The 144179-nt window shown below is 38.8% G+C and overlaps 1 protein-coding gene across 2 annotated transcripts; it reads right to left on the bottom strand.

Moving 5' to 3' along the window:
• Window positions 1–44504: 44504 nt before the first annotated feature.
• Window positions 44505–143613, bottom strand: PTN (pleiotrophin). 2 transcript variants are annotated; one of them, XM_007177099.2, is made up of 5 exons: window positions 143314–143613; window positions 69526–69641; window positions 68452–68625; window positions 66122–66283; window positions 44505–45252 (listed from the first exon to the last, which is right to left on the bottom strand). In XM_007177099.2, exons 2-5 carry the CDS (start codon window positions 69638–69640, stop codon window positions 45200–45202), a joined length of 504 nt encoding a protein of 167 aa, XP_007177161.1. In that variant the 5' UTR covers window position 69641; window positions 143314–143613; the 3' UTR covers window positions 44505–45199. The 2 variants fall into 2 exon arrangements, with proteins under 2 accessions (XP_007177161.1, XP_007177160.1); XM_007177098.3 differs by having other exon boundaries at window positions 44506–45255; window positions 143314–143611.
• Window positions 143614–144179: the final 566 nt, after the last annotated feature.

Below are 144179 nucleotides of genomic sequence, written 5' to 3'. Positions count from 1 at the left end.
TAGAAAGGAAATAATAAAGACCAGAGTGACAATCAATAAAATAAGAAGCAGAAAAACAAGAAAATCAATGAAGCCAAAGCTATTTCTTAAAGATAGTAATACATTTGATAAACTACTAACCATGAGAGAAAATATGAATTATAAATATAATAAATAAAAATTTTGTAACTATGTAAGGTGACAGATGTTAACTAGACATTGTGGTGATCATTTCACAATGTACACAAGTATCAACTTATTTTGTTATACACCTGAAGCTAATAAAATGTTGTATGCCAATTATACCTCAATTAAAAACTATATAATAAATGAGAGAGGTGACATCACTGAAGGAAGATTCTACAGATAATAAAATGATGATAATGAAATACTATTTCTTTAAAACTTAAAGACAATAAATTCAACCACTTAGATGAATGGACAAATTCTTTGAAAGACACACTATATCAATGCTCACTCATAAATAAATAATATGAATATCTGATGTCTATTAAGGAACTTAAATTTGTAGTTAAAAACATTCTCACAAGGAAAGTCAAGTCCTAGATGGCTTCACTAGGGAGTCAACCAATCATTTCAGGAGTAAATAATGCTCATTCTATACAAACTCTTCCAGAAAATTGAAATGGACAGAATGTCTGCTGTATTAGTCTGCTCAGTCTGCCATAACAAGGTACCATGGACTGAATGGCTTAAACTACAGAAATTTGTTTCTCACAGTTCTGGAGGCTGGGAAGTCCAAGATCAAGGTGCTAGCAAGGTAGGTTTCAATCTGAGTCCTCTTCTCTTGGCTTGTAGGTGGTCACCATCTCATTGTGTGCTCACATAACCTCTTCTTTGTGCAGGCTTGAGGAAAGGGAAGGGAAGAGAGAGGGAGGGAGAGAGAGGGGGAGAGAGAGAGGGAGAGGGAGAGAGAGAGGGAGAGAGAGAGAGAGGGCTCAAGATCTCTGGAGTCTCTTCTTATAATGGCACTAATCTTATCATGAGGGCCCCACTCTAATGACCTCATCTAGCCTGAATTACCTCCTAAAATACCCACCTTCAAATACAATCACATTGAGGATTAAGCTTCAACATACAAATTTGGGAGGGACACAAACATTCAGTCCATATTACCTCCCAACTCATTCTACAAAACCAATATTACCTTGATACCAAAACTAGACAAAGATATTTTTAAGTACAGATAAATACCCCTCATGAACATAAATGCAAAAATATGGTAAATTTTAATAGTAAAAAAGTAGTAAAAGAATTGAATCTAACAATGTATAAAAAAAGACAACACATCATGATCAAGTGGAGTTTACCACAGGAGTGCAAGATTGGTTTATCATTGAAAGGATCCATCAATGCGGCACAACATACTAACAAACCAAAAAAAGAAGAAAATATCTGACAATTGCAATCCAATACAGAAATGTATTTGACTAAATTCAACTTCCATTTCTGATTAAAAAAAAAAAAAACTCATAGTAAACCAGGATTAGAAGGAAACTTCTGCAACCTGATAAAAGGCATCTATGAAAAACTGACAACAAATTTTTATGTATTATGATTTTGGTTCTGACTACAGGTCAGTGTTCCATTACCAAAATTCATCCAACTGTTCACTTAAAATGGGTAGATTCTATTTTATATAAATGATATGTCAATGAGGCTGGGGAGAAGTCAAGGAATAAAATCTCTCACGCAGAATATTCCTTTACATTGAATGCTTCTAATTATTATCTGGTCAACACATATATTTCCATTGAAAGGGAATTCACAACCACAAGCAAAAAACAAAAACCTATTTCACTTTAAAACAATACAAAGCATGCTATTCCTTTCATCAAAACAAATAGGTGTCCCTGCAGCTTCTTCCTAAGAATTTTCATCCTATTTTCTTCAGTGACATTGTCCTGTCAACAACTCATCATATTTTGTTGTTTTAAGACCTTTCACAATGTTATAAATTTTTGTGCATCAACAGTATCATAATAACCCATTTACACACATACTACAAACCTTTCCTCCTAATTATTTTATTTCTTCCATTAGATGAACAAATGCCCCATGTTACTTCAAAATGCCTATGTCCTGGAGAGTTTTATACACTTTATTTGCACTGCCTCAACAAAATGATTAGCAAAGAATGGCCATCATCAAAAAATCTACAAACAATAAATGCTGGAGAGGGTGTAGAGAAAAGGGAACTCTCTTGCACTGTTGGTGGGAATGTAAATTGATACAGCTACTATGGAGAACAGTATGGAGGTTCATTAAAAAACTAAAAATAGAACTACCATACGACCCAGCAATCCCACTACTGGGCATATACCCTGAGAAAAACCATAATTCAAAATAAGTCAGGTACTACAATGTTCATTGCAGCAATATTTACAATAGCCAGGACGTGGAAACAACCTAAGTGTCCATCGACAGATGAATGGATAAAGAAGATGTGGCACATATATACAATGGAATATTACTCAGCCATAAAAAGAAACGAAATTGAGTTATTTGTAGTGAGGTGGATGGACCTATAGAGTCTGTCATACAGAGTGAAGTAAGTCAGAAAGAGGAAAACAAATACTGTATGCTAACACATATATATGGAATCTAAAAAAAATGGTTCTGAAGAACCTAGGGGCAGGACAGGAATAAAGACACAGACGTAGAGAATGGACTTGAGGACACGGGGAGGGGGAAGGGTAAGCTGAGATGAAGTGAGAGAGTGACATTGACATATATACACTACCAAATGTAAAATAGATAGCTAGTGGGAAGCAGCCGCATAGCACAGGGAGATCAGCTTGGTGCTTTGTGACCACCTAGAGGGGTGGGATAGGGAGGGTGGGAGGGAGAAGCAAGAGGGAGGGGATATGGGGATATATGTATACATATAGCTGATTCACTTTGTTATACAGCAGCAACTAACACAACAATGTAAAGCAATTATACTCCAATAAAGATGTTAAATAACTAAATAAATAATATATATATAAAAAAATGTCTTAGCACTATTACATGATAGTGTCCCCAGGCAGAACCTGAAGTCTTGTTGGAACTAAAGCTGGCAGAAGCTATTGCTATTTTTATCCAGTTATAGGTGAGACAACAGAGAGATGTCAATGCAAGGAGTTAACAGAAGGACTAGCTGGTCTTGTTAATGCAACACAGATGAAAAGAGTCACTTTGTTATGAAGCAGAAACTAACACACCATTGTAAAGCAATTATACTCCAATAAAGTTGTTTAAAAAAAAAAAAAGAAAAGAGTCAAGGGTAGCCACAGGGTACAAAAATAAATAATCAATACATAAAAACAAGGAAATTAGGGCAAGTGATATAAAGACTAGGGAGAGCACTAACCTGAGAATGGAGGAATGTAAATAAGACCAAACAAAGAATCAGAAAGTGGTGTGGTGTCTACAAAAGTAGAATTGGGGACTAAGAAGTCAGCAAGCCACTGGAATCTTCAGAATCATACAAAAATAAAGAGCATACAGGGAAACAGGGATTAAGCTTGAGAAAGTATGCCTGGATAGACACATTATTTGCAGATAATTCCTCCCAATTTTCTGTCTACAGTCACTAACTGTAATCGAATATTCCTCCATGCCTGAACTCAGATAGGTCTTGCTGACCTAGGAAGCCTTTGGATCAGAAAACAAGTGACAGGTTTACAGAATGAGAGGAGGAGAGTCAGGACAAACAACGTAATTAAAATAATCCTTCTAGCTGAATTCTCAAGCCACGCATGTCCAAACCAGGTATCTTTCCTACTTTCAATTTTTGCTTCTGTCCTGTGTTGTAACTTTTCTTGGTACCACCTTGTAAAACCCTGTTATTGGTTCTCACCTGCTCATCCCCTGATTGAGTTCCATGGATGGTAGACTAAAGCTGTACCTGATTTAAGGATGTGGCTAGAATCTGGCTTACTCTTGCCTTCTTACTCAGCCTAGTCCCGACCTCATAGTGGCAGCAGACATTGTACATTGACAAGATGTATTGTTTGGAAGACCTTTCTTAGACTTACAGAGTGCTTGGTAGGGGTATGTCCTGGTTGTTAATATTAATATAAATACAGGCATTAATATTGTACCAGAATCCAAATGAACACATTTTAGGCAACAGGGCTAAGAGCGCTGATCGAACTGGGCATAGAAGGCCAGCGTTAAATGATACCTCTAACTATAATTCACTTGAATAAGATGAAACTGCGTAAAATAGAAGAATATAAATTAGGACAGAAAGAGAAATTGTGATTTGAGAAGTTGTATAGAGTTCAGAAAAGCTGAGAAAACTCAGAGAATCACCAAGTTCTTTATTCTCCCCACCCCCTGCCTTACTCTATGATGTAACCAAAACTTACCTTAAAATGCTATCATTCATTGTTCTTATTAATATGTTTTCTATTTTGTTCTTTTTGTGAATCTGTTCACGCTTAAACCTATTACAGGACCACTGGTTATTAGTGGCAATTTAAAGGGACATTTCCTCGCAGGTATGTTCTTAATTGAGGTCACTGTCACCAGCTCAAGTTCAGTGGCCCTGACCACTAGGGAGCATTCCGTTGGTCTTTGCATGGGATTGTGCCTATTAGGTCTGTTTCTTGAACTGTAGATCACCCACCAACTGCAGCCACTGTATCTAAGTAATGTGCTTCCTCATTAGATAAAATATATTATTTCTTGGTCTCCCCACACCCAAAACATGCTCCATTTTCATAAAGACTCTGTAAGACAATGTTTGGAGGATACAGAAGGCATGGATGAGGTATGATACTGAGGCTGTAATAAATATACAAGGTGATTTATGGAGAGTCAGTTACCGGGCACTCTGCCTCCTCTCTGAGGAATTTTTTGTAGTTTTACTCATAAAAATGAAAACTACGTGCAGTGGATAGTGAACTGGAAAATATATTTAAAGGACTAATTTGTTTTATATCAAAGGGCAAAAAAAACAGCCAGGAAGCCACTCTACTGTTCCTGCCTTTTAATTCCAAAATGGAATGAGACTATCAGACAGTAAATCTGTTTTAAAGTGATTTTTTTTTTTAAGGGAGAAGGTAGGAGAGACACACAGAGAGGGATATTTTAACCTTAGGAGAGTAAAGGAAAATACTTGCAGTAATCTAAAACTGTTATTCTATTTATGTCTAAAATAAATGCATTGCTGGACAGTCTCACCGAACAATGCTCTGTTCTGGAGCCGTATTGCTGTCGTAAAGCCCAAAGCTGCTGCCTTCCTTCCCCTATTCCATTTCTAGAAGTTGTGCTGTTACGATGCGCAGAGCTCACAGATGGTACCAGGCAGTATGGTGGGGGTTATTCGAGTCTCACTCCTGCCTCGTACACCCCTGAGAGTGACTGTAGAATGGAGGCCATGATTAGAGGGTGGAATCCAGCGACCATTGTCCCCGCTTATGTTATTAATTAGGAGCCCTCTGCACATAAGCAAGATGTGCAGAGGGGCCTGTTATTAATGTAACAAAGAGATCTTTTCAGTATCTGCAATTCACACACACATTCGTCCCCAGGCATTCCCAGAAACTGTTAGTTCCAGTAAAATCAAGTTGTTCAGAACACATGGTCAGATTTTTCTCATTTTCCCTCCTCTGGGCAAGGCATGCTGAAATGAGTTATTGAGGGAGAATTTAGGGATAGTGATACTATTAATTCATACATGTGTAGTGCTCTTAACAGTTTACAAAACACATACATACACGTTACCTCATTAATCTTCACAAGCATATGAGACAGATTACTAACATTATTGCCATTTTTTACAAATAAGAGAAATGAAGTCTCTCAAGCATAAGAAACTTACTAAGACCCCACGGCTTTTAAACAGTGGAGCTGGAGTTACAGTATGTATTTTTTTAATTGCAAGTTCAGGGGGACCATCTATACCAAATTAAAAGTAACCAACTAGCCCCCAAACTGGATAATACCCATCTATTATTAGGCATAGCCCTATCTGATCACAAAGTGATCTTTGCTGAACACTAGACGTCCATTCTAGGCATAGAAGCAAGGGACATTCTGAGCATTTGATGTCTTTTAGAGAGCGCCCCTCAGATGGTGGTTCCCATCTGCTGCTTGTCTGCTGTTTGTAACTGGCGTGCAATGTGATAAGCACCGAAGTTAAGAGCAAGCATTTGGAACATTTCATGGCAATTTGGCAGAGTCATTTTATGGCTGTTGAATAGTAAAAAATTGAGGCCTGTATTTTGTATGTCCTTTTAAAAAAGTTTTATTTTCCTATTAATTTATGTTTATTGTATTTTACAAAAGGATCAGGCCACAACAGAATGGGAGGAATAGTGATCCCCCTCCCAGTTTTGCACAGGAAGTACTGCTGTGTCCTGCCAGATAGCATGCCTGGGTTCAAGTTCATCAGGGCGTCCTAGGGAGGCTCTGTTATACCCTATTGAAACCACTTAACATGGGTTCTCCCTGAGGGCCCCTTTCTCGTTGTTTTCTGAAGGTCTGCATTTGCAATGGCATGTCCTTCAGGGTCTTTAATGCCCACTTCTGAAGAGTGGTGCTGTCAGTTCTGCTGCATAACGAACTAGCACAGATTTAGTGACTGAACACCACCCGTTTATCATCTCCCGGATTCTGTAGGTCAGAAGGCCGAGCATGACAGGACTGGATTCTCTGCGCAGGGCCTCACAACGCTGGCACCCCGGTGCTGGCAGGGCTGCAGGCTCATGAGAGGCGCTCTTCCAAGCTTATTCAGGCTGTTGGCAGAGCCCAGTTTCTTGCAGGACTGAGGGCTCTGTCCCTTGCTGGCTGTCAGCGGCGCTCATTCTAGAGGCTGCTCTCGGGTCTCAGCCGCGTGGCCCTCCTGCAAGGCAGCTCGCAACATGTTTGCTTGCCTTCTTCCAAAACAGTAGGAGAGGGATTCCAACATTTGATCCTCTTTTTACCTTTTCACCTGATTCAGTCAGGCCCATCCAGGATAATCTCCTTTCTGATTAACTCAAAGTCGACTGACTCGTGACCCAATCACTGGATTGATACCCTGTCATGGTCCCTGCTCCCAACCACACTAAAGGGGAGAGAATTATACAGGGTATGTACACCAGGGGTGAAAATTTGGGGACATCTGCCAGCCACAATGGTCAACATGTGATTAAAAAAACACACAAAGAAAATATATTGCTATGTGAACTTGTCTTAACTACTCTCTTTGAAGAGTTTACCTAAAAATATTATTAATTAAAATGTGTAACTTTCCATTCATGTTGAATTACACTAATTCCATGCCTGCGTGTGCCCTCAGTTTCACAACAGGAGGAATCATCTGTCCCAAGAGGCATTTTGATCTTCAAGTACCAGAATAACAGAGGTCACTAATGCCTTCATGCAGCAAATCCAGACTCCTCAATGTTTTCTACTGTGGCACTGCCAGATTGCTGGAATTATACTCATTATATCCAGTAGTTATCAGTTTATGGGATTGTAAGTGGAATAGAGCATGTAATCTTAGGATGAGGTCAGGAAAAGTCAGGCTCTGAAACTGACAAAACCGACACACAGTACAACCACGCGTGACAGCATCTGTAACTCATCCTGCAGTGGGTTTTTTGAGAGAGTTTACTTCTGGGACTAAGGCACCAAAAATCAAAAACAAACAAAATAAAAATAACATAAAATAATCTGCAGTCATGGAAATCACAATAGTTCTATTTGGACACTGATAAAAATTGCTGAAGTCATTGAAAACTAGCAATTTTCCTTGTGCCTATAGTACTACCTAAAGATAGTGAAGCTCTAAATTATTACCTTAAAAAATCAATACCTTTGGTAGTTTCATCCCCAGTAGAAAGGAGTATCACCAGAGCGTTAATAAGTATTCTCTTAATACCATTTAATTCCATTCAGTGGCAATAGGCACCAATAGTTTATGATACTTTCGAAAGGAATATTTTATTATTTCATGGACATACTTTTATTTACTGTAACCTTAAGGTCTCAAAACAACCTTCTCATTATGGTTTGTTTTGACAAGTTGATTGTCCTAATTGAAAAATAAAAGGTTTTTTTTCCTAATAATTAGAATTCTTTTGTGCAAGTAACAGAAATTACTAACTAAAATAAGCAAAAAAGTGGGGGCAGTTATTAAGAGGATGGCAAAAGATAATTCTTAAAAAGGTATATACACGTGGCTCTTACACAGAGGTAAACACATGTCAAAGATTTTGTTTAAGTCATTAATTAATGAGGGAAACAATAGATGTTACATCTTGTTCAAAAGAGAACTCAAAGAACCACACATTTATAGTCACATAAGGAGTGCTGAGACAAATACAAATGTGTGGAAGTTACTCTTAGAAGAATAAATTGAATTTTTGAGCTCAGCAACAAAACCTGGACTTCTCTGGACTCTACCAAAGTATAACCAATACATGAGACCCATCCAGAAAGAAGCAAGTGAATGATTTAGCATTAACATTAATGTAGACCATCACATAATCAAATCAGCCATATCAATGGGCTGCAGCTAAGGATAGAATTACAAAACTAAACTCTCTTTCTCAGTCCAGCTTTGCCAGTCCAGTGATCTTATATAGATTAAGGCTTGGATTTATCTGCTTATTGTTTGGTATGAAAATTAGACTTACAACTTCTTTAAACTTTCTAAGTTATCCTATTGTAGGCACAAACCAATGCATCTTTTTACTCAACCTTCCCTTCCTTAAAGACTGCCTTCCTGGTCCAGATTTGCTAACAGAAGGGGACATTGCAGGAACATCTTGACAATTGAGACATCGTTAGTCTAATTACTTCTATCACACTCCTGCTTCACCTTCACCCTCCCCCATTTCTTGGAGAAGCATCTGCTAAATGTCAGTAGTTAAGATGTGTCAGACGGAATCCAGAACTGCATAACTTAGTTTGTTGGGAGGCGGCCAGAGAGGAGGAGAGGAAGAAAAATATTTCTTTCAAATTCTCTTTTTCAGTTGCCATGTGATTATTTTACAAAGAGAGAGGAGTCCAACAAAAACGGAAAGAGAGGTTATTTGTGTACCTGTATGAGTATGTGTGAGCATATTGTGTGTGTGCATGTGTGTGTGTGTGTGTGTGTATGAAACAGAGAGAGAGAGATTTTCCAATCAGCCAAGGGTACGGGTATACACATATCCGGGAAAAAGCATGACATCGTTGGCAAGATTTATATGCCTGTTAATGAGTTAATGATTTAATGGCTTTAAATAGGGTGGAGAATGGAACACACATAAAACTCAGCATACCACTTGTATCCATCCCTGATGGATCAGACATTAAAATGTAGCTACTGAACTAGATGCCAGTTATCTATATGTCTATTTGGGGATGATATCTGTTACTAGCTGGTGATGATCAAAATTACATATAGATATATTCAATGCAAAAGTGGTATAAAAGCCAAAATTTCTCTCATCTACAATTAGCGTTTCCCACAGTCTCTTTACGTGTGTAATAGAGCTATCACCAACAGTAAAACAGGAATTCTTTCCTCAGTCTCTCATAAGAATGGTTACTTCACTGAAGCAATCAACATTTTAGTATCTATGGAGAAATCATTTAGGGAAGAAAGATCTGTTTGTTCAAATGCCACCACTTTACTTTGTAAATACTGATGTCATCTGCAGTCCCTAGTATGCATGCTAAGTCACATAGAATAGTGGTTCTCAACTTGGGGTGCCCAGAGGTCAAGCCCATTTTTAAAACCCCATAGCTGATTCTCATCTATACCAGGCTTCAGGAACCACTTTAGAGACTTTTGCTCCCTTTGAGCTGCCGTACATGTAATACCAGTAGTCACTGCTGGCAAATGGAACATATATACTACAGGATGGGTACATACAAAGGGGAGAAAATATTTTTTTGAAAAAACAAGTAATAATTAAATACAAATTATTTAATAACTTCATCAGTGGATAAAAACAAAAACAAGGACAAGAATAAAAACAAGTAATTACACATTAACTCCCTGTACCTAAACTTATCATTAATTTTGACCACTACTGACCCCTATTTCTCCTCACCAGACTGAACACACAGCACTCTGTAATCTCAATGAGGGCATGGACTTTGTCATACTCTGCTGTAATTTTCGTGGTTTAGAACAATCTCAAGCATAGAGTATTGACTTAATAAGTATTTGTTGAATGAAAGAATTGTGTTCTCAAAGTCAAATCATCTGGGGAGGCAACTGCTCTTAGACACAATCCTCGGGTTTTTACGTCTTGGAGATTTTTTTTCCCCCTATGTAAAAGCTTCACTATTCTAATCAATGATTATATCACAAATACCTTCCAAACCTTGCCTTCCTCACTCCCAGTAATCAGGGCCATATGTGAGCTATTCTAGTCCATAATGTCCATTCCTCTGCCTCTCGCATCCAAATCCCTCTGTGCTCCCTAATGCAAGAAACTTTCCATCAAACTTATCTTCTACTCCAAGATCTGAATTCTGTTTTCAGGGGCCAATAACAAAGATAAAAAATAAACTAAAGTGGTTAAATGTACTTTGTTTCCACTACCCTCCCCCAGGCACTCTTCTTTAAAATATTTTTTTCCCAATAGAAAGAGGTTACTTTTGGCTATGAAATCACTCACTTCCCTCTTCCAGCTGTAGCAGACATTAACAAAATAGAGCTTTCGCTTACTCCTCTGGTTTCTATAATTTACCATTTGGCTCAGGCTTTTGGTTGAAATGGCTCTGAATTATTCAAGGGAACAATGTGTTTTCCTTTCTCTGAATGGTTTACAACATTTAATAAAACAACTTAGTCACTCACTTAAAGATATTTATTGGACACCTACTATGCTCCAGGCACTGGGAATATAAGTTGGATAAGGCACAGTCTCTGGATGCTTTCTAGAGAAAGAGGCATACAAGTGAATCAATGTGAAAACTACTCTGGTGGAAATATAGATTTAGTCCTTGGCAGCATAGAAGAGGGATCTCAAAATATGACAAGACTCTAAAGACTGCTTAGAGGAAGGAGGATTTGAATTGAGGTTTTGAAGACATGAAAGAGCTACATGATAAGTATGTGTGTGTTGGAGGATGTAAGAAGCTCTTAATGTAAATAGAATGACAGTATTAGGTATGAAAGTGTGAAATATAGGAAGACTTCCTTGGGAAACTAGTCTGGTACAGCTGGAAAGTACATGAAAGTGTGAAAGGGGGTTGGATGAGTAAAAGCAGTAGAATGAGATGAAGAATATATGGCAATTAAACAGAAATAGATAAACTGATCAGTAGTGAGTCCAGAAATCAGCTTAAATATAATTTAGTATATGACAAAATTACTATTTCAAATCTGAAAAAAAATTGATTCTTCAATAGCGGCTTGGGCAACTGGCTAGTCATTTTGGCAAAAAAATCAAACTATAGTTCTAGCTCACTTCTAGTAGCAAATGAAATTCCAGGTAACTCAAAATGCAAAAATCAAGCCATAAAGTCTTTTGATTATTTTACTAGAGATTGCGAATAATCCTTTCTAGGACATGATACCAAAAGTAAGAAAATTGTTGAACATTTTGCTGATTTTTAAAAGAAGAACAAGAAATTTTGCATGTCATAAAACAGCTTAAGAAGTTTAAGGTACAACTGATAAAATGGAAATATGTATCTGCAACATATTTTAATAGTAATGATACGAGTAGCTACTGTTATTTTATTAAGTGCCGAACCATCTTTCAGCATTTATATACATGGTTTACTTTAATATTCACAACAACTCTGTACTCTTATTTTACAAATAAAGGAATCGTGAAGCAGAATGATCTTGCTATAAGTCTCAGAGCTAGTAATTCTAGGAACTGGAATTCATACTAAGCTTGCATTGATTCCAAAGTTTGTGCACTTAACAACTATAAAACTGACTTGTAAGAGGTTAACTACTTATTTATACAAAATTCATACAGATCAATGAGGACCAAAAAAAAAGAATGTACCAAAGAAAAATGGGTAAAATATAAGAACAAAGGAAACTTCTCTCTCCTTCTCTCCTGCCCTGACGTCTTTATCACTCATATGTTGTCATATATATACAAATTGGCACTAAATAGTAAAAAAAAAAAAAAAAAAAAACTAAAGCTAAAATTGAAAAAATTGGAAAAAAGGTATTTTTACCCATCAGACTGACAAAGATTAAGAAGACTAACTGTATCTATTTTGAAGAAAATGTGAAGGGAATATGCTCACTGTTTATTTTTAGTGAAAGTGTAAATATGTATAAACTTCTGGAGAGTATTTTGGAGACACTTATCAAAGTTTTAGTTGTACATATACTTTGACTCAGCTGTCACATCCAGGAATATTTCCTAAATTGATGACTGGATAAGCATGAAAATATACAAGATAATATACAATGAATTCATCACAGTGTTATTTATACTATTACAAAGACTGGAAACAATTGAATGTCCACTATTATGAGATTGACTAAATATAGCATGGCCCTATATCCTGTTTTCTTTTAACCAATACACTTCTCTATTGCCATTGAAAATGATATTAGCATCTGACATTTAATGTCATATGAACATAGTAATGAGTATAAAAGGCAATATAAAAAACAGGTTATGAAATACAACTACTTTACTTACTTAAATATGTATTTGTATGCATACTCATCTATCTACCTATATCTAATTATCTATCTACAAATACAATAAATTAACAACTTGTTGTTGCATAAAACTCCTAGAAGAAAACACAGGAAGTACACTCTTTGACATGGATCACAGCAATATCTTTCTAGATATGTCTACTCAGGCAAAGGAAACAAAAGCAAAAATAATCAAATTGGATTACATCAAACTAAAAAGCTTATGCACAGCAAAGGAAACCATCAATAAAATGAAAAGACAACCTACAGAATGGGAGAAGATGTTTGCAAATGATATAGTTGATAAAGGGTTAATATCAAAAATTCATAATGAACTCATGAAATTCAACAACAAAAATACAAACAAACTGATATAAAAGCTGGCAGAGGAGTTGAATAGGCATTTTCCCAAAGAAGACATACAGATGGTCAATGGACACATGAAAAGATGTTCAGCATCACTAATTATTAGGGAAGTGCAAATCAAAACCACAATTAGACATCACCTCACACCTGTTGAAATGGCTACTATCAAAAAGACAAAAAATAACAAGTATTGGAAAGGACATGGAGAAAAGGGAACCCTCTCACACTTTTGGTGAGAATGTAAATTGGTGCAGCCACTATGGAAAAGAGTATGGAGATTCCTCAAAAATTTAAGAATAGAACTACCATATGATCCAGCTATCTCATTTCTGGGTATTTATCCAAAGACTACAAAAAACACTATTTCGAAAACACATGCACCCCTATATTTATCGCAGCATTATTTACAGTAGCCAAGATATGGAAACCACCTAAGTCTCCATCAAGGAATGAATGAATAAAGAGGTGGTATATATACATATATATCTCAATGGAATAATACTCAGTCGTAAAAAGATGGAATCTAGCCATTTGCAACAACATGGATGGACCTTGAAGATATTATGCTAAGTGAAATAAGTCAGACAGAAAGAGACAAACACTGTATGATTTCACTCATATGTGGAATATAAAAAACTAATAAACAAACAAGCAAACAAAACCAAAGCAAATGAACAAACCAAACTAAAACAAACGGTAGACACAGCAGAGTAGTGGTTACTAGAGGCTGAGGGTTGAGAGGGAGGGGAAAATGGGTAAAGGGGACCAACTATATGGTGGTGGATTAAAACTAAATTTTTGGTAGTAAGCACACTGTAGAGCATACAGAAGCAGAAATATAATTTGTACACATGAAACTTAGATAATGTTACAAATCAATGTTACCTGAATTAAATAAATAAATAAGTAAATAAATGTGATGAACGTTAAAAAATTTTAAAAAATCATGTCCAATTAGAACATGAAAGAAAAATAACTGGTTGTTGGACTTCAGACACATTTTATTTTATTTTTTTATATTTTTATAGTTTGAACTTTTATAACAAACATGTATTATAATTTTAAAATGAAGCTGTTTTTATTTGAGAAGAAAAGGTCATGAACATGTAGATATCTGGTAAATAAAATCATATACAAGAAAATAATATTAACCAAGTTGCTTTGTGCTCATTAGATATTAAAGTAAACTTTGCAGGTTAAAATGTATTCAGTATCAATATCAAAAATCTATATTCTATAAAAATATACAAAGGCTCATAAAATTCAATAAATGTTAGTCTTATTACTAAAATTTAATAAAGAGATATACAATAGATAGATAGATAGTTAGATAATGGTTCAAGAACCAAAGTTACCAAGAATTTCATCAAGAAACAATCTGGTCATTTTATTGGCACTTTATTTAATCTTTGGCCAGTTCATAGGCCAGTCTTAGTCAATTTATTACTAAATACCAACTGCTACTAGGTCAACTAAAGTTGCTTTGAAGTATCACTGGCTTCTGCCATTTTGCTACAAATAGTTGAGAATGGCAGTAACCTTAATGGAAAGGGATAGTGAAACAACAAAAAGTTTTTTCAGATCTGTCTCAACTGCCACGTCCCTTTGTCCTGAACTTAATGTCAGTGCTTTGAAAATGGTGACAAGAAGGAATTTCTTTAATGGATAGAAACAAAGATGAGGTTGAATTTCCTTTTAGTGTGGGATTCCTAAATGCTACTTTTTCTGTTTTTCCCTCTCTCTGCATACTAGATTTTTTTTCACTTATTTTATAGAAAGTAAATGAGAGCAAGTGTAAATATGGAGTAATATGCAGAAACAAAGCCAAAATCAAGACTCTGGGTTTGCCTCTCTTTTATTACAATTATTTTTATTTTAATTTGCTTACCTGTCAAGTTTTACTTGGAAAAAGCATTATTCCTCAGGGAAAGTTGTAAGAATCACCAGTTCTTCTGCAGAATCAGAAACATTTTGGTGCTTTTATAAAACAACTGTCTTTAATTCATAAGTGTCAGTTTGAAAATTTGATATTCAATTCTATTAATTAAAATTAAAAGAAATGACACCCTTAGGCACTTTGATGGTAAATAGGATATACTATTCCTGTAAGGTCCGTATTCATTTTTAAATTTAAATCAAGAAAAGTCATAGTTTGAAATAGTCTAAAGTTCTCATGTTAATGCATAAGTATATATTAAAATGACCTTCAAAAATAAATAGAAATAAATAAATAGAGGCATTCATCTTATAGGAATAAATGTATATTTAGATTATTTGATATCTTTCTAGCAGCCTAATAGTGATACTAAATGGTATTTTGCAATCTATTTCCCCCTTTGATGCCAGTATGTAATGTTCTGATCTTTCACTTAAACTGAAATAAAAAACCATAGTGAGGCAGTCATATGCCTTTTTGTATAACCATACTCACTCTAAAATTTTATGATTCTATGATTCTATTGCAAAACAATTCTATTGCTACATATGGTCCTTTGCTCAGTGCAAAGGGGAAAGTATGCTTGCACAATAATGTTTACCCTCTACCCTAGTGAGTGCAAATCTTATAATATGGTAGACATACAAATATTTGTCTATGATGTTTCTGGCTGCAAGATAAATGAGCAGCTATCAAGGGTGTGGCATGATTTACTTAACCAGAAGCATCAAAAGCTGAGAAGCAGAAGACTGACATCAGCTTCTACAATGGAAAAGCATAATCATTAAACCAATATTTGTCAGCTTGTTAATTTTTAATATGTTGTGGTTTCCTTTCCCTTTCTAAATAATTATTCATTTTTATGCCTAATTGGTAATTATCTTAGTTAATTCAGGATGTTATAACAAAAATAGAATAGACTGGGTGGCTTAAATAACATTCATTTCTCATGGTTCTGAAGGTGGAAAATCCAAGACTGAGGCACCAATAGATTCTGCTCTTGGTGAGGGCCATCTGTGCTGTGTGCTCCAATGGTGGAAGGGACAAGAGAGCTCTCTGGGGTCTCTTTTATAAGGGCACTAATCCCATTCAGGAGGGCTCCACCCTCTTGACCTAATCACCTCCCAAACGGCCCACTCCAAATACTACCACAATGGAGGTTAGGATGTCAACATGTGAAATCTGGCGAAACACAAACACCCAGCCATTACAATATTAAAAATGTATTATTGGAAAAAGAAAGTGTTAATTGATTCTTAAGATTGCAAAAGTTCCAGGTCCCATAAAACCAGGATCCTTCCCTGTGAACAGTGATTGTTCATTTCCACTAATATGTCTATGAGATCACAAGAACAGTATACAAGTTCACAGCACAATAAAACTGAAATGGAAAATTTTTCCCACTGTTTTTGTAGTTAATGAAAAATATAATTTGTGACAAACTACACTAAATTACTAGAAAGAATACAAGACTTCCTGACTAAACTCTGCCACCTTGTTTATCCCTGTGAAAGTTAATCAGAAATTTCCTTATTACATGAGGGCTTGGCTCTTATGCTGCTAGAATGCTGTTCCCACCTTATCCCACCAAGATCTATCTTTCAGCTAGTGGACACAATTTCTGGAAAACAATTAAGCAGGATGTCAAGGGAAGGTGGACAACATATTTTCGGCAACAATCAAGAATGTAAGGAGCAGCCCTGACATTGGAATGTTCCAGAGATAGCATACTTTGTACTTGATCAATTGGGGGCAAGGACACTAAACCTAGAGGGTACAGAGAAAAAACAAACCAAAACAACAGCAACAAAAACACAGAAAAAGAGCATAAGCTAGTTCAAAGACAAAACAAGGTACAATGTATTAGAGATGGGTGGGATAATAAATAATTACATGGAAACTAAAAATACAACCTAAGAGAAGAGTATCAATCTTCTTTGGCAGCAATAATGAGCAGAACTGGCACTGTAGAAAATTGAATCGGTGATATACCAGGCAAACCTGAGAAGTTTTCCATAAGGCAGAAAGAAAGGATAAGATAAAAAACAATGAAGACTACAATAGATAATGAGAAGAAATAATGAAGATACAAACTAAGAGTAACAGTTGTTCCTGAATGAGCAACAGAATAATTAGATCTAGAACAATAACAGGAGGACCTTCAAGATGGTGGAGGAGTAAGACTTGGAGATCACCTTCCTCCCCACGAATACATCAAAAACAAAACTACATGTGCAACAACTCCTACAGAACACCTACTGAATGCTGGCAGAAGACCTCAGACTTCCCAAAAGGCAAGAAACTGCCCACATACTTGGCTGTGTGGCTGACAGGGTCTTGGTGCTCCGGCTGGTGTCAAGCATGAGCCACTGAGGTGGGACAGCCGAATTCAGGACATTGGACCACCAGAGACCTCCTGGCCCAACGTAATATCAATCGGCGAGAGCTCTCCCAGAGATCTCCATCTCAATGCTAAGACCCAGCTCCACTCAATGACAAGCAAGTTCCAGTGCTGGACATCTCATGCCAAACAACTAGCATGACAGGAACACAACCCCACCCATTAGCGGAGAGGATGCCTAAAATCATACTAAGTTCACAGACACCCCAAAACACACCACCGGATGTGGTCCTGCCCACCAGAAAGACAAGAGCCAGCCTCATCCACCAGAACACAGGCACCAGTCCCTTCCAGCAGGAAGCCTACACAACCCACTGAACCAACCTTAGCCACTGGGGGCAGACACCAAAAACAACAGGAACTATGAACTGCAGCCTGTGAAAAGGAGACCCCAAACACAGTAAGTTAAGCAACATGAGAAGACAGAGAAATACACAGCAGATGAAGGAGCAAGATAAAAACCCACCAGACCAAACAAATGAAGAGGAAATAGGCAGTCTATCTGAAAAAGAATTCCGAGTAATTATAGTAAAGATGATCCAAAATCTTGGAAATAGAATGGAGAAAATACAAGAAACATTTAACAAGGACCTAGAAGAACTAAAGAGCAAAGAAACAATAATGAACAACACAATAAATGAAATTAAAAATTCTCTAGAAGGAATCAATAGCAGAATAACTGAGGCAGAAGAACGGATAAGTGACCAGGCAGATAAAATAGTGGAAATAACTACCGCTGAGCAGAATAAAGAAAAAAGAATGAAAAGAATTGAGTACTGTCTCAGAGACCTCTGGGACAACATTAAACACACCAACATTCGAATTATAGGGGTCCCAGAAGAAGAAGAGAAAAAGAAAGGGACTGAGAAAATATTTGAAGAGATTATAGTTGAAAACTTCCCTAATATGGGAAAGGAAATAGTCAATCAAGTCGAGGAAGCACAGAGAGTCCCATAAAGGATAAATCCAAGGAGAAACACGCCAAGACACATATTAATCAAACTATCAAAAATTAAATACAAAGAAAAAATATTAAGAGCAGCAAGGGAAAAACAACAAATAACATACAAGAGAATCCGCATAAGGTTAACAGCTGATCTTTCAGCAAAAACTCTGCAAGCCAGAAGGGAGTGGCAGGACATATTTAAAGTGATGAAAAGGAAAAACCTACAACCAAGATTATTCTACCCAGCAAGGATCTCATTCAGACTTGATGGAGAAATTAAAACCCTTACAGACAAGCAAAAGCAAAGAGAATTCAGCATCACCAAACCAGCTTTACAACAAATGCTAAAGGAACTTCTCTAGGCAGGAAACACAAGAGAAGGAAAAGACCTACAATAACAAACCTATGGTAATAGGAACATACATATCAATAATTACCTGAAACGTGAATGGATCAAATGCTCCAACCAAAAGAAACAGGCTCACTGAATGGATACAAAAACAACACCCATATATATGCTGTCTACAAGAGACCCACTTCAGACCTAGGGACACATACAGACTGAAAGTGAGGGGATGGAAAAAGATATTCCTTGCAAATGGAAATCAAAAGAAAGCTGGAGTAGCAATTCTCATTTCAGACAAAATAGACTTTAAAATAAAGACTATTACAAGAGACAAAGAAGGACACTAAATAATGATCAAGGGATCAATCCAAAAAGAAGATATAACAATTGTAAGTATTTATGCACCCTACATAAGAACACCTCAATACTTAAGGCAAATGCTAACATCCACAAAAAGGAAAATCAACAGTAATACAAACATAGTAGAGGACTTTAACACCCCACTTTCACCAATGGACAGATCAACCAAAATGAAAAGAAACAAAGAAACACAAGCTTTAAATGATACATTAAACAAGATGGACTTCACTGATATTTATAGGATATTGCATCCAAAAACAACAGAATACACTTTCTTCTCAAGTGCTCATGGAACATTCTCCAGGATAGATCATATCTTGTGTCACAAATCAAGCTTTGGTAAATTTAAGAAAATTGAAATCATATCAAGTATCTTTTCTGACCACAACGCTATGAGACTAGATATCAATTACAGGAAAAAATCTGTAAGAAATACAAACACTTGGAGGCTAAACAATGTGCTACTACATAACCAAGGGATCACTGCAGAAATCAAAGAGGAAATCCAAAAATACCTAGAAACAAATGACAGTGAAAACACGACTACCCAAAATCTATGGGATTCAGCAAAAGCAGGTCTAAGAGGGAAGTTTATAGCAATATAATCCTACCTCAAGAAACAAGAAAAATCGCAAATAAACAACCTAACCTTACACCTAAAGCAATTCCAGAAAGAAGAATAAAAAAAACCCCAAAATTAGCAGAAGGAACGAAATCATAAAGATCAGGTCAGAAATAAATGAAAAAGAAATGAAGGAAACAATAGCAAAGATCAATAAAACTAAAAGCTGGTTCTTTGAGAAGATAAACAAGATTGATAAACCATTAGCCAGACTCAACAAGAAAAAAAAGGGAAAAGTCTGAAATCAACAGAAATAGAAATGAAAAAGGAGAAGTAACAACTGACACTGCAGAAATGCAAAGGATCATGAGAGATTAGTACAAACAACTATATGCCAATAAAATGGAAAACGTGGAAGAAATGGACAAATTCTTAGGAAAGCACAACCTTCTGAGACTGAACCCAGAAGAAATAGAAAATATAAACAGACCAATCACAAGCACTGAAATTGAAACTGTGATTAAAAATCTTCCGACAAACAAAAGTCCAGGACCAGATGGATTCACAGTTGAATTCTGTCAAACATTTAGAGAAGAGCTAACACCTATCCTTCTCAAACTGTTCCAAAATATAGCAGAGGGAGGAACACTCCCAAACTCATTCTACAAGGCCACCATCACCCTGATACCAAAACCAGACAAAGATGTCACAAAAAAAGAAAACTACAGGCCAATATCACTGATGAACATAGATGCAAAAATCCTCAACCAAATACTAGCAAACAGAATCCCGCAGCACATTAAAAGGATCATACACCATGATCAAGTGAGGTTTATCCCAGGAATGCAAGGATTCTACAATATATGCAAATCAATCAGTGTGATATACCATATCAACAAATTGAAGGATCAAAACCATATGATCATCTCAATAGATGCAGAAAAAGCTTTTGACAAAATTCAACACCCATTTATGATAAAAACCCTCCAGAAAGTAGGCATAGAGGGAACTTACCTCAACATAATAAAGGCCATATATGACAAACCCACAGCCATCATCGTTGTCAATGGTGAAAAACTGAGACCATTTCAACTAAGATCAAGAACAAGGCAAGGCTGCTCCCCCTCACCACTATTATTCAACATAGTTTTGGAAGTTTTAGCCACAGCAATCAGAGAAGAAAAAGAAATAAAAGGAATCCAAATCGGAAAAGAAGTAAAACTGTCACTGTTTGCAGATGACATGATACTATACATAGAGAATCCTAAAGATGCTACTAGAAAACTACTAGAGCTAATCAATGAATCTGGTAAAGTAGCAGGATACAAAATTAATACACAGAAATCTCTTGCATTCCTATATACTAATAATGAAAAATCTGAAAGAGAAATTAAGGAAATACTTCCATTTACCATTGCAACAAAAACAATAAAATACCTAGGAATAAACCTACCTAAGGAGACGAAAGACCTGTATGCAGAAAACTATAAGACACTGATGAAAGAAATTAAAGATGATACAAACAGATGGAGAGGTATACCATGTTCTTGGATTGGAAGAATCAACATGAAAATGACTATACTACCCAAAGCAATTTCAATGCAATCCCTATCAAACCACCAATGGCTTTTTTCACAGAACTAGAACAAAAAATTTCACAATTTGTATGGAAACACAAAAGACCGTGAATAGCCAAAGCTGTCTTGAGAAAGAAGAATGGAGCTGGAGGAATCAGGCTCCCTGACTTCAGACTATACTACAAAGCTACAGTAATCAAGACAGTATGGTACTGGCACAAAAACAGAAATATAGATCAATGGAACAGGATAGAAAGCCCAGAGATAAACCCACACACATATGGTCACCTTATCTTTGATAAAGGAGGCAAGCATATACAGTGGAGAAAAGACAGCCTCTTCAATAAGTGGTGCTGGGAAAATTGGACAGCTACATGTAAAAGTATGAAATTAGAACACTCCCTAACACCATACACATAAGTAAACTCAAAATGGATTAAAGACCTAAATGTAAGGCCAGGCACTATAAAACTCTTAGAGGAAAACATAGGCAGAACACTCTATGACATAAATCACAGCAAGATGCTTTTTGACCATGTCCTATAGAAATGGAAATAAAAACAAAAATAAACAAATGGTACCTAATGAAACTTAAAAGCTTTTGCACAGCAAAGGTAACCATAAACAAGATGAAAAGACAACCCTCAGAATGGGAGAAAATATTTGCAAACGAATCAACAGACAAAGGATTAATCTCCAAAATATATAAACAGCTCATGCAGCTCAATATTAAAAAAACAAACAACCCAATCCAAAAATGGGCAGAAGATCTGAACAGACATTTCACCAATGAAGGTATACAGATTGCCAACAAACGCATGAAAGGATGCTCAACATCACTGATCATTAGAGAAATGCAAATCAAAACTACAATGAGATATCACCTCACACGGGTCAGAATGGCCATCATCAAGAAATCTGCAAACAATAAATGCTGGAGAGGGTGTGGAGAAAAGGGAACCCTCTTGCACTGTTGGTGGGAATGTAAATTGATACAGCCACTATGGAGAACAGTATGGAGGTTCCTTAAAAAACTAAAAATAGAACTACCATACGACCCAGCAATCCCACTACTGGGCATATACCTTGAGAAAACCATAATTCATAAAGAGTCATGTACCAAAATGTTCATTGCAGCTCTATTTACAATAACCAGGACATGGAAGCAACCTAAGTGTCCATCATCAGATGAATGGATAAAGAAGATGTGGCACATATATACAATGGAATATTACTCAGCCATAAAAAGAAACGAAATTGAGGTATTTGTAGTGAGGTGGATGGACCTAGAGTCTGCCATACAGAGTGAAGTAAGTCAGAAAGAGAAAAACAAATACCGTATGCTAACACATATATATGGAATCTAAGAAGAAAAAAAAAAAAAAGGTCATGAAGAACCTAGTGGCAAGACGGGAATAAAGACACAGACCTACTAGAGAATGGACTTGAGGATGTGGGGAGGGTGAAGGTTAAGCTGTGACAAAGTGAGAGAGTGGCATGGACATATATACACTACCAAACGTAAAATAGATAGCTAGTGGGAAGCAGCCGCATGGCACAGGGAGATCAGCTTGGTGGTTTGTGACCACCTAGAGGGGTGGGATAGGGAGGTTGGGAGGGAGGGAGATGCAAGAGGGAAGAGATATGGGAACATATGTATATGTATAGCTGATTCACTTTGTTATAAAGCAGAAACTAACACACCATTGTAAAGCAATTATACTCCAATAAAGATGTTTAAAAAAAAAATAAAAAAAATAATAAATTAATTAATTAATTTAAAAAAAAAGAAAAACATGAGCATGAAATTAGAATTGGATCCATCACGTGCCAGAGAATTCAATGAAAATAACTCCACACTGAAATCCACACAACTTTTTCCTTGCTATTACAAGGGCAAAAAAGAAATATCTATAGGTATTCAGTATTAAGAAAAACAACAACTAAAACCAAAATGTTAAAAATAGAAAAGCTGGTTATGTTCAAAAGAACAAAAAATCTGCCTGTACTTAGACTATCTTCTGCAAGAATGAGGTCAAAAACCAGAAAACAAACTCAGTAGCTGTTTGAAGATGGTAAAATTGTGTATCTAGAAAACCCAGGTAATATAACAGAAAATCTATTAGGAAAGAAAAACAAAACAAAACAGAATTCAGGAAGTGAAAGGGCTACAGGATGGCCACCCCAGGTTTATGCTGGTTTTATCCTGGTTAATGTGCCTATAGAATTATTGAAAAGTGGCCGTAGTTTTTGTTTTAACCATGGTTTGATTTATCCAATATCTCTTCTCACTGTTCATTCCCTTTAGTCATATTATATACTGAAAATTAAAGTACAGTCTCTTTTAAGAGTTCTTGGTATGTTGACAAAGACTGATCATACACTTTTCCTCCAAAAAAAAAACCTCAGTAAATTTCAAAAAGCAGGAATTATCATATAAGCTTTGATAAGTAGATAAAATGAGAAATTAAAGCAAGATTTGAAAACAACAACAACAAAAACAAAACACTTAGAAATTAAATTTCTGCTAAGTAACTCCTGCAAAACTTCAAGGATTCAAACATGACATGCCTAAGGAGAAAAACGTCCTGAAATGTCTCATTCTCAAGAGAACTGTTTCTCTCTGGCCAGCCCACCAACCTCAGCACATCCTCTCTTTTCAGGGATCAGATGCCTCTGGCTAGGATGCCTTCCTTATCTTTCTGCCAGGCCTGTGATTGACTATACATCTTCATTAGCTAATCAATTTGTGCACTGAATGTGGAATGGATTCAGCAGTCAGAGGAGGAAGTGGAAAAACAAGGCTACAATGATTTGGGATGTGATACGACTTAGGTAAAAGCTGTGTTTTAAGTCCACAGTGATCCCATTTGGCTCTCCAACTGGTTGTGCTTCTCTTCCTTCAAATTTGATGCAGGATGCTCAAACCCTCGAAACAGATATTTTTCCTCTATTCTTTTCAAAATAGGATGACTTTGTGCTGCCCACATTACTGAAAGCCAAGGTAGGCGGCAGTCTGAGGGAAAGGATAGGGCCGGATGTCCATACAGCATGGGAATAAAGTCAGAGAACTTAGAGGTTGTGTTTTTCCAAAGAACCGAAACAATTGTAGGACACTCTGGTCCAGGCAAAATGGAGGCTATTTTAATAATTGGAAGAAATGGTTGTCAGTAGAAATGATTTGGGACCTCAGTCACAAGTCTGTAATGATTATTCCCTACTCCTCAGCAAATGGTGAGATTTGGTCTATTTAAAAAAAAAACAACAAAAAACCATAAAGTCTGTGAGAGGAGGAAAACAAGATGGGAAGAAGCATACTGTGTTGTCTCCTCTACTTCTCTAGAAAGATGAGATGAAAAAACTTCCAGAGGGGAGTCCAGGAAGGTTTAGGGCAGAAAGAAATATATAGAAAGTCAGAATAGGATTTTGGAGAAGAGAATTTGTTGCAGCTCAGTAAAAAATTTTAAGTTATTCTGGTGTTTTCATTCTAAAGGGTGGCATTTCAAATAAGAACACAGATGGGCAATGGGACTAAAGAAATCTTACCAGGCAGGTGAATATGTTGATCTTAGGCTCCCCCCTTTGTTGTACTTTACTTCTCCACACTTGCCCCTTAACCCCATTGTAATGTGATTGTTTGAGCATGTGTGTCTGTTTTCCATTAGACTCAGAGACTCAGAGGCAGGCTACCTGCCTGTCTGTTGGTTGTGCAGTGCCTGGCAATAGTAACTGCTTGTTGAAAGAGTAAATGGCATGGTTATATAGATGAGAATTAGTGGTCATACATATAGTCAAACCTCCAACTGACAGCAGGCGTCCCCTGAGAGCTGGTAATTTGGAATTTTTGGAATAGCTTCAAGAACAAAGAGCTCATTGCTTGTAAAGGCAATTTGGGTAATTTAAATTATTGGGTAATGTAATTGGTCATTTAATGAACATACTTAGATTATTAGAATATATTAAATCAAAATTCTCATTCTTCTATGGATTTCACCTTACAAAGCTAGGTGGAATATGTCTTCTTCTGTGTATCCCCCCTTTAAAATCTAACTCCTGCAGCATCTATTCTTTTTCATTACTATCATAAACAATTTACATATACAGAGACTCAAATAAACTAGATAACTTATCCAAAGTCAGAATGCCAGGGTTAATGGCTACTATGGGACTTGAACTCAGTTCTCTTTGACTCCATAATCTGTGCGCTTAACCACTCTGCTGTACTGAAAATAACTACAGTTCTTTAAAATGAACCTTTTTAAGTGGCTTCTGCAGCACTTACCATCTCAAAATCTTTTCCATATACCATTTACTTTGTCTGTATCTCTCTCAAAATGCAGCACAAAAATAAGCACAATGTGTCAGATATTATCTGACTAGGACAGAGTGTGGTAGGACTGTTACCAAATTTGATTTGGGCCCAACAGTTCCATTTCAGTAAAATAAATTTGTGTGGGTCTTACCAAATCTATATTTATTTTTTAGTAAACAAAACTTCTAGATCATTTTTATACAAATTATTCCAAAGAAAGGTCTTCCCTATCCAGTTGTAAAATTTACTGTTTTAACTAAAATACAAGATCATTTATCTTTGTTAAATTTCAACGTTTTGGACTAGACCTGCCATAATCATTTTAAAACTTGATTCTGACATCTATCATATTAGCCAGCCTCCAAACATGATGGCATCTGCACATTTGGTAACCATATTTTCTAAGCATTTACTCATGTCATTGCTAAAATATTAAAAGGACAAGATAAACATTTATCAATATTCCATTAGCAATGCCCCTAAATAGAGAAAAAACTAAACGTCTCTGGAGAAATTGCTCAGTGGTTTGCAGGACAATAATCCAGATATATTTCACTATATTATTAACCAGGATATAAGAGTAGCTTTGTTTAAATGCCATGTAAAGGCCATTATACCCTACAGGTCAACCCTACCCAAACAGACTAATTTGTTCTGACATACACTAAGTGAGTCCGTATTGGCTCCTGGTAACCACATAGTCTTTTCTACCAGCTCAGAAAGCATAAGGTTAATAGTATGTCCTGGAATTTTCCAGGGAGCAAATATCTATATGCTTGGGAGTTCTTCTTCCTGAGAAAAGAAAACATGTATCTTTCAGTGGAAGGTAATGGTGCAAACACAAGATGATATTATTTGCAGTACCAAGTTTTTGTATATAACACAGTTGCCTCCCATTTTCTTCAACACACATCCTGGTCATTTCATTAACTTCACAATTACATGAGCCTACATCTTATGTATTTGAATATTTTGAAACTCTCTTATAATATATATACAATGTTACAGTGTTTTGAAACTAGAAGATAGACTATGTATAGAATCATATTATAAATAGGCTAAGTTCCTTAATATTGTCAAAGCAATTTGCCAATTGGAAGAAAATGTCTTGTCATTTCAGTCTTCCTGATGAGTGACTATACTGGCATGAATACTCTTCAAAAAGAATTACTCATCATCTCACAGCCCTTATTTTATTTAAAATCTATATCTCCTCTTATAGAAGATATAAGAACTTGACCCAGTATTATACCTCAAACTTTGCCATGTGAACCCTGGTTTCAGCCGGCATAGGTTTGTCTAAGGCTCCATTTTATGTTTCATGATTTCATTGATCCTTATCACATACCTAGTTACTTCAGTCTGCCTTTTATTTCTTTTGAAATAGTAACTGGTCTTCACCGAACCTTCTCTGGATCTTCTCCAGGTTTCTTGGACATTTCTTATGTACGTTGAGCAGGTGGGATGCAGTGATGTCTTGGTCATTTGAGTCTCCCCACTGCAATGGGGACGTGAATATCACTGCAGTTCCGTCAGATTCCACATGATGGTGGCCTTGTCTCCGCAAACCGGACTTCAGGTCTCTCTATGTGCTAGAAGTTTATTGGCCTCAGTTTCAAGCTCCCTAAATAAAGCAGCTGTCAACTTGCCAAGCCCCTGTCAAAAGGCCGAGGTTTTCAGCTTGGACTCCACACCTGTGGGCAGGGATTGCGAGCTGTATGACACTTGCAGGAGAGCAGCTGGGATAGCTGAACACTTTCAAATGCTTCTTATGGACACTACTGTGCTTTGGTTTTGATTTTCATTTTTCTTTGGAATATTTTTCTAGCATAAAATTCAAATTTGAGGATGGAGGATGAAGATGCATAATAAAAACTTAAGTAATGCTACAGTCAGAATTGAGGTCTGCAGAAAATATCACACAAGATTTCAAAGATTTAATATGAAAAAAGATAACAAAAATTATTTATACTTATTTTATATGAAAATGATCATAATTGGGGGTATAGAGTTAAATAGAGTATATTAATAAAATTAATTTCACTTGTTACTTGTTGCTTTTTTAAATGTGGCTACTAGAAAATTTAAAATTACACATTACTTGCATTTGTGGCCACATTGTATTTATATTGGACTGAGCTCGTCTAGAAGGAGGTGGGTGATGTTTACCAAGCACTGAGAGTTCTTATATGCCTCAGGAAATCTCTGACTTCAGCACAGTTGTCAGATTGACCCCAGAATCTGAATTCTCAGGAAGTGTTGGAGGCCTCCATGTGGCTATGGCATAGAGCAGTTCCAAAGAAGAGCTTCTGGGTCAGAATTGATTATCAGAATTATGTGGTAACAATTTTCTAATTGATTTTTGATCCCTTCTACAGATATGTTGATTCAATACATATGGATTGATTGTTTTACTCTCCTCTATTCGTTTCCTTTCTTTTTCCCTCCTCTCCAACTCCTTTACCTATAAGGAAGGCGTGACCTCCATGTAGGAGAATACTGTACTGTCTGAAAAAACAGATGTGAAAGAGATGTGACGATTGGAGAGCTGCAGAGAGAGCATGGGTTGAACAGGAGTGGACTGAGGGTTCCCACCGTCAGTGACACTCCAGAGTGGTTCTGGTATTTCAAATTAGGGCATATTCAGTTGTATAGTCAGAACATGGGCATAACTGGAAAGCCAGCCAGTTGACCCTAAAGTCTGAGGTTGATTTACAACTATCAAAATTATACAGAATTTCTGCTGACTATTCTGTTATCCTGAAACTGATTATAAAATTGCATACATTAGACGTACTTTAGATTGGAGAGCCGTCAGCCCTTCCCTCCATTACTTAAATACAACTTTCCTACATTTTGAAGCAAACAGAGCTTTGCTTGAGCTCCATATGCTTTCTTGGGAGGAAGCTAAAGTCTCTAAAAAAGTAAAATGCATTAATTGGAAACAGCCTGAAGAATTGAGTTGGGTAGTTGGTGTACATTTGATGATTTACTAGTTTCACAGCAACTTTTTGACTGGATTCTGTTATAGTCTCCCAGTGAGGTGATTTGTTTTTTCTTGCTTTGTTTTGTTTTTAACTTTAGCAGCCAACTAACTTTAACTGACAACCCTTGGGTGGCATCTGACAGTGCAATATAATTCTTTGATTTTTTTTGGTGGGCTGCTTTGAGTCTGCCTGATATATATATATATGACCTAAGTGTCAGCCAGAGATTTGGGCAGAGATTTCCACAAAGCTTGGGATTCCCTCTCTCTGGTTCTCTCCTCTCTAAAACTCCTCCCTCGTTATCCGTTGTCTGTGGTTTCTCTGAACTCACTAGATGAAAATGAATGTAGGTTTCCTAGCAGAGATTTTGCCATTCTGCACGGTGAAGACTGTGACCTGCCCTAAGGCTGAAAACCATAATAAATGGGAAACTTACCCTCTGCCTTTCCCTTCCTTCAAGAGTTGGCTCCCCTCCCAAATCTCTGTGCTTGCGCTCCCTGTCAAGTGCTTTCAGATAATTATATTTTATGCTTTGACAAGGCCGTATAGTTGTCGCCTGATGAAGGGCTTGTGCCATACAAGCTTATTCAGCCGTCATGGAAGTGGATTTTCTCTCCTTTGTCATTTCTTATTTTGTAAATTTGTGCTTTCTCCATTTTTAAGTTTGATTACTTGCTAGTGATTTGTCTATGTTCTTTTCCGCCTTCCAGGATTTTGATTTATTAATTTGATTTAAAGTTTTTCTGTTCTCTACTCATTTTTTATCTTCAATTTTTCCTTCTTTGTGCTTTCTTTTGGTTTATTTTATTGTTATTTTCTACTTTCTTATATCAATGATTTAAGTCATATATATTTTCCCATGCTTTTTATTTATTTATTATAATTATACAAACAATAACATTAATGTAGTCTAACTGTGAAATCTCAATCAATACATTTTCAGAACAAAAGAGAGTTTTTGCTCTCCTTTTCCCTCATGGGTATGTGTCCTTGATTTTTTAAATTAATTTATAAACTTTATTAGAAACAAATAAACAAACAATGACTGATACACTGTTCCTTTTATGGGACCAATCAATTTAATCAAGTAACATCATTTTTTAGTCCTGGAAAAGTTTGAAAATGGCAGTAAATAATTTATTTTTAATTTTTTACTTTTATTGCTATAATTTTCAATGCTATGCATTTTGCTTTGAGTATTGCTTTAAAAGTACTCCATATATTCTGATATGTTCATTATCTGATTTTCATTACCATTATTTTTCCAAAACATTTAATTAGTAACATCTTTATCCTTTTATTCAAGAGTTGTTTAATACAAAATTCTTGAATTTCTAGATTGTACTTGGTCACAGGAGAAATGGGTGCAAATTTAGAAGGTGGAAAAGAAGCAGCCATTCTTATGCTCTGATGGTGGGTATAGAACTTGAGGTGATGTGGTACCCATGTGTGTAGTCACTCGTCTGCTTACTCAGTTGTTGGCATGGGGCAGCAGCTAACCCAGCCCCTCCAACTCCCATCAGGTCTTCTCGTTTGGTTTCTCAAGTCCTGGCCTAGGTACATATGCAACTTCACTATAAAAGATACCAGCTTCCCTGCAGGCCTTCAGCATCAGCCAGGTAGGTCAGAAGCAGACTCTGGTTCCAGTTTGTCTTTCTGGATTCTGGTTTATTTCCACAAGTTACAGCTTTCTCTGCTTTCTGGCTTCATAAATACTTCAAGCACAATCCAGCTTCAAAGGCAAGAGTTTGCATAGATTTGTCCACAGATCCCACAGTTGGGAAGGGCCTAATATTTATAATAAATCTCTTGTTCTATGTCACTTATAAGAGTGGCTTCTCTGATAAAAACCTGACTTCAGAAATTGGTGATGGAAGTGGTTCTAGAGGAACAGAATCTTAAGGAGGGGTTCTCTGAATTGATTCTGTGTTATCTGTACTTGTTACTATGTTGTTGTTGATATTCTTCTCAGAGAGACATTGATAGTCCACGATAGCACAATAGTTCCTTAAATTATCACCTGTAGACATCTGTAACAAAGTGCCTGCCTAAAAAGAGGCACAAATTTGGTAGGTCAAGCAGTTGCTACCACAGAACATGTTAGAAAAAAATAACTATAATGAGGTGGGTGGTTGGTTGGTTGTTTTTTAGTTGGAGAATTTGGGGAAAGAAAATGTCCAGTCCAAGATTCTAGTTAGAACCAGGATAATTTTATTATTTACCCTTTAAAAAATTGGAATGGGGACATATGGGCAGATTCTGATAAAGCTGGGGACCTTTTTCTATTTTCTGCCAAGTATCCTTGACTCATAAAAGCAGCTCTTTATGTCCTGTCTGGGGAGTTAGTCTCCTCTTGCCTGAAGACTACGTAATGGGCTTCTCTGATATAATTTCAGAATAATTTCATAATTTTATAAGTTTAGGGAACTACTGATTCTCCTTAGGAACTGCCCTCACCACTTCTCATTGTTTCTAGTCCTATAAACATACTCAAGTAATAACAGTCCCCAGAGTGTAAAGTACAAAGTATAACATTTGAGGAGGTGTAATATGCACACAAAGAATTGTAAAAATTTGTCAACTTATATCAATAGAAATCTTGGAAACATGCATAGGAATGTGTCCTAAGGTATTTGATGAGGAGTGTAAGGAATGGGCCTAGACATTGCTATTGGTGAATTAAGACACAATTCTGTACTCAAAATATTGGCGAAGGTGGCTGGAGGGGCCCTAACAGTTTGCTTGCTTGGTTGACTAAAACCTGGACCCAAAAGTGATCTGCATAAAAGGAAGATGAGATACTTGCTAGACCTTCCAACAACGGTATCCAAAGGTTTAGGAAGACTGGAATGCTAGAGTGGTGTAAGACTTGCTCACCCACTCCCTAAATACATCCCCTAGAAAGCCCAGAGGATACTTACTTCACAAGAGGTGTGCAAAATACGTTAGTGAAAGGAACTCCGACATCTCACGGTGGCTATTCTCTTAGGCCATTTTTGGTGGTGGAACTTGCTGCTATCAAATTGGCTTGCCTGATTTTAATGATGATGATGGAATTCCCGGGTGTCATGGGCCACGTGGTGGCACTAAATTACCAAAGACAAGAAATGTATGAATACTGAAATGAGAGGCAGAGCCCAAATCTGTAATAGGAATGGTCTCACTGGCAGAAATCTTTGGTATTAGCTAGACTGTGGATTGTGGTTTCCCTAGAACTGATATAAACAGACGGCCTTCTCAAATTTTACTTAGTTTGTTTAATTAGAAAGCTCTAGGTTTGTGAAACAGAGGACTGACTGAAATCACTGTGATTACCAAATGGAACGGAGGGTTTAACTGAACCAGGACCATGGAACAGAGGGTGTCATAGCTGGCTACCTCAGGTTAGAAGTACCTCTCCTAGTAATGGTTTCACAGAGTCCAGAACAACCTGCCGTTGAAATTAAAAAGCAGTTGCAGCAGAGAGATATCAGTGAGTAGCAAAACCCCACCCTGGTGGAATAGCTCTTTAATCAGTGGATAAATCATGTCCCCAGGTTATGATTTGGGGCTGCATGCTGACCCTGTGAGCTCAGTAATCTCTTGGGTACTATAGACCTTTTGGAGGTCCTGCTGATGCGATCGTGAGCAACGTAAACAGAATAGTGAGCAACATGGACGATATTAGGTTAAATAGAAGAGACTGTATATAGTCAGACTATATATGACTTCACATTCATTGGGGAGCAGCAGAGTTCCATGACCTGCTGCTTTTGAGGTTTTCAAAACTGCTAGTAGAGGAACATTTTCCAGCTGTCGTCTTGGTGAGGTCCAAATCTACTGAGATTTCCCTATGTCCTGATAAATCTTTGGGTTTTTTTTTCATATCTAATTAAAGCTATTAGTAGAATAATTCATTATTTCTATAACTTCTTTCATATAACTACGTGAGTATTGATTTCAAACTCATCAGAGATGTCCTTGAGATTTTTCTCAGTGTTGAGTATGTATGAAGGACCGGGTGTCTGATCAGGATTGCTCTGTGATGCTTTGAGGTAACACAAAAGCTATCAAGTATGTACTTACCACTAGGCAGAGATTAATCTACAGCAGCTGTTACAGACTGCATGTTTGTGTCCCCCTGAAATGTATGTTGGAAGCCTAACCTCCAATGGAATTAGGGGGTAATTAGGCCTTTGGGAGGTAATTAGGTTCAGATGAGCTCATGAGAGTGGAGCCCCCATGATGATGGAATTAGTGTCCTGATAAGAAGAGAATCTAGTCTCTCTCTCTCTCTTTCTCCCTCCCTGCCATGTGAGGATATAGCAAGAAGATGGCCATCTGCAAACCAGGAAAAGTACCCTCACCAGACACTAAATCCCCTGGCACCTTGATCTTTGATCCCAACCTGCAGAACTGTAAGAAATAAGTGTTGTCTAAGCCACTCAGTCTTTGTCATAGCAGCCCAAGCTGACTAATACAGCAACACAGGTCCTGCTTTGTTCTTTGAGGCAGCCAAATGCAGGGTGTGGGGGGGAAGGGCGCAGTGTATGCACATGCACATTCATTTGGCAACATGTTTGAGTATTTATTTTAAAAAAAACAATAACTTAATAAATACATAATAAATACATTTAAGACAGGACAGTTGAGTTCCTGGATGGGAAAACCGTGAAAGATTTTGCTGGAAAACCCAGAGGGCAAACTCACTTTGTTGTGGATTCTATCAAATTAATCAAGATAGTGATAGACCACACCTCTCATATATTTTCCACATTGCCAAAATATTTTATGCCTTAATAATACTGTGCTTAGTGTATATTGGAGTATCATTAAAAATGAGCTCATCATGTAACAGGATGACAGTAAGAAAATAAATCTCCCTTTGCTGCATGTTATTCATCTCTGTCCTATTAAAGTTTTCTTCTCAAATTGGCTTTTTAGCTAGCCAGAACATGGCCAGACACTTTGATAATGACACAGTCTACACACACATTTTCTATGAGCCTTTATGAAGCTTATATAAATTCTGTAAGAAGAGTCGTTCCAGTCTTGAAGATTTTTCTTGATATATAAGAACTCTCTTCTCTCTGTATCATCTTTTTTTTTATAATAGCAATTTTTAAAAAATTAATTTATTTATTTATATTTATTTTTGGTTGTGTTGGGTCTTCGTTTCTGTGCGAGGGCTTTCTCCAGTTGCGGCGAGCGGGGGCCACTCCTCATCGCGGTGCGCGGGCCTCTCACTGTCGTGGCCTCTCCCGTTGTGGAGCACAGGCTCCAGACGCGCAGGCTCAGTAATTGTGGCTCACGGGCTTAGTTGCTCCGCGGCATGTGGGATCTTCCCAGACCAGGGCTCGAATCCGTGTCCCCTGCATTGGCAGGCAGATTCTTAACCACTGCGCCACCAGGGAAGCCCTGTATCATCTTGAAGTCTCTCTTTTCTCCACTCTCGTAAAATGTGAGAAGAGACTTCTTTCAGAAGGTTATTAAGTTTGTTTTGCAGTCCACTGGTTGGGAACGTGATTTCCTGGTAATTTAATTTTGATGTGTTTCCTAACTTGGGTTTAATTCTATTCATCCCAATAGATACCAGAGTAAATAAGTACATATTACTATTGTAATATTGTATTTTATTACTAAGAAGTATAATTATTTTAAATAATTTAATATAGAACACTTTCTACTCTGGCAATTTTAATGACATATCAACAGTAGAAATTTCAAAAACAGTTACATGAAACGGAAGTATCACTTGGAAAAGGCAAGCTGCACACTAGAAATTATCCCACAGGGCAGCATTACATTGAGTAGTATTTTATGGTTCAAGGACTGACCCCAAGTGACTCAAAGATTGAATTATCAGCATACCAACATTGGACACACATGGCAGAGGAGACTCCCATTAACCATGTTATAGAGCTGAAATATAAAATCATAATCTCCATGTATTAATTTATAGTGATGAAAATACCTCTATCTTAGGCTGCAATACTCATTTTGACATGGCGTTGATTTTCTTCCTACGTGTAGACATAAATGGGGCACAGATATTTGCTCAGTGAGATCAGTTCTGTCAAGGCAGTAGTTTTGGATATGATAGGCTGTCTTGGCATAAGTTTCTCCCTCTTCTGAGCATGCTCATAATGGCACTGCAACATGGGCTACTACAACGCCCCTTTCCCTATGCTGACCATCCTTTCTTACCTCTCCCCACCACCTCCAGACTCCTAACTCTGATTGACACATCCTTTTTTGATAACTCTGTGACGTCAATCTTGCACCACTCAATTCCTTGATCTAATAGTCATAGTTTTTAAGTTTTCTTTGCATGTGACCTAGTAAACATTGATTTCTTAGATTCACTTTCAGAAGGTAATCCATTTGTTTTTAAAATATATTTTCAAGTTCTTGGAGACTTCCTCTAAGTAGACTCCAACTACTGATAATCAGCAAAAATAATTTTACATAATTGATTAGAACTTGAAATATGGTAAATGAAAAACAATCCTGAAAGGAAAAACATAATTAGGAATTATAAAGCAGAGTTCATGGCAGAACTCTGAAGAGTCCATTGAAGAAGCTGAGTTTAAGGCACATGTTAGAAAAAACATCTTTATGACTCTTGGAAATAATGTGACTTCCTTTTAAGAACTACACATTTATTACCAACACTAAACAAAAGACAGAGTATAAAAAGTGAGAGACCCATATAATAAACAATTTTCCCATCCTAGTATTAATTTATAATGAGAAAAATAATGGCATCTCAGGCTGGAATAATCACTTTGACATGGAATTAACTTAATGTCTATTTTTTCAGCCTAAACTAAACTTATCACATAGAAATCTAATCTGGACAGAGATGTAACATACCTTTTTTGTCGCACTTAAAAACTGTTGGTTGAATTAAAGAATAAATCAATGAGTTCAAGAACAATGAGTAAACAGGAAGCTAGGTAAGAATTGGGGGAGGAGACTGTGGTGACGCTGTGCGAGGAGAGCTAGCATTCCAAATGGGGGAAATAATGGGAACAAAGAGGAAAGAAAAGAGGTGTGTTTGGGGCTTGACAGGAAGGGCAGCCTAGTGTTTAGGAGGACAGGCAGTTCCCAGCCGGATAAAATAGTGAATGGGGCCACTAAGGATCACAATACAACACTCTTTTCTTGTCTGTGACCATGATTTCCATTGGAATAATGTTCTTTTTTTTTTTAATGAGTTCTTTTTTTTTTCTTAATTTATTTATTTTTTGGTTGTGTTGGGTCTTCCTTGCTGCGCACCGGCTTTCTCTAGTTGCGGCGAGCAGGGGCTACTCTTCGTTGCGGTGCGTGGGCTTCTCAATTGTGGTGGCTTCTCTTGTTGTGGAGCACGGGCTCTAGGTGCTCGGGCTTCAGTAATTGTGGCACGCGGGCTCACCAGTGCCTGAAGTAAATGTGGGGGTTCAGGACTTAAATAGGAAAACAAATCATGTTTATTTTCACTCGTCTCTAACCAAACTAAAATTTAACATTTTCTTCCATTGCAAATATGGGCAACAAACCACAAGAGTATAAGCAGAATTTCTGACTTAGTCATGAATAGGAATCACAGTCTCATATTACAGTTGTCACAGATAGCTACAAATATCATGTATATTACCACTGTCTTCAGTAGTTATTAGACTAACTCTAGATCTTCTTATTTAATGGCTAGTGAAACACAAATATTTCTGCATCAAAAATTTTTGTTAGTATAGCGACAACTGCATTTCAATATAATTGGAATGATTTATAATCCAATATAATTTATATTATGCATTTAAAAACACTATTCTGTGAAGGGATCCATAGGCTTCTACAGACTGCTAAAGGAGCTCATGGAACAAAAAACATTAAGAACCCCTACATTAGAATTAGTATTTTGGTTTTAGCGTTCCTCACCCCTTTCTCTATCAAATTTGTTCTCCAGCAGTCTCCAGGTAAACAATTCCATCTATTAGCTCTCTCTAGAATTCTTATGTAATTGATATCTAGGACAGTCCCTATTAGTGTATGTGTGGGTAAGATAAAGAATTTTTACGTCACCCTTTCATATTGTTTTCTTTACTCTCTCTTTTGTCCATTTCTCTTCCATTTAAATGAATTCCCTATTTCAGCATATACCTGGAGATGAAGGGGATAACTTCAAGCAGGTAGGGAGATTCAGAAGGGCTTAAATATAAAAGCAGAGCTCCCCACACATGAATGGGAGCTGCTGAAAGGAAGGAAAGGAAAAGAAGGTGATGGAGGAGGGGACAAAGTTGCAGCTGGTAGGAGGAAAGTCCAACCCAGCAGACAGAATCCAGCACTCAGCATCCAGAAGACAGAGATGTAGGCCACAGGTTGGCCAGAGGCTAGCATCAGAGAAGTCCAGAAAAAAGTGAAATGTTTGCTGAAAAATGTAGCCCGGGGAACATGGTAACAAGTACTCTAAGATCAATCAAAATATGAATATATACCCTGGCCTGGAAATTTGATTTGCATCAGATGAGTCTGTCAGGATGTGGAAGAGATTCAGAAAAGGACTATACCTGGGATGGTGGTGGTGTGGTTAGGGCAGGGGATTGAGAGAGGAAAACAGAGCCCAGTCTTATAAGGGTAAGAATACTGGGTTGACTACAAGGAATTTAATTAAGGACATGGTAGAAAAGGGTAATAAAGTGGAAGTTTCTTACACCTGGACACAAGTTGAGCACAAGAAAGCAAGATTGGCTTGACAACGGATTTCTTATTATTATTTTTTTTTTTAAAGTTTTTTTTTTTTTTAATTTTTTTTTTTTTGGTTTTTGTTTTTTTTTTTTTAATTTTTTAATTTATTATTTATTTATTATTTTTATTTTTGGCTGTGTTGGGTCTTCGTTTCTGTGCGAGGGCTTTCTCCAGTTGCGGAGAGTGGGGGCCACTCTTCATCGCGGTGCGCGGGCCTCTCACTATCGCGGCCTCTCCTGTTGCAGAGCACAGGCTCCAGACGCGCAGGCTCAGCAGTTGTGGCTCACGGGCCTAGTTGCTCCGCGGCATGTGGGATCTTCCCAGACCAGGGCTCGAACCCGTGTTCCCTGCATTGGCAGGCAGATTCTCAACCACTGCGCCACCAGGGAAGCCCCGGATTTCTTATTATTGAATGAGATCAACTTAAATAACTAAGGAGAGGAGGGTTCACAAAGTCTATATTGGGACTAAGTCTGCCAGTCAAGGTGACCTGATTTATGCTAATAGAAATGGAGGGCTTTGAAGGCAGAGAACCAGGAAGTTTATGACAACTGGTCAGCTCTCTAAATCGGCTTATTCTCTGAGATATCTACTCTGTGTGGCATTAGGCTCCCAAAGCATGAAGCAGAATGTGTTATTAAGTCAGATCTCCTTGGATCACAAAGAAAATAATAAGGCAACAGTGATAGAAGAGAAAAAGAAACAATCCAGAGAAAAAATGACTGGGTCGCCAGAGGCAAAATGTATGACAGATCCAAATGGCGTTCATTATTTCTCAGTTGGAAAATTCCAACAACTTCCTAAATTGTCTCCCCATCTTAAGTGCTTCACTACTCAAATTTATCTTATAAACCACTTCCAGGCGACACACTAAAATTCTTCAAGTGTAGACACCGTTTCTCACTTCAGTCTTCTACTAAAAAATACCAGCAACACTTTGTCACCTAACAAGACCATTTTCTTTGCATTCAAATTTCTGTGCAATATGGTTCCAACCCATGTCAATGCTTATTTCCTAGTATTTTTTATTTTTAATATTAAACATCATTAAAATAAATGATTAAAATATTTATTATTTGAATGCTTCATTTTTAATATTTCCTTTTTATTTCTGACAAGTGTGCCCTTCTTTGAAGACTTTCTCTACTTCATTTCCATGTGATTCTGGTGGGCTACCAATCAGAAGATAATGGACTTCTGACAAGAGGAGTGCCACATGGCCCAAGTCAGGCCACCCAGAGTTTCCTTCCCAGGAGGTGTGTCCCAAGAATGCAAGGACGGAGAGGGACCAAAAATGATTGGCACTGAGGCCTATGAGGAATTGTCGGGTATTTGTGTCTTTATCTTAATGTTCCTCTGATCCTCTATCCTTCCCTAAATTCTTCCACTCAATTCTTTGAGCTACTCAATATCCTTTCAGGAAATTCCCTTGCACACACACACACACGCACACACGCTTCAGTTTAAGAATAGTAGTTTCTATTGCTTGTAACCAAAGAACACTAAATGATGCAGAAATGAGCACAAAAGCATAGGGGAGATTTTTTAGGTGTGGAATAGAGATGATTCCACACCCCCCCCCCCCCCAGAGATGATTGCTGTATGTGGAATTAATTATCAAGCTAAAATGTCATAAAAAGCAATGGGGCTGACATTAAAATTCTAAGATGGGAAATTAAAAGTTCATGACATATAGTGGAGAGCTAGGAAATAAGGTCATTCACTGGGCTGCCTGGAACACTGTGGGTGAAACTTTTAGGAACTGTTGGCTTTTGCAATAGACCTGGATAAATGAAACTGAGGGAATTGTGAGCTCAAATGTTAAAATTTTCACTTTGAGGCATGGACTAAAATCCAGAGTCTTCTTGTCACCATGCCCCAAGCATCTCTTTTTACTAGTTGTCATGGGACTGAGATTGATGAAAACCAAACTCAGAGATGGATCATCCAGCTTGTTACGTTAGATCAGGGCAATTGAGAACGTTGCCACGTATCTTGCATAAATCTTGAGGGAAAAAATGGGATATGAGCTGTTCACCAGTTATATTAGTAAACCTTTGATCCTGAAGAAACCTGAGCCACCAAAGGACTTGCCAACATTCCGGGTTTGCCCACCGCCCCCCCACCACCCCGTCCCGCCCCGCCCAGTGATTGAGGAAGCGGTGTCTCCCGCAGGAGAAATAAAATGATTCCTCTGGCACCAAAACTCCTTGGTGCTGACCTCGTCTCCCCTTACCCTCCTGATCTCTTACTCCTTTATCCTTTGCTTACTTCATTCACAGCCTCCCTGCTCTGCCTCGGATGTGCAGGGAGCTCCCATCTCAGGGCTTTGCACTCACTGCCCTTGCTGCTACCTCTGCCTGTAGCTCACTCCCTCCCGATGACAATAGCCGCCTGACTTGCTCCCTCACCTCTTTCAAACTTTTGCTGGCTTGAATGTCACCTTCTCCTGGAGGCTTCCTCTGACCACTGTATTCGAAATTGCAGGACTTGCCCAATATTCTGTTGCCCTTTGGTACTTTATTTTTCTCTCTTGCACTTATCCCACATCTACTATATATTTTACTTTTTTGTGTGCTTTGTCCCCAGACATGGCCCCCAGTGAACGCTGCCTCTTGGGATTCAGTCCCTCGGGTAGTCCCCCTCCGCTAGAATCTGGGGCGGCTCTGTGACTCATCTGAACCAAGAGAATGTGGCAGAAATGGTGCTAAGCCAGTTCCAGGCTTAAGCCTTAACAGGGCGTGGCAGCTTCCAACTTTGTACTTTGGAGAGCTCTGTGCTGCCCTGTGAAAAGGCTGGTTATTCTGCTGGGCAGACTCTGTAGAAAGAGACAATGCTGTGTGGAAAGAGTGAGTCCTTGGACTACAGGGAGAAACTGAGAGGCTCAGCCCTCCAGTGTCCCACTTGAGTCCGGTTCTCCAGCTATTTCCACTAAGAAGTCAGACATGTGAGAGAGCCATGGTGGACGTCCCAGCCCTTCAAGCGAACATCACAGGGAACAAAAGCACCATCCAGATGAGTCCAGTCAGCCCACCAGGAGAGTCAGGAGGTAATAAAATCATTGTTGTTTTAAGGCACTGGCTGGTTTGTTATGCGATATGTAACTAAAACATTATTCACTGTGTTCATTGCCTGTGTCCCCAGCAAGAGTGTAAATTCCATGAAAACAGGGGTTGGGGGACGGGGCCCATTTTGTTATTTGCTGCATCCCTGGCACCTATAACTGTGCTGAGCTCTTTATAAACATTTCGAATGCAAGGAAGCATAAATTAGTTAATGAATTTAAACTAGACAGAGCCTATGGGATGAAATAGATACTCAGAATTTGGAAGGGAAAATGTATTCAAAGAGATTTTTAGGAATTAATCTCTATTAATCAATATAATTGTCAGAGAATTAACATTTGTTCAGACAGACTTTAGAGATGCACTTCCTAGGAGAATGGAATACCACTTTGGATATGGTCAAATTTCTTGATAAGGATGCATTCACTAGAAAGTCTGAATTCAATTTTCCAGCACTGGTTAAGTTGCCTAACTTAATTAATGCAAACCTAAACCAGATGCTGCCAATAGAAAACTACATTAGATGGCCAGATATTGTTTAGCTTAACACAGAGGGAAGGAATTCAGAGATTCCAGAAATTCTTGATCAGAGTAGTTATATACAACGTGCCCACTTTCTTCCTGACCACATCCCAGAATAGATCAGTAATAACTCTCCCTTCCTCCTTGCCAAGAGATAGCAGGTTGGCATATCTCTAAATAAATTGGTAAGAAGTTTAATTATCAGCTATGACTACCTTAAAAGCATACAAGTTTGGACTTAGAAGTCTAAAATTTATATCATTTATTGCAAACATCTCAATCTGTTGGTCATTTATAATAACTGAGGTATTCATGTAATTCTCCAAGGATCTCAGAAACTGAGATACTTGAAGATTTCTTTCTCCTATATTTGATGGATCTGACAATCACAAGACAGAGGGAAAAATGATTCTCTGTGATTAGTGTATTTTATGTAACATTTGTATCTCCACTAAGAGCAAGTTGAGTACATTGACTCAATCACTGTATCTGTATACACTGTAAGGCATCCCTCCATTCCCAGGAGTTTAGGGATATGATGTCAAGATTTTCCATGTTGTCATTCTCTAATGTAAATTGTATGGCTTCCATGCACATTTCCAAAGAACAAAAGAAAATACGTGGCAATAACCCAGATATATAAACTCCTTAGCCAACCCCATGAATAACTTAATATAGTAGTTGTAATGGATATATACATAAATATATCAAAAAATGTTCTGCTGGTTAAGGTTTGGTCCTTTAAAAAATTACATTACAGAAATCAGACATTGAAAGCTAATTGTTCTTTATTTCTCTTTTTAAATTCAAAAAAGAAACACATGTCAGTTTGCATTCCTTTGTGTTGAAATATTCTTGAATTACATGATTTTACTTGTGACCCAAACAGGGCTGAACATTTACTTTACTTTGGTGCCTTATTTGGAAAATTGAAAGATTGGGAAGACGAGAAAGAGTGCAGGAGGGAGTAGATTTCTAAGATCATGATATGTTTTTCTCTGATTAAAATGTTCCATATCTTTTATTTCTAGGGGAATTAAGAGTCCACATAAGTTTAAGGTAGGTATTACTTGTTGAATGCTCAGAATAACATTATGCACCTTACCCCTTGTATAAATATATTCCAAGACTCTGTATCTTCTTTGAAAATGCATCTATTTGACAAACCTGGAGCAGTTACTGTCTGCTGCTTAAATTTCCAGATACAAGGGAAAAGGTGTCCTCTGGCAGCCCAGATTGAATAGGGGAATACAGGAGAAAAACACAGTAAGATAGGGAAAAACATGGAGAAAATTTTTGTAACTCAGAAATAAACTTGTAGACAGTGAAGAGACTGTTTTACTCCAGAGGAGAATCTAACATTTGAATTTACGTGAGAGGGGTTGGGACATTATTCTCTGGGCTCTCGCCTTCTGATTGATTCCACTTTTAAAAGCTTAAGGGTTTCAACTAATTAAATTAAAAGCAAGCCAGAAAAAAAAAAAGAGAGAGAGAGAGATTGAATGCTTTGATATTCCACATCCAAGGATGCAGATCTGCCTTATTATTTTTGGGAGAAGATTAATGGGAAGAAAGCCCTTTGCTTCACTCCATTAGAAAATGCCATGACTAAAGGTTGATAAAATTTGAATTTTTATGTTTGGGAACTATTTTAAAATAATTCAATTTGTGAAAGACAGTATTTTGTATTGCCTCATCCAGTGAATCCTAAGGCATATTTACCTTTGTTTTTCATTTAAAGAAGTTGTGAAACAACTTAAGACTTTCAGAAATATGGAACTAAGTATTACATATTATGGAAGGAAGTATGTATCTCTTATTCCTAAAGAAATATCTGTTTTCTCAATGGGGAAAGGACTGTAACTTTTCTTTCCTCAAATAAGGCTTCTTATGGTCAAGGACCCACAAATGAAATTATTTAGTTTAGTTTTGTTTTTTTTATGCTCACACAGTTTAGTAGAACTTGATAACTATTCAGAGCATTCGTTAAATTCTATTTGAAGTTCTGCTCCTACCAAGTTAACAAGACATTATGATGTCATTTTAGGAATATAGTGTGATAGGATTCATACAATCAGGACAAATCAGAAAGTCTACCCGAGTCCAGGTGTGGAGGCTGCAGTCACTGAATTGAATAAGGACATGTCTGGTAACTGAAGGATTGTTCTTGATGATTGGAAGGAAACCTTGTCTTCAGTCTAAGGTTGTTTAAGGAAACAGCCAATTTGTTTCCATTTCCTTTTCCTTCCTCCAGGCTTAAAGAACACTAGGGTAAATAAGTTCATAAAACTCAGATCAATTGGGCGGAGAGAGTTGGTGGACCACTCTGTGAAATACTGAAGATGGTCTTTTTTTTTCCTATTTGTGAGAGTCAGTGATTTTTGGAGTCTATCCTTTGTATTTATGTTTTCAAGACTTCAGTGAGATTTAGCAAGATGTCTGAAGCTGGAGCTGGGGTAGAATAATTCTTGAGAATTTAAGTTTAATTTCATACCCTATGCAGTGGAGATTAGCATTCCAAGCCTTGCTTTCACAGAGAATCGGGGAGTTATTATATGATGTGTTAGAGATCATCCTCCACACAGCAGAGAACCCCTGGCTTCCTGCCATGTCCTGAGAAAAGGGGGAATGCCATGGTTATTTACAGGACCATTTTTTCCTTTTGGGGGTTTTGTTCTAGTTCACCTTATCTCATTACTGATTCATGGGCTGCTATTTTGGCTGAATGATGATGGAGGAGCAATATTAGGTGAGAGGCTAACAAAATATGTTGTAGACTTTTCCACCATCCCTATCCTTATAGGGTCTCTGCTGTCAAAAAAATCCCAGTCAAGATAATGCCTTCCTTTCATCTCCTCCATCCATCCCCGTGAGTACTTTTCTCCTATTAAGGTTCACTTGTAAAAGAACTGCATTCACGATTAATGTGTCTGCATTTGCACTTTACAAGGTACTCTGCTTTTATTAAGCACCAGTCTATAAATTGTTCCATGTATGTGCCCAGAAGCCCATCCCTTTTTCTGCTCCCCACTGGCAGTTGGCTTTGACTTACTGGGGAGATATGGACACTTCCAACATGCCTAGCTCAAGTGGAGTCTTCGACCAGATGGCAAAAATACTACAGCTTTGAAGACACTTTGGCTGCATCATTAGACCAGTTTGTAATTATTTTATGGTTAGCCCAAGGTATTGAAACCATCATCTCTGAAAGTGGACTTAGAGTTATCTTGGTAGATAAGTGTTTGTTTATTGAGTCTTATCGTTTTAAAATTAGAGGCGGCTTTTTCAAGAGAAATACTTTGAGGCTAATCCCAGCTGACTTCTGAGAGGTTATTTCTCTGAATAATAGAAACATAGACTTATAATATTTACTTAAAAACTGTGTTCAGAGCTCAGTAGATAAGAGTTAGTTGTACAGATAGTCCATGGCACTTATATAGTAGATAATAGAGTAAGAATTATTGGCTTATAGAAACCAAGTACAGGTTACCATTTTGCCTGGTGTTACTGATTTGGACTATGCAAGCCCAAACTTATTCAATAGAAGAAGAACATTTTTCTGTTCTTCCAAACACTAGGCTACTTTGGAACTTTTGTTTAATTCAGTAGCACCAGTCTAACCTACTATATACTGATAGAAAGTTAGAACATAGATATAGTTATAGAGCTACATCTACAGCTACATCTATATAACATTTGTGCCCAAGAGTGATTTAATTAGCTTGTATGATCAATTCTCACTGCTAACAGGTCAGATGGGTGAGTGTAGGTGACAAAGGGAGAAGGGTTACAATATCAAATTATTGCACACAAAAGCATCTTTTTTTCAGCATCACCTTGATTTATTTTCCTAGTCTTTTTTTTTTCCTCAGATGGAAAAATAATTTCATCAAGAAAACAAATATTTCTGCCAAAGCAAAATAATTTCATGTTTTAATGCTTTTCTTTTTAAACAAGTCAACATTGAACTAGGACATGCTCTGACCCCGCTCCCCTCATTTTGCTGACTAAAATGTTTTTAAAATCCATTGGCAGAAAAAAAGATATTTTCCTCAAATAGGATGATCATATTTTATTGCTGCTTTGTTTAGTAGACATTTTTCTCAATTGGGAAAAAAAGTCTAGGTGAAAAAATTACCTAACAAGAGAAGTAGTTTACATGGTCATAACATTTAAATTGCTGCCAAAAGAAAAAAAATGTAAAAAAAGATTTTAAATGTAAAATATCACATAACTTCAAAAAACTTACCTCAGATTTCTATCACTTATCATGTACTATAAGTCAACTTTCTAAATAGGATTACAGTCCTTTATTATAAGCCCCTAGTTGTACTATGGTATACATTTAAAAAGATGCTACTACAAAATTTTTCTTTTCTTTTTGTTTCTGCCTATTGTGTACTTAAGCTATAGATAATTTTTGAATAAAAAGCCTACGGTAGATATAAATGCAATAGTTAACTGATCCTGTTTGCTGATGTCCTCTTCATGGTCCACGGAAGGTGGCGTCTTTTAGTCCAGCATCTTCTCCTGTTTCTTGCCTTCCTTTTTCTTCTTCTTAGATTCTGCTGTGATTAAAAATAAAAGAAAGAGAAGAAAAAGCATTGCATTAGCAAGCTATGAGGGGGGGAGCCACTTGTCTTATAAATGGCCAGGAATGAAATGATTAGATACATAGAAAAAGTACGTGTGTCTGTGTGTGTGTGTGTGTGTGTGTGTGTGTGTGTGTGTGTCTGCTTTTGTGCTTTTGCCAGGAGAATGCCTATGAGAATAGGCAGGAGTAATACAGCTTACCTCCCTGTGTGAACACATATAAATGCCTGTTATCTTACTGGTTGCCCCCATTTGATAAACAACATACTGTCTGGGGTTCCTACTTAGAAAATACAAACACAGCCAGCATCTCTGAGAGAATAAGCCATGTCACTGCTCAATGGAGAGCTATAAATGCTTTCTTAGCCGCTCACTTCCCACATTCCCTTTCCATGGAGAGTTGATAAGCATTCTTTACTGACAAACATTTTCAAAGTGCTTCCACTCCTGATTTGCCCTCTGTTTATATATTTAGCCAGCTATTCATATACGAAGGACCACGTTTGAACCTACCAAACATGGAGCTTTGACTCTACAGAGACTCCTAGCCTTAGATGAAGCAAGTGGAATGTACCAACCTGGGCTAAACCAGGTGAGTAAAACTATGAGGATTTAAATCAAAAGACTTTATCCTTTTCCATTCAATCATCTGCCATCTCCCTTTCCCTAAGCATAGGAGAATGCAGTATAGAATAGGACGTGTCAGCTTTGGCTCCAAAGATAAGAATGGTCAGCATCACCGGGCTAGCGAGTAAAAGGATATTGCTAAATGTTGCTAAAATACTTCCCCCATTTGGTCCACAATAGTGGCAGAAATGTATGGATTTGGGACTGGAGCCAGACTGCTGGAGTTTAAATTCTGGCTCCATCACTAGTTACTATAAGACTCTGAGAAAGTTAATTTTTGTATCTGTGTCTCATATTCCTCACTTGTGAACAGGCATATGAATAGTACCACTTCGTAGGGTTCATATCCAAATTCAATGAGTTGTATAAAACCCACTGAGGACAGAACATGGCACAATGACATGTGCCAATAAAGGTAAGCAGTCATCATTAGTGTGATAATAGACTAAGAACAAGAGGTAATTTATCTGTAAGATTAATACTCTTTGTCATCACCAAGACATGTGCACTGAGCAGGTTATTGAATGTGCTAAGCAACAGAGGAATATCAGGATGCAAACAATGGCCAGTAGGGATTAGGGCTTTGTTCATCAGATCATAGGCCATGTGTCCAAGAGGGTCATAAGGCTTATGATGGGAGGGGACATGACACCAACCAGAAATGGTGTACAAAACCCAGCTTATACTTAAATAGAGTTTGAACTTTTTCCATTCTTACCAGCTCTTCAGATAAGTTCCAAAGTCCATTATATATTAGATGAAGTAGTATTTCTGTACAAAGTAATTGTCCTAAACTTCCTTTACTCAGGCTTCAAGGGTGCAACATACACAATTAGGTCAGGAGTTGCTAAAATTTTGCTAAATTGCTGCTCACAAGCATTCATTTTGTTCATGTATATCCTCAAATTTTCCCCTCTCCATACTGAAGTAACAATTTTTTATTCTTTCTATTTTTACTTGTCATTATAAAAGTCTCCCTTTTTTTAACCTATTAAAGGTGAGATGACCAGAACTTCCAAGTTTAAAGATACCTCTAAGGTCAAAGAAGATTTTCTGTTCAATTGCTGGACAAATAATGCCTGAACATTTAATAATTCCCAGTCTTTGGTTGACATTTGAAGTAACAGCTGTATATTAAAATGGTATCCTCAGGGAATAATCTAAGATGACAACTGAAATATAACTCTGATTTCCCTTGTCTGATTTTCTCCAAATCCCTTACTGGGGAAGCCTCAGTAATTTATAATCCTTTAGCTCTCCAGCAGAGTGGATGTTTGGGGCAATAATTTGCATATTTTGGCTAGCATGTCCCTATTTCATATGTAAGTAAATGGATCCCATACCAATCAGGTGTTTGTAAATTTTTATTTCATAACACTTAAAGTTATTCTGAATATTGAACACTATTTGATCTGACTAATGTAGGTTGTTCATTTCAGGGAACACTTTGGGAATGGGAATCTCTCCTCAGTTCTCCTTGGTAAAGGCAAGAGCACATCCTCTCTCTGTTACCTGAGCCTGACATTTATTTTATATTCATCAATTAACAACTTACTAAATACCAAGAAATCAACCAATTGCCATATAATCTGCATAATATCAATCAATTTATTTTTTTGATGCAACTGACAAGTCATCATGGCATTCCTTTGACACACTACACACCTTAAGTCCACTCTGGGTTCAATATAAATAGAAAAATGAGGCGTCTCAGTAAAAGGTAGTGGAAAGAAGGAAGAGTTTGTATTTGCATAAGGTCAATTTGATTTCTCACATTGTGACTTTTACGTACATTTTACTGACAAACAAAATGAGCTTTGTCACTACTTGTCTCTGTGGTCTCAAAAACTTGTGAACATCCTCTCAAGCTTTACCGTGTCTACATGAGGGTTTTTAAATAGTATCATGGAATCTATGATCAAGAAAGAACTTAATCCAACTCCTCTATGTAATTGGTGCAGAAAGAGAAGCCAAAAGAGTGTCAGTGATTCCTTAAGGTCTACAATGATCCAGCAGTAGAATCAGATGAGGGGCCGTTTCCTGACTCTTGGACCTCTTTGCACAGCACAGCACCACATCTATTAATCATCACATCTGTAGTAAATGCCCATTGGTCTTATTTTGTGCTTATATGTTGCCCATTGTTCAGATCACCTCCCTTTACTTGAATCTCTCCACTTGCGCTTATTTCAATTCCCCCAAGCACATCATTCCTTTTTCTCTCTCAGTCTTTGGCCTTCAAACCCACTCTTTATTCCATCAACTCCACACTTCCATGACCACCTCCATCTTGTTAATGCCTCCCGTCCTTCAGGAACCACTTTTGACACCACTTCTAGTTTGTTAAGCTCTTGATCTGAGTTAGAAGCCTATTACCTTTATTTCCCCAGCAGAGCACTTATCTCTAGTACTGTAGTTGTCACCAAAGTATAAGCTGTGAGAGGGCAGAATCTCTACTACTGTTAAACCCCTAGCCCACAGCATGGTACCTAGTGCATTATAGCTGACTAGTAAATCTTCAGTGAACTAAATAAACCTGCAGCACGGCAAGAACACATGCCTCATTGGCTTACCATTTTCCTTATGGAGGTTCCCTGAATTTTCCTTGGTTATTTCCACCTCAGTCTTTACATATTATGTTCTTTTTACCTGAGTGTTTTTATTCCTACTATCCTAACTTTGCTTGGCCAACATCAACTCATCCTTAAGATCTTCAGTTTCACTTCTTCAAGGAAGTCCTTCCCAAACTCCCAAGCTAAGCATATTTCACCCATGGTTAGACACTTCCATTGTGCCTCTCATTGCTAGTAATATTGTATTGAATTATTTAACATGCATTTTCCCCTTCCTACAAGGGTAGAGACTATGTTTGCCTTTTGCGTCTGTGTCTTCAGTGCCTAGTACATGATAAGTCTGGTACATGAAATGCAAAAAAATATTTGTTGCATGCAGAGTGAAGAAATAAACACTTAAAGGGGAAGTAAAAAGAGTCAACTCATTAGTACATAGAAAAGTAGTATTTCTCGAGGAAAGTAAAAAACTATATATTCAGAGTCTTGTAATATTTCAGTGAAATATTTAAAGTTCTTCTTTAAATATTCTTTGAAGAATTTTTTATGAAGAATAATTTACAAACATATATACATGAAATTTATCCAAGCTTCTCAACATTTTTCTTGTCTTTATAGTCCTGAATTAACTCTGTGGGTAAAAGTAGTGTCTGATTTTAGTAGTCTTTCAAGGTTATGGTGAAAGAAACCTTTCCTCTAAGCATGAGGGTCACAAATTGGCCTAGAGCAGGGGTCTAACTGGGTAAAACTAAGTGCTTTGTAATAAAGTCATACAGTGGCTACTCTCAAAGGTTTTAAGAGCCCATGTGATCATTGTCCTGACTTGAAATAGTAGGGCACCTTAATTCACACTGAAAAGAGCCAAGTCAAGGGAAAGAAGTACACACACACCATACCTCAAATAACATCCCAGGCTACTATCACTCTTCCCCACCTGGACTGAAGTTGTGAAGCAGAAACGGGTGCAAACAGGAAATAAGCCATTGTCAAAATGTGAGAGCGAAGGGCTTGTTCTGTTCCCTTGAATGATCACTACCGAGACATTGCTGCACTGGAAACTCACAGTGGTGCCCTTGGTGTGCTTTAACTTCCTGGGTTTCCAAACTTTCATCCTTTCTTTGGCCAGTTTATGAGTTGATGGAGGAAAGTGCTTATCTCTCTCTCATGGTATATATGTAAGACTTTGTATTATTTGAATAGAAGCAGGATTTTTTGTTTGAGATATATTTGAAAGTGTTCAGAAAGCACTAAGACTTTCCTAAAAAGGAATACGCTAAACGATTCAGGATCTTCATATTGCTATGAATCACAGCACCTGGAGTGCCATCTTTACCATATTCTATGTAGAAAACTCAAAATCTAGCCATGAAAATTCTTGCAATGCATAGCAACTACTGATCGTAAAGAATAGAGGCAGTGAGAAGAATAAGAATAATATGAGCTATGCTAGAATAAATTCTGAGCTCATATATATACTTTAAAATCTGAATAGAAAACAAAATCTTGATGGACTCTGAAGAAATAAGTGGCACGACGGCCATTTGTTTAGTCAGGCAATGAGGATACAAGTCCTGTTAAGAATGTACTGAGAACCAAGTCTTCACCTAGAGGACTGGTTCAAACTGATGTCTTCCATTTACCAGCTCTGTGATCTTGGGCAAATCAATCATTCTGCATCTGTTTCTGTAAACTGAGGATAATAAAACCTGGTATATCCTCCTCATAGGGCCATCGTGAATATCATATGAGATTATGACCTCTAAGGTCCCATTTTACTACTACTAAACAAAAAAATTCATATAGCAAATATTTACTCTATATCGACTACATATCTGGTGCTCTTCTAGATGCTGGGCTATAATAGCAAACAAGACAAAATTCTGCTCTCACAGAGCTTACATTACAAGTACTGTTCTCAAGATTGCTTTATGTGAGAGTCTTTCAAAATTGTAAAGTACTCTGAAAGTGTATATTTATATTAAAGATCACAGCACCTATTTTTATGGTTTCACTCCTTATTTCTCTTGGTACACCACAGATGCATGTGATGTAAAAGAGAATTAATTAGTAGGGAGAAAAGTATGTCTATAGTAGATTTGGCCTGAGGGGGGAGAGAGTTTCTCTTCTCTGAGTTATTTCATTCTTCTTAAAAAATATTAGTTAGCTTTTCAGTTTTAAAAGTAATACCAGCTTATATAGAAAATAAAGAAACATATGATAAAGAAATTACCCATGGTTTCACAATATAGAGATAACTCTTTTAGCAACAGGTTCTATTTATGTTTCCTTTCTATAAATATGTGTAATATATACTTTAAACTAGGAACATATTGACAGTTGATAAAGTATATTATACTAAAAGTTCTATCGTATTCGTTTTCATGCCACTGCATATACTTTGAAACATGACCAAGTAGTATTCCTTTATGACATGCCCACCCTTATTTTTTGTAACCTTTCTTCTTTTGCTGCTCAGTTGGCGTGTTCCCACTTTCTGTTATTATGAATAATGATGCAATGTGTGTTTTTACAGACAAATCACTGTATGTTAAAATTCTGCCCTAGTATAAATTATTAGAAGAGGATCTACTTGATCAAAGGACAGAATATTTTTAAAGCTCTAGGTATATACTGGCATATTTCTTTCTTGAAAGGAAGTACCAATTTAAATTTTTATCAGTAACCTATATGAGTCTATCACAGTAAACTTGTTCTCAAAAGGCAAATAATCAAACAGGATGCATCATCTCTTTTCCATCTATTCACAGGCCCTTTTAGAAATAGGATTGCCATGTGGATGGTACAAGTAAACACCCACTCCCATATCCAATATTAGGGAAATATGGAAGAAATAAGGTTGTGAGTGAGCATTGAAAGACATCAGTTTAAAGATTTTTTGAAAACCTTGAGAGGAAATGTTATTCTATGAAGCAGAAATGTCGAAAATTCTGGCATAAGCTAATATCATTTTCTGAGCAAAATGTCTTGGTTTGATTTCTTTCTTTGACATGACCTAAGGGGTAGACAGAAAACATAAAAAGAAAATTAAGAGATGAAATGATTTGAGAGGCACTTGAATTTTAACTGAGTCAAACTCTCTTTGCCACTGATTCAAATAAAATGGCTTTGGGTCATTAAATTGATGGGAGGAACTATTGATTAGAGTAGGAAAAAGAGATTTGTACCTTCTAAGAGGTAGAATTCCTATATGAGGAAGCTATGAACACTCAGAAATGGACACTGAAGATTCAGAGGTCAAGATTACCAGCAGACAGGGACAGCGGGAGGCGTGCCATAGAAAGCCCTAGAGCTAACCTGTGAGACTCATTCACTAAATCATGAAAACTGAATGAAGGAAAAGGATCCGATTACTGACAACCAGTAACATCGCAATGTAAATAAGTCCAAAATCTGGATACCACCACCAACACCCTTTTAATGCTTCATGAACCTATTTAAAGGAACTCACCTGTATTCAAGAATTAGCTGCCTAGTCACCTGGAAATATCTAATTCCTTGCACCATGCCAGCTGTGTCTCAGAACTGATAACAAGGCTTGCTGAATTGTAAATGTACAGCTCAGTGATCCACCAGGGATCCAGGTACCAGTTGGCTTGGCTTCCCGGCATGGTACCATTCATTAAACTTCCCGATATTAAGTGGCACAATACAGGAAGAAATGTCTACATATTTAAAAATCAGAAGTATAATCTGTTAGATTTTTGTTCTTAAGATATTATTCTCAGATATGGTTCGGTCCAACATCTGTGTAATGATTTGTTGTTTCCTCTTCGATTTCTTATTTTGTAATGTCACTCGCTTCACTTCCTCTTTTAGGGACTCGATGCATTTACTTCTAGGATTATGTATGGAATACATGCCTACCTCGATACATACATATCCACCCGCATGCGGCTGCTACTCGGTGCTGCCCACGTGTGATAGCTGTTCCTTCCCTCACTGTCCGCTTCCTTTGTGCTCATCAATTCTATTTCATAACAATACCTACAACTTCCTCCCAATTATCTGCCCTTCTACACATGTTTGCTTTCTGACATCAAGTAGATGTGCATAAAAGATAGTATACATCTCTGTCTAGACACAAACAAAATATGTCTGGACCCTCTGAGGAACCTCTGTTCTGCCCCCATTTACTTTGAGAGGTGACTCGGCACTTAACCGCACAGCCTCCAAATAGCAAGTTCAGCCATGAGAGCAGCGGTGAATAATGTGGACCTAATGGAAGGTTTAGTGGAGATGAGGAAATTATTTTGTCAACCACCCAAAGCAAGCTTAGTAAAGGTCCCTAAGCATGTCAGTTATTTTCCAAAGCAACTCTCGCTGGATCAGTAGATGAAGCCCTTCTCCCTTCACCCAGAGACTCCTCTTTTCAGCCTCTTTTCCCTCTTGTCTCTCCGTTTCCTCTTCTTTGAGGAAAACGTTGAGATAACTATTGGCTTCTCCAACCCATCTAGAAAGGAATCTTCTCTAGGATGCGCTTCCTTTATACAGTAGACATGAGTGTGATGGGGTCACTCCCTGATCTGACCTATGTGCATGTGTGTACCAGGTAGAAAGTCACCAAGTCAAACCCCTCTTTTTAGCTCAGCACATTCACATTGTCCTTATGTATCAGCTACACCTATTCATGTGTTTGAAAATGTAAAAACAACTGAAAATTTTTGTGGATTTTTCCTCTGAATTCACAAGAGAGAAGATCAGTGAAGAAAGGAATCAGAGTTGCTTCATCTGTACATCCTTTAATCCAGGGCTTTCTCACTTGTAGATAGTTACAGAAAGAAAAAAAAAAGCTCTGTGCATGTGTGTGTGTGTGTGTGTGTGTGTGTGTGTGCGCGCACACATGTGTGTGTGTGTTTGCATTCACTTTCAGCTGCTAAATTTTGTCTTTTTCAGCTTTGGCCAAAAAAAAAAAAAGGTTTTTAAGTGCTAAATAACATTGAAGAGAGGCAAATATAGCTAAAGCAAGTGAAACTCTTCAAAGAATGTGTGATTTTACATAGGTAGCTTTGAGAATGTAGGTTATGATTATGCCCGTATATTTGCGGGTGCAATAGCATGCAAATCTGTTACCTGTGTTAGAGACTCGGGGTATGTATGTGTTTGGTTTGGCAGTCACTATATTCTGTCATGCTTGGCGATACTGCCGGCCCTAACTCCGTCCCACGTCTCCCAGCTACTTTGCAGAACTCTAGAAGCTAGAATAGAGTGATATAATTAAATCCACGTGTCTCTCTCTCTCCCCCCCTCTCTCTCTCTCTCTCTCTCTCTCACACACACACACACACACACAGCCTTAGATGGGGGAATGAACATCTAGGTTTCTTCTGTTCAGCAAAGCATCTGCCCCTTCTTCAGTCCTAGGCCACTCTCAACACCTTACACTTCTAGACAGTGACTTCCCCACACACAGATTAACTGCCTTCTTCTACATCAAAAGCGGAAAAGAAGAACACTTATTTCTAATATGATATTTAAATGTTTAAAAGCTTGTTTCTGCAATAATGAAGGCATAGGTAGAAAATTTACCTTATTATAAAATATTAAAATTTATATTGTAGCCCAAGTCAGAAATGAAGTGTATCATTATAAACAATAAGTAATTCCCACTTAGCACATCATTATTTTTCTATTACCATATCTGATGTTTAATATTATATGACTGGTGTTACTGGAAATTCAAATTATGATTTATGAAAAAGGGGAAAAGCTTGAGCTCTAGAATATTTAAAAGCTCAGTAAGTACAACTCAATAAATCATTTTTTATTCACTCTCAAATGAAATTTTTTGGTGTGTGTATATATATATGTATATACACATATATATAAGAATCAGTTGTTTTATATATATATATTATATATATATATGTATATATTATATATATATATATATATATATATATATATATATATATATATATGAATCAGTTGTTATGGGCTGAATTATGTCCCCCTCAAAAATTCATGTTAAATTCCTAACCCCAATACCTCAGAGTGTGAACATATTTGGAGACAGGGTCTTTACAGAGGTAATTCAGTTAAAATGAGGTCACTGGGGTGGGCCCTAATCCAATATGACTGGTGTCCTTATAAGAAGAGGAAATTTGGACGCAGATATGCACAGAGGGAAAACCATGTGAAGGCACAGGGAGAGGACAGGCATCTATGAGCCAAGAAAAGAGGCCTGGAATAGACCCTTCCCTCATGGCATTCAGAAGGAATCAACCCTCCTGAAACCTTGATCTCAGACTTCTAGCCTCCAGAATTGTGAAAAAATTAATTTCTGTTGTTTATGGTACTTTGTTACAGCAGTGCTAGCAAGCTAACACAGCAGTGAACTAGACTTCACACTAGTTTTCATTTTTGTATATCCTTCAGATCACCCTCATTAGTTGCAGAGATGCAAAATATATGTGTTTATTCTTGTTTTTTTAAAAAGTCTGTTCCCCACATTTTAAATAACATCGTTTGAATATGTGACTTTGGCACTGCATACTCTAGGACTTCATGCTCATTAATGGTTTCACAATGCTCTCTGCATTAATCCACTCACCCGTCTCCACCCTTGTCCTCCAGATTTCCAGCAGGTGAGCTACGTTTCCCCATTACTTGATTCCTTCCACCCCCATCCACCCAACGCTCTGTCTACAGCAGCAGCAAAGGTTAGATCTGAGGAGATTCCTGTCGACTTCTCTACATTTTTTTAGACAGCAGCCTTCACAGCAGCTTAATTTATTACTCTTGTGCATCTGGGCAAAGACCTGAAAATAAAGTTGTCCTGTTTTCTGTAGAATGAAAATAATTCCTGAAATTTTTTTTGCCTTGCGAAAGCGAGTGCTGTGAATGTGTGAACCTGCGGCAGAGAGCTCTGGGCCTTGCCCCCGGTGTGACCCAGAAGGAGGACACCAGAAAAATGTTTACCTGCTTCTTGCTCTTTGGATTTCTGATGAGCTCTCTACAAATACTGTTCTTTCCTCCTGAAAAAGTCTTTTTTTCTCTTCCCTGCCTGTGCGCTGAGCAACAGCCAGCCCGCTTTGATTTCCCTGTAGGCTCCTGAAGGCTTTCCATCAGGGCCAAGCTGGCTGGAGTCACGGAGAGTGTGCAAAGTATCTCTGCTCGCAGCACTTGTTACCAGGACACCGGTGCCTTGGATCCTGGGGAAGCATCAGCATCTCTACGAATCTCACAGTGGAGAGAAGGTAGCCCTGAATCCAGCCCTGGGTGGAGCCTTGGAGGCCACTGAGTGTAGCAGGGTGCATTGCACTGCTGTGTCTTACTCTGGAGGAACTCAACCCCTTTAGAGGACCCCAGCTTGAGAATTGCAGCACTAAAAGTTATCATTTGCTCCCATCCAATTATTACACAAAGACAAGCTTGAGTCAAAAATTATCTGACATGACTCAATCGTAAATGACCCCAAACATGCTTATACCAATGTTTTAGAATTATCGTTAAAACAGAAACCAAAACTATTCATTTATTTTACAATACCCAAAGAGATCCCATAGGAAGCACTCAGTTTAGGAAGAACTGGTATAATAGAAAAGAACTCTGGACACAGACAGTCCTGACTTCAAGTTCAAGCCTGACCCCTCACTGGCTAGTGACCTTGTGCAAGTTGCAACCTTAGTGTCCTCGTTTGTAAAATGCGAACCAAACTCCTTGGGGCTTTGGTGGGGACCAAGTGAGACAGTGCATGCTAAGGGCTTAGTATAGTGCCTGTCACGTTGTAAATACTCAATAAATAGCAACTACTTTTGTGATGCTCAAGAAATGCTGATGATAATAGCTAAAACCCAAAACACAAAGCAGAGGTTAGAAAGGAGAAATGCAGAAGCTTCAGGGGGAAATAAAAAGAAGGTCTCTCAACCCAGTATCTAATTAGTGCAAATATTGTTCTATTATGCAGCCTTCCTTGATACTAATTATTATATAGCTGTTTTGTGTGTGCACAGCTAATGAGCCTCTGAGCACGGAATTTACCAAGGGAGATGGAAGCAGACACACAGCGTGAAGTAATCTCTACAAATATTTATAGTTCCTAGTCGTCACATCTGTCCCAGCGATTAGAAACAAAAATTCTTTCATAAGGATGGGAGTAAAACACCCAGATGACTCTTCTTCCAGGTGAGTGTCCTGTGCTTTAACTGTGATTTCTCTATACATTTTTTGGCAGCCAATGAATGAATGATGTCTCTAGTGAGCCAGACCAGGACAGTTTAGTTGGGCACATCATTCATTCATCAAGTCGGTACTATATGTTGAGCTCCTCTCAGGGACTAGGGACATGAGATGCAGTAACTTGCAAAGGCGAAGGGGTTGTGGCTCCCGACCTCAAGAGGCTCAGGGTGGGGCAAGGCAGGCCTGCACTCACGGCAGAGGCAGGGATGAATGTCTTATCAGAGGAGCCAGCACTTGGAGAAAAGGCAGGGAAGGGAGGTCTGGCAAGTTCTCATATTGATCTCTTTTCTAATCCTTGAACAAAACAAGCTCTTTTTGGCCTCAGGACTTTGAACTTCCCTTTGTTTCATTTAGAACATTAGTATGGCTAGCTGCTCTATGTCTTCAAGTCCAAGTTCAAAAGTTACCTCTCAAAGGAGCTTTCCCCAGTTACTTTAGCCCCCTTCCCTTTTGGTCACTCTGACACTTGGCTCTTTAGATTTTAAGACCACTTACTCTAATATGTAGTTCTAATTTTAATTACTAGTTATTTATTTTGGTCACTATTATCTACCCACCACCACCACTAGAACATAGCAGTAAGAGGGAAGGAAACTTGTTTAATATCAGTAGCACCTAACATGCAAACTTTACCACTGTAGGCTCTTAATAGATCTTATAAATAAATGAATAGATTGGAAACAACGCCAAAGGACAGCACGCTGCTCTCCTTCACAGCCTTTGTACTCTGAGCAGTGCATGGGGATCTATCCTCCTGTTCTTCCTATTGCGCTATAGGTCCATGTAGGTCATTGATTTATCCCTGGTGCTAACTCTAGCCTATAGAACCCACTCCATAAATACTCGCTCAGTGAACGAGCTGGGTTTTACAGAATGAAATGTATGAAGTATAGAAGAAGGAGAACAAGTTCTAGGTTTCTGCAACCACGGGTGCCGAGAAATGGACATATAAGAGTTCACGGCCCGTTCGGCCATCTCTGGGAGTTCGATGTGGCTGAGGCAGAGTATACGGGCAATGCCAGGAACAAGGATCCGGCAAGAGCCAAACTGGATGATCACGTCCTGCTGATGAGCCAGGATCTGATTCTGTTGCTGGTGGAAGTGATGATGAAAGAGGGATTTTAGGAAGAATAAGTGGGTCTGAAATTCATTACCTTTCTTAGATAAGACACTGAGATGCCCATGTTGAATAGATACAGGGGTAGGAGCTGTACATAATGCAGGAGATCTAGAGTCAGGCTGCCTTGTATTTAAATCCTGGCTCCTCTGCCTATTAGCTGTATCACCTTTCGCTAGGCATCCCACTTCTCTAAGCCATAGTTTCCTTATACATAAAATTGGGGATGATCATAGTAACTATTTCACAGAGTTTTGGGGAATATTCAATGACACAATGTATAAGCAATGTACCCAACTATAATCAAAACCTACTAGGCTCTCATGAAATATTAACTATAATTACTATCGGTGTAATCACCATAATTCTTTTGCCTGAAAATGTGCTGAGGGAAACGCCCACCTCAAGAAATCCATTTGGAAGGAAGGAAACAGTCTGAAAAATACTGCACATTTATCAGGCATTTTTACATAAATTACTTCATCTTTACAATAGTGCTATGAGATATTCATTGAAGAATTTAGTTTACAGAAGACAAAACAGATATTCTAATAAGAAAGTTGCAGAATTAGATTTTCTCACTTCAAGAACAGTATCATGGATGGGAAATAAAATAGACATTCAAAGATTTCCACAAGCAGACTAAAACAGAAATGAAAACCTTGAGGCCAAACTGCATAAGAGTGTTTCCCTCTGATCAAAAAGAACAAAAGCCCCATAAGATGCCCCAGGCTGCCTCTTCCTGGTCAAATGCAAGGGCAGCAGCCGTCAACCCCATCAGGGGTCTCAGAGGGGAGGGAGCCCATTCCAGGCTGGCCTACAGTGGGATTCTGTGCATTCACCTCTCTCAACACAGTTAAAAGTCTCTCAGCCTAGCAAAGCTCATCCACAGAGGGTTGCATGCTCATTCCCAAGGGATGTCAGAGCCCAGAAAATAGAAAGAAATGTTGGGGAGCATCTTTTATCTTTAAAAGAACTAACAAAAGAATCTACTTAGCGGGAGAGAATCGAGAATGCTGGGAATATCACTTTACTGACCCCCTTTCCCATTTAATGATCAGTTGCTAAACGTTGTGTCCTGCACACAGCTGAATCTCACACTTAAATGGCTGCTGTCCTTTTGATCTTTCAAGATGAATTGCCAAACCTGAGAGGGCTAGGAAGTCATCCAAAAAGAGAGAGCAGCGACATGGCAAAACTTTCAGAAATAGCTGGGAAGAAATAAAAGGAATTAGGGTTATCGAGAGCAGGGAAGTTTAACAAGGACTTGGCGCCAGCAAAGCGTGAACTGGTGGACAGGACAGCAAGAGGGATTAACACCGCTGCCTGGACCACCCGTGACACCGACGTCCACCCGTGTGCTCCTCCCTCTGCCCACCCCAGAAGCCAGTTGTGAATACCCTTCTGTCACGCAAACTTGGAAGCAGATATGTGCCAAGCTGGCCTGTCTGTATCAAAAGGAGTTTCACAATACTTCACAATATTTATGTATCTTGTTTATAAAGCAACTAATAATTTCCAGGTCAATGATAACTCAAGGTTCTAGAACGATCCAAGATGATCATTAGGCTATATCACTTGTGGCACCTAGGAAAATCTCAGTTCATCTAGGTGCCTTCCACACAAGCCCCCACCTTGGCCTCATCTTTGACTCTGCACTCTGGTGATAGCTACCAGCAGCCCACTCCCCTGGGCTGCACCTGCTCCCACAGGCAGGGCTGCCTGGAGGACCACAGCTTCCCCACAGAAGGGCCCATCCTGGCAGTCCCATTCAGCTCGGCCATCTTCTAATTCTACAGGGAGTCCATCCTCCAAGGGGACCACTGAGAAACACTTGTGGCTTGGAGAACAGTTATTTGCCCTCCGAAGGGTTCTCTGCTCTGATCTTTGATATAGGGCTGTCAGCCCAGACTGGCCACAGCTCAATTATTCCTGTGCATTATTTTCAAACTGCAAAGACTGAAATGACTCAACAAAGAATGACTGGTGGTTCCAAGAAGGAAAGACCTAACTCTCTCTACAGTTGGGTACTCAACTGGTCCAATATGATTACTCCGGGCAGCTTTCTCTCCCAGAAATGTCATCAATGCCTCTTCTAGCCTGACAGGGGTAGGTCTGATGATGTACTCCAACACATACTCCCTGAAGGATCACTCACTAAAGAGCGATTCAAATCCCTTTCAGCTTCTCTGCTCACATTTACAGGCAGAGTTTGGAAAGTTATAGACATTTCCCAGACCCTCTTGCAACAGAATTTTATATGTGACCTAGTTTCTACCATGCAGGCACTCTTAAATGAGTCTTAGAGGGAGGAGTGAACAAGTAGAAAATAAGGCCAAATTTGGGGATATTGGACATTTTGGAAAGAAAGGAGGTGGAAGTGTCTGGTTTTAGGGGTACAGGGAAGGTGAAGTTTCCAGTGTCCAATTCTTAGTATTATATGTGCTGAGCAGTGGGTAATTTCAGCAAGAGGGTCTCTGCTGTATCAGTCACGTATGGTGTGATTAGACATTTCTCTTGAATCTCTTGCCTTCTCTGCAATATTGATGGATCCAACTCAAATCCTCTGGCCCTTGTAGAGATTCTGTGAGCTATATAATACTCTTCAATCAACCCCTTTCTGCTTCACTAGCTAGAATAGATCTTGCTGCGGCTAAGAACTCTGACAGATACAGGATTTTCTTACTGAAAAATTTTAATTAATACTCTCAATCCCTTTTCCTAAGAAATTAAAAACTCAAGAGCCCACACAATTGCTCACCAATTTCTCCCTGCCAGATTCTGGCAGCAATTAAGCAAATTTCAGTTATAAACTTTCAGTCAATCAATGACCTTCCCTAGAGCAATCTGTCCCCATCCCCAGGAAAGCTACATTCCAATTTTGCATCTTTCAATTCTTATGTCTACATTAGAATACCAATAGTCTCCCTTCTTCTGTGTATATAATTTAGAAGTGAATGACTAAAATCTCTCTTCAGATTAAGTGGGATTCCAACACAAGAGAACCTTTAGATAAGGATTTCCAACCTGATATCTGGTATCACTGAAACTGTGGACCAAGGCTAGAGAATAGAGTTTGTACAATATTGGCACAGCCATAGGAAGGACCACTTCTTTACCTGAAAAGGTAATGCTGTTAGAATGGAGTGTAATGAATTTTAAGACAATTTTTAACCAAAGCAAGTGGGATATTTAGTAATTTAGTAATTCCCCAAAGTTTAGATGGCAATTCTAGATATTAAGCACCTCCTCTCCCCAAGCACGTCTTTTTTTTTTTCCAGTACTTTATTTTATTTTATTTTAATTCGAGTATAATTGTTTTACAATGTTGTGTTAGTTTCTGCTGTACAATGAAATGAATCAGCTATATGTATACATATCTCCCCTCCCTCTTGGACCTCCCTCCCATTCCCACCCCCCACCATCCCATCCATATAGGTCATCACAGAGTACTGAGCTGAACTCCCTGTGCTATACCGCAGATTCCCACTAGCTATCTATTTTACACATGGTAGTGTATTTATGTCAAAACTAATCTCCCAGTTCATCCCACCCTCCCCCTCTCCCCCTGTGTCCATGCGTCCGTTCTCTCCTCTCCCCAAGCAAGTCTTTTAATCTTTTAGCCTTGTTAATAATCAAGTCACAACGATTATCCCACAAGGGGGATGTTTTCTCATCTTTCCTCAGTTTCATGCTGGGTTTTCACAGCCTTACCAACATCTTTATATTCCATTCTAAAATTTAAAGAGCTTGTTTTTCACACTGAAAATCATGCAGTTTGCGTATTGATCCACTACCGTTTCCCAAAACAAGAGGCCAGTAACCAAGCAAAAGAGTCTTATAAAACAAAAAAAAAACAGACAAAAAAATCCCAGAACCTGATGATGTGTTTCATGAGAAGGATAATGATGTGTGTGGGAAAAAAAGGTACATTCTAGCTATAAGGTCAGTGACGGGGTTTAAAAAGGCAGAATAATGATGTCAAAAGAGAACAAAGCCTGGAACTGAATCTGCTACTCAACAATAGGGGGACTTGGATGAATCACTGATTTTTTTTGTCCTCATTTGTTACATGAGGGTCCCATCAATCACAGGCAAGGTCCCCAGAAGCTCTACCATGTAATGAGTCTAGGAATTGAGATTTATCTAATACTACCAGAGTTTCATGAGTTTGTAAAACCTAGTGGCAGCACGGTGCGATTGAAAAGGCAGTGGGTCTTCTGAGTCAGCCTGACTTTGAATTTGAATCCTGGTTTCAACACTTACAAGCTGTGAAACCTCGGGTAAGTTGCTTAACCTCTCTGAGCCTGTGTTTTCTTATATATAAAGTAGGATAAATAAAATGCACTACGTAGTGTTGCTTTGAAGCTTAAATTAAGCTTCAAGTTAAATTAAATGATGAGGTAAAAAGGAACAAAATTGAGTCATTTGCTGAGACGTGGATGGATCTAGAGACTGTCATACAGAGTGAAGTAAGTCAGAAAGAGAAAAACAAATATCGTATATTAATGCATATATGTGGAATCTAGAAAAATGGTACAGATGAACTGGTTTGCAAGGAAGAAATAGAGACACAGATGTAGAGAACAAACATATGGACACCAAGGGGGGAAGGGGGGGGTGGGATGAATTGGGAGATTGGGATTGACATGTATGCGCTAAGACGTATAAAATAGATAACTAATGAGAACCCGCTGTATAGCACAGAGAACTCCACTTCGCTGTACAGTAGAAACTCACACAATATTGTAAAACAACTATACCCCAATAAAAAAATAAAATAAAATAAAATAAAATAAGTGACGAGGAGTGCCTATGACAGTGCCTGAGTCAAAATTAGTCCCCTACCTCCCTCTGTCTTTTTCATGTCCTGAGCTAAAATAGGAGAGAGCATTGATGACTTATTCTTTCCTGAATAAAGGAAGAGACTAATTCATTATTGTATAACTTTGAGAAAAATTTGCTTAAATGACTTCTTTACTACAGCTTCCACCAGTCTTTGGTGGATCTAGTGTACAAAAACTTTTTCTCCTCTTTTAGCATTTATTTATTTTACAAATATTTATTCAGCACTTAACTATGTGCTGCTCCATGTTCTAAGCAAAAGGGATACAGTGGAGAACAAAATAGACCAGGTCCCCATCCTCCTGAAACTTATGTTCTGGGAGATGTCTTTCATAACAGTTTTAGAAATAATGTTCTAGAAATTGTCTTCTTCCATTTGGGCGTCATCCTGCACATCATACTGGGCTTTACAAACCTCACCTTCTCCTATTTCAGAGGAAAATAAACTCATGGAGGTTACCTTATACTCATATGAGATTAAGTGAGAAATCCACAGGGTATAAAAGAGAACATGAATTTAGAGTCAACCAAATGTGGACTCTGTCATTTATTAGAGATGTAACCCTGGGCAAATATTGAATAAATTAACCAGGGTTCCTCAGTTTCCTTCATACCACTATTTACTTGCAAGGATATATGGAATTTTTATGAGATAATATATGTAAAACACTTAAAGCAAGGCGTGAGATTAGAAACAGAGCAATACTAATCATAATAGAGATTCCATCGTATTACTTGTTTTTCCATTGATCAGAAATAAAGGAGCTATCTCAAGTGCAGAAGTTCACACAGGGAAAGCTATAATATCCATTCATGATTACTTGAGAAAAATGGTATAAATATATAAGAAACCCACACATGCCACTTGTTACATTTTACTTAAACCAGGAAACATATGTCATGGAAAGTGTGAGTGAATCCCATTAAGAAAATCTTCTATCTGACATGTCTCCCTAGCTCAACTCGTAGGATAAGATTATTCTTTGTGCAGAGTTCCTGGTGCCAAAACAGGATTCATAGAACCCTCCATTGTTGAGAGGGAAAAGATTAGTTTTAACAAAGGTATGCTATGCACAAAAAGAAGATTACATTTTAATGACCTACAAAATGCATAACTGGTAATGTTGTGAAATACAGACCTCAGGGTAATTCCATTTTCAATTAATTATCTACCTTAATTTTTGACATAAAAAATTACAGACTGTCTACACACTTGAAATATTTTTACCACTATTTTTCAAGCCTGAATCAGACTTTTAACCTTCATTACATATCACTAAATGGGAAAATGTAAAAAGGTGAACTATTCACCAGTCCAATTAAAAAGGAGCCTGACTTAATGTATTTATCAGATATCCTGAGGAATCTTTTTTAATCACGTTTCCATTTTGTCCGATATATTCCAAACTTTTCAACATTCTCCATATTCACCCAGCCCCACCATCATCCACCACCTACTTAATCACGATCCCATTTTTTTCCTCCCCATCCATTAAGCTGCAGTTTCTCTCACCACAGGAGAGAACAAGGATGGCATGTGTGCTTGTGTGTGTGTGTGTGTGTGTGTGTGTGTGTGTCTATGAATTTCACACTAGAGCAGTAAGTCTCAATTTTAGTTGATACTGAAATCTCCTAAAGAACATTTTAATTTTCAAAACGACTGATGCTGATTTAGTTGGTCTGGGTTATACTAGGGTACTGGAACTTTTATAAGTTCCCATAGAAAATTGTGTGTGCAGCCCAGGTTGAGAACCACTGGACTGGAACATAGAGACATCTTCAATCCCTTTTCTTTTCCCACTCTATATTTATGCTGAAGATTTTGGTTCTCTGAGTAGGTTAAAAATCAATTACTTTGAAAACTGTATCTGTTAGTTCTTCCAGTTTGGGGACTATCTCACTGAATAGATAAAGCCACTGATTTCCGTTAGATCTGTGTAGTTGTCTCCAGATGAGTGACATTTGTACAGTTGGCACACGAACTCAGTGCACTGACCCTAGCCCCACGTCATGCCTTCCAAATACGCACTACAACCGGCAGAGGCTTCCATGCTCTGGAAAGAGCAGCCTGAATCCTAGACATGCACCTGCAGGCCCACCCTGCTTCTAGCCATCCTCAAGTTGGAGATAACCATCTCTATGGACCACCTCATCAGAGGCTAAAAGAGTGGGGCCTGTGAAAGGGGTCCTTCCTGACCATCAGTGGCAAGTCAGCCAATCCTCCCCAGTTTCTGGGGATATTCTTATATTCATTTATTATGGATTTCATGTTCATTTTTCTGAGTTTCTCCTTATAATTAATCTAGCCAGTATGAATTTTCAGGTCCATTTTAGAATCAAAACTGAGCAAAGGCCAAGGAGATATTTTAATGCAGAGTTCACTGAGGCCTACTGTATTATTCATTTGCTAGGGCTGCCGTACACCGAACCAAAGAGTACGTGGCTTAAATAATAAAATTTATTTTCTCACAGTTCTGGAGGCTAGAAGTCCAAAATTGAGATGTCAGCAGGGCTGATTTCTTCTGAGGCCTTGCTCATTGGCTTGTAGATGGCTGTCTTCTCCCTGTGTCTTCCCATGGTCTTCCTCGTGTGTCCGTCTGTGTCCTAATCTCCTCTTCTTATATGCCAGTCATATTGGAATAGGCCCACCCATATGACTTCATTTAACTCTAATCTCCTCTTTAAAGGCTGTATCTCCACATACAGTCACATTCTGAGGTGCTGTGGGTTAGGACTTCAACATTTGAATTTTGGGGGAAATAACTCAGCCCATACAACAATGAAATGAAAGAGTTTAACACCTCTTTGTCTTCCCTCAGCTGGGATTCTATTTGTATGAAACCATGGCCGTGATATTTGGTTTGGTTTACTTTCTCCAGCATGAGAGCAGAGTCTGACTTTCTGGGAATGGATAGAAAGATAGCTCTACGTAATTCTGAAATTCCATGATAAATGTAGTTGGTAAGCTAATCTAACTAAACAAATATAAAGGTTCTGAAAAAAATATTAGAAATACAGAACCTATCAAGTTATGTTGGAGAAAAAGGAAAAATATAAAATAATTTAACTGATTTCATGAAAACTATATATGTTGATAATCTAGGAGAGGCTTGATTTTTAATTTTCAGCCTCTTGATCTTTCTAAGTTTGTCCATACTTGTCAGGATGTAGTCCTGATTTAGGGCTTGAAATATATGGTCACCATGCAGCTGTCTTAATTGGCCTGTTTTGCTAAGTTGTTTATCTGTGCACGGAGACTGTTCCTGTCCCCCCAGCTGCGCAGAGGACTTCAACTTGAATTCATCAACTGCCTGCTGAAAAGTACGTGTGTTATGCTCAATATATGAGCTTTTTTCAATCCCTTTCTAAAGGTAATTCACCCAAGATTTCCTTCTGGAAAATTTGAGTTTGCACATCTGAAGATCCTGCCTGAGTCCCTCAATCCACTCAGATTAAAATTATGGTTCAAAGGCAGGAACCTACCTTGAGGTTTGGGCTTAGTCAGTTTGCCACAGGGCTTGGAGATGGTGACTGTCTTCTGACAGTCGGCGTTGTGGAGGGCTCGCTTCAGGCTTCCAGTTCTGGTCTTCAAGGCCGTGTTCAGGTCACATTCTCCCCAGGCCTGGAACTGGTATTTGCACTCCGCTAGAGGCAGAGTAGGACCAAACAGAAATCTGTGAGTTCCTCTTGGAGTACCATGAAAATAGACACTTTTGTTAACTTTTTGTAGTGAGGTAATTGTAGGTTCACATACAAGAAATAATACAGAGAGATCCCATATACCCTGCACCCAGTTTCCCTCAGTGGTGATATCCTGCATAGCTATAGTCCAATAGCACCACCAGGAAATTGACGTGGACACAGTCCGTAGACGTTATTTAGGTGTCCCCAGTTTCACCTGCACTGATTTGTGTATATGTACGTGTGCACATTTAGTCCTCTGCGACTTTATCACATGTGTAGGTAAGAGTGAGTATCCCCACCGTTAGTATTCAAACAACTTCTAACACAAGGGTCCCTTGGGTTATCCTTTTACAGTCAACTTAGCTTCCGTCTTCCTTTCCCACCTCCTTAACCCTTGGCAATTACTAATCTGTTCTCCACCTCTGTAATTGTGTCATTTTACGAATGTTATATAAACGGAATCATACAGTATGTAATCTTTTGAGACTGGCTTGTTTTGCTCAGCAAAATTTCCTGAAGGTCCATCCAAGTTGTATTAATCAATAGTCTGTTCCTTTCATTGTCGAGGAATCCTCCATGGTATGGATGTACCCCAGTTTGTTTAACCATTCACCAGTTGAAAGATATCTGGGTCATTCCCAACTTTTGGTAACCACTAAAGCTGCTTATACATTCATGTATAGGTTTTTATAAGATCATAAATTTCCATTTCTCTAGGATAAATGCCTAAGAGTGAAACCACTGCATTGTATGGTAAACACAAGTTCAGTTTTGTGAAAAACTGCCATACTCTTTTCCAGTGTGGCTCTACTATTCTGTCTTCCCATCACCAATGTATGAGTGATCTAGTTTCTCTGCATCCTCGCTAGCAATTGATGTTATTTCTAATTTTAGCCATTCTGATAGGTGTGTAGTATATAGTGATGTCTCTTTGGTTTTCATTTTTATTTTCCTAATGGAGAAAAGCTGTTGAACATCTTTTCAGGTGTTTATTTGCCACCTATATATCCTCTTCAGTAAAATGTTTGTTCATGTCTTTTGCCCACTTTCTAATTGGATTGTTAGTTTTGAGAGCTCTTTATATATTCTAGGCATAAGACCTTTAAGACACACTTTTTAAGACATTTTGCGTGTAGTCCTTTAGGGTACCCATATACAATTTAAGATCAAATGTATCTGAATTTCACCATGCCTTTATAGAATTTACCTCCATTCATAAAAAGCTATAACCCCAAAGGTTATAGAGAATGAAAAAGATATAGTGTGTATATTCATTATCCTTCTCCATTGATCAATAGGCCAAAGCACATTTCTGTAAACCAGTGAGAATATTTGGGGCGTTGTGTCCCACTATAGCTGAGAAAGACAAAGAATCTAGAATGTGAAAAAACAGGCAATTTGGGTGTTCAATGGTGGGTTTAAAGTTGGAAGTGTGAAAGATTCCTTCTCAAATAAGGAGATGAGGTCAGCATGAAACTGGCAATAGTCAGTGAGAGAAAATCTGTGAAAAGTGGCTCATAGCAGCCCTGCTGGATCTGGTAAGTAAATCTATGAAACAGTGTGGAGAGTGGGGAGGGAACAAAAGAGAGAGAGGGCCTGGAAGTAACAGAAAGAGATCTGGAGGAGGAGGAGAATAAGTAAGAAGAGAGGAAGGGGAGATCAAAGGAATCTAGAAATAGAAGAAGGGAAGAGAACACTGCTAGGAGGGATCAAGGGCATATTTTCTGTCCATTTTGGTAAGATAGTGGCCTCAGTCAGGGACTATTCTGAGATGCCCACCGAAAGGAAACATGCAGCAATATCTGGAGATATTTTCAGTTGTTGCATTTGGTGAGGTGGGGAGTGCCACAAGAAACTAGTGGGTAGAAGTCAGATTTGCAGTTAAATATCCTACAATGCACAGGACAGACCTCCCTCCAGGACACAAAAACTGTCTGGCCCCAAATTCTGGTAGAACTGAAAATGAGGGACCTGGGGTTAGGCAAGATGCTTGGTTATTTTGCATCTGATAAAATAAACTTGTTAAAATAATAAATAGAGTCAACCTCAAAAAGATGCTTGATGCAAGAATGACAGAATTATCTCAGGGTGGAAGATTGAATCAATAGGACAGAAGGGGTGGGATTTACCTCCAAATTGCTTTTTCCAGTTGCAGGGGATCTTACATCTCTGGGTCTTCATGGTTTGTTTACACTCAGCTCCGGTCCGGGTGCCCTCCCGGGTGCCCAGCCCACAGTCCCCGCTGGTGGGCACACACACACTCCACTGCCATTCTCCACAGTCGGACTTCTTCACTTTCTTTTCTGAAAGGGAGGAAGGAAAAACAATCAACGTCCAGAAAACTCCTTAACTCCTAGATATAACCAAGTTAATTCCTGAGCTCCATAATTGCATGGTTGTGCTTTTTACCTCTATCTTCAGTGTCCAGTAAAGAGTAGGAACTCGATAGGTGTTAGCTGAATGGTTGAATCAACCAATGACCAAGAAATGGAGAAAGAGACCTAAGGACCTAGAACTAATATTCATTTAACTCTTACTATGTGCCAGGGACTGTGCTAAGTGATTTACTGACATCTCCTTTTAGAAGCAAACATTTCTGAAAAAGAGAAGATGATCAAAGTCAGTTAAACCTAAAAAATGAGAAAATATTCTTTGAGAAGTAACAGTTGTCAGATTAGCCATTTCAGTGCATGTCAATGTTCCTTTCTCTGTCTTATGGGTGGAATAGCATAAACTAAATGTGGTGGACCACAGATGTAATAGACTCTCAGCTCCACAGCCTCCTTATGACATTGGGAGTGACACAGAAAAGGTGCTTTATCCTCTCTAAGCTTCAGTTTCCTCCTTTGTAAATATGAGATAAAACAAAACTTGCTTGCAGGACTCTTTTTGAGGAAGAGTGTCAACATAAGTAAAACACTTGATTGCTGGTCAATTTTCTGTATGTTGTAGCTGTTAATATGATCATTACTATTTCAGTCAATAGTTAATGATCACCACCTATACTTCAGGACTTAGAGTGGGGGGTGGAATCAGAGGGGATGTCACTTAGGTTCCTCTAAATACTTGGAAGGAAGGAAGGTGGGAAGAAAGGAAGAAAGAAAAGGAGGGAGGGAGGGAAGGAGAAAAGATAAAAATCAGGTAGTTGGATTAGATGGATGTTAATCAATGAAGAGTTTTGTGTTCATAACCATATTGCTTACCTGGTTTCTCTTTCTTTCCTGCTTCAGCAGTATCTACAGCTGCTAAAATGAAAATAAATGCCAGGAAGGCAGCTGCAAATTTTCGACGCTGCTGCAGGTACTGTTGAGTCTGCATTCTAGGAATAAACAGAGAAACAGAAGAAGGTGGTGTCAACCTAAGTAACTATAGTCATCCTTATAACTCCTGACAATTCCCAAAAACAGCCATGGTGTTGTAGCCCATGTGGATAATCTGAATGGACACAATGAATGGATTACCTGTCCAAGTATATGTTTGCTGTTATCTTCAGATGCATCAATAATGACCAACATCTCAGATTTTTTTTTATCCTTTCCATGATCATGATTATCTTATCATCATAGTTCTATTATTCATTGGTCCACTGAAGAGTAAAGCCCAAAACAGAAGAAGAGCTAGCACACCTTCAATCTATAGCAAAAGCACTTCTAAACTCACATGTGCTGAAAATCCTCTAAATTCTAGGATGGAATGAAGAGTTTACACTTACTCATAATTTGAAATTTGAATAAAAATCCCAGGATAACATTATGAAGACTCCCTTAGAACCTGAAGTCATTTGCGACAGCCTAGTGCCAGTATGATTGCCTTGCTAAGCAACCTTGGGAAGTCTCAGTTCAAGCCCCAGGACAGCCCACTTCTTGAAGCTACACCAAGTCACTGGCTGCAGCAACTCACCTGGCAGTCATTTATCTCTATCTGGTATGTTCATGGTGTTTTATACTTCATATAAAAATGACAGTAATAACGTATGGTCATTAACTCTGAGAATTTTTCTTCCAGAAGTATAGATTGTATAGATTGTTTAGATAATTTTACATTCTCATGAATGTAAACAATAAAACGTCACACATATAAGGGATTGAGATCACTCTATTCTGCAATTTGCTTTTCCTCATTCAAACACATCTATGAAATGATGTCCTTGTCCGTGAATTTTTCCCCCTTTCTGTGACATTGGAAATGCTATCCCTTATTAGTGTTTTTTTAATTGATGACTCTAGGTTCCATTGTATGGATGAAGCATATTTCATCTATCAATTAAAGTTAGTGTTTTGGTCATTTGGTCCTTTCAACGAATCTTACATCCTAAATAGCTACTCAGCATCTCCATTACTTTCTAAAATCTAAAATTAGGTGTTTTGTTCTTCCTCTTAATGCTAAATTTTTATAACTATACTTCACTGATGGTCAGACAGAAAAGTTCCTACTGATGCTGAGACTTTTCCTATGACTCTCATTGGACATGAACTATATGAGAAGCCAGTCTGGATGTACTGGTTGGCAAGTCTTCTCAGAGTTGAGTACCCTGGTGCATCTACACTACTATACATATATCACTTAGCCATGCATCATTTACAATTATTAGGTGTAATGTGAACCAAGGTGAAGGTCTTCTGTTGTTTTCTCCAAAGGCTGTCCAAGAACATACTCTCAGTGACTAACCACTTTGGAGGCGGAAACTTTTCATTTCAACTTTCTTAAAGGGTAAGTTAACTTTTAAATTCAGAACTTTAAAATTTTAACGTATTTCTTTCCAAGTTGGAACACACCTTTATGTTTCATAATTACCTTCGAATACCTGAAATATTTAGATTGTGAATTCGATGAGAATTCAGAAATTTCCATCATGAAAGCACAGCTCTTGAGAGAACTTTCTGACCAAGCAATGGAGAGATGCTTGCAGAGCCTGGTAAAGAAAGGTCACTGAGGAAACATGGCCACTTGGCAGAAACAGAAAGAACTCTTCCATAAATAACACACACGCACAGAGTTATTAATAGAAAGGTGCTATTGCTGGCTATTTTAACCTCAGCATTTCTAGTTTGACATTGCTAAGTTCTTACTTTTATAATTATTTTCAAAAAGCTTTCTCTCAATCAAGTTAAATTCACTTAATTTCAAGAAAAAAAAAATCCCACATGGGCCAGAATTTGCTGACCAAAAATTTCTTTTGAGTCATAGAATGGTCTATTAAACAAGTGATCTTAACTATAGTGGGAGCAGAGAGGAAGGAAGGAGAGAGGAATTGGGATGAGAGTTGGAGAGTTGGTAGAATGGAAGTGCACTCTAGTCTATGTTATTTCTCCTATTGATTCAGAAAAATTCGGAATCTTAATTAGTGGGCAAAATGTTAATTTCAGCTTTTAGATGTTCTAAAGAAAAATGCATGCAATTCCATGTGTACAGGGAAAATGTGTAAAGTATGTGATCAGCAATAGGTGTGAGTTGGAGAATCTTCTCAACCTCTTTTCCCTTCCCTCCTGTTTTGCCTACCATTCTGCTTAAGCCTCTATTTTGATAGCTTAAGATTTTTCTGGGTAGAGCAAATGAAAAAATGGTTATTTAAAAGAAGAGAGTAAGGGAGTTTAGAAAAGAGATGACTCAAATTATCCAAAAGCCCAAGTAGCATGCTGGTGCCTTGGTACCGTGGTAAAAACTTGAGTAATTAAACATGTGTAGATAACAGTTTCCCTTGCTTGTGGTATTTGCATAGTTGATTGTTTATTTGTCCTTAGCATCAAACAAAGGCAAAAGCATCTGTATATGGTTTAATCCTACCTGCTATCCAACAGATGCTAGATGAGCACAGAGGCAAGAGCATTGACCTTAAGGAAGTGGTCAGGATCATGACTTATTTTTCACATGGAGGGAAATAAAACAGTGGCAGAATAAGCCTTGCTAAGTCAGCTCAGTTCTTTTGAATAATTTACTTATTTTCACCCCCTCCTACTGCCATCTTGTGTTGTACTTGCTCTGACAGATTTAATTTCATAGGGTTTAATGGTTAAGTTGAAGACTACCCTAGATGTCTGTTGTCTGGAAATTATTGTTGAGTTATCTCAATCACTAATAAGTACGAAGTTCAAAGTTTCTGAAACCAAGTTGGTTTCTGAAACCAACTCAGGGGAAAAGTGTTAATTTATTAAATCCTTGTCACTTCTATAGAGAAATCGCTGATGAGAAGGAAAAGAGAGCTCTCCTTTCCTTTAGCATTTTAATAGGATCTAGAATTTTTAAAGATGATTAACATCTCGTGTAAATATAAAACAAGAATGCTGGAATCTGTCTCTTAGTGATCTGTTTGGAATGACTAATATAGGATTTGAAGGCAGAAGCTTTGGCTTAAACTTCAGCTCCACCATATAATTTTTGGGATGTTCTTGGGCAAATCACAACCATTTGAACCACTGTTTTGACATCTACAAAGTGGGTTTGATTATAACAACAACTTGAGAGGTTTATTGTGAAAATGCAAGATGTAGACACAGAGCTAACCCAGAATATCAAGAAACATTTGTTGTGAAAATGCAAGATGTAGACACAGAGCTAACCCAGAATATCAAGAAATATATTATTAGTTGTTGAATAAAGTTAATTCACCCCTACACTCGTATTACTTACTAAAAGGAAGTACTTCTTTTTATTAAGACGTAACAAGCATGACACTTTAAGCTGTCTAATATCATCTAAAATCAAAAGATAAAAATTTTAAAAAACAAAAAAGACAGAGATATGATTTAATGCCAACTAAAGATTTGTTCAGCTTTCTAAGGATACAAATTTGTTCAGCCTTTTGACTTCTTAAAAAGTTAAAATAAACTCAAGGACCTTCATCCCCAGTATTTCTTTGGAGTTCGCTGAAGTAAAGAGACTCCATGTTGAGAATTAGGGAAACTGTTGATGTCATTTAACATGTACGAAATGAAAAAAAAATCTAACTTTGCAACTGCATAAGCCTCTTGTGTGGTGAAACTATTCCACTGCCCTCTTTATTTCAAGTACCTAGGATAGGGCCCCAGCACTTAGTTGCCACTCAGTAAAATTTTTGCCAGCAAAAATTATCGCCAAAACATGGTATCAAACAGAGGAATTAATATTCATGCTAAAATGATGTCTCAGCCCTTTGTCTATACCATGGGATATAAAATTCACTGAAGAAATTGGGCTGGAAACAACCAGAATCTAAAGCAGTTTCATACATACAGGAATAGTCAATGAATGATTTGCAATGCTTCTGCATCATATATTACACATCATCAGACTTTTCTAGATATTTTGTGATCTACCTGCCTAAATTTCTGTGAAAAGGTAATTTTTTTCCTTTTTATAGGTCACTTTTCTTTATTTTCACCAACTCTTCTTCAAGTCATAATCCTCATATTGATTTATTTTCAAATGGTTTGGTCATTGCCTTAGATTCCTAAAGTCTCATATAAATAGCCATTATGTTTACAATGGAATCTTTTGCTAAATCAGACCTTCACTTTGACTTTGTTAAGCTTATTTAAACACTAAGGCTTGAAAAGAATGTGTCCCAAGCACGTGTGTGCATGACCTCAGGTACACTCTACTCACACCCCAGAAATGAGTTCAACAGTGTTCCATCTTTGATTTTAACTAAGTGCATTATCAATTAGATGGATAAAGAAGGACATTCGCTTAATTTTGTGTAACTCAATAAAAACAAGCAACTTTCAGGCTGAAATATTTTCATGGCATGGTGGCACCTGCTGGAAAAATGTGATATTTTAAGACATTTTCTTTAGACATCTATTCACCGATTTTTAGAGCACCTACTAAGGGCCAGGTGTATGCTGGGCATGGGAACATGATAAAAGAATATGATTCAGCCCTCCCCCTAAAAGAGTTCTGTCTAACTGGGAGAAAAGGGAGAGAAATGATTCACTATGGTAAATATCATGAAAAGTTTATAAACATAGTGCTAGCTCAGTATATAGGCTCAAGTGATAATTTTGCTTAGCAAGGTTGAGTGAGGTAGAGGGCTGGGTATATTTTATCTTTTTTTTTTTTTTTAATAGTTGAAGTCTTCTAAATAAAGAAAAGAGGGAAGGAAGGGAAATTCAGGCAGAAAGGACCAAATAAGTGAATATGTGGAGATGATGTTTATAATACATTCAGTGACAGAATGTGATTGGAATAGAGTGTACAGTAGCAAGAAACAGTGGGTGGACCTCAAAAGGAGAAAGATGAAATGAGTTAATCCTGGGAGCTGGAAGGGAGGAAGATAGACAGAGTTATTAACTGGTCTGCAGAAGTGAAGCAAGGGAAGGTCAGAGAGGGAGGAAAAGGCTGCATGTTGTATTAACGTGACTAAAACCCTAAATTACCACCAAAGGGGCAGCCTCCATACTCAACAGCTCATCCAGATATCTTTAATATAGTACATTTGTTACCCTTTTGGCTTTGTTTTTATTTTTGTTTATCAGTTTTGTGGCTGTTCTATGTACTTCGGTTCATTTTGGGGTGTTTATTACCAAAGTACTATAATTGGAGCCAAGAATGAGCTCCAAGACTCAAAAAGTTCATACACACACACATTTAAAAATCCCTTCTGATTTTCATTAGAAAAGTAAAGTTGGGCTAAAGCAGTGATTTTTAGAGCACCGGTGTTTCCAGGAAGAGGTCAAAGGCTGCTGCCAGGCGTTAAAGGATCCTGAAAATGTGTGTTGAGAGCCACCCCCTGTGCCCATAGCTACCACGCTTATCTCAGCTTCAGCTGGAGCATCTCCTCTTTAACTACTTTCCTTAGTGGCTTCCTTGTAAGTTTTCATTTGTCAAGAAAGAAAAATGTATTTAAAAGTCACTGGTCTGGCCAATCTCAAGAACTACCCAGTAGGGGATATGATGGTACAAAGCAGTATTTTTTCAAAAGGTAGAAATGGGAAAATGTCTCAAGTAGGTGATGTAAATATGAAATATATTTGAGTATGCAAAATGCCTTGCTTGTGGTAGCAAAAATAGGAATTTTACAAGTGTGTATTTTAACTATTCCATACTTTACAGTAAAGTTGGACATGATTATGTCCTCTTATCAAAGATCAAACACACAGTATAACAAGTATGATTACAAATCTGAGGAAAATATGTCAGAAAATCATAAGGCATTAAAAACAAAATTTTTAATACTGTGGGAAGAGAAGGGCCTTTGGAGTCAGCCAGATTTCTTCCATATAAGCTTCGTCACTTATGATATCTGTGATGTGGACAAAGCAGTCACTCGCTTTTACTCTCACTATCCTCCTGTAAGAAAATTTAGAGTTTCATCATGCAGGCTCGTTGTTTGTTTAAAGATCACAATGAGAGGAGAGCTTCAAGATGGCGGAGGAGTAAGACGCAGAGATCAACTTCCTCCCCACAAATACATCAGAAATACATCTACACGTGGAACTGCTCCTACAGAACACCCACTGAACGCTGGCAGAAGACCTCAGACTTCCCAAAAGGCAAGAAACTCCCCACGTACCTGGCTAGGGCAAAAGAAAAAAGAAATAACAGAGACAAAAGAATAGGGACGGGACCTGCACCTCTAGGAGGGAACGTGAAGGAGGAAAAGCTTCCACACACTAGAAGCCCCTTCACTGGCGGAGACGGAGGGGTGGGGGGGGGTGAAGCTTCGGAGCCACGGAGGAGAGCGCAGCCACAGGGGTGCGGAGGGCAAAGCGGAGAGATTCCCGCACAGAGGCTCGGCGCCGAGCAGCCCTCACCAGCCCGAGAGGCTTGTCTGCTCACCCGCCGGGGCGGGCGGGGCTGGGAGCTGAGGCTCGGCTTCGGTCGGATCGCAGGGAGAGGACTGGGGTTGGCTGCGTGAACACAGCCTGAAGGGGTTAGTGCGCCACAGCTAGCCGGGAGGGAGTCCGGGAAAAGGTCTGGAGCTGCCGAAGAGGCAAGAGACTTTTTCTTCCCTCTTTGTTTCCTGGTGCGCAAGGAGAGGGTATTCAGAGCGCCACCTAAACGAGCTCCAGAGATGGGCGCGAGCCGCGGCTAACAGCGCGGACCCCAGAGACGGGCATGAGATGCTGGGGCTGCTGCTGCCACCACCAAGAAGCCTGTGTGCGAGCACAGGTCACTCTCCACACCACCCCTCCCGGGAGCCAGTGCAGCCCACCACTGCCAGGGTCCCGTGATCTGGGGACAACTTCCCCGGGAGAACGCACGGCGCGCCTCAGGCTGCTGCAACGTCATGCCAGCCTCTGCCGCCGCAGGCTCGCCCCGCATCCGTACCCCTCCCTCCCCCCCCCACCCCCCCCCACCCCCCCACCCCCCCGGCCTGAGTGAGCCAGAGCCCGCGAAGCAGCTGCTCCTTTAACCCCGTCCTGTGTGAGCAAAGAACAGACGCCCTCAGGCGACCTACACGCAGAGGCGGGGCCAAATCCAAAGCTGAACCCCGGGAGCTGTACGAACAAAGAAGAGAAAGGGAAATTTCTCCCAGCAGCCTCAGAAGCAGCGGATTAAAGCTCCACAAACAACTTGATGTGCCTGCATCTGTGGAATACCTGAATAGACAACGAATCATCCCAAAATTGAGGCAGTGCACTTTGGGAGCAACAATATATATATTCTTTTCCTTTTTCTCTTTTTGTGAGTGTGTATCTGTATGCTTCTTTGTGTGCTTTTGTCTGTATAGCTTTGCTTTTACCATTTGGCCTAGGGTTCTTTCTGTGCCTTTTTTTTTTTTTTTTTTTTTTAGTATAGTTTTTAGCACTTGTTATCATTGGTGGATTTACTTTTTGGTTTGGTTGTTCTCTTCTTTCTTTCTTTTTTTCTTTTTTCTTTATTACTTTTTAATTTTTTTATTTTTAATAATTATTTTTTATTTTAATAGCTTTATTTTACTTATTTTATTTTTTTCTTTCTTTCTTTTTTTCTCCCTTTTCTTCTGAACCGTGTCTGACAGGGTCTTGGTGCTCTGGCTGGGTGTCACGCCTGTGCCTCTGAGATGGGAGTGGGGAGTTCAGCACATTGGTCCACCAGAGACCTCCCACCTCCACATAATATCAAACGGCAAAAGCTCTTCCACAGATCTCCATCTCAATGCTAAGACCCAGCTCCACTCAACGACCAGCAAGCTACAGTGCTGGACACCCCATGCCAAACAACTAGCAAGACAGGAACACAACCCCACGCATTAGCAGAGAGGCTGCCGAAAATCATACTAAGTTCACAGACACCCCAAAACACACACCCAGACGCGGTCCTGCCCACCAGAAAGACAAGATCCAACCTCATCCACCAGAACACAGGCACTACTCCCCTCCACCAGGAAGCCTACACAACACACTGAACCAAACTTGGCCACTGGGGGCAGATGCCAAAAATAAATGGGAACTATGAACCTGCAGCCTGCGAAAAGGAGACCCCAAACACAGTAAGTTAAGCAAAATGAGAAGACAGAGAAACACACAGCAGATGAAGGAGCAAGGTAAAAACCCACCAGAACAAACAAATGAAGAGGAAATAGGCAGTCTACCTGAAAACGAATTCACAGTAATGATAGTAAAGATGATCCAAAATCTTGGAAATAGAATGGAGAAAATTCAAGAAAAGTTTAACAAGGACGTAGAAGAACTACAGAGCAAACAAACAATGATGAACAAAACAATAAATGAAATTAAAAATTCTCTAGAAGGAATCAATAGCAGAATAACTGAGGCAGAAGAACAGATAACTGACCTGGAAGATAAAATAGTGGAAATAAATACTGCAGAGCAGAATAAAGAAAAAAGAATGTAAAGAATTGAAGACAGTCTCAGAGACCTCTGGAACAACATTAAACACACCAACATTCGAATTATAGGGATCCCAGAAGAAGAAGAGAAAAAGAAAGGGACTGAGAAAATATTTGAAGAGATTATAGTTGAAAACTTCCCTAATATGGGAAAGGAAATAGTGAATCAAGTCCAGGAAGCACAGAGAGTCCCATACAGGATAAATCCAAGGAGAAACATGCCAAGACACATATTAGTCAAACGATCAAAAAATAAATACAAAGAAAAGATATTAAAAGAACCAAGGGGGCTTCCCTGGTGGCGCAGTGGTTGAGAATCTGCCTGCTAATGCAGGGGACACGGGTTCGAGCCCTGGTCTGGGAAGATCCCACATGCCGCGGAGCAACTGGGCCCGTGAGCCACAACTACTGAGCCTGCGCGTCTGGAGCCTGTGCCCCGCAACGGGAGGGGCCGTGATAGTGAAAGGCCCACGCACCGCGATGAAGAGCGGCCCCCGCACCGCGATGAAGAGTGGCCCCCACTTGCCGCAACTAGAGAAAGCCCTCACACGAAAACTAAGAGACCCAACACAGTCATAAATAAATAAATAAAAAGTACTAAAAGAACCAAGGGAAAAACAACCAATAATATACAAGGGAATACCCATAAGGTTAACAGCTGATCTTTCAGCAGAAACTCTGCAAGCCAGAAGGGAGTGACAGGACATATTTAAAGTGATGAAATGGAAAAACCTACAACCAAGATTACTCTACCCAGCAAGTATCTCATTCAGATTCCAAAGAAGAATTAAAACCTTTACAGACAAGCAAAAGCTAAGAGAATTCAGCACCACCAAACCACCTTTACAACAAATACTAAAAGAACTTCTCTGGCAGGAAACACAAGAGAAGGAAAAGACCTACAATAACAAACCCAAACAATTAAGAAAATGGTAATAGGAACATACATATTGATAATTACCTTAAATGTAAATGGATTAAATGCTCCAACCAAAAGACATAGACTAGCTGAATGGATACAAAAGCAAGACTCATATATATACTGTCTACAAGAGACCCACTTCAGACATAGGGACACATACAGACTGAAAGTGAAGGGATGGAAAAAGATATTCCATGCAAATGGAATTCAAAAGAAAGCTGAAGTAGCAATTCTCATATCAGACAAAATAGACTTTAAATAAAGACTATTACAAGAGACAAAGAAGGACACTATATAATGATGAAGGGATCAATCCAAGAAGAAGATAGAACAATTGTAAATATTTATGTACCCAATATAGGAGCACATCAATACATAAGGCAAATGCTAACAGCCATAAAAGGGGAAATCAACAGTAACACAATCATAGTAGGGGACGTTAACACCCCACTTTCACCAATGGACAGATCATTCAAAATAAAAATAAATAAGGAAACACAAGCTTTCAATGATACATTAAACAAGATGGACTTAATTGATATTTATAGGACATTCCATCCAAAAACAACAGAATACACTTTCTTCTCAAGTGCTCATGGAACATTCTCCAGGATAGATCATATCTTGGTTCACAAATCAAGCCTTGGTAAATATAAGAAAATTGAAATGGTATCAAGTATCATTTACGACCCCAACGCTATGAGACTAGATATCAATTACAGGAAAAAATCTGTAAAAAATACAAACACATGGAGGCTAAACAATACACTACTTAATAACCAAGAGATCACTGCAGATATCGAAGAGGAAATCAAAAAATACCTAGAAACAAATGACAATGAAAACACGATGACCCAAAACCTATGGGATGCAGCAAAAGCAGTTCTAATACGGAAGTTTTTAGCAATAAAATCCTACCTCAAGAAACAAGAAACATCTCAAATAAGCAACCTAACCTTACACCTAAAGCAATTACAGAAGGAAGAACAAAAAGACCCCAAAGTTAGCAGAAGGAAAGAAATCATAAAGATCAGATCAGAATTAATTAGAAAAAAGTGAAGAAAACAATAGCAAAGATCAATAAAACTAAAAGCTGGTTCTTTGAGAAGATAAACAAAATTGACAAACCATTAGCTAGATTCATCAAGGAAAAAAGGGAGAAGACTCAAATCAATAGAATTAGAAATGAAAAAGGAGAAGTAACAACTGACACTGCAGAAATACAAAGGATCATGAGAGATTACTACAAGCAACTATATGCCACTAAAATGGACAACCTGGAAAAAATGGACAAATTCTTAGAAAAGCACAAGCTTCCAAGACTAAACCAGGAAGTAATAGAAAATATAAATAGACCAACCACAAGCATTGAAATTGAAACTGTGATTAAAAATCTTCCAACAAACAAAAGCCCAGGGCCAGATGGATTCACAGGTGAATTCTATCAAACAGTTAGAGAAGAGCAAACACCCATCCTTCTCAAACTCTTCCAAAATATAGCAGAGGGAGGAACACTCCCAAACTCATTCTACAAGGCCACCATCACCCTGATACCAAAACCAGACAAAGATGTCACAAAAAAAGAAAACTACAGGCCAATATCACTGATAAACATAGATGCAAAAAATCCTCAACAAAATACTAGCAAACAGAATCCAGCAGCACATTAAAAGGATCATACACCATGGTCAAGTGGGGTTTATCCCAAGAATGCAAGGATTCTACAATATACGCAAATCAATCAATGTGATACACCATATCAACAAATTGAAGGAGAAAAACCATATGATCATCGCAACAGATGCAGAAAAAGCTTCTGACAAAATTCAACACCCATTTATCATAAAAACCCTCCAGAAAGTAGGCATAGAGGGAACTTACCTCAACATAATAAAGGCTATATATGACAAACCCACAGCCAACACTGTTCTCAATGGTGAAAAACTGAAACCATTTTCACTATCATCAGAAAGAAGACAAGGTTGCACACTCTCACCACTATTATTCAACATAGTTTTGGAAGTTTTAGCCACAGCAATCAGAGAAGAAAAAGAAATAAAAGGAATCCAAATCAGAAAAGAAGTAACGCTGTTACTATTTGCCGATGACATGATACTATACATAGAGAATCCTAAAGATGCTACCAGAAAACTACTAGAGCTAATCAATGAATTTTGTAAAGTAGCAGGATACAAAATTAATGCACAGAAATCTCTTGCATTCCTATACACTAATGATGAAAAATCTGAAAGAGGAATTAAGGAAACACTCCCATTTACCACTGCAACAAAAGAATAAAGTACCTAGGAATAAACCTACCTAAGGAGACTAAAGACCTGTATGCAGAAAGCTATGACACTGATGAAAGAAATTAAAGATGACACAAACAGATGGAGAGATATACCATGTTCTTGGATTGGAAGAATCAACATTATGAAAATCACTATACTACACAAAGCAATCTGCAGATTCAATGCAATCCCTATCAAACTACCAATGGCATTTTTCACCAAACTAGAACAAAAAATTTCACAGTTTGTATGGAAACACAAAAGACCCCGAATAGCCAAAGCAATCTTTAGAAAGAAAAACGTAGCTGGAGGAATCAGACTCCTGGACTTCAGACTATAGTACAAAGCTACAGTAATCAAGACAGTATGGTACTGGCACAAAAACAGAAATAGAGATCAATGGAACAGGATAGAAAGCCCACAGATAAACCCACGCACATATGGTCACCTTATATTTGATAAAGGAGGCAAGAATTTTACTGTTTTAAGGATTTTTTACATAAAGTGGTGTAATGTTCATTTTGAATAAGAAGTTATATGTCAGAGATACATATGTCAGGGCTTCCCTGGTGGCGCAGTGGTTGAGAATTTGCCTGCCGATGCAGGGGATATGGGTTTGAGCCCTGGTCTGGGAAGATCCCACATGCCGCGGAGCAACTAGGCCCGTGAGCCACAACTACTGAGCCTGCGCGTCTGGAGCGTGTGCTCTGCAACAAGAGAGGCCGCGATGGTGGGAGGCCCGCGCACCACGATGAAGAGTGGCCCCCGCTTGCCACAACTGGATAAGGCCCTCGCACAGAAATGAGGACCCAACACAGCCAAAAATAAATAAATAAATAAATAAACCCCAATCTCTTAAAAAAAAAAAAAAGAGTCCCCAAATAAACAAAATTATTTTAAAAAAAAGATACATATGTCAATTCCTAGAGCAACCATTAAAAGAAGTAATTCAGAGTTACAACTTAAAAGAGTAGAAAAATTAAAGTAGGAAACTTAAAATAAGGTTTGATTAACCTAAAATAATCAGAAAAGGAGGGACAAAGGACAAAAGAACAAATGGGATAAAAAGAGATAGCAAGAAAGTATGTGTAAACCTACACATATGAATAATTGTATTAAATACAAATAGACGAAATGTATTAATCAAAAAACACAGATCATCAAACTAAAGAAACGAGCAATACTGAACTTCATGCTATCTACAAAAGACACATTTTAAATATATATATATATATATACACACACTTAAAGTTAAAAGCTAAAGGATGGGAAAAATTATTCCACAAAACCAGTCATCATAAAAAAAGCTAGTATGGCTATAGTAGTAATAGTCATTGTAGACTTCAAGTCAGGAAGAATTAACAAAATAAAGAGAGACATTTCATAATTAGAAAAAGTATCTATTAATCTAGAAGGCATAATAGCAAATGGATTTATATATAATAAAATTTCATAAGACATGAATTACTCACTGACAGAACTGAAGAAAGAAACAGACTAATCCAGAATCATAATCTAAGGTTTTAACGACTCTAATTGGTATAAGTAGAAAAAAATTCAGTATGAATGAACTTGACTTGATACCAAAACCTAACAAGGACATTACAAGAAACTATAGACCAACACACCTCATGAACATAAACATAAAAATCTTTAAAAAATACTAGTAAATCAAATTCAGTAAATATTTTAAAAAGCTAATAAATCATAACTAGTGGTGTTTATTCCAGGATGCAAGGCTGTTTTAACAGCTGAATGCCAATGTATTTCATTGCATTAGCAGAATTACCAGAATAATGGAGAAAAATCATGGGATTATTTCAACAGATGCCGTAAAAATCCTGAATCAAATCCAACACTATTTCCTGATAAAATAATGATGCACTAAAATTAGAAAATTGCTGTAATAGTTTTGTTCTTCTTCTTCTTTTTAACGGGCATAAAAAAGTTACCTAAGTATGTTCAGAGTCTTTAAGGAAATCTTCCAGAGGAGACTAATTTTGAGTTTAATCTCAAATAACAGATTAGTTTAGAGAAAGAAGAACATGCAGGCAAAGGCCTGCAGGTTTGAGTAACTGTGATATATTCCAGGAATCAATGATTAGTTAAAAACTGCTCAAGCATCAGTGAGAAAAGTTGAGAAATAGAAAAGAAACTAAGAGATGGAAGAGACTAATCTTGATGTTTCTTGCTTGTCATATATAAGGGTCATGTGAGAAATGCAATGATGTTTTACTTTAGGAAATACGGAGATATGAAGAATTTTGAGAGAAGGAGGACCATGACCAGCTGTGAATCTGAGCGAGCACTCAGCAATCGGTAAGCAGAGTGAATGGAGGATGTGAGCCTAGACTCAGGGAGGCTTAGACAAGGGCAGTTGCCATAATCCAGGTGAGACACTGAGAAGACTTACACTGTGACACTGGAAAGGGGATAGAGAGAAGACCAAAAAAAGTTATTTAAGGGATAAAATTTCTTGGACTTATCACATTAATTGAATGTACTATGGAAGGAGAAATCTAGGACATCTCCCAGATTCTAATCTTCAATCCGGAGGTCGGTGCCAACATAGACAATATGGTTTTAAACAGATTCATAAGTAATACACACTCAGATCTATCCTGAGGACAGTATTCTCAGCAACCGACATATATTAAATCTCAGAATATGTATAATAGATATTTATATATAATATAGTTAATATAGTATCTATTAATATATTAATTCTCAGACATCTGATTATTTAGGTTCTTTCACTAGCCTGACTTTTCAGATCAGTAAAAAAAAAAAAAAGCTTAAAGATGTTAAATGACTAAGGTTAAGTAAGGAAAGGTAGCAAAGATCTGTTTGGACACACTGAGTTTGAGGTACCAATAGGATATCTGAGTTGAAAGAGATAGTAGTTATCGATCTAAGAGACCACAGAATAAGAAGACACAGAGTAAGAACTGAAGACGTACACAAGACGTGAGAATTCTAATTCTTACATAAGTGAATCGGGGGTAGCAACAGAGCAGTAAGAGGCAAGCAAAGGAAGTTGAATCATGGAAACCAAGCAAACAGGAAGTTTTGAGAAGTAAGAAATGATGAACAGGGTTAAATTCTAGAGATAGGTGCCTATGGGAATTAGCAATAAGGAATCACTGGTAACACTGAGGTATATTTTAGCAAAATTGTGAAGTTAAAAAAAAGCACATAGCTGCTTCTGAAACAAGCATTAAGTTAACATTAGTTTAGAGACCGTTTCTTGGCCAGTGGGTATCTGTGTGACTCGGCCGAGTTATTATGTTAGAAGAGCCTAGTAAATATTCAATGTGACATAATGAAAGGCCCTGAGAACTGCCGCAGTGTAATGGAAAAGACTCTGTCCAAGAGTCAAGGGACCAAGTGCCTGCTCAGGGAACTGCTATGACTCAAAAGGACGGCAAAGACAATGACTTGTGTCAGAAATAGAATCCCATGGGACTCTTTCAGGTAATTTGGACTAAAGAAAGGAATCTTTTACTCGTAAAGGCATAAGAGAAATAAGACACCATCTCACTGCTCTTGGTTGCGATTCAAAGTGTGCTAGGCACTGGATACTTTGAGTTTTTCTGAAGCTCTAAGCCGCTCTTCCGAACCCCTTGCTCCACAAAGCACTCCTTGAAGGACAGCAGCATCAGCAGCACCTGGGAGCTTGTTAGAAATGCAGACTGTCAAGTCCCACCCCAGACCTCCTGAGCTAGAATACTCATTCTAACAAGGTCAAGATCCCCAGGGGATATTGAAAATTTGAAAACACTTCTTCTAAACCATAATTTCTTTAGGAATAAAAAATTTAAGTATTTGATTACTATTTGATTACTTGTTTAAATTATTTATGGTCCAATTTCTTCCAATAATTTTAAGGTACCTTTTAAAATATATACATTCTAGAAAGATGAAAAAATAAAAGTAAAGAAAAAGGCAAAGGGAAAATAAGAGTAGGGAAAGATAATAGCCATCATGGATTAAAGGCTTCGCTCTGTGCTAAAAGCTTCATCTTTTATCCTCTCAACAACATTAGAAAAGAGTCAATATTATTTCAGTTTTACAGGTGAGTAAAACATAAGTTAAAGAATCTAGGTAACTTGCCCAAGATCACAAAGTGTTAGAAGCAGAGTTTGTAAGTCAACTATATTTCAATTTAAAAAAAAAATAGAATTTGAACCTAGACTAGTTAAAACCAAATTAGATCTGTGCTCTTAACCACAAAGTTGAATAGAGAGGTTAAAATACAAAATGCCCATGATGTACTCTTTTATACTTACTAATAATTTACCAACATTTGGTTTTATACTTTCTAGAAGCTGATGTGGAGAGAGAATACAAGAACCACATCCGTATTTAATTCTCTGCCCATCACAATGCCATTTGTGCAGTAGAGGAGAGAGCTATCACTACTTTTTTGAGGAGCTATACATCCTTGTAAAAATGTGAATTATGTAAAAACTCTAGATTACATTTTCTCACTTTGCAGGAATCCTTGAACATACTTAGTGACAGTCTAAAAATGAATGACTTGAAGGCAACTAATTTCTAAAAGCAAAATTACAAATAATTTTACCCCCCAAAATGTGTGTGTACGGAAATAGATAGATGTAGATATAGATACATAACTCCTGCAAAGATATTAGAAATCCTTGTCCTTAGTATAGGTACCAAAGTGGATGGAGCTGCCTGACTTCAGAGTTCCTAGTTTTCTCCTCTGTCTGTAGTTTAGGGCCTATGCTAGGTTAGGATGGAACAGGAAAGATCAAAGAGCCTGAAGGTTACCCTCTGTACACACCCACCCCCAACCCATGAGTGATTTAAAATCCCTTCCTACACAGTTCCCACACTGCTAGGAAGTGTCCAGATGGGTACTAAGACACCTGAAGGTAAAGATGTGATGTATGTTTTCTTGGTTTAGCTTGCAAAGGCTGGGTTATTAATGCCTGGTTCCGTACTAGGAACAAAGCGCTAGAATAATGAAACAATTGCCCAGGAAGCCATTTGGATTGAAGTTAGCCTCTGCTTCAAGAACGGAAGAGCTGAAACTTGCCAGCTTTGATTTGCACGCCTTTCAGCTACTATTTCCAGCCAATTCAGTTCATACAACTCCAGCTTTCATTTAGAGCTGAGCTCATTGACTAAAAAAATAAAGAAGCACGGGAAAAAAAAAAAAAAACAAGAAAAGAAATCAAGGAAAGGCTTAATTGATTATGCAGAGTGTTGCTTTGGGAAAGAGGAAAATCTTGTTAGAAGCCTAGCAAACTCACTTCATTAGGGACCTAGTGACATCTTCCAAAACCAGAACATTACATCAGGTTAGTTTAAAACATCAAGTGACCTTGTAGTTTGGTAGGGATACCTCACCCCCATTCATTCTGTCTGCCTCATTCTTTGCATTCTTCATCATATTTTATCAACGGTGAAAAGTCTGCTACTAAAAAACATGCTGAAAGAGATGTAACATTGGAAAGTAGAAACATTAAAATCAGGCGTTGTGATTCTGCTCACTCGCCTTGTCCTCTAAAAGCCCACTTTCTGTTTCTGATTACATGGTTATTTTCACCTCGTTTCCACATGCTCTTCTCTCATACACATAGTTCCTTCCACTCATTCTTCTTTCATCTAATGATTCACTGAATGCACTGTTGGTAAAGGAATGTGGACATGAGTATCACATCTCACGATGGTTCGTGAGAATCAATTGCTTCTTGTTCCTTCAGAGATCCTGTGAAGTCCTTCTGCATGGTTTCCATGTCAAAAAAGGAGGTTGTGGATTTTTTTTTCCTTTTTTTGGAAGCATCAAATGCCCCACTTACTGAACTCCGTCCTTTCTAGAAATAATTAGCCTGAGGGCTAAAACTACCATTGAAATTTATAAAAGAGTGACAAAGAGATCAAAATGGTTCCTTCATGCCAAATAAAACTTATTTAGTTGTGTGAGAAGGTGGCTAATAATAGTGATCTTAGGGCCATAGAGTATCTGGGTTTCAGGAAATTTTGACACATTCTGAAAATATACCTCTTGAGTAAGACAGCGAAGTTCCAGTCAGGCAATAACTCTGTGAGGTGGGTACACTGTGAGATAACTACCCATTCCACCAGAGAGTGCTTATATTGAAAGGGAAAAAAATCTAAAATCAGTAATTTAATCTTCCATCTCAAAAATCTAGGAAAAAATTCAAATCCAAATTAAATACAGGTAGGGACTTCCCTGGTGGCACAGTGGTTAAGAATCCGCCTGCCAATGCAGGGGACATGGGTTTGATCCCTGGTCCAGGACGATCCCACATGTCGCCAAGCAACTAGACCCGTGCACGGCACTGCTGAGCCTGCGCTCTAGAGCCTGCGAGCCACAACTACTGAAGCCCGCATGCCACAACTATTGAAGCCCACATACCTAGAGCCCGTGCTCCACAACAAGAGAAGTCACCTCAATGAGAAGCCCGCACACTGCAACGAAGAGTAGCCACTGCTCGCCACAACTAGAGAAAGCCCGCACGCAGCCAAAAATAAAATAAATAAATTTACAAATTAAATACAGGTAAGAAATAATCAGGATCAGAATAGAAACTGACAAATAGAAAAGAGGAAAATAATAGAGGAAGTCAACGAGATGCCCACAAGAAATTCACAGAAGATTCTCTCTTTAACTCTGTTCTGTAAAAATCTGTGCAAATACTTGGAATGAAAACGTGAAAAGGATTGTAGTTAATGTGCAGGCCACTTAAAACTGGGGGAACTATCAAATCACACTGATGATAAATTCAAGATTAATTCTATTCTTAATGGACTACAATGTTGACTTGAAATAAATGAATTAAAAATTAATAATGATAACTGGAAAGTCCTGCATTTGAATGTATTTAAATCAATAACTTAAGCAAACGGCAATAACTTGCTTCACAGTGCTTCACAGGATACAGTGAAGTGTTTATTGGACCACAAGCTTAATATATACAAACGGTAAATATGGGTGGAAAAACGAAGCTAATGAGCAATCAGTACATTCTATTTTTAAGAAGCTCAAAGAGAAAATTCTTCTTTATATGAGCTGGAATCTCTCCACCGTAAATTTCATTTAATTTTTCTCAGAGGTAAATGAGGTGAATTCCTGGCAACTCTTACATAGACAATAGGATACAAAATTAACTCTGATTATAATACGTCTAACATGACGATGACAGCAGGGAACAACACTCAAATAGGTTAGAGATTATTACCCTGAAGCTGAAAATTTTAACTAGATTTAAAGTAGTTGCTAACCTAGATCATATTATTTCTTTTAAACCATAAAATAATATCTTGTTCTACTAGCAAATAAATCCAGAAATTTTATATATCTATAAAACTGTGTTCTATACATCTTTCAATCTCTATACTTAGTAACTACCTAGGTACTCAGCAAATATTTACTGAATGAATAAATGAATAATGTTTAAAAGACTGACCAGCCAAACCCAATGAAACAGTATCACATGGTTGATACCCTTAGGTTATTGATCATTATCTTTTGAATTTCATATATAATTCTACAGGTTTGGCTATTTGGTTTTCAGGTCCGTAGTAAATTAGAAGGAAGAAAATAAATGCTATCACCAAGTATATCAGTATCAGCATAAAGATAAAGGAAAATATGGGGAAATTATTTTTAAAAACTCATATGCACATATGAGTCATTTAGGATAGAGTCAAATAGCCTCCAACAGCTCAGTTTTCCCTGATTGGAGCACCCAGATGTCACAGTATTGATATCTGCAAGACAGCTAATATCATCAATGTACACTGATGTTTCTTATATGTGATCAACAACATAGAAAAGTATGCACAGTAGCTTTACAAAGCTACATCTACAAAGCTAATGAGCTGAAAGGATTAGTACATAAAGGCATAAACACTCAGCTCTCTAAAAAACACTCCAAACTCCACTATTCATAGGTAGTTGCTTCCTATGGGAGGCTGACAGCCTCAGTCTCATCACACTTTTAGAAAACCCCCATAGCAACTTAAGTTACTAGCTTCCAGCGATTCTTATTTTCACCTCAATTATCATAACACATCAGAGCTGTAGAATGAGGACATTAACTCCAATTTATGGACATGTAAACCAAATGAACACGAAAGAAAGTGAATCAGGAGAAACTGAGACCAGTCTACTCCTTAAAGGTTAAGATGTTGTTTTCCACTCAATCATTCACTTAGACTGAACAAATTGATGGTGTGAATGTGTACAACACACCAGGCACCAGGTCAAGTGATGCAAATGTAGAGATAAGGCAACTCTCTTCAGAAAACAGACACATAAACAAATTTGAAGGAGTATTTTCAGAATGAGTTAAAAATTGAAAGGTCTGATATGTTTAAAATACTATATACATGGTATTAAATTTTTTCCTTTAAAGCACTTTTCATTTTAAATCACTAATTAGACTAAATAACTATTAACTACTTTTCAACCCCAAAATGGTATGATTCTATCTTGTTCAATTCCGCAAAACTACTGTGGGATAAACAATGGCAGGCACTGTTAATCTGCAGTTAATAGACTATGAAATTGAAGATTTAATAGATTGCATAACTCACCTCAAACCACACAGCTAGTTAGTAGTGAAGCCAGATAAGAAGTTAACTTGATTTGAATCCTAATTAATTATTCGATTTACTATATAATATGTCTCTTCCATGTTTTATGACGAGAAATCATCAGCTATCCCATCTCATAGCTTGAAATCTCATTCTAGTCATATGTTTACAAAGGAGCATACTGAATAAACAAGACTTGTTCCCCATATGGTATAATAGCTGCTGTTCTGCTAGTAAAGTTTTTCTCTCTCCTCTCTTGACATTCCACAGTCACAATGTGTGAACGAATTCACTGTTAATCTCTACTTGCAGTGCTTCTTTTAAATAACTGCTGTTTCCAGAGGACTTATAAAAAGGAATTTATGAATTACCAGATGTAAAGCTTGTCAGCTATTTTGGGGTCGACATGGAGTTCCTTTCTGCTTAGGATGTGATCTAAGTACAAACAAAATGTACCTTTTTTCAGAGAATTTTGGAAAGAGGAGTGACCTTAAATTGATCCTTCAGCTCCTAATCCATCAACTAGAATTTATTTAGTGTTGTTATGTACCAGACTCTGTGGACATACATACATACATACATACATACATACATACATAAATGTAACATATGACCCTTATCCATAAAGAAAGTAAACTAAAACTTGAAGGTTTTCATGAAGATGTAAATGTAGCTCCTTTGCTCAGTATGACAAAGTGTCCCACGGAATTAAAAGCCTTATGCCGTATGTGCTTCTCAAAACGCTTACAATGTGGTCCACTCTGAAGCCAGGGAGACCTATTTACTAGCTGATTTCTTTTCCTTAATACATTTTTCCAAATTATATAAGGTGCATATGATAATTATTATCAACTGTGGACTCTCCCCACAGAAGACCAACTAGAAAAATCTATTAACTAAGCAAAGCTAATTTTACTAAACCTACTACAGTAAGGAAGCTATAACCTTGACCACATCTCACTGTCTCAGAAGGAGTAGATTCGGGAGGATATTTATAGATTTGGGGGATCTGGTCTCAAGTAGTTGAAGTCGAATCTTTCAAGGCAAGGAATTGACTAGGACTGAGTAAAGTTCATAATATAAAGGTTTAGTGAAGCAAAGGTCATAAAATGAATCTTGATAAGTGAACTGTTGTTTACTATGCAAACTCTTTAACCAGGTACGAAATCTATTGCTCTAATGGGAAAAAAATTTGCCCAGAAAAGTAAACTATGTATTTGGATATACTGGCTTTCAGGAATTTTATGAAGCATCAAAGTTATGACTTGGTTTTATAGCCCTATCTTCCTGGCGAGATATTTCCTAGAAATATGGGAGTAAATCAGAAGCTCTGCCTGGCTTCATCCTCAGTGTTGCTCCTCACTTCCCAGTTCACTTACATGTTAAGTATGATTTGTGATTATTTTTTATAATTTAGAGGATATTTGACCACATTCTAGGGGCCTCCAATGAAAATCAGTATATTTAATTTGGTGTGGTGACCTAAAAATCAGGAATAAATATTTGCATAGAGACGGAAAGAAACATTTATTTGAGGAAAACAAAATTTTCATTTGCAGTTTGGAAAATTTAGAAATTTATTTTTCTCAAGAAAACTAAAAATGCATATAAATTTATTTATTTTATTTATTTATTTTTGGCTGCATTTGGGTCTTCATTGCTGCACGTGGGCTCTCTCTAGTTTCAGCGAGCGGGGGCTACTCTTCGTTGCGTTGCGTGGGCTTCTCATTACGGTGGCCTCTCTTGTTGCGGAGCACCGGCTCTAGGCGCACGGGCTTCAGTAGTTGTGGCACGTGGGCTCAATAGTTGTGGCTCGCAGGCTCTAGAACGCAGGTTCAGTAGCTGTGGTGCATGGGCTTAGTTGCTCCGCGGCACGTGGGGTCTTCCCAGACCAGGGCTTTAACCTGTGTCCCCTGCGTTGGCAGGCGGATTCTTAACCACTGTGCCACCAGGGAAGCCCAAAAATGCATACAATATATTCATTAATACTGATATTATTACAGGATATCATTTTCAGTAACAGCACAAAAACAGCAGAATCAGCCCTTCTGCTGAATGGTGGATTTAATTTAAAGAAAAGAAAATAATATAAATCTGCACTTTCTTTTGCTTTCCTCCCCACTGAAACAAGTTGAGATGACTATTTATTTTGCACTTAAATGCAGGTGCTATACTAAAGCTTTGTATACACATATTCTTATTTAATAGTCACAACAATCTTGCAAAACAGGTAGTATCATCACCATTTTACAGGTAGAAAAAACAGAATCAAAGAGGTTAAGCATCTTGCCCAATTCATATAGGTCTTGGTAGAAACATGAACTTTGTATATCAGATTTCTAAGCCTGTTCTCGTAGGACTGGTAAGAGTAGGTTAACATGACTGTCATTGTGAAATTAGAACCTCAGTAATGAAATGGGATCTCCTAGCTTTCTATCAATAGAACTCGGATCTACTAATGACTTCCACACTGGAGGGTCTGTTTTTACAGAAAGAGCAGTCCTCTGAATCATTGGAAAAGAAGAACCTCGGCTTTCAGGGGTATGGCAAGCAGAATTCTAAGATTCCCGGGCCCTGTTGTAACATACCTTCTCCTAATTACTCAAGCAAACACTAAGTGTTGCTGTAAAGGGATTTCACAGATGCAGTTAGATCCCAAATCAGTGACCTCAACATAGGGAGATTATCTGAGTGGGCCTGACCTAATCACCTGAGGCCACTAAATGAGGGTCATGCAGTCAGAGACAGGGGATGTGTGAGAGGGATTTGGCACAAGGAACATTCTCTTGCTGGCTTTGAGAGGGACGGGTCACGTGGCAAGGAGAGTGGATGGCCTCTAGGAAGCCAGTGACCTCCAGCTGAGAGCCGGCAAGGAAACAGGACCTTCAGTCCTACAGCTACGAGGAACTGAAAATGACTAATAACCTGATTGAGCGTGGAAGCAAATTCTTCCTCGAATCCCCCAGAAAGAAACACAGCCCAGCCAACCCTTGATTTCAGTCTCAAGACCCTGAGCAGAGAACCCAACCACCATGCCCAAACTTCTAACCTACAGGACTGTGAGCCAGTAAATAGGTGTTGTTTTAAGTTTACAGTACTTTGTTACATGGCAACAGAAAACAAAAACAAGGGGCTAAACACTTTCATAAAACAAGTGCTAACCTTTGATTAGGACTTCAATGGATACTTCAGTTAGCTTGAAAATGAGCTTATCTATTAATAGTCTAATCAATTTTCTACAAACTCATAAGTAAATTGCAGGATCTTCAAATTCCTCTGGTCCTCTAATCATGTGGACTTATAAATAATAATAATAATAGTAATAACAAGTAAATACTGCTTTAGAGTTCAATGTACTTCCACATTCATTATATCATTTGAGCCTAGCCCAGTGGAGTATACAAATGGTAATTATTAGTATCCTTTCTTACAGTACAAGAACTGAATATGTAGAAAAGGTAAGTTACCAACTGAAGATTAATCACAAAAATTTGGGGGTGCAAAGGGGTGGCCAAAAGGTGACAAAGTCTTCTGATTTCTCTCAAAACCACTTTTTTTCTCTGGGCTGACTTAAAATATTTTGGCAAAACAATGGAGTTATGTCCCCCTCTCCAACTCTCTTCCTATTTCAAGAAGTAAAAGAATAATAATTTTATATCTGAAATAATTGCTTTGCTTCCCACATCAAATTTTCCTACTCTTCACACAATGTGAGCCTTTAAAACATTTATTTTTATGTTTTTAAAAACACTTTAAAAACATGCAAACTGATTTTGTAAAAGCTTGAACTAAGCTGCAAAATAACATGTATGATAATGGAAAATTGTCAATACTCAATATGGATTCATTAACTACATCTATAAAATGGAATTCTATGTAGCCATTCAAATGTGATCTATCGTTATGCACATGAAAAGTTGTAATATATATTTATTTACCTGAGACGTGGCTGATTCCATTTATACAATCCCATTTAATAAAAAAAAAATGTACATATACACACACACATATAATATACCAAATTTTTCACTGAGGTCCTGTGGAATGTAAGACATTTTAATTTGCTTTTAATGCTTTCTAAGTTTTCTGCAGTCCTTATAAATACTGTATATTATAGTGTATTTTTGACACCCAAAAAATACACTAAAGTCATTTTCATTTTACAAAATAATTTGATCCACACTCTCAGCCTAGTCATATCAAAGCAACGTAGTTACTATTAAATATCCAAAGAGTCTATATGAAGGTTGAGAATTAAATATGGAGCGAGGCTCTCATCTTTAAGAGATTACACCTCGTTCCCATTAGTGTAGCTGGGCACGCACCTGTACTTCACAGGCTCAGCATCTATAGTTTCATGACCAATGCCTACAAATCCCTGACTGTTCCTGACCACCAGTTTGGGCTTAAGTCACAAGTGCCAATTAACGCTTCCAATAGCATCCTAAACCTGGCCAGGTACTTTGAGCAAAGAAACAGGCTCTGACCCTTCTTCAAGGCTCCAACTAAAGTAAGTTGAAGGGAATTTTCTTCCTTCACTTTCTCTTTCATGGGCTGTGAAAATGTCAGACTCTTTAAATGGAGCTTCCAATCAGAGTTGCTGAAACCTATAAATTTCCAGACAAAGGCAGTGGATAAAAATGACTGTGAGTTCTTTTGACAAACTTGAAAAGTAGGTGTAACTTGACCAGGGTTTCAACCGCCCACTCTTATTGGGATTACGTCCTTTGCCTTCCTCCTCTAGAGACCTAATGTCATTCACTCCCTGTGTCCCTTTGTGTCTAAGGAATAAAACTAGGATTCTAATAAAGCATGAGGACCCTTGGATCTTTGGCTGGCTCTGAACCAAAGAAAAGGCACATGAATTTTGTAGTTTTCCACTGCCACCACTGGAAAATATTCCATGTAGGGTCAAGTGGGTAACTTTTGGCAGGGTCATCTTCAAAAAGGGAAAAATAAATAATCAAAATGTGGAATAAAACAATATTTTGACAATTAAAAAGAAAAAAACTTAATCCTTAGTCCTAACACCCTAGCAAAATTGTTTTAATTTTTAATTACCTTTAATACTTTCCTCACCTTCGTATTTATTTTTATATAGTCACTTATGATACTCACAATTTTGGTTGTTATTCTCAAAATTTAACAAGTCATAAGGCTTTTTTTAATAGTTCTTTGTTATGTCTTAACTTCGATTTTTTTTTTTTTTTTTTTTTTTATTTATTTATGGCTGTGTTGGGTCTTCGTTTCTGTGCGAGGGCTTTCTCTAGTTGTGGCAAGCGCGGGCCTCTCACTATCGCGGCCTCTCCCGTTGCAGAGCACAGGCTCCAGACGCGCAGGCTCAGTAGTTGTGGCTCACGGGCCCAGTTGCTCCGCGGCATGTGGGATCTTCCCAGACCAGGGCTCGAACCCGTGTTCCCTGCATTAGCAGGCAGACTCTCAACCACTGCGCCACCGGGGAAGCCCCTTAACTTCGATTTTTAATGGCTGCATAATTCCTGCCAAGCAGATGTGCCACAGTTTGTTTTTTCCCTTTTTGCCAATTCCCCAAATTGAAGAGTCATACCTAAATGTTAGGCAAAAATATGCAAGTAGCAAAGCCCCATCCTGCAGCCCACTTGCCCCAGACTAGCTCTTCCACATGTCACCCTCTGGGGAACTTTTCTTTTCTGGAGCTATTCCTGGTTCTATAAATGGGTTAACATAAACTGGGTCTCGTGAGGAGCTCAACAACAGAGTTTGTTTAGGCCGTTTTTGCTTCACACCCAAGTCAAAAGATAAGAGAGGAAAAGAAGAATCCATAAATAGATGGCGAGGAACCAGCTCCTACTTTCGGACTCATGGGACTAGAAATAAGTAATTGAAACTGGTTTGTGCTGATATGGGACAGGCATTCTTTCATCTCCCAAGCAGTATAACTACTTACTGGGGAAAAAGCAAAATGCCAGCAGCCCTAAGTACCTTTACAAGCCATGCATCATACAATCGATAAAGTTTATGGGCCAGCATACTAGAAATGCTAGTAATTAACGGTGGAATTAGTTGTGTGGGGTGCTGAGGGAAGATAGAAATAGGTTATCTTGGGAAGTGGAGCTTTGCATGATTCTACAATGCACAGCACCATCAGCGGCAACTGATGTCCTGACCTTACTTTTTTGATTGAATGATTTATTATGGAAATAGAGATCATGTTAAGAAAGGGAAAACAGTGAATCTTAAATGTTATTTTTATTAGATGTGATAACGGTATTGTGGGTATAATTTTTAAAGAGCTCTAATCTTGGCATTTCAGATGAAATAATAAAATGTCTAGGATGTGCTTTAAAATACTTAAGGAAAAGAGAAGTTTTGGCATACCACCCAAAGAAAAAGAGTTCACAGAGCACTGCAAGTGTACCTCAAGTCTGTTCTTATGTGTGTTCTCAGTTTGGTTGCTTTTTGTTTCCTTTTATTTTATTTCCTAGAAAGAAATAATACTCAGATTTAGTCCAATTTCGGGTATGTAAAGTCTTCCACATTTTAGGATTTAGCTGCAAACTGATTTTTTTTTTTTATTGTCGTTGTTGTTGTTACTTTTTTATACCTCAGCCAAAGGGAGTTCTTCCTTCCAGCCATAGTTTGAGTGCTGACCATGGCTGCTTAAGTCCTAAAGTGGGCTGCTGATGGCCAATGAAGTGTCCTGGTACAAAATTTAACAATGCTTCTCTCCCTGCAGCTGAACGCAAGCCCCCAGCAGGGCACACTGGGTGTGCATTTTACTACTCACTCTCCCCCTGGGACGGGCACCCCTGTGCAGGGCACAATTTTGCATTACGTTGAATTATGTGCAACAGTCTTGGTCCTGAACATTTATGTTCTTTTTTTTTTTTTTAATTTAATCTCTGGCTGCTTTGCTTGGCAGTCAAGTATCTAGTCAGAAGCCAAATGAGGATCACTCGCTCCCCACCAGGACATCTCGTGCCCCACCAAGAGAGTTTGGCCGGTTGGTAAGTTTCTCTGCCATCTGCCCCAGTTGCCAGAAAACAGGCCAAGCTGCAGTTACTGAAAAGCCCATTATCTATTGTGTCTTTAACTTCTCCTCAGTGTTTCTAGTTATGTGTCCTTGTAGTATTTGTACATCTTGGGGAGGGTGAGGAGGCAAATAAAAATGTACCCCATTTCCATTAGCCAAACTGCTTGGATTGCTAACGAAGGTAATAGTAATTGTTTTGGTCAAGTAGGTGTAGGATTAGATGTGAATGTCATATATCTTGGCTATTGTTTCCTCTATTATAAGGCAATTCATAATTTTAAATTGGAACTCATGCTTCCAGAGAGTTTGGCAAACAAAAAACAGAAATAAATTAACTTTCTGTAGGTCATACATCTGGTGATTGATGTTGGTGACTGAGTCAGTGGTATATCCCAACAATCTATACCTATCCTGTCTAATACAATAGCCACTAGCCATGCACGGCTACTGAGCACATGAAATGTGAGTGGTCTGAATTGAGATGTGCAATAAATGTATAATATACACCAGACTTTGAAGACTTAGTATGAACAAAAAGGAATGTAAAAATATCTCAAATATAGTTTTCTCATTCATTCTATCTGTAATTCATTTATTCAAGAGTTGGGCAAGTGGACTAGTCATTAAAAATAGAGCAATGAATAAGACAAGCTCAGTCCTGGCCCTCATGGATCTTAAAGTCTAGTAGATGTTATTTAAAATTGTCTTCCTTTATTGGTTGGCCTTTTGCATGAATACTCTGACTATACTTCTGATATTCTCAAAACAGACACGACTGTAGTCCTGCTGCAATGTCAAGGACAGGGATATGTGCTAGGGGAACATCTCAACTGCCACCTGGCAAAGGTGCCATTTCTCATTGCTCTAGAGCCTCACTGTTCAATAAAATAGCCACTCATCCCAGATGAATGTCTGAAATGTGACTAGTCTGAATTACAATGGGCTGTAAGTGTAAAATACACACTGAATTTCAAAAACAGTATGAAAAAATGAATAAAAAGTATCTCATTCATATTTTATATTGAGTATATGGTAAAATGGTAATATTTTGTATATAGGTTTAATAAAATGTATTATTAAAATTAATTTCACTTGTTTCTCTTAACTTTTTAATGTGGTTACAAGAAAAATTAAGATTACATATTGGCTCTCATATTATTTGTATTGGCCAGCACTTCTCTGTACTGCTGTTTTCCATTCCACCAGTGCAAATAGCCACACCAGATGCCCTGCAGAAACCTGTGGAACAGCTGATGGAGGAACTTGAACCAAACTAGGGCACTAATAAGCTGCCTCAGCTTCTCCCTCTTTTCTTTTCTGTTTGAGGATCACTTGTACCTTGAGTGATTAGTGGACACAATTCAAATGTCTAGGCAGCGTGATTCAATGGGAAGGCAGTAGCTGTTAATCAGAAAACCTTATTTCTGCTGGTCTCAGAGTTCTTATTCACTTAATGAAAAATCAAGAGCAAATCATGAGACCTTGCAGAATCTCCATCTCTTTAGGTATAAATTTAAAAATAATCTGTTCTCAGCAAATACTTAGAAAAGCACAACCTTCTGAGACTGAACCAGGAAGAAATAGAAAATATAAACAGACCAATCACAAGCACTGAAATTGAGACTGTGATTAAAAATCTTTCAACAAACAAAAGCCCAGGACCAGATGGCTTCACAGGTGAATTCTATCAAACATTTAGAGAAGAGCTAACACCTATCCTTCTCAAACTCTTCCAAAATATAGCAGAGGGAGGAACATTCCCAAACTCATTCTACGAGGCCACAGTCACCCTGATACCAAAACCAGACAAAGATTTGGTCACAAAGAAAGAAAACTACAGGCCAGTATCACTGATGAACATAGATACAAAAATCCTCAACAAAATACTAGCAAACAGAATCCAACAGCACATTAAAAGGATCATACACCATGATCAAGTGGGGTTTACCCCAGGAATGCAAGGATTCTTCAATATACACAAATCAATCAATGTGATACACCATATTAACAAACTGAAGGATCAAAACCATATGATCATCTCAATAGATGAAGAAAAAGCTTTCAACAAAATTCAACACCTATTTATGATAAAAACCCTCCAGAAAGTAGGCATAGAGGGAACTTACCTCAAGATAACAAAGGCCATATATGACAAACCCACAGCCAACATCGTTCTCAATGGTGAAAAACTGAAACCATTTACTTTAAGATCAGGAACAAGACAAGGTTGCCCACTCTCAACACTATTACTCAACATAGTTTTGGAAGTTTTAGCCACAGCAATCAGAGAAGAAAAAGAAATAAAAGGAAGCCAAATTGGAAAAGAAGAAGTAAAACTGTCACTGTTTGCAGATGACATGATACTATACATAGAGAATTCTAAAGATGCTACCAGAAAACTATTAGAGCTAATCAATGAATTTGGTAAAGTAGCAAGATACAAAAGTAATGCACAGAAATCTCTTGCATTCCTATACATTAATGATGAAAAATCTAAAAGAGAAATTAAGGAAACACTCCCATTTACCACTGCAACAAAAAGAATAAAATACCAAGAATAAACCTACCTAAGGAGACAAAAGACCTGTATGCAGAAAACTATAAGACACTGATGAAAGAAATTAAAGATGATACAAACAGATGGAGAGATATACCATGTTCTTGGATTGGAAGAATCAAAATTGTGAAAATGACTATACTCCCCAAAGCAATCTACAGATTCAATGCAATCCCTATCAAACTACCAATGGCATTTTCTACAGAACTAGAGCAAAAAATTTCACAATTTATATGGAAACATAAAAGACCCCAAATAGCCAAAGCAATCTTGAGAAAGAAAAACGGAGCTGGAGGAATCAGGCTCCCAGACTTCAGACTATACTACAAAGCTACAGTAATCAAGACACTATGGTACTGGCACAAAAACAGAAATAGAGATCAATAGAACAGGATAGGAAGCCCAGCGATAAACCCACATACATATGGTCACCTTATTTTGATAAAGGAGGCAAGCATATACAGTGGAGAAAAGACAACCTCTTCAATAAGTGGTGCTGGGAAAACTGGACAGCTACATGTAAAAGAATGAAATTAGAACACTCCCTAACACCATACACAAAAATAAACTCAAAATGGATTAAGGACCTAAATGTAAGGCCAGACGCTATCAAACTCTTAGAGGAAAACATAGGCAGAACACTCTATGACATAAATCACAGCAAGATCCTTTTGACCCACCTCCTAGAGAAATGGAAATAAAAACAAAAATAAACAAATGGAACCTAATGAAACTTAAAAGCTTTTACACAGCAAAGGAAACCATAAACAAGACAAAAAGACAACCCTCAGAATGGGAGAAAATATTTGCAAATGAAGCAACTGACAAAGGATTAATCTTCAAAATTTACAAGCAGCACATGCAGCTCAATATCAAAAAAACAAACACCCCAATCCAAAAATGGGCAGAAGACCTAAATAGACATTTCTCCAAAGAAGATAGACAGATTGCCAACAAACACATGAAAGGATTCTCAACATCACTAATCATTAGAGAAATGCAAATCAAAACTACAATAAGGTATCACCTCACACGGGTCAGAATGGCCATCATCAAAAAATCTACAAACAATAAATGCTGGAGAGGGTTTGGAGAAAAGGGAACCCTCTTGCACTGTTGGTGGGAATGTAAATGGATATGGCCACTATGGAGAACAGTATGTAGGTTCCTTAAAAAACTAAAAATAGAACTACCATATGACCCAGCAATCCCACTACTGGGCATATACCCTGAGAAAACCATAATTCAAAAAGAGTCATGTACCACAATGTTTATTGCAGCTCTATTTACAATAGCCAGGACATGGAAGCAAGCTAAGTGTCCATCGACAGATGAATGGATAAAGAAGATGTGGCACATATATACAATGGAATATTACTCAGCCATAAAAAGAAACAAAATTGAGTTATTTGTAGTGAGGTGGATGGACCTAGAGTCTGTCATACAGAGTGAAGTAAGTCAGAAAGAGAAAAAGAAATACTTTATGCTAACACATATATATGGAATCTAAAAAATAATAATAATAATGGTTTTGAAGAATCTAGGGGCAGGACAGGATAAAGACGCAGATGTAGAGAATGGACTTGAGGACACGGGGAGGAGGAAGGGTAAACTGGAACAAAGTGAGAGAGCGGCATGGATATATATACACTTCCAAACGTAAAATAGATAGCTAGTGGGAAGCAGCCGCATAGCACAGGGAGATCAGCTTGGTGCTTTGTGACCACCTAGAGGGGTGGGATAGGGAGGGTGGGAGGAAGATGCAAGAGGGAGGAGATATGGGGATTTATGTATACGTAGAGCTGATTCACTTTGTTATAAAGCAGAAACTGATACACCACTATAAAGCAATTATACTCCAATAAAGATATTTAAAAAAAAAATCTGTTCTCTCTAGTTCAGTTAGAATTATACTAAGTGAGATAAATATATGCATATGAAGCCACCTGATAAACTGTAAGCCATATTGTCATTCTCATCATTTATAATAATGATCATAATAAAATACTTCCATAAGCAATCAAGAAAACTTTTGAGATGTAGAAGATTAAAATACCCTAATTCTGGGGAAATTCCAAACCCAGCAAAAATTCAAATAGAAATATTAAAACACAAATGTTTAAATAGTAAAATTGGCAAAGGAAGAGGTGAGTTACAGGAGTAGGGACTCCTAGTGGAGGCATGTATTATAGAAAGGTAGGGGCAATTTGGTTTTGGAGCTCACATCTCTATCAATTGCCTGATGCCAAGAGATCACTTTGATATTACTTGTTTTTCCAATGAACATTTTCTTATACATGCTACTGATTCAAAACAGCACCAGCAAACTCACCCTATGTATATTGTAGCCAATCATTTGAGTATTTCTGCAGTAGCAAAAGGTGGCTGGGAGGTTTCTGATTTCACACTGCCTAAGTTGAAGCTTGTTGAAACAGAGGGCACTTTGTACAACTTCTGGCTCAGCAACACCAGGCACCACACCACTTAGCCCATAATTGCACCCCAGTGAGACACAGAGACACGATTATTTTTCTAGGTATGTGAGCTGGTCCCAACATTCCTGGTCTCCATCAGGCCCTGAAAATCAAGGCAGATCCGATGGCCTCAGAAGTCCTAGTTTGGTTGTGCTTGCTGTAGTCTGGGAAGCTTGTCACAGTGTGGATATAGAGCTCTTTCATGCTTACTTGACTGCACAAACAATTCAAAAAGTATCCCAAATCAGAGCTAATTTTAACCGGTAAATGCATCTTCCAGTGTGCATGACAAAGAGGCTGACATCATGGGGAAATGTACAGAACTGAAGGAAATGAACTTTGCCCAAAGAAGCTTCCGTAAGACAGGGCTAGATAATAGTGTCGAATAATATTTTTTTTAATAAGGCATTGTGGTAAAATAATACATGATCTTTTTTTCCCAAAGAATCTGTACCACCACTTTCCTCTGGAGCAGCTAGTCAGGTGAGCATGGTTAAGTTTGGCTTAAGTTTGATTTTGTGGTATGAAGAGGCGTGGGACTTCACCCACATGGAGGTGGAAAAGCCACGGAGGATGTTTAAGATACAGTGAGTAAACCCGTCTGAATGGAACGGAGGTTTCATGTAGTGGCACAGAGAGGGGCCTCACGGGAAGCAGACAGCACACTCACGTGCATTCACTGAGGAGAGTTTAATGACTGTGTTATTTACAAGGATGTGAGAGGAGTTAAGAGAAACCAAGGGGAGGCATTGAAACCTCCTGAGGTGAGGGACAAGAAGGTGCCGCCCCCTTTCCATCTGAGGTGGAAAGTGGAAGGAATCATTGTCAGAACCTCAAGAAAGCTCAAACTGTAGGAGACCACAGCCGAAGAGGACCAACCTCTGCAAACTCAGGAAACAGCCGAGACCCCTTTTTTCCTCCTCTCTGATCTCCTGACTGTGCCTTCACTGAGCAAAGCCAACCAAAAGCCAGACGGCAAAGGACTCTGCTGATGTTTCCTAGAAAGTTCAGCCTGCTGGTATTCGGAGCAGAATAGAAAATACTGGAGAGGGGAATTGAAGGGACGAATAGAACATATCCCAAAGAGCTGATAAGTTAGATCAAAAGGATACTGGGTGACTAGAAGCTTTCCTGTGGTGGGCTGGGATGGGGAGTGTCTATGTTTCTGGTCCATCCCACTTATCCTGTCACAGGTTTGCTCTGAATCTATTTCCCATTGTCCACATGACAGGTAGCTTACACTGCAGGCCGCAAAGAACTGTTACAAGCAGCTATTCTACAGACGTTCAACATGAAATACTTAAATCAAGGATTAAGGAGCAAGAATGAACAAGAAATAGGCCCATGGGCAACCTGAAAAGTACAAAAAAATAATTCTTAGGTATAAAAACATTATTGTTTCTAATCTTGAGTTTTTGAAAATCCTGAGATTTGTGTTAATCCAAATTTTGATTAAATTTTGATTGAACTAATACCAAACTCTGTATTCATTAGCTGAGTAAATATGCTTTAGATTTTCTTTTTCCTGACTTAGCCAGATATTGATCTGAACCATCCAAAAGCTTTCTGAGTCTGAGTAGACATGAGACAGAGAAAAGTGTCCTAGTCATTTAATATGGTAGATTCTTTCATGTGAATTTTTTTTTCAAATTTTCTGCTCCTTCTGTAGGTTTTAACATAAAAGTGTTGCTAATTAAAGAGCTATCAACCTCTTATTATAATTCATGTTAATAAATACATGGCCACTGGGTGGCTGGCCACTGAGACACAGTGAGACCCAGTCAAGATTCTGTGCACATTCTTGGTGGCTCAGCATACGGTGTTGAGAACAGCTTGTTTTCATAGAATCCCTGCTTTATTCCTGGCCCTGTTGCCCATAATTATTGTAAATCAGGACTATTTCCTGCCTTCCTGCCCAACATAGCAGGAAGCATCCAGCTCTTTCAACCCACTTTGCTCATGGGCACCACCTCTCTGCAGGGGTTAGGGTTCACTGCCAGGAATTTCAAAAGAGCTAACTCTGTTTTGGTTTCTTATCCAGAACTTAGCTTGTGAGCAAAGAAATGAAGCAAGATCTGTAATACCTCCAGGGATTTAGAGAAATGGCACGGCTTCAGGCCTGGTTAATCGCCCCGAGCCACTGGCAAGATAGAGCTCTTGCTCTTTTCCAGATTCATTGTGGGATCAGTTCCAGGTGAGACTTGGTGAGCCTGTGACTAATGGGAAACAATTGGAGAACCCTAGGGGGTGTCTTATGAAGTACTAAGAGCAAAGAGAATGTTCACTGCCCCTTGGCATTTAATACAAATTTGCACTGAGCCTTCCTATATGCCTCTTCTATGGGTCCACGCTACTTGACGGGGGCATTCACAGCCAGAATACTATTCATGGGCAATATGTCTAGCCTCACGTCCAACCTTTGATAGCCCCTGGGGGTCACTTTATTCAGGCATCCCAGCGCCTAGAATGGACTACTCTACCTATAATAGTTAACACTAACTGTTATTTATTGTTATTGTTGTTGTTGTTTTTCTTTTTTTTTTTTTTTTTGGTTCTGGGCCCAATACTAAATGCTTTGTATGCTCTTATCTCAATTACTCTTCACTATAAGCCCACTAGCCATCACTGTTAACCCCACTGTAGAAATGAGAATACTGAGTTTTAAAAAGATCAAGTCATAAGGAAAAGAGCTGGGGTGCGAACTAGGAGGTGCCCTACCGGCCAGTGCGAAGTGCATCTTGGCCTGCACGTTGGAGAGGCCTCTGAGGGACACAGAATAGCACCATGCATGACAAAAAGAAGCATCCCGACAAGACCACCAAATATGGTGGGCAGCCATCTCCAAAGAGGAGGCAGACATTAATGTAACTAAACATCATGCTCTGGTATGAAAGACACACTCCCATCACATGTACCACCTTTGACCTCGGACAGGGAATCTGCCCTGACTCCTCATCCCTGTTTCTGCCCTTGTGAGAGGGATAGATATCAAGAAACACACCCCTTCTAAGTTTAACTTCTCTGCTTGAGAATCAGCCCTAAAGAACTAAACTTCTGACTCTTTTGCCAGAGGCCCTGTCCTGACCCTAGAATCATAGGGGCCCCCAAGTAAAAGGTACTCTTTACTTAAAAGGCCAGAGAAGCCCCAAATTCTACCATAGGAGCCAAAGCCTCAAAAATCCCTTTCATCAGGGTTAATCCTTTCATGGAGCACCCATGCCCTATAACCCTAAACCTTGTAGTGGAGGCCAAGTGCGGACCAAAGGCCTTCAGTGAGATGACTATCCCCCTCCGAGGTAGCAATGTCACCTCTTCTCTCTTTAAAATTTGAATCCTCTTTCTTTCTTGATAGATGATAGATAGATAGATAGATTAGATAGATAGATAGATAGAAGATAGATAAATAGATGATAGATAGATAGATAGAACATTAGTATTGCATCAAAATTCACTATTTAAACACTTTTATATCTTTTATCCCATTTGACTTAGAACTTTGTGACCATCAGGGTGGCCATAGGACCTAAGGCAGAAGTGGTTGATCCCAGCAGGATAATTTGAGAAACATAAAAATGCATCAGCTATTTTAAATGTGCTCAACAATTTTTCCCTTATGTCTTCATGCATTTATTTTCATTAATATTTATTAAGCATTTCGTAGGTATCAGCTACGGTGCTAGAGAACAGAGACTGAGAGCACAACACAGCATGGTACCTGCCCTCAAGGAGACCACAACCTGATAGAAGAAACTGACAAATAAGCCAGCAGTGATAGAGACGATATCAGAGCATTATGGAAACAGACAAGCAAGGATCTCACTCTTCTCGGGAGCTGGGGTAAGTTAGGGAAGGTGTTTCAGAGACAGTAAAGCCTGGTGGACCCTGGAAGGGGTGAGCAGGCATCAGCATTAGATGCTCTGATGGCAGAGACAAGGAGACACTAGGGCCTGGCAAGCCTGCTCACCACAGTGGGTCTCCTGCCTAATACAGAAGGACTATGGGGCTTTGGAGAAGGGTGCTGCAGTAAGAGCGTGAAGGCAGATCTTCTCTGTGTCTCAGATTATCTTCACGGGGCTTTTATTTTTTCCTGAATTCATCAGTTCAACCCCAAGGGATCATAACTCCAATTCCTGAGCACTACTTGGCCCAGCTAAAGGTTCCATTTCCAAAATCCTACTCTGAATATAGTACAAAGTTTGTCTAACCTATTCCTGCCATGCTGTTAGGGATTAGCCCTTTTATAATTTAACCCTTCCACCTGTACCTTAAACTGAATTCTCACTTGTTCCCTATTTTTAATATTGTGCAAATAGGCTCTTCAAGGATGTTTTGGATATTTGCAAAGGAGACAGGCTGAGGTTCTAGAGAGAAAAAATGTAAAAAATCTTGTACTGTATATGCTAAAAACGTGGCTTCTGCAATCAACACCCTTATATAACTAGAGTTTCCTAAACAATATCCTAAAGATTTGCAAAATGCGTCAGAGAGAGAAATGAACCACGGCAATTTGGGAAATAGAGTTGACATGTGAAAGTAAAGCACTCCTGCAGTTAAAGACTGACATGGTAAAGAAAGCAGGAAGGGGAGAGCCCTAAGTTATAGTGAGGAACCCATGGATGGTATAAAGAACACTGAAGACGGGAGATGCGGCAGGCTGTTTACAGGACCTTCACTATAAATGCCCACAAATCCACCAGGAAAGAGAGCAGTGAGGGTTGTCACAGTACTGGAAGTGAACCAGCTCACATAACGATTGGACTGGATGTTTAAAAAGAGGGAGGAAGAGTGAGCCTCTTGGTCAATTCAGATAAGTAATAAATAGAAGGGTCCCGAGTTTCTCTGAAGGAGGCCAGAATGGCTGAGGCTTATGTATATAAAGTCAACAGAAATGTATAACACACCTACTCAGTGCAGAACACCATGTGTAACAGAAATTTAAATTTTGGATTCTCATGGAAAAGTACCAATGAGCTCCCTGACAGGTGCAGAATAAGCAGAATTCTGGGAACTCAGATTAAAACAGGCAAAAATGAAAACTATTTTCTTTTTCTTTGAAAGCTACATGTTTTTTACTTTATATTGTAATTTAAAAATATATCTTAGCATTTGAAGGTCAAGACCTAACAGAGTAGAGGTAACCCAGAATGCTTTACTCTTGATCGTCAAAAATCCAGGATAAGAATCACAACGTTAATATATGTCCCTTAAAAGTTCTAGTAATTTCTTGTTTTTGTTATTTCTTGGGTTTTCAAATAACACATCTTAAAGGCATTCTTTTTAGAAGTAAATATTATAAAAATTATTTTTGTGTAAAATAAAAATTATACAGAGATTTAAGAGAAGTCAATACAGGGACTTCCCTGGTGGTCAGGCGGTTAAGACTCTGCCCTTCCACTGCAGGGGGCATGGGTTCCATCCCTGGTCAGGGAACTAAGATCCCACATGCTGTGCAGTGCAGCCAAAAAAAAATTTTTTTTAAGAGAAGTCAATATAATAAAGAAAGTAAAGCCTAAAAGGTCCTTATATTTATTCAGTAATTTATGATTTACTTAGAATATTGTGCAGATTTTCTTATTTGATCCCAACCATTTTGTGAAGCAAGCGGGGCAATCTGTATTATCCCCATCCTCCAGAGGTGAAAACTAGTCTTCAGAGAAGCTAAATGCCATGAAGAAGTTTGACACAGCTAGTAAGAAACAAAGCAGAGCCCACATACCATGTCTGCTGGCCCTTAGTAACCGAACAGCTCAAATGTTGTTGGTATTGTAACACAATATTTAACTAATGGTAAAAAGAAGAATTTGGTTGCTTTTAAAATGAAAATAGACAGTTCTGGCTATCAGGTGAAATTCAGTGAAAAAAAAATTCAGAATAGACTAGATAAAGCAAAGAAGAATGGAAATCAAAAATGGATGAAGGAAGTTGAATTTACCAGCAACAACGCCAAATATCACAAGAAGTTTTATGGACCATCAGCGCACTCTTCCTCAAATCACTTCTGGGTATGATCTCCAGGTTAACATTTTTGATAAGGAATTTCACAAGGTATTCAATATTGTGGTTGCTGTCATTGACATGAAATTTTGTTAGGCAGAATGTAATAGTGGACTCCAGCTTACACTTACTTGGTGCTTTTATAATTTTAAGCCATTTCCATTTGAATTATCTCATTTTATTTTCTTGAGAGGTGGTTGGAGTATATAGCATGTGGTATTTAATGGTAGGGCACAGTTGCATAAATATCTCAAAATAACTCAAAAAGTATATCAGTTCTGCTCTGCTCTCCCCACTCTCAATGTAAACTGTATGCAATTTAGTTCCTTCATGAAACAAAAGCTATTACTTATATGGCTTCAGAGAGAAAGCACTTGATGTTCATGTTTATTCATTGTATAGTATTTATTGTAATCATATCAATAAGGCACTGTTTCTATGGGCCAGCTGCATGAGACATGGAAATAGCTTTGTTTCATAACACTCTCTTTGTATTTTTTTGTTGTTTTTATAATGGAATTTTGTTGTATATGGCTCTGAATTCTACTAAGTGCTTCAGATTGAAGAGTTTATTTGCACAACTTATTCCTTCTTTACTTTCCCTGCACTATGATAGTAGTTTATGAAACAAGTCGCACACCAGAATCATCAGTTATGAAGCCCAGAAAGAATTTTAAAGTTTCCCAAGTGATTCTGATGAGTTGCCAGACTTTAAAATGACTGTGCTATGGACATCCTTTTACTTTATCGTAGACTCAGGTTGAATGGTTATATTTTGAGGATTCCATCTGATTATTATTGTATTATTAGAATGAAAGCCTTTGCCCAGACAAAAGTAAAACCTAATCGCATGAAAACTTCTCTTAGGCTGACTCCCAATTTGTATTAGGATCATTTGATATAAACCAAGTAATAGCCTAGCATGTAAAAAGTACTTAAGATGACAGAAAATTCTTAAATTCCCCTTGTTTAACATTCATTCTTTCCATACACAGTTACTGAATACTGCTGAGGTTAGTGCTATGGGCATAAAGATGAAATGAATAGAATGGAGACCGAGCCCTTAAAAATTCAGTGGGAAAATTACAATCTCATCCTGTTGTTAATCCATTCCTCATCACAATTATATTTGGGGATGTTAAAACAGCACATATGAGTGAAAAACCAAGCAAATATCACTCACTGATCTACATCTATAGAATTTCTTGCAGTTTACCCAGGAGGCAATCATTAAGAAACTAAAACAGATCAACTTAAGGGCATATGTAATGCCCAATAGGGCCAACAAAGGGCCTGTTGAATGCAAAGTCTTGCCAAGTCTCTAGGAAGTAAGAATAAATTTAACATGTAGCATTACCCCTCTCCCACCAAAAAAGCTTTGATGTTGCACAATAGTTTGCCACCTAGTTAAATAGTTTTAAATAAAGTTGTCTACAAGGTAGGAAGGCTGTAATCTGTATACAGGCTGCACAGTATATTCCAGGTCCACCCCTTGAGAACATACAGAGAATACAAAGCATAATGGCTCTTGAATGGAGTCACGAAACACGATCTCAAAAAACACTGCAAATCATGTTAACTGACCCCAGGGTTTGCATTCCTCCCCTTCTCTCTGATCTTTCCCCCCTTTTTTCTCCTCTCTCCCTTTGCTTGGAGCCTTCTGACAGTCAAGTACTTGAACAGTTACTTTGGGCGACAATATGTTATCCCCAGTGGAAATCAGAAGCTTTAATTCAAAAGGTGGCCACTCTTGACCTCCGACCCTGGTGCCTCCTACCCTGCTGCTCCCCTCCATTTTCTGTCTCCATGGAACTGAGTAGTCAAGTGGAAAAATGGGAGCAGGCAGAGCCTATAGCTATTCATAGACCACCCCACTCCCCTTTGCTGCCCCCCCCAAAAAGAGAGAGAGAAAGATGAATGAAAGTCATTCATCAATAAGCAGGAGATGAAGAAGAAAGCCCTACTGGCTGAAAAGCAAGCTAAGAAGCAGAGAGGGCAAAAGAGGAGGACTGCCAGGAAAGAAAAGGAGAGGAGTAAGGAGCTGGTATGGAGGGCAAGTTGTGAGTTCACGAAAATAAAAACCCAGGGGCTGAAAAGAAGCATTGCACATTTCCCAAATCGAGTTATCTGTAAGGGGCCAACTGTTTCAAAAATGAATGCCTAGGGCCTTCCCTGGTGGCGCAGTGGTTAAGAATCCGCCTGCCAATGCAGGAGACACGGGTTCGAGCCCTGGTCCAGGAAGATCCCACATGCCGCCAACAACTAAGCCCGTGCACCACAACTACTGAGCCTGCGCTCTAGAGCCCGCGAGCCACAACTACTGAGCCCACGCACCACAACTACTGAAGCCTGTGCGCCTAGAGCCCATGCTCTGCAACAAGAGAAGCCACCACAGTGAGAAGCCCGTGCACTGCAACAAAGAGTAGCCCCTACTCGCCACAACTAGAGAAAAGCCCACACACAGCAACGAAGACCCGACACAGCCAAAAATAAATAAATAAATAAATTTATTAGAATAAAAAAATGAACGCCTTTTACTTGTGTCACACCTTCTTAAAATAAGAATGCAGCTAAAGGAGAACCAAAGGGAGAAGGCCTGAGCCTCTGGGATTGTTCTTTCTTTAAACATCTTGATGGCACCGTTGGGAGCCGGGAGATACAGCAGCTGGGACACCTGCTCACAGAGTTGAGAACTGAGACCCTAAAATCTACACTCATCCAGAGGAAATGTTTTTATGTGTCAGAAAGCAAGTGACAGCAGATATATTATTTGTTACACATAGAGTCAATTTTTATTTCAACTATCTTGGCTGAGCAATCTGACGTCCCCAAGATCAAACTGCAACCTAAGAAAGTGGCTCAACTCCGACTGGCCAATGGCCTCACAGTCAACCAACATGGTAACAGCACTGAGGCCAGAAAACAAAGAGTATTTCCTCTCAATCTAAGAATGTTAGGTGCGAAGAAAAATCAGCATTAAATTCAGATCAAAACTAGATAGAGTTCAATGATTCTGCAGCATTCGCCATATTTCCTCCTCCCTCACAAGATGTAAACATTTAATAATTTATTAATCATCTATCTGAACACCTGTTTGGTTTTTTCCATGAGTGCCATCTCTGAGATTAGCACTCCAAAGTAAAAAGTTTTCATTTTATGTGAATCCAAGGCAACGCCACATGCATCCAGATAAAAAAAAGTTAGGGCAAGAAAATGTTTCTGCCACCTTGTGATCCATTTCTCTCCCACCAGTGGGACATCACCTGCACCCCTGTAGCTTGATAAGAATTGTATTTGCAGGAAGCAAAGTCCCCTACTTGCTGACATATTCCAGCTACTTTCAAATAGACATCTAAAACCATTTTCCCAGAAAATTTGGCATTAGTCCTAAATAACTGTTGCATGTTCCCTAGTTTTTCCATCTGTCAATGATACTTTTCTGACCATCTACATTTTCTAGCACTTAGGTTTTGAGCATAAGAATACGCTTGAAGGAGGTGATGTATTGTGATTGGGGAAAAATAAAGATGAGGCCGATAGTAACACTGGCAAATTCACACGAGCTCAAATCATCGAGTGGAAATCTTGTGAACTTCAAACATACATACTTACCACTGTCAAGGGCAAGGCCCTTGAGCATCTCACACAAAATAAGACTAGAGATGAGTGTGGAAGAATCCCTCATAGAAGAAACAGAGGCTCTATTGTCAGTGTTCTAAGCAGGACAGAGACTAACCTGCAGCTAATACTCTTGTGAAGACCCCCTCCCTGCATGGCTTCCTTACCTCCTCCTTTACAATTCTATAGCTTCTCATGAAAAGCCCTGAAATGGGGACTAGAATGCAGAGGCAGAGTGGATTCAGCTCCTTTTGGGCCTCTGCCAGATTCTCATTAGGTCCTGGACATGTGAGCCAATGCTGATTTCCATGGCTGATCTACCCTAAATCTGCCCTTCCTGAAACACTAGCCTTTGTCCTCCCAGTCACCGTCTCTAAATGGGGATTTGGGTGAGAGCAATACCAAGGGGACCATCATTATACACTCATTATTATGAAATTGATGGCTGCTAAGTCTTTCTGGCTGAAAACTCTGATGGGGTGAGCTCAAAATGGATTGTAGAATCGTTGCTTTCCCTGGTAATTCGGGTTACAAATGAGAACTAGAATGGGAGGGAGGGTAAAGGAGGAGGATAAAGGAAGAGTGTTTTTCCTCAAATTCACCTCACTTCATGCTGGAGTGAGAGGCCATCCATACTCACGAAAGGCTAATTATATAAATCAGATGCCCTGGCTGAGTTTCCAACCCCCTGGGAGCAGGGAGAGCTAGGAATAAATGAGGTCTTCTGCAAAATAAAAGAAACCCTTTGAAAAAATGCCAAAACCAATGGTTATACAGCTTAACTCACAAATTTTTTATAGAAACAGAAAAATCTGGACCAAGGATAACAAAAATAGCTGAGTTTTCATCTTTCAGCAGATTTGGAAATGTACTCTGAATTTATTTACCTCCTTGCTAGTATGTACTTTACTTTGCATCGCTAAATGTGACACCTCCTGAGATGTTCAGATATCTAAATTCATCCTCAAAATAATAGCTGACTTTTGTTTTAGGAAGATCACATTTGTGTTAGGATGCCATGATAAAAAGCCATTGTTCAAGTAGCAGAGCTAAATAAGGTGGGAAAAATCATAGCAGTGAGAAACAGGAATCTAGACGTATAGTTCTGGCTTTACCACTTGCGAACACGCAATCTTGGACAATCACTTCACTTTTCAAGGCTTCAGACTCCTCATATGAAAATAACTGGATTGATGTACACTAGCACCATTTGGTCTATGATGTCGCACATGTCACAAGTAGTCAATACTCAGAGGAACAGCTAAAATTCACCAGCTATCAATGGTGGACATGTCAGTTACTTTGAACATAAGAGTTAAAGTTTGGGCTTTGGTGGATGTTGACATTTCCCTATGGTTAGTCTTGGCTTCCAAGAAAGTTCATTCCTTTTCCTGTCCCAACTCACTGATATTGCATCCTGCTGGATCCACTGAAGTACAGCATCTGAGAGCTATTTAATTCCTGACAATGTAAGTTCCTTTTTAGGGCAGGACAGGAAAGGTACCCGGATTCCCAAACCTGGTACCTGGAAATTACTCAATATATGTCTGTTAGAATAAATCATTACATAAATGTATGAATGGAAAGGCCACTTAAATATTTTAAAGAATGCTTCTAACTGGATGGAGAGCTGACTTACTCATACTGATTTTTCTTTTCAAACAATCCATTTTTTATAATTTTTATTTCTGACCAGACCAATGCATTAAAATTCACTCTTGCCTGATTAAGAACTCAGACTAAACATACAGGCATAAATTGTCAAAATCATAGTTATGGGCTTCCCTGGTGGCGCAGTGGTTGAGAATCTGCCTGCCAATGCAGGGGACACGGGTTTGAGCCCTGGTCTGGGAAGATCCCACATGCCACGGAGCAACTGGGCCCGTGAGCCACAATTGCTGAGCCTGCGCGTCTGGAGCCTGTGCTCTGCAACAAGAGAGGCCGCGATGGTGAGAGGCCCGCGCACCGCGATGAAGAGTGGTCCCCACTTGCCGCAACTAGAGAAAGCCCTCGCACAGAAACGAAGACTCAACACAGTCATAAATAAATAAATAAATAAATAAAAGAACGTGAATTTCTAAAAAAAAAAAAAAGATGTCAGTTCCCCCCAAGTTAACCAATAAATCTGATGCAATCAAAATTTCACATGGATTTAAAAAAAAAAAAAATCATAGTTATGCAGAGATGGAACAGATTATTGAGGCCATCTGGTCTTTCTCCTTTTAGTTTTCAGAGGTAAGAGTCTAAGAGAGATGAGATGAAATGTCTTGCTCAAAATCATGTAATCATAATATGACTGTGGTGGAGCTGAAACCAGGACCCATATTTTAGGATACCTAAGCCAATGGTCTTTCTATCATGTCACATCCTGATTCTACTAAAAGTTTCTCTTATTTGAATACAAACAAACACAATATAAAATGTATATATACTTAATATATGTATATGTGTAAGATTTGCTCTGTTCTTCATAAGTGAGAAACAGCTTCACCTGTTCATGGAACCTCTAAACTATCTAGGATCATGTTTTCTGTCCTCTTTTCCCCAAAGGGAAGAGTTACAAAATCCCTACTGAGGACATACTTAGATCTTAGCAATCCTACTCCCTCTGACTTGCTTTTCTTACAGCCTGTAAAATCTTTAGTCCAGGGGGAGGAAAAACCATCTCTTACTGAACCAATTCATTGTTTATCATTATAACCTTTATCCCCTGAGTCCCGCATGGCTTTGGAGGCCCCAAAATTGATTACTATTCAAAAGTCATAAATTTTGTTCTCTTTTCCTATCATCTGCTATATGCGTTCTCTCTTGAGGGTTGCATTATGGTTTTGTCTAGCAACTCAAATGAAGAAGGGATATAGGGAAACTGGATTTACCAGTAGGAAAAAAAAATCGGCACAGAACTAATTCTTCTATTTCACATCATTACTTCATAGAAATACATGCATTCTTATGCACAGTCATACATCTTACCAGTGGTGATCAGATTCTCAAATCAATTGACCAAAACCTATTGAAACCACTGGAAGGATTAACCATCTGCCTTATTTCCTTTTCATGGTAGGTTATGCCAAACTGCTGATGAGTTTGGGGTTCAGAGCTTGGTAAGGCACATTTTTGTTGAAGATATCACAAAAGGGACTTCACTGGGGTGATCTGGTCATGATCACAGTTTATATCCTAAGAAAGAGAGGATTAAAATCTTTGCAGAAAACAGAATGATCAAGGATAAGATGCTCCTGACCCAAACTCCATCTCACCATCTCTCTCTAGGACATTCTCCAAGTTCCATGGAACTTGGACACTATTCTAGGAACTATAGGGAATAGGGAAGAACAAGAAGGTTTGAATCAACTGGCTAACTCTAAATTTACTGGATTACCCTGAATTGTCTGAGATTGATATTTTGCCACCTAACAGGCTCAAGTGGAAATTGTTACCTGTAAACCTGAGAGGATGACTTTTTCTGTTAATTCAAATGGCCCAATGAAGTTGGGACTGAAAGATAAAGAGGATGGGATCTAAAATAGACACTGAAATGGATCTGAAAGCAAAGAGGGTAAGTTGGATGCAATTTCTCTGTGAACTGGGTGATTGGGATGCCCGAGGATATGGGTTTATGCCCTCCATTAGCCGTGTCATACAAAGGTAGATAGACCTGATTTTAAGAGATAGGTGGCAATTCTGAAGCTCTAAGAAATCTATTAAAACTACCAGACATTGGCAACATGGGAGAAGTGTGATGTTTTCCGGTTTGAAGGACAGGATATTAATTATTGTCTATTTTGGTGCCAGTAGTTTTCAAAGCCAATTTTAAAATTATACAGTTTTAATCATTCTACAGTGAAAAATGAATATAAATTAGGGTGTGCAGCAATGAGGCAGACGAATGAATCCATCCATTTCTCTTTGAGGAGTCTCTGCAGTGTACATTTCTTAGGACAGTTTTACTTGCTTTTCTACCAATGAAAGAGAGAAGGGTAAATGGGACAGGAAACCAGACAGTGCGATGCCCACTAAAGTGAGAAATGGAAGATGCTTGAGGATACACTTTGCCTGGCTTGACATCTTGTCTGGGTGGTTCGTTCTGCCCGTTTGCTTTCTTTGCCTGAGGCTTAGCTGCAATCTCTACAGTTTCTGAGACATACTCTTTATCTCAGCTTTCAAATTCAGTGTAAATACCTACCTTTTGAAAGATTGTTGCTATTTAATTTATTTTTTTAACTACTTCCCCATCCCTCCCTCATATTTAATGAAAAACAGAAGCTGTTAACACAGGGGAGATTTTTAAAATCTGGTCAAGGGCAGACAAAAACGTAAGGTAAAAAGAGAGCTAGAAAATTCTATTTGTTTTTTAATAAAAATTGTAAAATATTGAATTTTAAGTAGAGTCATACTCTAACTTACTGTAAAACATAAATTATGGAGTAAAGGAATTCGTTGATATTAAAACTAATTCACTTTCTTTTTACCTACCTCACAAGATTGTTCTGAGAATCAAATGAAAAATCAAAGATTGAGCATAATAAAAATGCTGAAATAATTTTATACTATGGTACATGTTATTTGTACTATGATATTGTTACAGAATGCTTCTGGGTATTTTACCTCAGGTATTTTAGTCACACTCTCTCTTTTTCCCCCTTTTGGTTCCCCATCCCTCACTCATCCTGCAGAAGCCAATAATCCTCCTGGTCACCCTCACTCCCCACTTAGGTCTCCAAACAGACTTCTTCAAGAGTCACCTGACTTGTCTATCTCCCAGTCCACATCACGTGTTGTCTTTTTCCACACCCACCCCAACCCTCTTCCAAGAAGCAGAAAATGAAAAGCAAAAAGCAGAAAGAGTAACGAAACCAAACAATTTTTTTTAAAGAAAATTATATTTCCCAGCCCATCTTAGAGCTGTTTTGCAAGTGGTTTAGGGAATTGCCAGTCCAATGCACTCATAAGAGACTTTGGGAATTAAGTCATGAGGGGACAAAGGTAAAGGGTGTGATATCTGGTTTGTGGGTGAGGATTATGGCAGGACAACTTGATTCTGGAGACAGTAGCTCTGTTATTTGCCTAGTGGTTTAGCCAGAAATCCTGATTCCCTTCCTTCCTGTTTGTGACAGAAATGGTGTGATTCCTGAGTAGCAGCTTCCTGAATCTTAGTTTTTTGATTATGGCAAAGGCAGCAACTCCTATCATGACCCAGCTCTGCAGCGTGTTTTTAAGAGTCATCCCCAGGGGTTCAACCTAGAATCTATTTCTTCAGCTCTCTCAATAATTGTGGGCACTATCTCTACCCCTTAATCAATCTCTCACTGCTTAAACTACCCAGATGGGATTTTGTTGTTTGCAACTAAAAAAAAAAAAAAACAAAATTGACCTAAACTCACTCTTTCCCTTGTCAAATTCTGCTCTCAGCCAACCCTTCCATAACTGTCAAAGGAGGAAATAAACTCTCACTAAGATTTTTTATTTCAATTCACACGCAAGAACTATTCTGAAAATTTACAAGGCAAGTATAAATCTTGCCTCTATCTATCTCCAAAAAGATTGAAATCTAGTGTACCTCAGATATCCTATTTTTTTGGATTGAGAAGCTTCATTTAATCCACTTAGGAACCCAACAAGAACTCATATCCTCTTGGAACATAACCTCTTCTTAGCATTGGATGCTCGTCATGCACAGTCTTACTGGACTGGCATAGATGTAGGTTTATTATTCAGCCTCTTTAATTTAGCTGCTGAGAAATCACATTAGGAAGGCAGAAGAAAGTATCTATTTTGGAGTCATTTAAGCAGAGCATTAAGCTATACAACAGAGCCAAAATTTTCAGAAGGCTACATGATACCCTAGAGATAGAATCCCAAGACAGGCCCACTCTCTAGAATAGGGTTTACTCTGAGTACTCTATTAATTAAAGCAGGTTCAGCATTATCATGACTTTTTATTCTCTTCTATATTTATTGACCTACTCTGTTCCATGTTTTAGGGCATATAGCAGAGATGAGAGTCACCACTGAGGAATCTACTGTGAACAGAAGACACACATGTATAGAGATATTAGTAGCACAATGCAAAGATGGCATTGTAGAAGTAAGTAAAAAGTGCTATAAGAATACAGACTCAGTCTCAGGAGATTTGATAGGCTTAGAAGTCAAGGAAAATTATATATACATGAATGTGTAGTATACATTATACCTATTTTTATGTTCTCTTAGGTCCAAACCCATCCTTCTATATGCTGCTTTGGGATACTTCATAATTCCTTAGTGTTTTATTTACAGTTACCTATTTAATAACTTTGTATATAGTTAACCAATATTTATATTCATTCTCTCTGTTGAAATAATCAGTGTGGTTTTTCTCATGGCTGGTCCTGACTGATACAGAAATTGACAGGTATGAAACCGGGAATCAGAGCCTCATAGATGGTATTTAGGAATTGGTTTGGTTGTGTCCTTAGGTTTGAACACAGTGATGGGCTCCATGCCAATGGAAAATAGGATGCTAATAATTATGCAATGCAATGGCATCACAGTTAATCAAATGAACACCTGTGGTTGATTGTGATAAAGTGCCTACTGAAGAAAGTGCCTTGAGAGCCCGGATGGCTGATGTTCTTGACCACTGCGGCAGCCATGGTAACTGTGAGGACCACGGTGTGGGCTGGATTCTTCTGAGTGCTCTGCAGTGATTAGAGGAAGAAGTGGCAAGCTCAAGTCTAAATTCTTATCAATCACAAATCACAAAAGAGAAGTTATGTGGCAGCCCTAAAAGAATCTCTTATCTCTTGTAACCTCTGGGCTGACATCTCTGAAAATCAAACGCAACATTTAATGGTGTGTGTTACAGAATTACAAACTATGTTGAAGTCACAACTTCACCAGGTCTCTAATGTTCAAGTCAGGACATTGGGAAGTAGAGTTCCTGATATTTGAAAAGGAGAGATCTAGCTGGACTCAGACAAAACCCAGACACTTAAACCCCTGAGTTACTCTGAATTTCCCTCTAATACTCATTACTGACAGCCTAACCTGGAGCCAACTAGCAAAACAGAAATCTGTCTGCAGGATCGCGACTCCAGCACCACAGGGTAGACCGTAGAAGGGTAGGTTTGGAGCTGAGAGACAAGAGTCTGGCACAAATGTGCAGCTCAACTGTATAGTGTGAGAGATAGCATGGCGTACCAGAAAGACCTAGTTATGCCGTTCTGTGATCTTAAGTAAGTCTCTGCCTTTGTTCTGCATTTGCATATTGAAAAGAAAATATTGTACTAGATTGGTAGTTTAGTTCCACTTTTGTTTTGAGTAGCAAAAACCTCTTATCAAATAAAACCACGTATAAAACTCTAATATACAAAACATATAAAAATAAGCTGCTCTGATTATATTTTGTACCCAACTGGGGGACCTCCCCTTGCCCACTGCATCCACCCTGAGGTACCTCTTCAGGGCCCTAAGGCTCTACTGAATACAGTCAGTAAACCTCTCAATAGGCTAATCTCTCAAGATCCTTCTTATTCTAAAGGTACCTGATTCTGAGATTCTTCATGTCTAATGTACCTTGTTCTAAAACTGCAGTGTCTGACCAGCAGCATCATATCACTGGAGACTTGGCAGAAATTAAAATTGTCAAGGCGCTGAATTCAGACTGCCTGGGCTCACATCTCAGTCTCCCCACTCACTCGCTGTGCACCCTGGGAGCAAGGAGCTTACCCTCTGCCTTCATTTCCACCCCTGGAATTTCCACCCGGAGGGCCCTTCGTAGGAAGGAGGGAACTCAAATAACATAAGAAAATCCCTTGGGAGGACAAACAAGTCACGTTCCTGAGAAATTCAGAGTGAGGCACTTTCCATAACTACATACGTCAAGTGACCGCATGGGAGAAAACTTTATAACGACAGGCCAAGATCACCTCACGTTAATAAGAGAGGTCTCACGTCTTCCAAACAGGAGGGAGCTGATTTCCAAAATGACCAATGGCAGATACCAAAGGATCAAGAGGGCCCAAAAGAGAGTAGAAAGCACTTTGCTGTAGAAACTGGCTGGCAATTCATCAAGAACAGTAAGCAGGGGGACTAAAGCCCTATGGGAGGGCATGGGGTCTCAGAGTGGGTTCCCAAAGCATCACCTTTCCTACCAATTAGCCAGCTGCCAGATTTGGTAAACATCGTAAATCTCTAAGAACACGGCTGCACTCATGAGGTAACCCAGGTGTGTGGCCATGGAGGATGTTGGAATATGCAAGGCCAGCCCTGCCTGTGTGCCAAATGGGTCACAGCCGCCCCTCTGGGCACAAGTTTCCCAGGCCCCTTAGTGGAACTGCTCACAATTAACTGCTTTGTCTGTCACCAAGCCCGCCTCTCTGTTGGACATGGGGTTCCTCTCAGGTTGGTGGTCTCTCTCTCTCTGTCTCCCTCTCTCTCTTTCTTATTTCCACACATGCGTAGCAATCTTAATCAGAAATCACATCAGTCCCCTAGAGCTTTTCTGAGACTATGTTAGCGAATCCATCACTTAGGATGTCAGGCTTGATGAAAAGAAGCCCTGGGTGAGTGGGGAGAGAGCAGAGAGCTGGGAATGTGGATGCAGGCTCCGGGTGCTCTCCTCCTGGTTCTGGCCTTCGGATCTGAAGTGCTTTCACCATCCTGGCCTCTGGTATCCTCAGCTCAGGGATCAGAATGTGATTTTTAGATTTCTTCCCATGTGGTTATGGAGAATATCATATATGTTTGAATATCAAGAATTTTATAAACGTCGAAGTACCTCCAGCATCATACTTTCTTCTTTAAACTTTCTAACAGAGCAGTGGGTGTGAAAATGTGGGTAAAGAGTAAGAGGAATCCCAGAGGTCCCCAATGTGGCGATCCTGGTGGCCCAAAACTCCTGACCACATACGCAGGAGTCTCAACTTTGGTAAATCCTGTACCCTTGAAACTTCACTGACTTCCTTTCCATCCACCAGAAACTTCAAACTGTTCCTGTCCCACACCAACAAATGCAGTAACAGATAACCATGTGTGTCTTTTCTTTCTGTCTCTGGATTTTATAGGGCCTTACTGAGAGAATACCTTAATTAAATACAGTACAATAATTATATGTAGAACACTCAATATGTAAGCAGTGATGGCTTGCAGGGTACTGTGCTATATTTAAAAAGATAGACAGAGTCCCTTCCTGTCTTTGCAGAAAGAAGATGCATCAACACACTGAGTGGCATAGGACCTGCGAATAAGGGCTGACGTGAGTAAGTACCCTAGTAGCTCAAGGAGTGGATGTTGAGCTTGGCCAGAAGGTTTAAAGAAGATTTCCTGGATAAAATGGACTTGAGCCTTTCTTCACAAGAAGCAGTCTAGTGCAGAGAGCTCACTGGAGATGAAGGTTTGAAATGGACCAAGAATTTCAGCACCTCACATTTCCCATGATAGTAATTCCAGCAATTCCAGAGGCTTTAAAGCATAGAAATGAGTTCTTCTTTTTTTTAACATCTTTATTGGAGTATAATTGCTTTACAATGTTGTTAGCTTCTGCTGTATAACAAAGTGAATCAGCTATACGTATACATATATTCCCATATCCTCTCCCTCTTGCGTTTCCCTTCCACCCTCCCTATCCCACCCCTCTAGGTGGTCACAGAGCACCGAGCTGATCTCCCTGTGCTATGCGGCTGCTTCCCACTAGCTCTCTATTTTACGTTTGGTTCTTTTATACAGCGTTTTATCACATGTGGCTCCACATTAAATATTAACTTTTATATATTTTACATGTATTTTTATGTTTTTTGTTATAAAAATACATTTTATACTTATATTTTATGTTACATATATTTTATGTTACATGTATTTTAATATAACATATATTTTGTGTTACATATATTTTATATTTTGGGCTCATCATACATAATTTTTAGACAACAAGTGGTAAGCTCTAAGTTTCATTTAACCTTGTGTTCCGTTTCAGAGGCCTGACTCACAAATGTGTGTGCTACGATTGAATGAACACGTGAGTGATCAGCGCCCACAGACACCTCTGAGTGGAGTGCTTCCTCTCCTTTATCTTTCAGGGCGTTCATTTCATTCACTGTGAGTTTATAAACGGCATGGATTTTGGAGTCAGACAACCAGAGTTCAAATCCAGCCTTTGCTAATCACTTGGCTGATGACTTTCAGAAATCTACTTAACCTTCCTAAGACCTCGGTTTCCTTATTTGCAAAATGGGATAATAACCCTTCAAGTGAAATAAGGTATTTGAAAGCAGTAAGCATAGCCCTCAATACATAGAATTAACTTCCCCTCCATCAGCACCCAAGTTTCTTTGTTCTCTGGGATTTTAGTGACCAGTGTCATTGTCTTTCCCTTTTACCTTACTAAAGGGAGAAGCTTCTAATCCCCCTATCTATCTACCTGCTTATCTATTTCTCTATATATCCATCCACCCCACTAATATCTAAGCTATGTGAGTTCTGGAGTAACACACACACTAGCTTTCAGATCTTGCCTACTAACCCAAAGACCTTATGCTTTACTTAACAACTTAACAATTTACTTAACAACTCTCAGCCTCAGTGTTCTCATCTGTAAAATGGGATTCATTAGTTTCCATTGTTTATAGAATTAATGTAAGGATTAATTGAAGTCATTTACATAAAGGATTTATCAGAGATCCCAGCTCAAAAAATGTTAGCTATTGCAAAGGTTAGCTTTTTCTCCCTTCCATTTCCTCTCAGGAAGCTTAAGTCTCTAGAGGGCATGACCTGAATACCCATAACCTGAGAGTTCTTTTTTGAGTATTTCCTTAAAACTTGACATTGAAGCAAAGCACTCCCAGGGACTGAAAGCAAACATCTCTGTCATTTCACTGAGACAGCCGCTCTCCTCACAGAGCTCATAGTTCCTTTTTTGGCTGTTCAGCTTCCTCTGTAATCACTGAAAACTCAGGATTTCTCCCCTGTAGGGTTTTGTTTTCCATTTTATCAGAATCTGACTGAGATCTCAGACTGTTTCTGGGCATCCACAAAGGGTATTCAAACCTGCCCAGAAGAGGAGAAGGACAAACTGCCAAGATCTCAGGCCTCGGAGGCTGGGCGCAAGGCCTGGGTTATCTTGCTGACGTGGGCAGCGCCTGCTGCGTGGTCTCCAGCCTCTCACAGCTTTGCTAGGTCTCACTGACTCTATATTTTTCTACACTGAGGTTAGGGTTTAAGTGACATCAAAGGGTCAGAGGGAATGTTAAGATGGCCTAGGTCACTGTTTCAATCCATACTCAATACTACTGCCCTCTTTGATACCCCCCCCCGGATACATAGTCCACTGATTAAGAATCTGCATGGACGAGTTCCCATGACATTCTAAAAGGCAGAAAACAAATCCCTCCCTTCTTCTAGCTCTGAAATGCCCTTGCACACATATATACGTACGCACGATATGTGCTTGGAAAATACAAACTCATGCATTCGTATCTAAATGACAACCACTGGGCATCCTCAATGTTGTTTTTATTATTATTATTAATTATTGTTATTTTATGCCATGGGTGAATAAAATAGTCTTATTATTTCTTTTCCTATTCATCTTTCATCATAATTCACCCACACACTCGCACACAGCCCTTCCCCCATGCTCACACTCACTCCTCCCTCACTCACCTGATAGAAAAAATAAAAGCCACACGTGGGGTCTAAAATCTCTTTTTAAAGCAGAACATTTTAGTGTCCAATTTAAAATGCAAACTGTATTTTCTAACTATTCTATTCTGATGTTTTCCTCTTAGAGTTTAATACCTGGCCCTTGCATTAATAGATATATGTTTATTATAAGATTATGAACACTTTTACTCCATATACAACTTAAAGCTATGGCTGGGAGAGATTTTTAAAAAACGGAAAAAACTTCTGGAAAGTGTTTAGATAGGAGAAAGAGAGCTAAAACAGGAATCAGGAGTACTGTAGAAAAAAAATATGACGCTGGACACTGAATAGAGAAAAGTAAGTAAACTTTTATAACATCGTGGGTTTTTCCCCAAGTTTGCATCATCCGTTTGCTCTTGATTTTCTGACATTAGCTTGTCAATTGAATTTCATTCCTAACAGCAGTAGCCTTACACGAACCTGGCCTCTCGGGTCCTGCAGCTCATTGTCAACCTACCCCACAGGAGACCTTGTTATTCCTCTTTAGAGGTCTGGGTGTGATGGTGATTCATCTCGCAGAGCAAGCTGGGATTGGGGGAACCCTCTGTGTTAGAACTTCTGGCTTGATTTTCTGCAGACTCAAAGTCAGCTCTGAGGTGGACTGTATGTGCGGTGGCTCTGCAATGAGCATTCAACAATGTGCTTTGTGTCCACAGGTGTCCCATTCAGAGCATCCAAGCTAATGGACGGTTAAGGAAATGACCCAACAGCTGGTAGGCCTCCCCTGCTGTTGCCAATATTGTTTTCATGCTCCAGGCGGTGCTGAATTATAACACACGCGCAGCAAAACCAGCACAGAAGCCCCACGTCCACCACTCTCTGCCCCTCCAAACTCTAAGGTTAGTACCACTTATCAGACCGGCTTCGGGCGGCCTTCTACCTGCTCACAGCTTGACTAAGCATCAAAGAAATGTTTGCTTTGCAAGAAGATAATCCTTTAAACCAAATATGGTTTGAAGTTGTTTGGCTTTAAAATAGTTTTTAAACTATTCTCTCTCCCTCTCTCTCTCTCTCTCTCTCTCTCTCTCTCTATATATATATACACACACACATATATATACACATATACATGTATATATACACATATATATTTTATTCCTATTCATATATTATGAATATATGAATAAGAATGAAATGAATATACATATATATTCACAGTTTCATATTTCACCACCTAAAAAGATAACCCAATGTCTTTGTTTATGCCCATGTGCTAACGACAAAATTCATATGGCAATAATGGCAATATTTCTCTTGTCATTAACAGTGCTTATCACTGATGCCAAGTTCTTAGATGATAGATGATAAAAAATGTTTTACATGTGGATTTATAATTTCTCTATAGCAATATTATTTTTGGTAGATATTTACTAAAGTTTGAGCAACTTTTAAAATGAACATTAGCATATGGTTCCCTCTCCTTGTCTAAACCCTATTTAATATTCATTTCTCAGTTGAGATACAGCCACAGCCTTTGGAATTCAAACATATGATCCCAGATTTAAATACATGTAATCAGTAAACATAAAATATTGTTTAATGCTTAAGTCTTGAGTTAAGGTTCTATTCATAAATTTATTATTAGAGTTTTTATTTGTTTTATTTAAAACTGACCATATGTGACTAAGTAAAACAGTATGTTTAACATTAATAACTATTTAATTTTCATAAATATATTGTATTTCAAGTTACAGAATAAGAAGTTTAGACTTAGTCATTGAAATTGTATGAGATAACATTTTAACAGTTGTTTTTATCCCTGCCCAGGGACAGAAAAGAATTTGGTGGAAACTCAGTAGGCCTTTCCTGATACTCTCCTCCCTAATCCATCCCTCCTTCCCTTGACAAACACAATCATTCTCCATCTAACTACCCTGTTTTATTTTCCTCATGACTTACCACTAACTGAAATTGTGTCTACTTATTTGGTTCTTCATTCATCAAGAATCAAAGCATGTACCCTCTACATTTTCACCCTTGTGTTGCCGTATAGTATAGTATGTGGGCATCCTATAAATATTTGATGAGTGAATAAATGGGTAGATGTTTTCATCTATACTCTATTTTAAAAATACAAAATATATAATCTCATATAGTTATTTCTCAGAAGTGATATATAGACAGATATATACAGGCAGTCACTGCTTTACATAGAAGTGTGAGACAATAAAAATGGTCACGTAAAGTGAAACCATGGAAAGCAACCTTAATAATCATTGGGAATAGTTACGATTGTTCCTTGAACTTCAAAAATCTTTTGCCAAATCATTAAAAAATCTTACTATCAGAGGTAAATGTATACGGAAATAAAGAAATATAGCAAAGCTCATACTTATTTAGTATACGGTAACTTACAACATTAGAAATGTTAAGATTTAAAGTGTTTCGTTTTTTTGGTAAAATACTGATCAAGACTACTTTGAACAGCTTGCTTTCTTTTTCTCACTGTGTAAATTACAATACAGAGTGAGCATCTTTTCTATGCCTTGGCCAATTGTCATATGCCTTTCTAGGTCTGGATTGGCCTCCGACGTTTTATTCTTCATGCTTTCAACATCTTAAAATATACTTGAGAACTCCATTAAAGTGAGTTTCTTGCCAGCATCAGTCCCTTTGGGACATCTTCATCCTCTTTGTTTTGTCTGCCTTCCTCATTTATACAGACAAGCATGGCTCCACTAAGTGTCTTAGGCTGTGTAATGCAGAGCCTCTCAACTGGCAGCAGTGTCAATGTTCCCACCTACAGATATTTCTTCGCTAACTCCATTTATGTTTCATTTGAATTTCACTTCCAGTGTTAAATCACCTCTCATTTCTTGCCTGCACATTCATTTCTGTTGGCCAATTTCTTCTTTAAATTGTCTGTTTTTGAAAAATGTCATTGGGTTTATACTGGGAGACAAGGAGGCAACAATACTCCATGCTTCACTGTCTGTGCATAAAATGAATAACAGATGCAGAGGGACCAATGATGGGCAAAGGATGAAGGAAGTGATGTGACTGGTCACTGACTAGAAAGCAAATCTGTTAATTATGGAGTGATTTGTGGACTGAGGAGCTAGCAGTTTAATTTGTACTTTATGTAATTATTTATAGTTAATATACTCAAATTTGAACCATGCTGCTGGGGAAGAGGTGCTAATTAACTAAACTGTAGTAACAAAAATTCATGCACATTGGACCCATGCAAAGCAAAAACTGCCTGTAATTGAAAGTACCATTTCTCTCCCAAACTTTCATATGACCTCTATCTCTATGTATGAGAGAAGCTACTTTAGAAATGTGCAAAATCGGGTTTTTACCCTCAGAAGTCATGTATTAAAAACAGAGGGATCATACTTTCCTTATTGCCTTTCGCTGAGAAATAGACAGCTGTAGATTTTTGGTTATTGCATAGGTCAAAGAAAACAAGATGTTGTAATTGTACTGCTACATATTTGCATGTATTAGCCAGGATCAGAAATGCATAAATCAGTGGTTTTCAAACTTTATCATGTGTTAGAATCACCTAGATGGATTATTAAAACACAGATTGCTGACCCCGCCCTCAGAGTTTCTGATTTAATAGGTTTGGAGTGGTACCTGGGAATCTGCCTTTCTAATGAGTTCCCAGGTGAAAGTGATGCTGCAGATCAGGAACCACTGACTTAAGCACATTCGGAACCATGAGGAGAAAGAAAAGGATCGGGAGACCAAAATCTGGCAAGAGCACAGAAACTAAATCAAAGTGCCTTGGGTATCTTAGAGATCTTTTATTTTAGGCTTCTAGTTTTACAATTAAGGAAGTGGAAGCCTGCAAAATTCAAATTATTTAATTCAAATACAAAATTAGGGCTTCCCTGGTGGCGCAGTGGTTGGGAATCCGCCTGCCAATGCAGGGGACGCGGGTTCAAGCCCTGGTCTGGGAGGATCCCGCGTGCCGCGGAGCGGCTGGGCCCGTGAGCCACGATTACTGAGCCTGCGCGTCTGGAGCCTGTGCTCCGCAACGGGAGAGGCCGCGACGGTGAGAGGCCCGCGCACTGCGATGAAGAGTGGCCCCTGCTCGCTGCAACTGGGGAGAGCCCTTGCACAGAGGCGAAGACCCAACACAGCCAAAAATAAAAAGTAAAGATTGATGAGATAAAATTAAAAGAAGTAAAGTTAGAATTAGAAAAAAAGAAAGAAACAAATACAAAATTAACCAGACTTAGAGTCTGGTCTAAAACCTAGAATCTATAACCAATACCTTGTGGAAGATAGCTAGCACCATAAGAGACCCTATTCTCAATAGCTGTAAGGTGAAACTATGACACACACACAAACACACACAAAGAGTTTCTCAAACTTTGCTGCATATGAAATGGCCTGGTTAAAAATTAATATTCTGATTAATTAAGGTTCTGATTTCAGAGGTGGAGGGTGCAACCCCATGAGATCCAAATGCATGTGAACTGTTCTTTAAGAAAGTGCTTTAGAATTGTGTAAGCCAATGTTTTAAAGCACAGAATCTATACACAGGAGAGAACAGAATGCCAACTTTTTTTTGAATTATTTTTACAAAATACTTTTACAGACTATGAACACTCCCCAAACTCTCCTATGAGGTGGATGAGGCACCTTCCTGGAGAAACGTTGGTCAAGCCTCCTCCATTCTCGAAGCTTCCTTTTCCTCATCTGTATAGGGGTAAAATTATTATAGCTGATCTCATACAATTGTTCTGAGGATTAAATGAGATAAAATATATGAAGGCAATTAGTGAAGGGAAAAATATTACATGGGTGTTACTTGTTAGCTTCATTATAGAGAAGCCTAAACAGGATATGATTTTTTTTAATATCAAGTGGGGAATCTGCAGAAAAAAGATTCTTAATTGTATTACAATAGGCTCATCCTGGCAGAAGCTTACTTATTGGTCAAAGGAACCAGAAGAGGTAAAACCTCCATAAAATCACAAGACTTCACCTTCACAGGCCCCAAATTACCTGGAACAGGACTTGGAGACTAAATCCTAATCTGGAACAATAAAAAATATAATATAGCCTAGGCTCAATGGTTTTCTTAGAAAACATCTTGTCTAATCTCTGTCCCCAAGACATTTCCTGCCTCTTCTGACTCTCCAATGAACTGGGGATTGGAAACCAGACAATTTTGACTTCCCGGGCTTTCTTTTCTTTTAGCAAAGCTGAAAGAATAATTTTTAAGGAAGGAAAATGAAAATGATCCATTTACCTCGACTCTGCCCTCACTAGGATGGAGGATCCTGGAACTGGAGAAAGAAAATATCAGAAAGGGAGAAAGAGTCTGCCTTCCCCACAGACTGTTGAACATAAGACACTTTCTCCCTTTGAGGGCCCATCACTTGTTTTTCTCCACATATTTTAATCAATATTCATTGAGCCGTAACAATCTGGCTTCCACGGTCACTCTGGTGTTGAGTTTCATGAGTAACTACTTTTTCCACTGGCTGCAGAAGTAATGAGTCTGTACACGGCTGGCAGAAGATCATTCCTTTGAGCAAAGCAAAATCAGCAGTTTCAAGGGAAGTGCGGGCATCTCAGTGTGGTGATCAGCCCACATCTAAAATGTAAACTCAAAGTACAGAAACCAACCCACAGGCCAACTGATCTCTTTTGGAAGATGTGGCTTCAAACCATTCCATGTGCATGTGAAATGCCTAGACCTCATTACAGAGTTTTCCTGAAAGCTGATGCATCCAAGGAAACCTTAAAATAAGGAGCAAAGTAATAACATATATTCCCCAGAAAATAAAACTCTTAACACGGTCTTGCCTCATTCTAGCAAAAGTATGTCGCAAGATCTCTTGAGGAGGAAGGTATAGTACTGAGCTCGGGGATTTGAGTTAGATGGGACCCTGGTCACCACCGTCCACCACATGCCTGAGGCTCCTTCTCATGAAAAGGTCTCCTAGACGTTGAGGGTGCCCATGAAGGTCAGAGACCTGAGAAGCCTGAGTCCGGCTCACACTCCGTTCCGAGGATAATCCACTCTCCACAATTCCTTCAAGCACAGAACACTCCCCTCTTCCCCCCATATCAGCTCTTTCTCTAGATTTCTTCCATCAGTGGCACTGGAATTCTTTCAAATTGATCAACATCTCATTTTTCACTACGACTTCATGCTCCTACCTTCCATCCTAATATCTAGACTTCCATCCTAATGTCAGATAGCTTTTATTTTCCTTCGTAGTGTCTCCAGAAAGAATTCCTCCTAAGTACCTACTTATGTCAAGCCATCAGAAATCCATCCATCCATTCATTTATTCATTCTTTCAGACATTTGGTATCATGCAAAGCATTGGGCTAGTTAAGTAGGGGAGAGACAGTCATTTAAAATAACTGCTATATGATAAGAATGAAGTCAGGATTCACACTATTGTCTCTACCGAGAACTCCCACTTTCTCCCTTATCTTTTTCACTCTTTAAACACAAGTCAGGAGACACTTCCTCCTGGAAGCCTGCCCTGAATCCACCCCCAGCTGAATTAGGTGTCTCTCTTATGGGCTTTCAAAAGTGCCTATCTAGATCATTGCACTGATATTGCATCCATTTGCTGTTGATGTGCCTGGCCCCCAAATAGACTGTGAGCTTTAAAGACAGAGACTGTGTTGTATTCATCTCTGCATTCCTAGTACTTAACATAGAGCCCAGTAGACTGTGCTCATTGCATATTTTTGAATGAATGAATGAATGAATGGATAAAAACTATGAAAGAAAAATCATAGAAAGTTGTGAAACAGAATAAGGAATAAGTATTCATTTTTAACTAGAGGAATGAAGACAATTTTCATGGAGGAGATGGTATTTAAGCAAAGCGCTGAAGCGTGAACAGGATTTCCAGAATTTGAAAAGATCAAGGGCTTGGGGGGAGGGGTGGTACACAGAGGATTACTTTTTAAAACCTAACGGATTCTCTCCACCTCTAATCTGTTACTTCTCTGAAAATAATCTTTCTTATACTCTAGCAAAGTTTTTTTTTTCCTTCCTTGCTTGTGGAGAACCTTCAGTGATGCCTTATTGTCTATCAGGATAGAATCCGAGCAGGTCAGCTTGCCCTTCAAGGGTCTTGCTATTGTTACCCAAAACTTTTTTCTAATCTTAACTTTCATTCCTTGGCCACCCACTGTCTGCACAAATCAGGCCCTTCTGCTCTCTGTCCCCCAGTATCTTGCTTTTTATCATCTCTTTGGCGTTCCTCTTTCTCCATCCCTCACCTACAATGCCTTCCCTGTGCCTTCTTGCCATAGACAATACCACTCTGTCTTTGAAAACCCTACCCCCTTCATGCAGCCTCCATTTTCCACTCCAGATTGGAAATACCTTCTTCTAGACAATTTGATAACCACTCGTTTACCATTTAATCATTGTATGGTTTTCTAACTATAAGCCTGCTTTGTCCCCCTTATGAGGACTGAAATAAGGTACCTACAAGCTAGGATAATGGATGGTGGCTTTTTGTAACACGCACAGTGTTCCAGACAAATAGTCTATTGATGAAAAATTCTTGATAACTTACGCACTCCTCTAAGGATGTATGAGGAGTCTTTCCTTTAGGCAGACATCTTATTATTCAGCTACCAGCAGATGGGGGTGCTTACCCTAGATATCATATTTAATTTAATGAGAAGAAATAAATTATCTATTATCAGTGTGTCTACGTTATGAAATCACTAACTTTGCCTATGTTATGATATAAAAACTTGCTACTTTCCTCCTTCATTGATAGAATTATGTTATTTTTACCTCTTCCATGCAGCCAAAGTAATGACATTTTTTTTAACTGTGTGACTAGCCCTTTAAGATAGGTGCGTCTTTTTCACTGTTTTTACCCTTGCCCTTGTCATCGTAGGGCTCCTTCATGCTTTTCAGCCTTCCAGGCTTTGCCCCTCGTCAAACCACATCAATATCAGTCTCAAACCTTAACCGTAAATGACATCTAGAGGGATAAAGGCTCAGTACTTCATGTAAAGGAGCGACTTCATCACACACAACAGGCTGCAGGGCATGGAGAATCCATCACCTAACCTTTCCCAGCCTCTATCCATCTGTGCCCCACTGTCGGATATCCAAGCTTGACAGTGAATGCTTTCCAATGGGAAACTGTAGCAGGATTTTTTTCCCATCCTTTGGTCCCTATTGTATGTTCAGCTGCACTGAAGCTAGCTGCTAATCAAAGCCAGAGACTCTCATACACAAACAAACACGGCATTGTGGCCTCCCCTGGGGCTGGAACACAGCAATCCAACAAACAATTTGGTCAGGTGATAGCAGCCTGGAGGAACAGACAGAGCATTGCCCAGACATCCTCCTGTCTTCACTCCCCTGCTCCCCTTCCTCAGCACGAGCCAGTGGAACCACGAGGCCAGGCAAACCGATGCTTGAGAAAGCAATGGAGAATAAAACAATATGCAGTCAAAAAGGTCTGGTCTGATAACAGGATTCTTTGTCCAAGAGAGTGTATTCTCTAGATCATAGTGAGGTAGAAATAAAATACATAGCATGAGAGCATATTCCTGGACACAGGAAAGAGGGAGAAGGAAGGGATTGGACCAGAATATCTTCAGATACTCACTGGGCCCTTGTCATAGAACAGTGGGGTGGAAGTGGAAGAGTGTGATGTTTAGGAGCTTTGTGGTTAGATATATTTGATCTACAATCTCAGTTCTGCCTCTTACTACCTCGTGACCTTGGACAAGTTACTTAACCATTCAGAGACTCGGTTGCTATTGTTAGTCATGTTGGGGAATTGTGCTCAGAAAGGAAAAAGGAGGGAAATGCTAAGAAAAGAAAGCAAGGTCTTCAGCTTCCAGAAGTAGCTAGTGATAGAGGATGACGGCTCCTCCCGGGCCCTGGCAGTTCCTAGGAACAGAGTCTCAGAGGCACTGGCAGCTTCTGAACTTTGACCTACTGCCATGTGTCTCCAGAGCACATCAAGGGAAACTAGGGATGCCCATGGCCAGCATGAAGCCTGGATACAAGATGTCTTCATACAACAGCAGGAGCTGGGACTCCTGCACATTGATAATGGAAACATCCCTGAATATGAAAGATGGAGCAGAAAAGCTAGAGATGCCAAAGAAAATGATTGCTCACATCACAGTTTTTGGTTAGGGCAGCCAGTTAACGTTAAATCTTGCCAGGGTTGGTGGAGATTGCAGGAGAGAGGGGAAATTGAGTAGGAACTAGGTGAAAGGTTATCTTAATTCTATGCAATGATAAACATGAACTGAGTACCTACTATGTGCCATTTGTTATTTGGGTAGTGGTAACGTGAAAGAACTAGAAACAACTGTCTAGCAGTACGGTATAGAACAGAGAGGTTCAGTGAGAAGATGCAGGACCACTGAAACTCAGAATTAATATAGTGACTTCCTTTAAATACAAAGGGTAGACAATCCAAAATGATTTAATAATTGAAGCATCTTCATATGGAGACCTACAAATGGAAATAAAATCAGTTAGATGCTATCTTGAGGAATCTATTATAAGATCTGCAGATTTACTTCAGGAAACACCAGTCAATATTTCCATGTCTTATCCTTTCTAGGATGTACCTTAAATGTCCCTCAATTGCACATGGCACTCCTCATTGGGTATGTCCACATCCTCATTTCAGTAAAAGTCAAATTTATCAGATAAGCCACAGTCCCATAATTTCTCCATTTCCACCTTCTGGGAGAGAATTTTTTTACTTGCTCCTTAAAGCCTTACTAACTGTCCTGCACTCAACTGTCACATTTCTCACCTCTTCCAATTCAGAGGCTCCTGGCCTCCCCACAGGAACTCCAATCTCACTGCAGCATTAGGAGTCATAGTAGATACAAATATTTGAACATTCTCAAGGAACAACGTGTGATTTTGCTTAAATTCCACCAAGAATAGAGATAAGCAATCCCATGTCACATTAGATGAGTAGTGAAATCTATTCCCTTTTGAGGAAAACAGCCCCTAATACTTAGGCTGATCTTCCTCACCAAAGAAACATTAAAATCACCTTAAGAAGAATGGTCACACCTTCCTCTGTTCTGTACTTATTTTCAATAGTTGCTCAAGTTCCAATAGATGATGATAAATCTGGCTATACCTTGGTATGGACTTGGAAGTTTAGACAAGGAAAGGGGTCAATTTGAGATGGGAAGGAGGCAAGGAAATAATATTTGTTCTTCAAAATAAAATTAAACAATTTTTAATAGAAATGCCCAAGTCTAAACTTTTTTTCTGATTTCAACAAGATATTTAACGTTACACATTAGAGGTGGCAAAGGGAAGTCAGGGTAGAAAACTAACCCAGGAAGCTAACTAGTGTGTGTGTAGCTAAGCCCTGGGCCTGGAGGGATCCTGCTGTGCCCATGAAAGGGAGCCTCTGGGTCTTTTCCTTGGTCTCCTTTCATGATGCCCCCGCAAGAGTGGGGGAGATATGAATGGAAACAATGGGGTGGAGAGTGTAAACTTTATGGATGAGTTGACTCCAGTGACCAGGCTGTCTAAGTCATGGCCCTGAATCCAAGATTGCTCAAGTCCTATTTGAGGCAGCAACTCTTCACTAGAACAACTGATTCTGTTTTGCCTTCAAATACTTCCTCTGAGAGGAACAAGGAGGGGACAGGCTGGTCCCTGTCCTGGAATGACTTCATGGCATGTTTATACTAAGAGGCATGTAGAGCTTAGGAGATTTAGAAAGCAAACAAGACAAATCCACTGGAGAGAAATCTCCTAACGAGCCCCACCAGAGCCAGATGGGCCAAAAGGGCCCAAAGAGAGTTGCCGAGCAGTTCATCTGGAGTGGAGGAAACCTCAGCGCTATCTAGTAGAGTTTTCTGTGAGGTCTGAAGCTCCTCTCCCCAAGCTCATGCTTGGCTTCTGTCTATCAGAGTTTTGGATGTTTTCCCTAAGGTCTCAGTTCAAGTCCACTTCTATTTCTTTTGTCTTCTTGGTTCTGCTGCCTTTGAAGTTAACTGCTCTCATTTTAACCTCTTGCAAGAGAACATCACTGGATGAGATGTTGGTAACCCACAGCTAGCTTGCTTTTAGGAAATGTGGATCTAGTTAGAGAGAAGTTGGTAGAAATCCACCTCTACCCACTTATTCCTGCTAAATTGCTTTTGATCTGTTTCTCCAAACCAAATTCATTTATGACAGCCTTGAAGTACATCTTCAAATCCCCAGATATCATATATCAGAGGGCAAACTCTGTGATCCCTAACCATCAGACTCAAACCACTGTTTTAAAAGGCTAGAAATCATTTCAGGCTCAAGTTGGTGGGAATCCCAATACTGGCATAGACAATAAAAGCTTTCCACCCCTCCTCTACAAACAAGAGTGCGGTTGACAAACCCAAATTTGATCTGACTCACTTTAAACTAGAGCCAATCTGTACACTATTCATTCCAAATAATAATAGAGCAAATAAATAATTCCCCAAAGGGTGTCAAGCCCTGGAGTGACGTGCATCAAAGAGGTTTGCTGCCCCTGCAAGTTTACCCACGTGCAGTGCATTAGGCCCTCTCTTCTTAGCCCAGAGCAGCTCAGAAGTTCCCCAGGCTTCTGGGACCTGCTAAGGGGGTGAGATTGGACCTGGGTGGGATCAGGCAGCTGTGGCTTCCCTGGGGAGACTTTTACCCCTGGATATGTATCTGGAAGGGTCCTCAAGGTTAAGAATGGAAGATAATGTTTACTCAGCTTGACCTTTAATTTGTACACACTAAGGTCCATAAGATTATCTGTTGCATCTAAACAGCACATCCTTTGCTGGGAGAAAGATTTTTTGTTTGCTTCATGGGATTATGTTTGTTTGTTTGCATTTTTCTATTTCCAACTTTTTAATGAGAGTCCATCAGATTAATTTACTAAGCTTTTTTTATGATTCAAATTTACCCATGTCAAGCTAAATAAATTGAATTTCCATCTTAATTGGCCCACTTAGTAGAAACAAATGCACATGTTAATGTGTGGAAAGCTATAAACATATAGCATACATCGATTACTATGTTGATCTAAACATCAGGACACACAATTATTTGTACAACTATTTTCAAAGGTTAAATCAGAAAAACTATAAAAGTGTATCAGAGTGTTAATAGTGGTGTCCATTTTGAGCAGGATTATAAGTCTTTTTTTTCCTTCTTCATAACTTTAAAAATTTTATTATCTTGTAGCATGGACATTTTTCTAGAATGAGAAAAAATAATGTGTTTCTCCAGGTATATATTTGTGTTTTCCTAATAACAAACATAATAATGAAAAAACCCTTACTGTTTTTCACATCATTAAAATTAATCAAACTTTTCACAAGTTTGAAATGAATTGAGCTGTATGTAAGATTCTGCATTTTGCCAGAGGCATTGAATTGAACAGTTAACTATATATTGTAATCAAGAAAAGAGGATGAGAAGAAAGGCTTTATATTATTGTTTCAAAACTTAAGTACCTCCACCAGTTAAAATAACGTAATAAACTCCCTGCTTTCTTTCCTATAGCAGCTTCAGGCTTCCTCATTTGATCACCTTGGACCATATCTAAAGAAATATACTGTACCCAGAAGGCAACATTATTTTATAGAAAATATTTTTTGAAGAACTAAATTGGCCCTTGCATAAGATTCTCCAAAGCTGCAGGATATTTTTTTAAGCCAAAGTTCCAACTTCTGACTTAACGTGGACACCCCATCTGGCCAACTGGAAGATGCCCAGTGGAAGCCTTCGGATGTTCTAATGCTCAGAAATGAAGGCCACTAGGTGTTACAACTTGAGCGATGATTCTCTGCTATGGGGAGCAATAATCCCATGGGCAGGTTTAGAACAGGCCATATTATTAGCAAATAAGGAAGGCCATTATGAAAACATTATTTTAAAGTTTTACATGGTCTCCATTTGTTTTATCCTGAGTGAAGACTTTCTCTGTTACCTAAGATTGTCACTGAGATATGTTCCTTATTGATCGAATCTGGACTCTGAGGCAAGAGTCCTTGGCTCCTTCCTCAGGCAGCCCAGCGTCTCCCAGGAAGCCACACAGATGGCTGGTCCCTGCTCTGCTTCCCTTATGGTGTGGAAGGGCACATCCAAGGGAAAAACAGATGTTCAAACCTTAAATAAGAGAATACTCTAGCATTCAGAAAGCGCATTACATTACATCCTTCTCATCGTAAGAATGAAGTTTCCTAAACACTATTACGACGGCAGTGTTCGGCTCACTTACACCCTCGCAGGGGAAGGCTCCAGAAGAAACACCGGTAGGAGGCCTGAGATCACACCTGGCAAAGGGCCTTGTATTCTTTTTTTTTTTTTTTAATTTATTTATTTTTGGCTGTGTTGGGTCTTCGTTTCTGTGTGAGGGCTTCCTCCAGTTGCGGCGAGCAGGGGCCCGTCTTCATCGCGGTGCGCGGGCCTCTCACTATCGCGGCCTCTCTTGTTGCGGAGCACAGGCTCCAGATGCGCAGGCTCAGTAGTTGTGGCTCACGGGCCTAGTTGCTCCACGGCATGTGGGATCTTCCCAGACCAGGGCTCGAACCTGTGTCCCCTGCATTGGAAGGCAGATTCTCAACCACTGCGCCACCAGGGAAGCCCGGGCCTTGTATTCTTAAGGGGCTCAGTCAAGTCAATAGCAATTCGGATGGTGACTGCAAATTTCTTTTATAAATAATCCAACATTGTAAATATGACTTGCACATGAAGATACAGGAGTGATCAGCTTTTGCACATAGTAGGAAGTGTTATTGTCAATGACCTTCGTTGTGTGTTTCAAGCTATGCATGTCATGATTAGAGAGTTCTGATTTCTCACCTGCTCTCCCAATTTATAGAACTAAACACTAGTGACTGGTCACTCAAAGTGAGGTCCCCAGGCCAGCAGCTGCTATCGCCAGGGAGCTTGTTAGAAAGGCAGACCCTGAGAGTCCACCAGAGACCTACTGAATCAGAATCGCATTTTAGCAAGATCTCTAGGTGACTGATATGCACATTGAAGTGTGAGAAGCACAGCTATAGTATAAACAAAGTGTTGCTAATCAATTGTAAAAACCTAAATTTAGTGAGAATAACCGATTGAAATTTTTGGTATGCATCCTTTACAACTCTTAGGAAGCCCTATAACATAATATTTAGTAAAACAATTCATAACCATTTCAGTTTAACCTTTTTTAGAATTGTCTACTCACTTTTTTTTTTTTCACTCTGACTCCGACTTCCTTTTCTTCACACCTGTCACACATCTTTCCTCCTACTCACTTCATCTGGTCAAACTTACCTTTCAGCATCTTAGGCAATCTCTAGGGGTGCTGAGAAAATGATAATGGCAAGCAGCAGAACTGGGGAAAGAGACAGGCAGAACTGGCCCCACTGATTTTATTAACAGTAGCTTATGTTTAGTGTAGCAGTTTACAGTTTATAAACAGTGCATTGTTACGATTTACCTTTACCACCAGCCCGTGAGGTAGGCAAAGCGTCTATCATCACCATCATCATCAACATCATCACCATCTTACAGATGAAAACCCTGAGGTTCCAGGAGATACAGAGACATACTCAGCATCAGGCAGAACTGCGATGAGATAAATGCAGGCTCCTGAATCCAAACCTGAACTCTTTCCTCTGAGCTGACGGCTCCATGATGGCAGCAGGGCCAGAGCACATGGCTATGGGTGTCACCAACATCAGCAATGAGATGGCTGCACCTTGGCTTGGGAGTGCCCTGTATGCAAAATGCTCTCCTAGACGCTATAGGAAAGGCCAAGGTCAACAGTCTGATGTGGGGACCTTACATGTCAAATTCCCTGGGGCCTGGAGCACGATCACATGTTCCGTGTGTTTGTTTTCAGAAGGGGTTTTGGATCTGCATTTAGAGAGAACGGTCTGAGACTATAGAGGGCAGAAGCATTTCAAGAAGAAGAAAGTCTCACCTAGGTTTCTGTTTCTTTGTTTTCTCATGCCAGCTGGACATGAGAAATAAAGCAGTGGGGGAGGGAAAGCAAGGGTGGACTTTCATGGTGGGGGCAGGGCTGCATCCCCACAATCAGCATTTCCATTATCCTCATCATATACTCCGTAGCAGTCAGACTCTGGGTTCTGTCCTTCACACTCATTTTCTAGATTAATATTCATGTCAATCCTAGGAGGTATTAGTGCTGTCATCTTAGGGATAAGGAAATTGAAGCAAGAAAGACTACAATATTTGCTAATGGTCACACAGCTAGTAAGAAGCGTAGCTGTGGTTACCTTGATTTCTTTAAACTTAGAGCTCAAATATTGGAGCATTACAGCTAATGTTTCTAATACATCACCTGCATCCAGGTGCCCTGTCACATGTCCATCTTCCTTGACTCCACCTCTCAAATCAGAATCTCTGGGGATGGGCTCCAGGCATCTGGATGCTAAGACATGACTCCAGTTATTCTGATAAACACCGAAGAAAGGAAACCACTACGCTGGGTGATTTGGCCGCTTACTGCACATACACTGGAGTTTAGGTTTGACATGAGAGGCAACTGAGAAAGAAAATTAATTAGTCAGAGGAAGATATGGCATTATATTATAGAGGAGAAAAAAATATCCAAACTAGGAATTTTAAGATCTTTTAAGATCGTCAAGATTCTTGTATTAAATAATGGGGTCATCTTAACCTCTTTAAATTTGTATCCTTATCAATTAAAAAAAAATCCTGTTCAGCCTACGTAAGTAGAATTGTTATGAAAATATGATGAGAAAATAAATGTTATTAGTTCTGAAAAGCAAAGGCCTATAGCCACAATGAAGTTATGATGAAAATAATGTCCCAAGTGTTCAGTCTTAAGGCTTTGAAGAACACAGTTTGTTAAAGAAGAGGTAGGGTTTCCTTCTCCATTATGGAGGTGAGTCAGAGACCATGCAAGGTCGAGAGCTTTAAAATGAACAAGGTGAAATATGATTAGGAAGACACTCCAGAGAACTGGCAGACCTATATGATGTTTGCAATAAAGGAGGTAGAGGAAAAGACAGGAGAGCCTTCTTCTAGAGGTTCAAGGTTGAGAATGGGGTGCTTGGGTTTAAACACGAAATTGGTACCAGGTGATGTATAGAGGGATTGAGTATAGAAGGCAGTCAAGGTCATTGGAACATGAGGAAGAGCAGAGAAAATGGTATTCAGAGTCATTTACTTATTTTTTCACTCATTCATCAGATATTTATTGGGCATTTCAATGGTCTCACTCTAGATATTCTAGGGTTCTGGAGAGGAATGAGAGAGTCCCTGCCTTCTAGGGGTGCATGGTCTGGGTGGGGTGGAGCTGGTGGTAAAAGTGAGTAATTCCAAGAGGTAAACGATGTGCTTTTCCAGTTTTGGCGCTGCTGGGAAAGGAGGAACTGAAGTCGCCGGAAGGGTGGGTGGAGGGGAGAATTAGAGCGCCACCTAGAGGGAGGATTTGCCTGGGAAAACCCTCCCTTGGCGCCGTTAATCTCAGGTTCATTCTGTTTCACCCAAATTCCACAGCTGAAGGTAGAGGACTTGCTATCGTTCCCTCCATGTCTGTGATTTCATCGAAGGACAGTCATCTCATATCTCAGTATAAAAAGTGGAAGAAGTGGGAATAAGAGGTGAGAGGTACAGAATGCTATTTGTGCCTTACAATGATGTTTTGGTTTTTATTAAGCACAATTCTTAGAATTAAGAGCCCAAGTGTCAGTTACTATGACTTACTTCATTCAAGATTAATATGTAACAATAGATTTTTTTCACTAACTATGAAGTTTCAGAATCTAAGAACTCTGCTTTTAGGAAACTCATTATGATGATGTCTTTATTTGAAATGTCACTTTATCTAAACCTACTATGAAGAAATGGCTCCAAAATAAAGCCCAGTAGAAAAAATTAAATTATTTCTCAAAATATCTTAAGCATGAACTATTCACTGTATTCCCTGCTTACTTTGAAGAAATAGGGATTTGTGGTGAATGTGATCTACATAATCAAATCTGCAATATTACCATAATTATAATGCCCTCTGATAACGTTACATTATAGTTATCCTTCTAAACCACAGAAATCTTAACTTGTCATTTACCAAATGCTAAAATAAGGAGGAACAAAAGGCTTGTTATATTTGACAATCTAGAAAGATCGTATGACACCTATGCCATGTGGAAAACTATGCCACATACAAGACTGGTAAGAAGTGCATGGAAAAATGGCCCAGTGGATGGAAAATTGAATGGGCCATAAACATCAAGAATGGAGAACTTTCCAAAGTGAGGCTGTGGTCCAAATTCCACTCAAGCCAATTGACTCTGGAAGGAAAAAAGCTGGCCCAGCTTGTAAAGAGAAGCTCCATATCTGAATATTATTTTACCCCAGGGCAATGACATGGTTTTGTGTCAAAAGGAAACAAAAGTTCTCTAATTATTCATTAGAACTGCAGCCAAAAGAGACAACATTCGCCACCCTTAGAGAAGCTCCACTCAGCATTCAAACAAGGGCTGTTGGGAGGCCTGACTCACCTGATGCTTAAAGATGAGCATCTCTTTAAACGGGACTGACCTGCACTCAGGTGTAAACCAGCTTGCTCCCTGATCACCCCGGGTTGTCTCGGTTTAGGCATTAGTTTTAGGAGGGAAGTCAAGGTCAGCCATCCTATTCACTATGTCCCCTATTAAAAAGTGTAAGTGTTGGGAGAACTGGAATATATAATCTGAATTCTAACTACTGGCCCTCAATCCACCATTAACTCATACACCATTTCGAACAAGCCACCCAAACTCAGTCTCCTGAGAAAATTTTGAATAGTAATAAAATACCACATGGCAAATAAGAATATGATCAGAATTCACATGAGAATGTCATTTAAATAAGAAAGCAAGAGTATCTTCAAAAGGAAAAAAATATTTAAACCCAAAATACTCAATATCTAAGATTGATTTTATTGATAAAAGTGATTAAATTATTTGGGGACCTTATTTCTCTCAAGTTATTTCCAATGATCAGGTTCTGTGAAAATTCAAACCAGGCCAACTAGCTTTTCTAGAGTAAAAACATCAAAAATGTTCATTAAAAAATGTGGGTTCTGCCACATATTGCTATATGTGAAGGCTAAATAGGTACATGGAAATTTTCAAAAAATCAGTAAATTTATTATACCCAATACCATGAAAAGAGGTCTAGGAGACCACAAAGTTATGTATTATAAACATAATATATTGTACTATAAATATTTTAAATATATGTTATCATTCTCATTCTATATAATACCCCATTGAAAAGTCAGATAATAAAAAGTCACATATTAACTGTAGTTTCTTTTCTCTCACACTCTAGCTTTGAAAATATAATACATTTGTACCGACAAGCAAACATCTGGAACACAGCACCTAATGCGTTAAGTATGGCTTCAGGTGGGTGTTCCTTATAGAGACCTTTCCCTAAATGATAAAAAAAAAAATGTCCTAAAAGAGGCCTGGGAACAGGAGGAGATGAAAGATCAACTTCTACAGATTTAAAGTACAATTAGAGAATCAAAAGCACCAAAGTTTCTTAAAGCACAAAATAATGGTATTAGAGGTTTTTTTCACAACATAATTTTTTAAAAGCCCATCCTCTAATTTAAATGAGAAAGTACAAATATTGCCACTCTGAAATAACTCATGTCCCAAAGGGAGAAAAAAGAAAATATCCACTCTAATTTCCTTTGAATTTAACTGGACTATAAATTTTTTTTTAATGATTTGGTCTTTAGAATGCATAATTTACTTAAAAAGGAACATAATGAAGATGGAAAATAGAAGCTTTATTTTCTACGCCGGGAGACACCTCTTTTGTTTCACTCCCATTACCTTTCAATATTTCAAATATCAGTTCATCCCCAGATGATCACGGGGATAAAGAGGGCTTTGCTGTTTCGTCAACTCCACATTTGCCTGACATTGTGAAATTGCTTCGTTATTAGTTCGAAAGCTCCTCTTGATAGTTCCTGGATCTCCTCCCAGGCCCTTCCCTCCAACACACACCCGTAGGTCACCTTTCTCAAGTTGTTAAAGCAAAATGCCTAAATAACCCTCCAGATGAAAACAAAAGATGCCAAAAGACTGGAACTTTGATTTCTCTCAAATTGTTCATTCTTCCCAACCGTCACCTCACCCCCCCCCCACATGCCACTCCTACTTTTTCAATGTATCCCCCAGACTTGTAGAGCAGCTGTTAACAGAGGTAGGGGTGAGTTAACAGGAGTGTAAATAAACTCAGCGTGTGTTCTGGTGTTCCTGCGTGTTGTGTTAAAGAAAAAGGTGTTTGTGTGTCTGTGTGTGTGTGTTGAAGAGAGAGCAAGTTTTATGTTCTGTGTGTTAAGTAGAGAAGGGAAGGAGTTGAATACATTCCTCGCTTTTAAAATATTTTAACTTATTAGAAACATCAACTCAGAAACTAAGAATCTAGCAGATTGGTAATTAATATACCCTAGCTTTATGTGGGTGAAATGAAAAGTTCAAGTGTCTCTGTACAGGGCAGTTCTTAAAATTATTCAAATGAGAAATGGGGTTCAAGGTGTGTCTTTTAAACTTTGGACGTAACCATTTCTAGAACCATTCCTGGGCTGGCAGGCAGGACAAGGAGTGGCCGGATGCTCTGCGAGGGACCCGCAAGGTCAGCTGGCACTGGGAGGCACAAGCCCCCGCTTGGTACCTAGAAACGCCAGCGAAGGCGCATCAGCTGGCAAGCCCTGGGGCAATCCGGGAAGCTGGGGAAGGATGGGAAAATGAACCCCGCTTGCTCAGGCTGCCTGACTTTCTCTCTCTTCTCCACCCAGCCGCAGACACACCTACTAACTCAGGTTTTACAAAGAGCCAAAGCCCCTGCATGTTCTCCATTCCGCTGGAAGCAGGAACACGGTCCAAATGCGCACATAACATCACAAAAGCTTCTTTCCTTCCACCCATCTATGGGCACCCTGACCATCCTGACCAGACGCCCCCAAAATATGCCTCTGGAGCAAATCCGTTTTGAAAGCAGCCGCACCAGCAAAGACACCAGCAGCCTCTCTCCCACTCCTACCACGATCATCCGCGGGCACCCAGGAAAGTGGCAGAGGATGAAGGGGAAGTCGATCGGAGACCACTCGGGGGAACCGCGCCTTCCCTTCCACTTACTCGGAGTTGCGAACGTGCCGCGTGCGCTCAGGCTGCCTTTGTTGGTCGGGGCGAGGTTTTCTGCCCGGAGTCCAGGTACCCGAGGCACTGCTGCTCGCGGCCGCGCCTGCTCCCTGCCTCCGGCACGCACGGTGACTCGCTGGTCTCTTTCTTCCCCTCTCCCCACTTTGGCTTTTCCTCTGCTCTGCGGCTCCCTTGGCGGGATTTTCGGACTGGAAGGCGGGGGACCAGACAGATCCTGCCTCGGAGTGGAGCACGCCCTGCCGGGGAGGGGACGGAAGGGAAATGGAGAGTGGGAGGGAGGAGAGGAGCTGGCAGGGAGAATACGAGGGCTGGGCGAGGGGGGAGCGCGCCTTTCCCTCGAGAGCTGATTGGGAAACTTATTAAAAGCAGGGTCCTCCAGGGGCAGTATCTTCCCACCCGCGCCAGCACGCGGATTTGAACCCAGAGGCCAGAGGATGAAGCACTGTTTCGTTTTTAGCAGAGACAGATGCAGTATCTCTTTCCCAAACTTTGTGCATGACCTCTTCTTTAGGTGGGTGCGTACGCCAGTTTATCAAGTAGCGCATCTTAAATGGACAACTGATGGCATCTTAAACTACAGTTTGGGCCCCCGGAGATTCTTTTTAAATGATATTCAGGGTGGAAAAGCAGTCTTCAAGACCAGCTCTCATTTGTCCCCACGCCTATCGCCCTCCCCCCGCACAGCTTCAGTCACTTTAGCTGTCAGTCCCATCCCACCTGCGCGTCACCATGTGTGCAAAGGACTTTTTTGCTCCTGTCACAGAGTGACAGATGTCTGAAAGTTCCCAATTAAATGCCACTTTCCTTTAGGGGGCTCTTTCCTTTTCTGGCTTCCTTGGTGC

Source organism: Balaenoptera acutorostrata, chromosome 7 (assembly GCF_949987535.1).
Source record: "Balaenoptera acutorostrata chromosome 7, mBalAcu1.1, whole genome shotgun sequence".
Classification (NCBI taxonomy): domain Eukaryota; kingdom Metazoa; phylum Chordata; class Mammalia; order Artiodactyla; family Balaenopteridae; genus Balaenoptera; species Balaenoptera acutorostrata.
This window is presented reverse-complemented; position numbering and strand designations above follow the sequence as displayed.

Excerpts from the sequence above, each read along its gene's own strand:
- PTN (XM_007177098.3), bottom strand. The coding sequence starts at position 69,640 with ATGCAGACTCAACAGTACCTGCAGCAGCGTCGAAAATTTGCAGCTGCC. Across the intron at positions 68,626-69,525 it reads AGGAAAGAAAGAGAAACCAG|AAAAGAAAGTGAAGAAGTCC; the intron begins GTAAGCAATATG and ends CCTCCCTTTCAG. Across the intron at positions 45,256-66,121 it reads GACTAAGCCCAAACCTCAAG|CAGAATCTAAGAAGAAGAAA; the intron begins GTAGGTTCCTGC and ends TTTTAATCACAG.